This window comes from Electrophorus electricus, chromosome 2 (genome assembly GCF_013358815.1).
Source record: "Electrophorus electricus isolate fEleEle1 chromosome 2, fEleEle1.pri, whole genome shotgun sequence".
Taxonomy (NCBI): domain Eukaryota; kingdom Metazoa; phylum Chordata; class Actinopteri; order Gymnotiformes; family Gymnotidae; genus Electrophorus; species Electrophorus electricus.
This window is the reverse complement of record NC_049536.1, coordinates 19,532,640-19,676,818: the sequence shown is the minus strand read 5'-3', so window position 1 is coordinate 19,676,818 and position 144,179 is coordinate 19,532,640. Positions and strand designations below refer to the sequence as shown.

Genomic DNA, 144,179 nt, shown 5'->3' with positions numbered 1-144,179 from the left:
CCCACCATTGGTGATTCAACTGTATATATGGTGGTAACTACACATACTGCACATCAAAATATCTTGAATGCCACTCAGTCCTTTAAAATGTGTGTAAAAATCTATATAGTGTGATTGCATAATTTACAGCAATTTTACCACAGAGTGTTTTATTGTCAGTAACCAGACCATTTCTTCCTGATGCAGGTGCATCCAGTGTAGCCAGAGCATGGAGTGGCACTTTTGATGATCTCATTGGAAATGTGATGGCAAATTATTTTAGCAAACATGCAGCAATGGACTTACCTGGCCTGGCTCCTTACCCAGACTTCTTTGCAGCTGGTCTAATCATGATTCTTGCTGGTATCATATCAAAGTCAGTTTTACACAATTTTCTTTCACCTATTACACTGAATCTCAAAACTAATGTTTTGTAAATGTATTTGTTGCAGGGCTCCTTGCCTTTGGTGTAAAAGAATCAACTACAGTCAACAAGATTTTTACAAGTATTAACATATTGGTGTTGCTGTTTGTAATTATCACCGGCTTCATCAAGGGGAAACTGGAGAACTGGAACATCAGTGAGGAAACATTACTGAATGTAACATACCAGCTTCAGTAAGTCCACATGCCTCACCTTTTACGTACACCCCAAACCTTAATCCACTGCTTTATCAAAGGTTAAAGGTGCATTAATCAAGATTCAAGGATCACCACCTCTAGGGGTTAAGTAGGTGAACACAACACCCCAGAATGATTTTATTTTTACTCTTTGGATCTGCCTTCCATTCCTGCTCATGAACACAAAGCACACCTCTAAGATCTACAGTGTACAGTGGAGATCAATTACAGTTTTATGTTATTACCAAAGTTGTCCAAGGGGCAGTAGCAGCTCAGTGGTTAAGGTACTTGACTTGTGATTGGTTGGTTGTCATATCAAGCCCCACCCATGCTAAGTTTCCACTGGTGCGCCCTTGGCAAATGATAATGACATACCATAATATTTAATTTTTTCAGAGACTTCTTGTCTAATCATGTCATCCAAGTACTCTACAAATTCTTCTCAGTATAGCAATGTTGTTCAGTCAGTGCGGGCATGACAGTGTTAGCATTTTAGTGATATGTGGTGTTGCCCACTATGAAATTTAGCTTATTGGTAGTAAATTAAAAACCCATAAAAGGTTAGAATTTGCGTCAAAATTATTTGCTGTTGTGAGATAACTCAAATATTTTTGCTGTCCAATATTTCTTTGTAATGAATTTACATGAGTTTATTAGTAACTACCCATGTTAGTTAGCTAGTTAGCTTCGTTAGCTGCTAGGGAGGTGGCTAGTAGTTGCATTACATAGATTTATTTCTCTGAATTTGAGTCAACTAAAGAATTATTTACTTAGCTCTTTAAGTGATTAAATATTTATTTACTCAATTTTTTATAATTCGTTACTCAAACAGTTCAACACATTAATTCTGCCTCCAGTTTCATCCCCTTCACATGTAATAATTCTTTCCATTTTAAAAAGCACTGCCAGTGTTAACTGAATTTGTTGTTTCTTGCTGTTAATTTTCTGGCAGCATAGCATGTTTTTAGCCGACAGTACAAGCACCTGATGACACAGGAAACTTACTGGTGCCACTCACTTGTGCCATGTTTTCTTAGACAAACAGACAGAAATGGGTGGGGAGTTATGGGGCATTGAGGAGTGTCTCCTAAAATGACTGACAGGATTGAGAAGATTCCATCCTGCAACACAGTTTTTCAAATAGGTTTTCTCAGACACTAGATTCACGAAGTGTCGATTCCATTGGTAAAATAATAATTCTCTTATGTTCTGCACATTTCACAGTTATTTGAATTAGCTAGAAAAGAGGGGAAATCAACTAATGCACCTTTAAGTCCACATTGTTTGAATCAGATGTTCCAAGTGGTGACAAATCAGACAATCACTAAACTATAAAGAGTCCCGGTGAAACATTTTGGTTCTCCATTTCATGACAGAAATAAGTTTAGATAAGTGATGTGCAGAGACATGCTTTCAATGTGCCCTTTTCAGAAACATTTCAGCCACAATTAATATCACCTCTGAGTATGGAGTTGGAGGATTCTTCCCTTATGGGTTTGAAGGCACACTGGCGGGAGCAGCAACATGTTTCTATGCCTTTGTTGGGTTTGACTGCATTGCCACCACAGGTAATTCAGTTCATATGAGCATTAAGTTTCTAACAAAGTTATGCTAGGTTAAGTAAATAAACTTCTATGGAAATCTTTATGAATGAGGATTTGAACATCTTCAGCTTCACTTTGTATCAGATTCCAAAGCAAGTCCAATAGACTTGAAGCTAAATTCTACTGCATCCAAATTTGATGCTGATGTAAAATTGGGACTGAATCTATAGAATTGCCTTGCATGTTGGAATCTTTCGGCAAAGGGTTCTGCCCAAGGACCAACATATATTTAGTTGGGAATGAAAATGGGCTGTTCATTTCTAAACTGTGTGGCATAGGGGAGGAGGTGAAGAACCCTCAAAAGTCCATTCCACTGGGCATTGTCTTTGCACTGCTCATCTGCTTCCTGGCTTACTTCGGTGTGTCGGCTGCTCTCACACTGATGATGCCGTACTACCAGCTCAGCATCCACAGCCCTCTCCCTGTGGCCTTCGCCTACGTGGGCTGGGCTGCAGCCAAGTATGTTGTGGCTGTGGGATCCTTGTGTGCACTCTCTACAAGGTAAAAGAAATGTTGAAGAATTATGGGATATATAGAGTATAGTATTTGGGATATATAGAGTATAGTATTTCCATTGCTACTCCTGAACCTGAACTAGAAAGACTAATATCAGCTAAATGAGGGGTCCATAGATTGGTCATTTGATCAATTTATTTTTAAGGTTCTTTTGGAAACTGGTCTTTTGGGACCAGTTGTGTTAGTGCAGAGAAATCAATACTGTGATTGAAAACACTTTGATAGATGGGTGATTTGTTTACTTGGGTAACAATGAACCAATCCATCCACAGTCTCCTGGGCTCTATGTTCCCAATGCCTCGAGTAATCTTTGCCATGGCCAGAGATGGCCTCCTCTTCAAATTGCTGTGTAAAGTCAACTCGAGGAAGAGTCCCACGTTGGCCACCCTCTCGTCCGGCACAGTGGCAGGTAAGAAAGTCTCAGTGAGATCTGCTGAAGGGCCTCAGCAGTGGTGTGCCCTGTTAACCTTGTTCCGAGGCTCTGCTGTGACAAAGAATAGATCCACACAGTGACTTTTCCCACTTTGAAATATGTCAGAGTGGGAAATAATAAATATTAATAAATAAAAAAATAATAAAATCCCACATAACTTGAGTGGCATTCTCACCAGCTCATGAATAGATTCCAGAGAACAGTGCTAAAAAATGGCCTAAAATGAAAGAAATCATGTGTTCTGCTTTATTTGCAGCGATAATGGCACTTTTATTTGACCTGAACGCGCTGGTTAACATGATGTCGATTGGAACTCTCTTCGCCTACACTCTTGTTGCCATTTGCATTCTCATACTCAGGTTTGTGTTTGCAGCTCAGCATCACAATTCCAACCTCACAATTCAGATATCTGCTGGTCCAACAAATACATATCCTAAAGTTAATCTCAGAAATGTATGAAATTCCAGGATTAAATACACCTTGTAAAATTAATGCAGGCAGACACTCCATAACCTGCACTGTTCCTCCAGAGTCTTTGGCTAAATCTTTCCAGAAAAAACATATTGGCTCTCAAGACACTTTGTAGGTACTGGGGCAGTGACTTTTTTTTTTTTTTTGGCTTTGTAATTTTGGCTTTGCACACATTATTTGAAATTAAATATAGAATGTAAAGACAAACAGCAGCGTGTGAGCTTTAATTCAACGGTATGTGCATCCAAAGCAGGTGAACCCCATAGGAATTACAGTACTTTCTTAAACACAATACTTCCATTTTAGGTTGCCTGAAATCCAAATACAAAAAAAGGGTTATGTTTAGTTCTTACATCTTAGTTTAGTTCACAATCAATGACTGATTGTCATAACGCCATATCCCAATGCAGACTACAATTCCCAGCGGCCCGTTCCTCACCCAGACAACGACGTGACCAAATGGAGGTGTTTAATCAGATCTGTTTCACCCACCTGTATGTCATGATTTATAGTGTATATAAGAAGGTTTTGGACTCACAGTTTTTGCGAAGTAGTGCTGACAGTTCATCTCTAAGCATACTGAGCATTCTTTTTGGATAGCCTTTATGTGTATCGTACCCTGTTTTGTATTTCTGGTTTTTCTTTTTTTGCCTACCCCTTTCGGATTTGTTGCCTGGTTCTTTTTATCTTTGCTCTTTTGGTTTCGGACTTGGACTGGCTATTTCTCTACATCTTGGATTGCCCCTTTTGTACCTTGGATTATTCCCCTATCCCTGTGCTGTTAATAAATCGCCTCCTTTTTTCATATTTGCAAGCATCTGGTTTTGCCCGACTACTGACAGAATACTTTGCTGATGGTGGATTCGGAAGCAGTAAAGGAGGTACTTACTAACTAGGGTCAGCTGCTCAACCAGCACCAACAGGTACTTTAGAGTTTCACGCGGTCTATGGAAATGATCACTAAACAACAGGCGGATCAACAGGTACAGATGTCGGAACTTAGTCATTATCTCCGGGAACTTGCCTCCTTTTTTAGATGACGGTTCCTCCTACTCTGTTCAACCCCTCATTGGTTTCTACTGCCACTGTTCCCAATGCCCCACCGACCCTCCCCGTGAGTAAGCCCCAGAAATATGACAGCTCTCCTGAAAGATGTCAGGGATTTTTGCTACAATGCTCTTTAATAGCATTTCCCCCAGTTCTAGTCAAGAGAAAATAGCGTTCTTTACCTCTCGTCTTTCTGACAAGGCGCTAGGTTGGGCTACAGCTATATGGGACAGTGTACAAGCTGCAATATATGATGAGTTCATAACTTTGTTTTGAGCAGTGTTTGATCACCCACACAGGGGATGAGCAAGCGAGGAGTTGCTCATTAAAATGCACCAAGGCAACCGGACTGCTGTGGACTGCGCACGTGAATTTTGTACTATAGCTGCTGGAAGTGAGTGGAATGAGGCCGCTTTAATAATACAGTTTAGACATGGCCTTAATTCCGAGGTTTTGCAAGAGCTCGTTTGCCGGGATGATGAGCTCAAGTTGGATCAGCTCATTACTCTAGCTATCCGTCTAGACAATAACCTCCAGGAAAGAAGACCATGGAGATCCAGTAGTGTTCAGTCCAACTATCCCTTTCCCAGTCCGTGTTCAGAGGTCAAGTGAGAACACGTGGTGGAACCTATGCAATGTGACTCCTCTTGCTTATCTTCGGAGGAACAACGACGTCGATTCCAAGAAGGTCTGTGTCTGTACTGTGGATTAGCAGGTCATCTGGTCAGGGACTGTCGTCTCCTCCCTACCCGTAAAGTGTTCCGAGCACATAGAGGGAGCAAACCTTCTTCTCAAGTTCAGGTAACCCTGCACAAAATGAGTATGGTTGCTAAATCATTCACATTGCCAGTGTATATTGGGTCTCATATTCCGTCCTCTATGTTCACAGCCCTAGTCGATTGCAGGGCAGAGGGCAACTTCATTCATGCCCGTCTAGTACACAACCTGAATATTCCCATAGAGCCTATATCAAAGACCCTTCACCTAGCAGCTTTGGATGGATCACCCATAGGGTTTGGGATCATCTCTCTCTGCATTATCCCTGTACAACTTACCACCAGTTCCCTCCATTCCAAACTCATCTCTTTTCTGGTCTTACAAGCTTTGTCATTTCCTGTCATTCTAGGCCTGCCATGGCTGGAGCAACATAATCCAAATATATCATGGCCCCAGAAAGAGATCACTCAGTGGTCAGCATTTTGTCAGAGGAACTGTCTGACTTTACCCACCCTACAACTCTGTTCCATGACGATTGAGAGCCCTGCGTAAGAAACAAGTTTTCGCAGTGCGAAATATTCAGCCCTGTTACCCCCTCACCGCTCCTGTAATTGTTCTATCGAACTCCTGGAGGGGGCAACTTTACCCAAGGCATGCATCTATCCTCTCTCCCAAGAAGAGGAAAGGGCCATGGAACAATATATAGATGAAGCACTAAGGCAGGGTTTCATTCAGCCATCCACTCCCCCCCGGCATTAGTTTTTTTCTTCATTAAGAAAAGGGATAGTGGCCTTTGTCCCTGCATTGACTACCGAAACCTCAACCTGATCTCAAAAAAGTATGCTTCATCGCGCATATAATCTGATACGGATCAAGATGGGAGATGAATGGAAGACCACCTTCGTCACCACAAGGAGGCACTATGAGTACAAGGTGATGCCGTATTGTCTCACTGTTGCACCCATGGTATTCCAAGCATTCGTCAATGATTTTCTTCGGACGGTGATAGGAAGATATGTCATTGCATATATTGACAACATTCTCATTTACTCACCTGATTTGTTTAGTATTAAAGATTCTCCTGGAGAATGGACTATATGTAAAGGGGGAGAAATGTGAATTCCATACCATGACCTTCTTGGGGTATGTAGTAAGCCATGGGGAGTCAGTATGGATGACAAGAAAATTGAAGCCATCCTTCATTGGCTGGTACCCACCACCATTAAAAGGCTGCAGAGTTTTCTGGGATTCACGAACTTCTATTGCCGCATCATAAGAAACTTAGCAGCCCCTCTCGCAGCTCTCCTCAAAGGGTCTTCGACTAAGTTGAGATGGACTTCAGCAGCTGAGGAAGCATTCTTCAAATTAAAGGAGTCTTTCACCACGGGCCCCCATCCTTGGACACCTGGATCCCACAATCCCATTCATTGTAGAAGCAGACGCGTCTAATATTGGAGTCGGGGCCATGCTCTCACAGAAGTGTCAAGGGGACAAACTGCATCCCATGGCGTATTTCTCCAAGAAACTTCTCCAAGAAACTTTCTCTGTGGAACAATTATGGGATTGGAGAGCATGAACTACTGGCCATTAAATTGGCCCTAGAGGAATGGAGACACATCATCCCTTCCTAGTGATTACGGACCATAGGAATCTGGTGTATATGCGTATGGCCAGACAACTGAGCCCCGCCAAGCCTGTTGGTCGTTATTCTTCTCCAGGTTCAATTTCAAGATTATGTACTGTCCTGGAACTTGGAATACAAAAGCGGATGCCCTTTCCCGCCTCCATCTTGGGGAGTGAAAGGAGACATTGGAGGAGAAGGAGACCATCCTACCCACATGAACTCACTTGGCATCTATTCAATGGGAGATTGACATGGAGATTGAACAAGCCACACAAGGGTAAGCGTTATGTACCTGCTTCATGCCGGGACCGTTTATTAGCAGGGGCTCATTCCTCCCTTGCTACGGGTCATTCAGGGGAGACACGTACACTTCAACCCATAGCTCACTGATATTGGTGGGAGACTATAACGAGTGATATCCATCGCTACATTTCGTCCTGCTCTGTCTGTGGCCAAAGCAAGATGCCGAAGACCCTTCCTGCCAGCAAACTTATGCCACAGAAGGTAACACTACCATCCTCATGGTCGTTGATCGGTTCTCTAGAGGGGTGAGGTTCTTGGCATTCCCGAGCCTACATACTGCCTTCCAGACTGCGGAGACACTGTTTGCTCAGGTGTTCTGGATGTTTGGCATACTAGAGCACATATTATCGGACAGAGGTCCGCAATTCACGTCTCGAGTCTGGTCTGCAGTTCTGGAGAGGATAGGAGTTACTGTAAGCCTCACATCTGGTTATCACCCGTAGTCTAACGGAGAGTGTGAGTGAACTAATCAGGAACTTGGCAAATTTCTTAGGTTTTTTTGCATGCACTTTGGACTGGTCCAAGTTCCTGCCCTGGGTGGAGTTGGCACAGAATTCACTCACCTGTTCCTCTACTAATTTGACCCCTTTTCAGTGCATTCTGGGATACGAATCACCTATGACTCAGTGGACTCCAGTTGCCGCTGATATCCTGGCGGTGGATGATTGGATGAGATACAGTGAGAGGGTATGGGAGGAGACCCATCAATGTATTGAACGTGCCCTCCTAAGGTACAAGCACATGGCAGAGACCTCTGTCTACCTACCAGGTGACCGGGTTTGGCTGTCGATGAGGGATTTCCAAAAGCCAGATTCATGCCGCAAACTGGGTCCCAAGTATATCGGCCCTTTTGAAATAGTCAAGCGTGTAAATGAGGTAATGTATCAGCTTAACCTTCCTGCTCACTACTGTGTCTTGGGGTTGTTTCATGTCTCTCTCCTTAAGCCTGTTATAGCTGGCCCGTTGGACAAGGCTTCTCTGGACGGGACCCCTCCCCAGCCCATTGACTACGACAGGTCTCTGGTTTACATGGTGTGTTGCATCCTGGATTCTAGGAAGAGGAGGGGTGGCTCACTACAATACTTGGTGGTCTGGGAGGGATTCAGCCCTGAAGAAGAAAGCTGGGTCCCTCGCAGTGATGTACTGGATCCCGGTCTCATCTCAGACTTCCACGCGAGATACCTGGACAGACAGGCCCCCAGTCCATGGGGACAACCCTCGCCGCATTCCTGCAGATGGAGCCCGCACTAGACTGATGTCCATTGTGCTGACAAGGGGAAGTTGTGGTCGACCTCGTGCCTCGGCCAGCCCAGACTCTTTGGGGGAGGGTATTGTCGCCAGATCCCAATGCACGTTGTGTGACACCCTAGAGAAGCTCTGCCAGATGTGATGCAGGATTTTTCAATCTTTTCACTTATCGGATTGTTTTGCCTTGCGTAGTGGGGTGACTAACTTTTTGCCTTTCATTTTTTATAGATAATAAAATCTAAAATATCCTATTTAATTTTTTGTCTACACTTTCCTCATTCTGTCAGTCTGGTATGAGCCAATATCGGTGAATTCATCAAACGTTCTGTTTCTGAATGTTGGATTTTCTGTTTCTGAATATGATCAGTGCTTACATCTTGTCATCAACCCTATGTTGAACTGTTGAGAGATCCATACCCTCTAATTAAATCTGATAGTTTGGAATAATACAGGGCAAAGACAAAAATGTACATGGTAAATGTCTAATTTGACTGTAATAAACTAACCCTAACCTGAGATAAAGGTAAAGCTTCTTCGATAAAATCTAAAATGAACACATCTGTCTTATTTAGGGGAACACATACAGGGAGACCCTCTGTATGAAATAGTAGAGATGTTCACATTGCTAACCAAGTAACTTGCAGAATATAGACATACAGGCTACAAGCCATGAGTAGGAGGCTACAGCTAAAATGTGCATGTATACAGTATGTACAATTCCAGAATGTTAAACTGACATGCTACTTTATATTGAATCCACAGTTAATTGCTGTTATGATGAAAAGATTTTGCTATCCAAAAACTCATTTGCTATCCTAAAACAGTAAGAAATAGTAATAATAAAACCTTTTTCTGTTTCTAGGTACCAGGAGCATGAAGCTGGAGAAAATGATTTACATATCACACAAAGCTCACCTTTTGGATTTTTAAAACCGCCCTCTTACCCAACCAAGGAAACTTCAAACACTGTCACCATAAGCACTGCGTTTATCAGTACGGATAAAAGATCAAGCCAAAGATTACAGCCACATGCAGTATTCTTGCACCTGTCAGATTAAGCACTTATACTGTATACACAACTGAATCTGTTTTTTTTTCAAATCATTTGCAATTATCAATCAGATTGTCTCACCTGATTTGCATAATTTAATATAAATTTTGTGAAAGATGCATTACAGCAATAACCTGAACACTACAGTCATTTGTAGCAGCTGGATCCAATACCTGCTCCAGCATGTCATCTTGGATTTACTTTAACCCTTCTCTGTCTGATCTCTGCAGTCTTCATGGTGTTGACTTTAGCCATCCTGTTGTCCAAGGCCATCGGGTCTCTACTGCAGTTGGAGGTCTGGAGCCTGGTGTGTGTGTCTGTGATCACCTTCGCCATTTTGCTCAGTGTTCTGCTTATCTGGAGACAGCCTCAGAACCCCACCAAAGCCTCCTTCATGGTGAAAACACACAACACATAGACCACACAAACAATACAGTATAAAAGGCAACACACATCATCATTTGCAAAGAAGCTACAGAACAAAGTTGGAGTCAAAAGTCTATATTTATTATAAGCATCTAATAATATGGAAGCCCAACAGGACAAAACAGATTCAATCAGCAGGTTGTTATCACATAAGAAACCCATGATGATCAGGACCCTGATGTGACACTAACTACATGCCTACTAATCTAAGAGATCAATAAGTTGACACTAAATCAGTGGTTTTGCATGTATTACCCCATTACAAAGTTCCACTAAAACAACAAAAAAAATCAGAACAATAATCAGAATAATCAGAAATTATCAAAATAATTTGTCTTGGTTGTCTGTTATCAGTCTGTTATTTAAACATAAGATTATGTTTTAGATTATGTTATGTTTTAAGATTTAAGATTATTCAAGATTAATTTTGATTCAAAAATTATTCCAATATTTCATTCTCCAGGCCTGATTTCTAAGACAAACATGACACAGGCCTCACAAGTTAGACTTTCATGTCTGTGTGTCTATGGCTACACTCAGGTGCCGTTCCTGCCTTTACTTCCTGTGGTGAGTGCGTTCATTAACATTTACCTGATGGTTCAGCTGGGAGGGGACACCTGGATCCGCTACGCAGTCTGGATGGCTGTGGGTAAGTTCTCCAGTACACAGATAGATGGGAACAGAAGGGAATTGTTAAAGTAAAGGTTGCCCAGTTTACCACTGTTGTTCAGTATCCAGTGACATTTACCTTTGAGGCACTTTTTTAAACTTCAGGTGTATTTGTAAAGCTGCCAAACTAATTTAAAAATAAAATTCTCCTAAAATTCTCAGATGAAACAAACTAAAGGCACATTTTATGGTCGTATTTTTTAGCGTGTAGATAAGAGAAGGCACCATTCACAGAAATCTTCATGTGACACATCAGAGCTGTTAAACATTGTAATGGAACTGTCTGAGTGGAAGCCCTGCAGGCTTAAAAGTATGTATGACTCTTCTTTCCTTAGGACTCCTTATCTACTTTGGCTACGGTGTACGACACAGTGTCCAGAAACAAAGGTTGCTTGGCAACGTGGTCAACATGGAAACCACAGAGGCGACATGCAAGAAAGATGTAGCCAAATAAGACAATTGACAATGGTCAGGGAAAACCACCGATCCTGACAGTGAAAACATCCTCTTTAGTGGTTTTTTTACTTAATTTTTATGGTAATCAGTTCATTTTGAACCATTTTCATGGTAATTATTCCATTTTTACAAGGTATCATTAAGTTATTCACACTGCCTCTTAAACTATCAGTTGTGGGCTAATGTTTAATATTTTATAGACTGATACATGGGTCTGATCAGCAGTCCATGCATTATCAATTAAAAAGGGGTGAAGCTTTTTCAAAGTATGCTGTAATTAATACATCTAAATTTTTATTAACAAATGCTGCATATATGTACTGCAGCCACTCCATAAATATAATTCATAATGAGATTTGTAAGTAATTTGAGCACTATAGGACAGTAAATGAATACGATAGTGTATATTGACTTTCACGTAGATATTATGGGCAGTAAATAATTATTCACTTGTTTCAGTTATGAACATTCTGAAAGTACTTCCGAGATCCTGCTTATTACACCAAACTCACAGGCATAAGCTTCAGACACTTTTTAGAGCACACCACCCTGAGCAGCATACATGCATACATATTAACATATAATATAAGTAAATACTTTTAATGATGTATCATAATAGTATGGTCAAGTACATTTATGTAAAGTGAGCTGTAAGGAGGTGGATGCATGCGTGGAGAAGAGCGAGATTTATTAGGGGCAAATCCAAAATCAGCATCATTGTAACAGTCCAGGGCCAGTTTACCAATATGGTGAGTTTGAGAAGACATGATAAACTAATTGAACAAAAAGTACATGATATAAACAGTTATGCAAAGAGACACAGGAACCAGAGCAACAGGAGCAGAAGCAAGAACGGAACCCACGACAGAATGATGAAAGTGCCGGGAGGGAGGATGAGGAGACACGACAAAAGACGAGGGACAACCGGAGGCATAAAAGGACGAGGAAAACAAAAACAAAACACAGACTAGGCCAAAGGGATAGGAACAAAACGAAACATGGGCATCGGGGGGATAACTGCCGTGTTCAATGGCGGGTCCAGGAGGTCCAGGGGGCATGGCTACCAGAACAGACGTGGTACAGGAAACAGGAACAGGACGGGGGGGCTTCTTCCACCCCAGCAACAGGACGGGCGGCATCCACTATGCCGGGAACAGGAACTGGAACACAGTGGATGGCGTGCTTCATGCCGGAGACAGGAATCACAGACATCAAGGTAGCGAGAGTATCAGAGATGGCTGAAGAGTTACTAGATGCAGATACAGAAAACCTGGCTCTCAACAACCCAAAAAACCCCTCCAAAGTTTTCATCTCCTCAGTACGGTGTTATCAGTATTTCAGCTCACTGTAAGGCTCTCCCCTCCAAAAACAATCAAAAACTGAATTTTCAAGAATTCGGGTAGTTCTGGACAGAGCAGGTATTGAAAATATAGTCGGTTTTGCAGAATAACTCCCTCTAATGGTCCCTCCCCATTGAACTCATGAGGTGTGCCCATTGCAGATGGGAGAAACCGAAGTTCACCAGTTTTTATTTTTGAAACCATGTCAGCATCCACGCCAGAAACCAGACCTGGCCAGGTCAGGAACAGACTGGGTGGCTTGCAGGATAGCCACTGGTACAGGTGGGGTGACCCTTGAGGAACACACAGATACAGAACCCTCTTGGCAGTTCTTAGAGCGCACATGGGCTATGGGGAGCTCACAATGCGCTTGAGCACACACTGAGTGCTGTGAAACTGGTTACGTTCAGGACGGGTTAAGTCCTGCACGTTCATTCCGCCTACTCACATCTTGCGCTGCAATCTGCTCCCCCTTGCAGCAATGGTCAAGTTGGGTAGACTCCTGGCCCCTACCTGGGATCTCTTCATCATCATAATACATGGGATCCTGTTTTTTCCGAGAACAATGAGATGCCTGTGCACCTGTAGCACCAGGCGATTTGCTGTCTCTGGTTTGGGGGCGCTGAGATGTAACAGACTATGTATAAACATCTGGGGGTTTCATCCCAGCGGAACAACCATCTATCAGAGTCTTACTGAACAGCTATAGAGAAGTCATGTATATTTGCGATTACCAAGGTTTTATTATTGATGTATAGTACAGAATGAAGATTTGACCTATTTGTACTTCACATTCCTTTGTATTTAGCTACTGCTAAGCAGTAAAGAATGCAATTTTAAAGAATGCTGACGAATTAAATCCCATTTCTTTTCTCCCGCAACCACCCTTTCTGAGGACTGTTTAGTCTTTATTAGTTGTAATGGATAATTAACAGAGCAGTGAGGGTGACCTATGTAGAGGGAGGATATCTGAAAGAACAAAAAACCCAAAGCAAAGCAATAGTAAGATTGCCAATGACAGAACTGTAGTACATAAACTGTTTGTATGTACGTACATATACATTCAATTAAAAAATTGTGTGTGAAGAAGTCCATGAAGACGGGCTCAGCTTTAGTTCTCAGTATGCTAAAAGTCAAACACTGGAGGATAGCACCTGTGGGGCTTACATAGGAAAGGAGTAATTAGAAGCAGGCATTCATTATGATCAATAAGTGGGTGATCGCGAATGGAGGAGTAGTCGCGGGAGGTGATTGGTGAGGATATGTGTGTACGTGTCCGTGTGTGTTCCTGGCTGGGTGCCATCCAGAATGTGACAACCTGTTTTCACTCTGTGTCTATGATGTTATTGTAAAAAGGCCAGTTGAAATATGACCTAGACAGACTGTTATGGACTGTAATTACATTGAAAATGCATGATGATATTGGAGCTGTATAACTTATTCTTTAATATTGTATTCTCTAAAATGATATATATACATTCAAGATATGAATAAAAGTGCAGTAAAAGCATTTAATGTTGTACTTATTCTTTTTAAAAAAAGGACCTTAGGTACTTAATGCCATTGTCAACTGTGTCAAATTAATGTGCCCTATTACCACTGAATTTTTGCTATTACAACAGTAATGTAAGTAATGTGAAACGAATAGTTAATAGTGTACATATACATACGTCATATAACTCACGTGTAGCTGCTAGTTTGTTAAAAGTTACAAATGCAAATGTCAATTAATTATTCATACTGTTGTTGGTACAGAATTCAGTAGATTGACTGATATAACCAACTCCCAAAGTATCTGCATAACCTGAACTATATATTATGAACACCATTAAAATCAAGTTGATTTTATTTAAAAATTAGACAAAGAATGAAAAGGACATAGAATGTAAGGAAGAATTAAATAGGTCCTCTAAAAAAGAATTCTAGGTCAGAATGTGTAGGTTTTACAAAATGAAGCATAATCACAGTGTATAATACAACTCTGCTTTCTGGCTAAATACCTACAGTTAGAGTGTTATTTATTTCAAATCACACTTTGTATACCTGTAGCTATACACATCACACTTTCACACCTTAAAACCTCTGAATCCCAGAATCTGGTATTCCCAGAATTAGATCACTGACCAAACAAGGCATCAAAACATCCTCCAAGAGCAACTTCTCCAAATGGTCCAGGAGTGATTTGGTGATAAACAATGCTTTTTCCAGCATGACAGAGCACCATGTCACAAGGCAAAAGTGATAAACAAGTGGCTTGGTGAACAAAACATTTAAATTTTGGGTCCATGGCCAGGAAACTCCCCAGATCTCAATCCCATTGAGAACCTGTGGTCAAGCCTCAAAAGGAAGGTGGACAAACAAAAAAACAGAAACTCCAAGCACTGATTTGGCAACAGTGGGTTGCCATCAGTTAAGATTTTGCCCAGAAGCTGATATCCAGTATGCCAAGGCAAATTACAGAAGTCTTAAAAAAGAAGGATCAACACTATAATATTAAGTCTTTGCTTAAACTGGATGTCTTTGTCAATAAAAACTTAAAAAACTTATGAAATGCTTTTAATTGTACTTCACTATACCATGTAAACATCTGACAAAAAACTGAGGCAGTAAACTTTGTGAAAACCAAAATTTGTGTCAGTTTCTAAATCTTTGGCCATGAATGTAGTGTCTTATTCTTGAGTATTGTTAGTCATGGCTAAACAAACAAATCTAAACAAAAGGAAGAATTATGTTTGTAAAATTGAATTTTGATATATTCCAAATACAATGAATTAGGATTACACAATATATCAAAGATATTTGGTGATAAATAACATTAATCCCAAAAACATGCATGTTGGGATACAGTGTGCACCTGCTCAGGAAACTCTTTTATCCTGGCTTTCCTTAGTTCTGGTTTGAAATCAGGAACCTCCTATAAAAATGAACAACTGGAAGAGGCTGCCATTAGAGTATGGCAAAGCATCTAAATTTGGGTGATGTAACTGTGTTGTAGACTGGTGGTAATTAAAGGATACAACACAAATTATAAACACATTATCTGATCTTGTTTGATTCAATATAAAGACAAAGACGTGTGTGTGAAGTGGATTCAGTTCTTTTTTACAGTCCTGGGCCCTGTGTTACCTTAACTGAATGACTGGTTCCATTTACTGGGCGATCCCCTTTCTGGCAGGGTCCTACACGCTGAATCAAACAAAAACTGTATGAAAGAGAAATATGGGTAGCATGTAAAACTAAATTCAGTCATGCAAAGATGACACAAGGCTACACTTGTTTTTTTACACTACAAAAAAACAACCATCACTACCTGTGTAAGATGCATGCATGTACACACACAATACATCATGTTCAAAGATAAGCAAATGAGATGAGGACATAAACAGTTTAAAATTTTTATTTTATTTTATTTTATTTTTTTATTCAGCACCACACTGTCCACACTCTTATTAGCTGCTCTGGCAGCAAGTCGACTTTTGGGAAAACTCCAAAACCATTGCTTTTTGATGCAATAACACACACCACACACACACACACACACACACACACACACACACACACACACACACACACACACACAGACTACATCATATTCAAAGTGAAATAAGAGAGACCAGGACAAAACATCAGCTGTGATACACAGCAAGAATGGACACATTATGGTTGAAGCTGAAAAGTTCAGGTAGAAAATCTCTGTTGTTGATACATTTATCCAGCGAGAGGGTCAACCAGTCCACTCTGTTACTGCCGATGTGTATTCTATCAGACAAGCCACTCACCAAAAATGACTCCCAAATGTAAAAAGTGTGACCGCCAGGGTTCTGCGGTCCATATCATCTACTGTCTCGATGACAGGAACAAATATGGCTATGTTCTGAACTTTGTTATGTGTTGTTATGGCTACTGTGTCTTCTGTAGCTATGCATTAAAAGGATTCAAATTTGCTAAAGTTAAACCGCATGCATGTATGGAGGTTAAAAAGTATGGAGATTCTGATTTCTGAAATGTGCTTTCACATATCTAGTTCAGTATTTAATCGATCTATTATACTATCTGGAGACTGACTGAGCTCGTATTTAGGTCTGGTGTTAGTAACACAAATAACATTCTGAGACAGTGCGACTAAAATATCCAAAATGGTGAGCCTTTTGAATTCTGTAGAGCGACCCTTGTCTCATGGATAGTATATTAGGCTTAAAGAGTAAGGTATCCAAACGTGTCCCACCTTCAATACAGATTTCAGGAGACAGGGAGGTCAAATGTAAATGTTTTTAAATTATTGAAAAGTTCTTTGTTTGTAAAACGATGCAAAATGAAATAAGCATCAAAATTACTTCTGATACAACTTTTCAGACTAGTTCTGGGTGTGGGTTTGGTGTAAGTAGTGGCAATCAGCAATCAGTTCAGTGTGTGGGTTTGTTGTACATTGTGGCATTCAGGAAACATCTCATCACTGAGAAACCAATTTGCTGCAGTCAGGACTGAAGTCTACCTGATCTTAACAATCACACACCACTTCTTTTCCTCTCAGATGCTTTCTGGAGCAGAGACTCCATGTACAGAGACCGTGTACAGGTATGCATAACCTACAGAAAGTACTGTTGCATATTTATTGTCATGGTAAGACAAAATTGTGGACAAAAATCAAATTCTCAAAAATAAAAGCTCATAGTAAATATATCTATCTAAATATTTTATTTAAATTTGTTATATATTTTTTGTTTAAATGATACGTGGGAGTATGAGTAAACATAAAATGTAATGCTAAACAAATAATCTATATATAATGAATGATGTAAAATATGGATATTGAGGCTAAATGTTTGGTAAAAAATAAGCGTTTAATATATTTAGTATGTATATATTTATTTTAACTTATATATGACATGTTACATTTGTAATAATAATTACAAAATATCTGATCTAATCTTTGAAGCAAATATTTCATTTTAATTATTCAAAAAGTAAATTATGATTAATGGGAATTAAAATATAAAGTTTAATTAAACTAAATAAAGTGATTACAATTTACAAGATTTATTTAATACACTATAAAAACCCTATAACAATCTTATTAAATAATCCATGTGTGGGCATTTTATGTAAATATTTAATTTCAAGGCTTTGCTTAATCATTTAAATTAAATACTTAGATTCAGTGCAAACAACAACACAGATCTAAGGTCTAGTTTAAACATATTTAACATCTTTACACTAAAATTTGTTCCAATTATTCATTCTGCAATATTGATTAACAAAACTATTGAAATCTCTTTTGTAGACCCTAAAGACTCTAAGATTTCTAAATTAAATAAAGAGAAATGTGGGTGCATTACTTTCACCAGATTTCTAAATTGGAAACTGTCCACTTGTCATATCGCCAGATTCCTCATCTCACTACAACACCCAGCAGGCAGTTCGTCATCCAACCCAGCACTCCACCGATCCTGAACTTCAAATCAGATCGTCATCACCAGAATATTGACCTCACCTGTGTACTTGATTATTTAAGCCTGTCTCACACATTAGGATAGTGCGAAGTATTGCCACTAGTTCTGACTGTGCATACTGAGCATTATTTCCTTGATTGCTTTCCCGAGTTTCGATTGTGTTTTGCTCTCCGGACTACTGATTTTTGCCTACCCATTTTGTATTGTTTGCCTGATTTGTTTTTGCTCTTTGGTTATTGGACTCGGACTGTTTATCTACATCATTTGAATTACCCCTGTCTTGGCTTTATTGGTTTCGACCCTGGCTTGTTCACCCATTAAGAAGTTGGAACAAAATAAACCTATCTATCTACATCCGCGAGTGTCTGGGCTTACTTGTCGCATTACACCACTAAAGTATACAATCTTCACTCTATTTATATAAATGCACATACTGTATACATGTTTATGCAGTATTCATAAGTTTCTGGATGAACATTATTTCAAGTACATTTGCAGTATAAATGTAATGCGGAACGATTACAAGGTAGACGCATACACTGAGGGGAGCAGGATTTCTTAAAGACAAATCCAGAATCATGGTCAGAATAATGGTCTTGGGTCATAGGGTCAATACAAAGAAATTTGGAGTACATAATAAACAAAGAGCAAAAACACACAATACCAGACTAGGGAACAAGTGAAACTCATGATGGGTGGAGAAAAAGAAAATAAGAGACTGAACACAACAAGGAAGCACATGTAAAAGAAACAGACGTAAACAGGAACAGGGAAACAGGATATAATGTGGAACATGAACAACATGAATAGAGGCTAAGTATAGGCAGGCAGCGCAAACAAGATAACCAGGGACTAACAATGACCAACAACACACTGAGGCAAACATGGGGATTAAATACATGGGCTAATGAGAACTAAACAGGACACAGGTGAAACTCAATCCTCCTATTTGGTCAACCTCAGGACTTTTGTATAAGAAGCCATTGTAAGTTAATAGTATATATTGCTACCTTTCTGGCTTGACCTGTCTCTGATCAACATTAGTGCATGTACAAGAATGATTTATATTGTATATACTAAAATAAACCGTCACGGTATGCTCCCCTTCCCACTGATCACGTGGTACAGCCCGCCATGTGCAGTGGGAGTTCACTGTTGACTATTCATTGTGACTTGTGTCTTGTTTATAACCATGACCCCCTTGTTAGCACACTCCTGCGCCCAGTTCATTGTGTCATTTATGTATGTACACCCAAAAATTGGTAACCATGCACCAAGCTGGACTAAGCTGGACAAACTAGCAGATATATGTTGGTCCAGACATCCTAAAGTTAATAATGAACATACTGTGCTGGAAAACAAAGCCATACCAAGAAAAACTGAAAATATATATATATTTTTAATTTACATTTCACTAAATAACGATAAATTCAGCATTGTTGTGGGATTTCTGTGAATGGGTACTGTCAAATAAAATATGACACTTTTTATTTCTTAGTTGTTTTGTATGTTTTTTGTTATCTTAAAGCTCAACCAGTTTTTTCCTCTCTAGGTACCAGGAGAGTGAGTCTGCAGAAAATGATTTACACTTCACACAAAGTTCAAAGTTTGGATTTTCAAAACCTCCTTCTTACCCAACCAAGGAGACTTCAAAGACCATCTCCATCTGCACAGGAGTCACCAGTAGGACTTCCCTTTTAATACAAACATAAAGCATAGTATCTCCTATGATATTAGGCACATGTGTCTTAGATCAGGTGTTAGGCATGTTAATTCAAATACAGTCAATATCCCCACTGTTCCAGGCCAAAAAAATAAACACACACTGTGTGTGATTGAGTAGGAATGTGATTTTCCCTGTAGCTGCCAATTATATATATATATATATATATAACCATCTTTGCCACAAGTCAGTTTGAAACCTTTTTGCCTTTTTTGGTCTGCTCTTGACAACATTAAGAGCTATTATTGTGAATTAAAATTAATAATCACACTTCACTATCTGGCTGATGGGCGGATCTGAGATTGGTGGATACCAGTAGAACTCTAGCTACCAGAAATTATAGTGCCAACAGAAAAAATCTGGTGGAGGATGGTAATGGTCTGGGGCTGTTTTTCAGTGTTTGGGCTATAGGCTTAATTCCAGTGTATGAAAGTATGAAAACATTTAGAATTTTTTATGCTTCTAACTTTGTGGCAGCAGTTTACAGAAGGCCCTTTTTTGTAACTTCGATTTTGAACTAGGTCTTCTCATGCCCTAAATAAGTGATCTTGCAAAACGTATTTTGACTGAATGGACATACATTCCCACAGGCACACTCAAAAAATCTTGCGGAAAACGTTCCCAGAAGATTTGAAACTTCCAACTTTTTATTACATTTTTATTTACTTATTTATTTTTTTGTTTGCAAAGGCAGCCCTAAGCAGGCAGCACAGTACTAATATAATGTACATGTACAGTCTGAATTTAGAAGGTTCACAGATCACGTGGCAGTCCTGGAGCAGACCGTCCAATGCCGGACCTGAACGAATACGCATGAGCAGAGACTCCCATGTGTGAGGCAGCATAACATCAACTGTGTTGATTTATCTTAATTGCCATGTCTTAATATCATATTTAATATGACAGTGCCAAGTAAACAAAATAAGTAATTTGGTGCAAGTTTAACTGCAAATTTAACTTCCCCAGTCACATATATAATAAATCATTCACATCAGGAAAACATGTACCTAACATGTTGAAGCTTCTGATTGTAACTCCTCATCATAAATTAGGATAGCGAGGAAGTAAGCAATTATAGACTAATAAGAATTCTTCAAGTCATTTCAAAGAATTTTGTGAAAGTAGCTGCTGAACAGCTGATAGCTCATCTTGATTTGGTGTAGGCCACTAGAGTTCCTGCACAACACACAAAAGGTCTACTGTATCTCATGCACTTTGGATTTAGAAATTTTTTTTTTACATAATTTGACTGAAACAGCATACTGTTATTTCTTTTAAATTAAGGCTAAATTAAGGCTAAAGTAGATAAAGCAGCAATAGTTGAAGCAATCTTTTTTGAGCTGCATAAGGCTTTAATTATCCAATACTTTTTCCTAAGGTAGCACAATATAAAGTTTCTAAGGATACACAAAACTGGATATCATCTCATTTATCTGGTACTTTGCAATGTGTGTGGATAGATTTTGTTTTATTTCTACCTAAATGTTCAGGATTCTTCAGGATCAGGGGGGCCACTGGCCATTCTGTCATGAATGGCCACCCTCCTGGCATCCCTGTTGTCGTGGTTTCCCTGTTGTCTGTTTTCCTGCACTTCCCGATTCCGCTCCTTAGTTTCGTTTTCACCGCCCCTCGTCCGCTGTTCCAGTCCATGTTTTGATTCTCCCTGTTCCTGTATTCACTTGAGTCTGTTTAATTAATGCATGATTGTTTTAGTTATTTTATCCCTGGGTCTTGTCCTCTAGGTTGTCGGTTATTTTGATAAGTTACGTTTGTTCTGTCGTGTATCTGTCGTGTCTATTATGCTCATTAGTTTGCCGTTGCTTTTCCATTTGTGTATTATTTTGCCCTCAGTGATTGCATTTTCCTCTGTTAATAAACTGCCCCCTCTGCACCTACATTCTGCCTCTCGCTTGTTCCGAGTGGAACTGTTACAGCTAACAGCAGCTGTTGGGGTTGCTGCCGGGCCCTCTTAAATACAGATGTGTTGTTGGTAAACCATGAGACACCTTCTGTGTACCCCAAGAACTTATTATTCTGGGAACACAGTCTCATGAAACTGTCCACTTCTGCTCCATTTGCTGCTTCATCATTGACTGCGGTCAACCCAATCACCATTGTGTCATTTGTAAACCCAGTGATGGTGGTAGGTACATAATCAAAGGTGAAAAGTTAGTACAGAACCATAATAAACACTTAATAATAATAATAATAATAATAATAATAATAATAATAATAATAATAATAATAATAATAAGTTCAATTTATATAGAGCCTTTCACAGACACAAGGTCACTTTAAAATGATAGTGGGAAAAAGGTAAATAAATTAATAAGTAAATAAATAAAATTGACACAAATTGACAACACAATAATTAACAACTATGGATAAGAAAAGAGGTTATTAAAAGTGTTGGGAGAAGAGGTTTGTTTTAAGTTAAGATTTGAAGGAGGAGAGTGTGGAGCAGACACAGAGAGATCGAGGTAAACTGTTCCCTAGTTTTGGAGCCATGACACTAAACGATCTGCCTCCTACAGACACCAGTCTAAACTTGGGAATGGAGCGGAGACTTGCATTAGAGGACCAAAGTGTACAGGTGGGGCAGTAAGGGTGTAAGAGTTGAGCTAGATAGGGAGATGCAAGACTGTGCAGGGCTTTGTATGTAAGGAGGAGGAGTTTGAACTGAATGCGTTCAGGAACGGGGAGCCAGTGTAGCTCATGTAGACTAGGAGTGATGTGGACTGATCTCGTTATATGAAGGAGGATTCTTGCGGCTGAGTTTTGGACATATTGAAATGAGCACTTGGTGTTGTTAGGGATGCCAATGAGTAGAGAGTTACAGTAATTACAGAGTTACAGCGTCGTGTGTGGAGAGCATGGGCCAAAGCCTAGCAATGTTACGGAGGTGAAAAAAGCCATTTTTGACCAGAGACTTGACATGGGGTTCAAAAGAGAGAGAGGAGTCAAAGAGTACGCCAAGGTTTCTAACTGTGGATGAGGAACTGATCAAGACACCGTCCAGATTTGTCAGATCCAAAAAATAAAAAATTCTGAATCTCCTCATTATTTTTGTCTGAATACATTTCAAAATTACCATCTACATCTAAAATTCTGTTTACTGCTGGATTAGCAAATCGTGCTTGCTGAATGGGAGTGTTTGACCTCCTTAAATTGGCTACAGAGATTTCCCTCTGAAGTCCCCTGAATGCTGTGTAATCTATTTAATACAGGCAAAATAAGTACAGCTCATTTAACCAGTTCAAAATTACTTGGTGGTCCATAAAGATGAAAATATTGCTGCAGTGATAGTATACCTCTAGTGTCCAGTAGAGAACTGCACATGCTGGAGCCATTCAGTTAATCAAGGGTTAGGATTAATATGTTGCATTGCTTTATGTTGATCTGTAATTTGGCAAATGAGCACACTCTGCACTGTGTTAACTCTGTTAACTTGTGTAAAAGGGGTATCTGTGATCATATAATGTTATGAAGTGGAGCTATCTATGCAGTGCGGTGTCATGATCAAAGGCTTTCTAATTGGCTGGTTGCTTCAGAGACTGGGCCTACAGTTGTAAGTCTGTGGGTAGATAGGACAGACTCACAGTAATAGCTACACACAGTGTGGGTTAAAACTTCTATTATTATTTGGGTCAAAGCAAATTTGAACAAGCACCTTTTGGAGATAGGATTATGTGGACTGGAGCATATCCTGGGCATTCAGTACAAAACCTCTCCTGTGGTATCACATGTTTTCACAAATGGCCAGGGATCGAGGTAGCTCCCCCTGGTTGGCCAGCTGGATTTACAATTTACAATAATTTAGGGGCAATAAAGGGATCTGTGGCAAAATGTGTTAGCAGATTCTCATAACATATGCTTCTTATCTTCTTAGGTTTGGAACAGGTGTCATTTTGCAATGCAGTGGAAATGTTTCATTAAAAGTCGTATCTTGTATATACTAACCCCAACCCTAGTATTCTGTTTCACCTCATATTATATGGCATTTAATGGGCAATATTACACAAAATGTGAGCCTTTATAAGAAGCATCATGACCCTAGAATGTTCTTGGTCAACAAAATTACAATTTATTTAAAATATGTTAAGCGTGCAAAAATTCACAAATATTATTATCATAGGAAATTATGAATTATTTAATGTTATTCAATAAAACCCATCAACAACAAAAATAAATACAGGAAGAGTTTTGATAACCTTTGGAATATAAAATGCATATAAACATTAAAAGGTGAGCAATGGATACAGCCATGCATGATTGCAGGATTTGCAAAGGTTAGGATCTGCCAGATAAAGTAGAAAACTATAACAAAAATTACACTGGAAAAAAAGGAATATATGAACACAGAATTGAAAATAGTCTAGAAACAGAATAATTATAGAGAGCCATATTTGTATAAAATGATATAAAACCTTAAACCAGTAGCAATACTGAAACACTAAATCGATTATAAAACTAAATACCAAACTAATAAAAACTACACATACTTTTAGGCAATTCTTTTTGAATGTCTTCAGTCAAGATGCACCCCATGAAAGCAGTTTATGGGTGTGCAAGATAATTGGTACACAAAGTCATAATACATGATAAATATTATGTCACTGACAATAATCATCACACTGAGACAATGGAGGACTTTTACTATCAGTATTTCTCAACATTTACCAAAAGAAATCTTCAATTAAAAGATTCAATATTCAGTTAAAAACATATATTCCGATTAGAAATAAAGATTGTTCATCATTTCCACCATCTTTAAAGAATTTTTTAAAGATGTGGTCCTGGGTGCACTCATCACTTTTTTTGCACGAGGGACGAGGACCGTGACCCAGATGTCACAGGATAGCCCATAGCTTGTTATAAACGTGTAACCTAAAAAGCAGAAATAATGCAGCATTTAAAACCACTTAAGGAATGAATGTTACCATGACAGAATTTTAGCCTTCAGCACCAGAATGTAGGCACATCCTTTATGTACAGTCCTCTGCCACTTTTAAGAGCATTCCTATACAATAGGCTATACTGTCAACACTATAATAGCAATATACCATTTATTTCCTAAATATTGCTGATTACCAAGACTAAATTATAAAAAAAATAATAATTATACCGCAGGTAACATACTTTTGTAAAAGTAATGTCTCAGAAGTGGTTAATGTCTTAGAAACTGTTGCATAATCTAAAGAGAATAGGCAACAATAGATAATGATGATTGCATTTAGCTCCAGAATACTCCTTTGTATGTAATGGTAACTAGACGACTAGTTTGCATTGTTTTCATTTAGTTATTGTATCTGATGTTACAACATACTTACCCTGCTATATTGCCTTCTTGTTCTTCAGGAAAGGACCCTAGGACCGTGTTAGTTGATGCTGGTGTTCAAATTAAAGATTAGGCCTAATCTAGGGGAAGAATTCTTATTAGTTGTTTGCCCCACTTAAAAGTTGAAAAATAAAAAAAGAACATTTTTCACTTCACACACTGGCATATGCCACTGACGCCACTCCATGTTATTACTGCCTCGGTTTTCCTCTGCTTGAAATGAGCGAATGAAAAAATAAAATCGGAAACACACTTCAGTGCTACAGCACTACATGCTTTGGGTTATAAGTGCCCTGCACTTAAAGTTTCATCTAGTACTTTTTGCAGCATCCTTCGACCTATTTGATAACTAGAGCATCCTGAGGTCAGTCTCGGGACCAGTCAGTAGCTTATGTACAAAAAGCAGGTGTCTGTCCGAAATCGCAGGCTTCCTTGCTATACAGTATGAGAAAGACTACCAATTCTTGTGTACTGCTGTCCTAATACCTAGATTCCATTAAACAGTACGCCAAACGTTCCTGGATGACGTACTGCATGTGGAGACATTTGGAAGTATGCGACTGCAGCACTCTGTCCTATCCCATGATTCACCTGGAGCAGCGGAGACGTTCGAAGCTAAGGAGGAAAAAACGGCGGAAAGTGTAAGGAAGATACAACCAGGAATATAAAAATTAAAAATATTATGGCTATGTACAAGCTCAAGTAACGTTACGAGTGGCGTTGTGGAGAATGAGAAACGTATTTTGTCTTTGTGATTTGTAAGTTATTAAGGCTTAGCAATGAATGCAAGCTGAGGTAATCGTGTTAGCTCGCTAGTTAGCCAGCCAAGCGAATTGTGGTACCGACGATCTCAGTTAACTGTAATGCAAAAGTGTCGGGGAAGGAGGCTTTTAATGAACAGAGGGGCTCTTACGCTCCTACTGAGGGCCTACTGCCTTAACGGTTGGGCAGTGCGTACTGAGTCGCATCGAGTGCGTTCTGCTTAAATATGCCATTTGGGACGCGTCCCAGGTCTTAGGCCACACCGAAAGTGATGTTGTGCTTTCCCTAACCTGTTAATGAGTATAATTGGTCCTCACTGTCACTATGTAAACATCACATCCAGGTTTTTGCATAATAAAGCCACAAAGGAACATGGGAGATAATGTTTCACATAATGTTTGAAAATATTTTCAAAAGTCCAATGTGTGGAAATGCTTTCCATTATTTCCAGTTACGTTGAATTTGCGATGCTGCGTTGTGCTGCACTCACAATTCTCTATAACGTTTTTCTTCACCATCTGCGTGAATAAGGAAGTCACGAGTGACTGCCCGCTATTGCAGGCATGCAACTCATACTTACCTGACAGGGGAGATACTATAATCAAGAAGGTGGCTTACCCAGAACGAGGCTCAGCCATTGCATTCAAGTTGTACCTACCCCTGCAACAGTAAGTGGGAGTTTATTCCACTAGTACTTGAGGTACTGATCGGGCTTTGACCATTGACCTCATGTATGAAGGGGCCGGTCCATTTTTTGGCTTTGTAAACATGCATCAAGGTTTTAAATCTGATGTGTGCAGCTACTGGAAGCCAATGATGGGAGTGCAGCAGTGGAGTAATGTGTGAATTTCAGAAGACTGAAGACCAGTCATGCTGCTGCATTCTGGACACGTTGTAGAGGTTTGATGGCTCTTAGAGGAAAATCAGCAAATGGCAAGTTGCAGTAGTCTAGCTTTGAGATCACAAGAGACTGCACAAGCAACTGGGCAGCTTCCTCTGAGAGAAAGGGCAGAATCCTATGTATGTTACAAAGGAGGAATCTGCAAGACCGGGTTAGATTAGAAACATGAGTTCAGATGGTGATGGTGGATGGTGATACCAGGGAGTTCTCGAAGGAAATTGTGAGGTCATGGTAAGAGTTGGGAGTACATGGGATAAACAAAAGCTTGGTTTTACTGGGGTTGAGCTTCAAGTCGTGAGCTGTCATCCATGACATTATGTCACTCAAGCGTACGTTTCAAGACCTGCGTGTCAGAGGTTGGAAAATAAAGAAATAATTGAGTGTCATCAGCATAGCAGTGGTAGGAGAAACCATGAGAAGATATTACAATCACCAAGAGAACGAGTATACAAAGAGTAGAAAAGGGGGCCTAATACTGAGCCTTGTGGAACACCAGTGGAGAGTCTACACAGTTTGGATGTGGATCCTCTCCATGTCACCTGATAGGACCGTCCCTCCAGATAGGACTGAAACCATCTCCAAGCAGAGCCAGTCACACCAAGCCTGAAAAGAACAGAGAGAAGAATGTTGTGGTTCACTGTGTCAAAGGATGCTGAAAGGTCTAGAAGAATCAAAACAGATGACTGTTTGGCAGCTTTAGTGGCATGATGTTTCTCAGTCACCGTTATGAGAGCCACTTCTGTAGAATGTGCTGGTTTGTAGCCAGACTGATTGGGATCATGCAGCTGGTTCTGGGTGAAAAAAAGAGACAATTTATTATAAACTGCTCGTTCAAGGTCTTTTGTGAGGAAAGAGAGAAGTGATACCGGTCTGGAGTTAACTCTGGAGCTGTCAAGTGTGGCCTTCTTGAGGATTGGTACCACCTTGGCAGTTTTGAATGCAGTAGGCACATATCCAGAAGATAAGGAGTTGTTGATGATGACAGAGATGAAAGGAAGCAGATCTCTTGTGATTGTCTGGAACAGAGCAGAAGGAATTGGATCCAGCGGAAATGTAGTCGGATTGCTGGAAGTCAGGAGTTGAAGAATTTCATCTGAGGAGAGAAGAAAAAAAGAAGTCAGAGTTGGATGTTGGGGAATGCACATTGGTTGGAGGAATGGGAACAGAGGAAAAGGACTGGCGGATTGCTGCAACCTTCTCCTCAAAGAAGGTGATAAAATCCTCAGGAGTAAGAGATGAGGAAGGAGGGGAGGGGGACGATTAAGGAGAGAAGAAAAAACAGTGAAGGGTTTGCGTGGATCAGATGATGATGATTCAAATTTCTCTCTGTAGTAGGATGACTTTGTAGATGTTACTTACAGTCAGAAATTGGAAAGGAGAGACTTGTATGAGCTGAGGTCTGAATATACGTGAGATTTCCTCCACCACCTCTCTGCAGTCCTTAGTTCTCTCCCGTGGCAGTGAAGTGTTTCTTTTAGCCAGGGGGCAGGTGGGGAGGACTTAGCAGGTCTAGAGGAGAGAGGGCACAGAAGATTCATTGATGAGGAGAGTGTAGAAATGAAAGTATTTGTAACTGTATCCAAAGAGAGAGAGGATAGAGAGTAAGGGTGAGGAAGGGTGGACAAAATAGTAAAAGTAAGGGAAGAGGGAGTTATGGAGTGCAGATTGCGATGGAGGGAGGAGGAACATGTTGGAGAGGACTGGCTGGAAAGAAGGAAGAGACAGGGAGAACGATAGAAAGTGATGGTCCGAGAGGTGGAGGGGGGTGACTGCGATGTACGATGTTGTGGTGGTATGGGTGTAGATCAGGTCCAGAACATTGCCCGCTTTGTGAGTTGGAGGAGAGTGGTTGAGGGTGAGGTCAAATGCTGTCAACAGCGGAACGATGCAGGAGGAATGCAGCTTGTCTGATGGAAGGTTGAAGTCACCAAGGAGAATGAGTGGATTTCCTTCAATGGGGAATTGACTCAGAAGGATGTCGAGCTCATCAATGAAGTGATCTACAGAACCTGGGGGGCAGTAGATGACAATGATAAGAAGTTTGGTGGGGAAAGACTGGCATCTGTGGACAGAAATTGTGAAGCACATTTCAGATGCTTGATGTGTGGATGTATGAGATAAAGGATTGAGATAATGTGAGAAGATACTTAGCTGAGTTTGTGAAGTCCTGTAGATGAGATGTAGCTGAACTGATTGAGAGCACCACCAAACCTTCTCAAATGTTGATTACCACTACAGACACATGTGTAGCAGAGTAACTCACTTCAATAAGTGCTGAGCCCGCCCCTCAATTCACACCTAAGGTCAGGGCAAAACTACACCTGTAGTGAGTAATTACAGCTAACAAGCAACTAACAACTAGGTTTTGACAACAAGCCTTGAATTTCACAGAATCTAAGGCAAAAGTAAGTTAACTCAGAGCCTACCTTAACCAACCAGATGATAATCCAACGAGACAAACCAAAGCACATTTTAATTTAATGTTTCCTAATCCCAGACCTTAATGACTGCATTAACTGCCCTATTTAGTATGTATACAGAGAGAAGAATGTTGTGGTTCACTGTGTCAAAGGCTGCTGAAAAGTCCAGAAGAATCAAAACAGATGACAGTTTTTCCATCACTGCTATGAGGGCTGTTTGTGTAGAATGTGCCGGTTTATAGCCAGACTGATTGGGATCATGCAGGTTCTGAAGGATACATACATTCATAAGGCAACTGTATAAATACAATAAAACCATAAACACATGACCAGTTTGCCTCAGCAAAAAGGTGTCATTTATTTTCTTGTTCACCTTTAAAGTACACTCATACAACATCTGAATAAATAATTATATATTTTATAAATTTATGCTAAGATAATTTAAACCTGGATTTGTCTGTGTGGTATTTGCCTAAAAGAAAAATTCATTTAACCTCATTATTGATTACAGACAAAACAAAACTCTTACGTGATCTGAATTAATCAAATTGTGAACATTTAAAAGAAACATCTTTCTTTAAAAAATGTCTTGATAAAACACAGCAGGAGTGTAGCAATAATCTTTGGACTGGATTAGAAAAAACCTGGGTAGGCACTGGAACAGCATAAAAACTCCACCCAGATGTGCATTTCAAACTTCTTACATAAAAAGGTCTCTCAAGTAACATTTAATTTAATCAACTAAAGCTAGCTGATGGTAAAGCCTAACCACCGAAATTGCCATTTGAAAAACAACTGAGAGGAAAGCGCTTCACTTTTAGAACCATTGATAAGTTTGGAGTATACAGACTGAAGTGGTAAATAACACAGCAGTGCCATTCCTTAACCAGAAGTGTTAAGGTTGCATCAGTTAGGCTACATGTTCTGCAACACAGCCATTTCTCATAACATTTTCTTAGATTTTTTATAAACTGATACTTCAAATTCTAAAGACTTTTACTGATCAACCTTCAAAGCACTTGTAAAACAGACTCTATAGCCTACGCACAAATATGATAATATGTGCACATTAGTTGAATTTTGTTCAGGATGTTTTTACTGGTTTTAATTCTCCTTTGATTTTGAATTGTGTTTATTCTGGAATACACCCAGGATTTGGAAAGCACCATCTTACCCACGTCCACCGCACACTCACGGCTTTTGTCCCAGATCTACAGCAATAGACAAATGCCAACTTTGTCCAATTCTACACAAAATAAACTTTTTTTCCCCCTATAGGTTCTACAGCCACAGTATCCTTTTCCCAGATTTCTGCAGATGTAGATGGTGTGCTTATTGTGTAAAGCAGTTATACAACTACTGTGTCAAGTAGTTATACATCTCAGAATCTTACATGCTTCATAACTAGCATTTGAACCCCATATTACAGCACTAAAATAGGTCATTATTTATCACTCATCTGTAGCACAGAACTATCAGGGAAAAGTGAGGCCCAAGAATTGATCAGTCCATCGTACTGGTTTGCCAATGTTGATATATTTATATGTTTCTTATAAACAGAATGACATCTGCACAGCTTAGCTGGGAAAATGGTGTGGGTTATCTATCAAACACACTACACAAAGACAGTAAAAACTAACAACGCATGCTTAACTGCCAAAAAACAACAATGGTTTATAACAAACACATACACACAACTCAATTAGAAATGGATTTTAAACATTACATTTACATGTATATGTATATGTCTGGAGAGGCACATAGCATCCTGGAAGTATTCACTGTGCTCCTCTCTTCTCTCCATCTGGCCCCATTCAGAATGTCCGTGGTAGATCCCACAGTATGAATCAATTTTAAAAGTGTAAGTTAAGATAAACATAAAACATTATAACGTGAAATAGGAACAGATTACTTTGGGATATTGATACACAATAATGATTACACAAACAAACACTGACTAATGCACACTAGTCACTTTCAGGACTGGTATTCATCCCTGGTTGCTACAACACTTTCTTCATGTGGCAGCTTCTCTGTAGTTTTCATTTGGACCTCATTGCCATGTAAGCTTTGTTTTTGGACACTGTGTCGTACACCATAGCCAAAGTAGATAAGTAGTCCTAGAAACAAAGAGCCATACATACGTTTAAGCCTGTAGAGCTGCCTTTCAGACAGTTCCATTACAATGTTTAACAGCTCTGATGTGCCACAGGACAGTTCCTGTGATCAGTGCCTTGTCATATCTAGTAGTCGCATGCAGTGCATAAAATGGAAATCCTTTGAGCATCACCTCCCACCCACCCCCTGTGCAACTTTAAAAAATTCTTGGATGCCAAAATACAGCACCGCATTCCTCAAAATGCAACTACAGTGCACAAAACACTGTGTCATGTAAGCTGCAGGCTAGCAAAGCATTCCTTGTCTTACAAAGGAATTCAAATTCCTTGTCTTGTTTTTTGTCCATCCACTTTTTATTACCCCTTTGAAGGGTTAGAAGGGCTTGACTGCACATCAGTTATGACTACACACCAAATATTAATTCCATAAAATGTGCCTTCCAAGTATTTCCACTAATTTCACATAAGGTTTATCAATTAGAAACATATTCATATTAAACATTTTTCAATTAGAAACATGTTCATAACCAACACATTTTCAGTGGGCTCGGGTAATTTGTCTACACTAAGAAATATATGTAAAGCATCCTTGAGTTTGAGAAAGGCACTATATAAATGCAACTAATAATAATAATAATAATAATAATAATACACTGGGATTTTAGATGTAAGCTAAACTACTTTTTCTTTAGTCAATCTCTGTTGCTTCGTGTCTGTGCACTGGAGAACTCACCCACAGCCATCAAGACTGCATAGCAGATCCAGGTGTTCCCTTCCATCTGAACTATCATATAAATGTTAGTAAACACACTCACCACAAATAACAAAGGCAGGATCGGCACCTGCACAAAAACACACACATGAAATCAAAACTTGATGAGTTCTTTGTGGTATTGTTCTGTTAAAATGGAGCATAGCATTTATCACTTCAATAAGTGAGTTATCACTTGATAATATGAAACCATGCCTACCAGCTGACCTACATGGAGGATGTGACGACCATGTCACTGTTCCAAAAAAGGCTAGAAAAGTGGTGAACATGAAAACATAAAATACAAACAAACCACAAACTATAAACCAATAAAGGTTGCTATTGCTTCTTCCACAGAATTCATTCTCAAACAATTCAGATCTCTGCCTTTATCAGGATTTAACATTATTTAAGCAGAAATTAATAGAACCACAAAAATATATTATTTCTGTTTGATCTTCAAAATTCAACCTGAATGCTTCAAGATTACATTCATTATTTCCTCTAGGACCTATATTGTCTGAACCAGCATATATCTTAATTATGGTGCTAGGAGCATGATGTGAGGCTAGAAACACAAACCTTAGTATTAGAAGGCAAATGGCCACAGTGCTATAGTGGAAGAGAGTTCCGATTAATATCGTGTTAACCAGCATATTCAGGTCGATTAACAGCGTCAATATTACTACAAATAAAGCAGAACACATGGTATTACATAGAGCTTTCACACAACATACAGAACTGTTCTCAGAAAATCACTATGGTGATGAAGCCGCAGGATTTTTTAAGCAGAGCCTGTCATTACACACTGAGTAAAGTTAGTTAGTAGATGCTACTTTATGTCACAACAGATCCTAAGAAAAGGTTACTAAGAAGGATGTTACAAGAACTGATGAGGAGATTAGCTCCATATCTCTCTCCATACCTGCTAGAGCAGCTGATGAAACAGTGGCCACCACAGGACTCTTTCTCGAGTTGACTTTACATAGCCATTTGAAGAGGAGGCCATCTCTGGCCATGGCAAACACCACTCGAGGCATTGATAGAATGCATCCCAGGAGACTGTGGATGTTTAATACCCAAATAAATAAATTAGTCCAGTTCACGTTCAGTCCCAGTCCTGAAGCATTACACTGTTCAGTGATTTTTCATCTCTAGACCCAGTTTGGGTCAGGAAGGACAGGAATTTATGAGAGTGATTACTACCTGATGATAATTTATGGGAATAAGTAAAAGGCAGAAGTTTTTCATGCTCTTCAGGAGTGGTACTGACAACATAATTACATGATATTTTTTTTTACCTATCCAACTTATCCAACTCTACATCGAATCACATCATTGGCCTTCAAGAACACCAGGGTTATAACCGTTTTAAAAAACTCTCTTAATAACTCCAGTGTCAACAGTTATAGACTGGTATCGCTCCTTTTTTGAAACTCTGACATGTGCTATTTACAATATTTACAGTGGTTTCTCTTCCTTACCAAAATGGACCCCAGAATCCCAACCACTCTGGCTGTAAACCAGCACACTCTGCAGAAACTGCTCTCAACACAGTTATTAAGGAGACCTAATGCTCCTGCCTCAGCCACACTTATCAGTCCTGATCCTCCTAGACCATCTAGTTACCTTCAACACAGTCAATCACACTATTATTTGATCCATCCTCACTAGTCTTGGCATCCCTGATTCTTGTTGGCAATGGTTTGCATCCTAGCTAGAGAGACCTTACCATTAGGTGTCATAGGGTGAATTTACATCAGCTTTCTTTGGCAACAAGGGCTCTGTATTTCTTTGTTTTGGTTTATGTCTCCGCCCTGTCTTATTTAGTCATTCCCCGCCCCTGATGGTTCCTAAGTATTTCTTGTTTTTGTCTGATTCCTGTGTATAGGTATACCTGTGTTTTCCTTGCTTGATTATCATTAATTGTTGTTTTGGTTCTCGTAAGTCTGCCTGTGTTGTTATTTCCCCATTGTTGTATTTTATTTTGTTTTTTTCTGTTACATATCTGCATATCTACATATCTGCTTTTGTTTGTACTGATTCTGCCCCTCTTACAAACAGACCCAGAAGGTCTGAGTGGGTCAATACCTATCAGCCTGTCAATCTATCAGCAAAGGCATCCCACAAGGCTACCTGCTCTTACCTAGCCGTTACTCTTCGTATACCAGTGATCCAATGATCCCTAAGTTATTTTAGATGGTGCCACCCTAATCACAATCATACCAAAAACTACCAAATGGAAGTAGGCTGTGCCTCAATTAACCTAAAGCGCAACCCTACTAAAACTGAAAACTATGGAACAGACTTGAGCCTCCTGCATCCCTGCCCATTAGTAATGGAGAACATTGCTGTCAGTGTGGAGAAATCCTTCAGATTCCCAGGCACTGTAATCTCCAACACTCCTGGCTGGGATGACTTCTACCACAAAGAAAGCATGTCTATTTCTTGGGACAACTTTGCACTATTTATCAATTTATTTTTACACAGTTCTACAAAGCCTTTAGCTTCTTCTTTGATTGGTTTGGCTTCACTACTGCACAGTCCATAAACCAGCCACTGCAAATTATCAAAAGGCCTGAGAACATCATCAAATGTAACCTTCCTTCCCTTGCCGAGCTTCACAGATTGCGCTACAAGAGTTTCTGCAGATCCTTTCCATCGTAGACACTTATTTAAAGCTCCATTTTGGAAAATGCTTTGTCAGTCAGAACCAAGACAACAAGAACTTAATTGGCACAGTCTATCTGAAAATACAGAACTGTATTCACTGCTGAAGTGCTTCACACAACCTGTACAAACATGTTACAATTTTTAATTCATTTTGTACATAGAAATATATATACTGCATCTTGTAACTTTACACCAAATGTTGCTTATGTATTTAATTGTGATTTGTGCTGTTTTCATGCCTTGTGTACTTGTTTATTAGCTAGTCAGTAATATCAGTGCACTTGTTTTCCTGACTTAACAAGTATCAAAAAAGTACTGGCAAATAAAATTAAATAGATTCTGATTACCTGTAGTGGTAATGCTGGCAAATCCAATAAAGGCGTAGAAACATGTTGCTGCTCCAAGTAGTATGCCTTTAATCCCATAGGGGAAGAAACCACCAACCCCAAATTTTGAGGTCACATTCACTGTTGATGTCAGGTTTCTGAAATGATGAATTTTAATTTTAATATTTTAAGATGAATTAGGAGTGGAAGAGAACATACTAAATAGGGCAGTTAATGCGGTCATTAAGGTCTGGGATTAGGAAACATTAAATTAAAATGTGCTTTGGTTTGTCTCTTTGGCTTATCATCTGGTTGGTTAAGGTAGGCTCTGAGTTCACTTACTTTTGCCTTAGATTCTGTGAAATTCAAGGCTTGTTGTCGAAATCTAGTTGTTAGTTGCTTGTTAGCTGTAATTAATCACTACAGGTGTAGTTTTGCCCTGACCTTAGGTGTGAATTGAGGGGCGGGCTCAGCACATATTGAACTGAGTTACTCCGCTACACATGTGTCTGTAGTGGTAATCAACATTTGGGAAGGTTTGGTGGTGCTCTCAATCAGTTCAACTACATCTCATCTACAGGACTTCACAAACTCAGCTAAGTATCTTCTCACATTATCTCAATCCTTTATCTCATACATCCACACATCAAGCATCTGAAATGTGCTTCATAATTTCTGTCCACAGATCCCAGTCTTTCCCCACCAAACTTCTTATCATTGTCATCTACTGCCCCCCAGGTTCCCTAGATCACTTCATTGATGAGCTCGACATCCTTCTGAGTCAATTCCCCATTGAAGGAAATCCACTCATTCTCCTTGGTGACTTCAACCTTCCATCAGACAAGCTGCATTCCTCCTGCATCGTTCCGCTGTTGACAGCATTTGACCTCACTCTCAACCACTCTCCTCCAACTCCCAAAGTGGGCAATGTTCTGCACCTGATCTTCACCCATACCACCACAACATCGTACATCGCAGTCACCCCCTCCACCTCTCGGACCATCACTTTCTATCCTTCTCCCTGTCCCTTCCTTCTTTCCATCCAGTCCTCTCCAACATGTTCCTCCTCCCTCCATCGCAATCTGCACTCCATAACTCCCTCTTCCCTTACTTCTACTATTTTGTCCACCCTTCCTCACCCTTACTCTCTATCCTCTCTCTCTTTGGATACAGTTAAAAATACTTTCATTTCTACACTCTCCTCATCAATGAATCTTCTGTGCCCTCTCTCCTCTAGACCTGCTAAGTCCTCCACACCTGCCCCCTGGCTAAAAGAAACAATTCACTGCCACGGGAGAGAACTAAGGACTGCAGAGAGGTGGTGGAGGATATCTCACGTAGATTCAGACCTCAGCTCATACAAGTCTCTCCTTTCCAAGTTCTCACTGTAAGTAACATCTACAAAGTCATCCTACTACAGAGAGAAATTTGAATCATCATCATCTGATCCACGCAAACTCTTCACTGTTTTTTCTTCTCTCCTTAATCGTCCCCCTCCCCTCCTTCCTCATCTCTTACTCCTGAGGAATTTATCACCTTCTTTGAGGAGAAGGTTGCAGCAATCCGCCAGTCCTTTTCCTCTGTTCCCATTCCTCCAACCAATGTGCATTCCCCAACATCCAACTCTGACTTCTTTTTCTCTTCTCTCCTCAGATGAAATTCTTCAACTCCTGACTTCCCGCAATCCGACTACATTTCCGCTGGATCCAATTCCTTCTGCTCTGTTCCAGACAATCACAAGAGATCTGCTTCCTTTCATCTCTGTCATCATCAACAACTCCTTATCTTCTGGATATGTGCCTACTGCATTCAAAACTGCCAAGGTGGTACCAATCCTCAAGAAGGCCACACTTGACAGCTCCAGAGTTAACTCCAGACCGGTATCACTTCTCTCTTTCCTCACAAAAGACCTTGAATGAGCAGTTAATAATAAATTGTCTCTTTTTCTCACCCAGAACCAGCTGCATGATCCCAATCAGTCTGGCTAGAAACCAGCGCATTCTACAGAAATGGCCCTCATAACGGTGACTGAGAAACATCATGCCACTAAAGTTGCCAAACAGTCATCTGTTTTGATTCTTCTAGACCTTTCAGCAGCCTTTGACACAGTGAACCACAACATTCTTCTCTCTGTTCTTTCCAGGCTTAGTGTGACTGGCTTTCCTTGGAGATGGTTTCAGTCCTATCTGAATGGATGGTCCTATCAGGTGAAATGGAGAGGATACACATCCAAACCATGTAGACTCTCCACTGGTGTTCCACATGGCTCAGTATTAGCCCCCCTTCTCTTTTCTTTGTATACTCATTCTCTTGGTGATGTAATATCTTCTCATGGTTTCTCCTACCACTGCTTTGCTGATGACACTCAATTATTTATTTCTTTTCCTCCCTCTGACACACAGGTCTCCAGACGTATCTCCGCATGCTTGACTGACATCGCATCATGGATGACAGCCACCCACTTGAAGCTCAACCCCAGTAAAACCGAGCTTCTGTTCATGCCAGGTACTCCCAACCCTTACCATGACCTCACTGTTTCCTTTGAGAAGTCCCTGGTATCACCATCCAAAGCTGCCCATAACCTGGGCATAACTTTGGACAACCAGTTGTTGTCGTTCTCAACTCCATGTTTCTAATCTAACCTGGTCTTGCAGATTCCTCCTTTGTAACATACGAAGGATTCGACACTTTCTCTTGCAGGAAGCTACCCAGTTGCTTGTGCAGTCTCTTGTGATCTCAAAGCTAGAGTACTGCAACTTGCTACTTGCTGATTTTCCTCTGAGTCATCAAACCTCTACAACTTGTCCAGAATGCAGCAGCATGACTGGTCTTCAATCTTCCGAAGTTTACAGATGTTACTCCACAGATGTGGCGCTCCCTTCATTGGCTCCCTGTAGCTGCACGTATCAGATTTAAAACCTTGATGCTTGCCTAGAAAGCCAAAAATGGACCAGCCCCTTCATATGAGGTCAATGGTCAAAGCCGGATCCGTACCTCGAGTACTTTGAACCTCAAGTATGGCTCGGCTTGAAATATCTTCCCTCAGCTCTCATGGATGACAAGCATCAAGACTATTTTCTGTCCTGGTTCCAAGATGGTGGAATGAACTCCCACTTGCTGTCCGGACAGCAGAGTCCCTTGCAGTCTTCAAACGCAGACTGAAGACCCACCTATTTGCAGAATATTTAAAGGACAACTGACACTGCTCCCATATTGACTGACTAATTTAGTACTTATGGCAGGGTATGGTTTATGTTCTTTATGTTGTTTAACAAAGTCTAGCTCTTATTGTTTACAGCACTTATCATTCTTTAAGGTATTCTAGTTCATTGGTATGTTTGATTCTAACCTATTGTACTAAGATATATTCTGTGAGTAAATGACAAAGCACTTTTGTTAGTCGTTCTGGATAAGAGCATCTGCAAAATGCTGTAAATTTAAAGCTTGGTCTAGAAATAGGAATGTGGACTTACTCAAGTTCTTCTGTTACATTCAGCAACGTTTCCTCAGTAATGTACCAGTTTTCCAGTTTCCCTTTGATGAAGGCAGTGATGATAATAAAGATCAACACTAATATGTTCATACTCGTAAAAATCTTATTGACTAGTGCTGATTCTTTCACACCAAAGGCAAGGAGGCCTGCAACAAATATGGATTACATAACATCTTAGTTTCTAAATTCAGTGTAAAGGTATAGTCAAACTAATGTAATATTGACATTGATGTACCAGTGAGAATCATGATAAGACCAGTTGCAAAGACATCTGGGTAAGGAGCTAGGCCGGGTAAGTCCATTGATGCGTGTGTGCTTAAATATTTTGACATCACATTTCCAATGAGATCATCAAAAGTGCTACTCCATGTTTTGGCAGAAATGGAGATGGCTAGATGAAGAGGGAAAAGCTCGTTACAATAATCTCGTGCTTTTGCAAACAGGTTTTCATGTGCATTTTGTGTCAAACTACTGTAAGTTATGTCATAGCAGTAAGCTTCAGTGCAGAGTATGTTGTTTGATGAAGGGCTTGAATTGGCATTAAGTACATTGCACCAAGTGTTTCTTGACCTCTGTTATATTTTTCTGTATGCAAGCAGTTCTGCAATTCTGCACTCTCACTCTCACTCTACGTCTCACTCTTTTGTTCTCTTTTCTCTTCTGGCTTTGTCTTAAACATGCCCGAGTTATTTCTGATCATATGAGCATGTTATGATCATATGATCATATGCAACTATGGGGAGCAATATGAGGAGCAACTATAGGGTATGTAAGTCTAGGTGTTCCTGTATAAATCATTACACAGGAGTTTGCGTATTTAGACACCCTATCTAAATAGGCAGGTACCACCCAATCAACTGCCTACCTACATTGTTAGGAAGGTAGGAGATAAAACAACGTAGGTTAGAATTGGGGCTGTTTTGTTTAGTGCTTTCTTTTGGTAGTGCCTTTGTCCTTTTGCTGTCTCTCCAGTACTAGACAAAGTGTGTTACTGTGCTGAGCAAGTCATTAACCTGTTTTTGCTTTGCCTTGGATTCAGTCTGGATTGCATGTTTTCCTCGACATGGCCTGGGTACAGGGACTCTTGCGTAGCAACACTGCAGGCAATTTTGCCCTTTATCTTATGTTTCTGATACATATCAAGCAGGGACCTAAGGTTATTTGGGGGCTTATCTGGAAGATTGATTTGGCCTGTGGTGAGTTCTTTCCCTGACTGTGGGGTTACAGCACTTGTTACATCACTTCTCCTGTTGTGAGTTTGATGCTTGTAGTAAGGTCACAACATTATGTATTTTTATAATTGATAGAAAATTTCAAATTTTACAGTAGACAAATATCAATTTGTAAAATCATAAACTAAAATATAAAAAAATAGAAAATATAAATATATAAAAATATTTTTTGCTAATTCAAAATAGCTGGGGCAAAGAAGTCAAAACTGACTTTAGTCCAAATGAACAGCTATAAGACCTATCTCCTACTTTAATTAAACTGTAAAATCTGAGCTATCATCTGACTAATGTTTTCACAGCAGTAGATTCACCCAAGTTCTCTCAACAAACTTGCAAAAGTGGACATGAATCCTGAAACAGTGGACATAACTCCCATTACTGGACTTCATCATCACAGGGATGATTCCCAGTGAATCGGGACAACGTCGTGTTTCATCCACTGAGGAACAAGTGATAATTATCTCTAAATTCCAAAGGAATTCAGTGAGGGTAACAAGCTTAGATAATGTTCAAAAATATCTAGACCATGATACTTTGTAAACATCTGGGCATAGTTTAATTAAAGACTATTAGCTAATGAACATAAAAACATCATTCTTAAGGTTAAACACAATTTGAATGTGTTTGTCCTTTTTAGCTAGAACCATCTTTGTGCGATGTGTACAAGGAATTTCTCTTGGTGCAGGTGTAAGCATAAAATGAAGTATAGTAAAGTAAATAAAGAAAGGTACACTATATATAAACTAGGTATAACTATATATACTATATGCAACCTATATACACACACTATACATAAATTATATATAAACATAAAATACAAATATACAAACAACACATAAAGTGTGTGCAGTGAGAGATAAGTACAGATGAGATAGATACCTCAGGATTATTGTTGCCTTTACAAGGCTAAAACACACCACTAGCATTAATGTTAGCACACCATGTTTCAAATTTGCTGCCATTGTTCTATCATGCTAGAACAAGACAGAGCCACATCGTACTGCTGTTCAAATTGATTTTATTTTCTTGATTCTCTTATTCAAATGATAAATCTGAGCCTTGAAATGAAATATATTGCATATATCTAAATGCTGAATGCACCCAGGGGTTATTTTAAGATTCATGATTTATTTTTAACATTAAAAAATTATTTTAAAAATAAAAATTATTGTTTGTTATTTAGTATATTATAAAACAGAAATATTTATATTATAGGCTTGTTGTTTTTAGAATGCATGTATTTATCAGGTTATTTAACCTAAAATTACAATGACAACTGTATCACATTACTATATAGCATTATCAAAAATAAAACCAAAATGTATATTTAGATAATAAAAATGTTTAATATTTGTTTAATTATTTACAATTTATGATTATTTATTTAATTATGTATGTTTAATAAATTAGATATGACATTTACTTTACTATTTGCGAATTTGTAATGTCCAAAATGTAATTAAATGACCAGAAAGTCATGCTTACCTGTACTTGCTTTATACTCGCTTCATAAGTATCTGAGAAGAAAAGAGACGGTGCCTCCCTTTTCCAGTCCTGATTTATACAGATCATTCTGTGCTGACATCATTAGGATCAGGTGTTGGCTAAATGCACCTACACTGAGAACTGGCATGAAAGGTTTTAGCAAAAGTACTTCTGATGCTGATTCACATCTTGTATTTTGATATTATCCGATAAGTTCATTTACTTTGATCATTTAAATGAATGTTCAAAATAACATCACCCAGTCATATAGTGTTTCGGAATGTACTGAATGTTTACACCGGACATAAGGAGGACAGTGAGGGAATGTTTCACATAGAGCAAATTGACTATTAAATCCAGGATTAAATAAACGATGAAATCCAACGATGACCATGTTTGTGATGGCGTAGAACGTAGGTGCTCCTCACCTGCTAGCACACGTAGAGCATGATGCTAGTAACACCCCGGTCATGGGCTTGACTTCGAGAGAACCCACATGTCAAATTGTTTTGACAGTTTTATTGCCCCCAATAAAAATACTTTCTTGCATGCAGCGCCCTGACAGTCACACATTTTATCATTTGGGAGTCATTTTTGGTGAGCAGCTTGTCTGTTAGATTATAAATTGGCATTTATTGGTATTTCTCCTTCCTACCTCACTGAACATATCTCTCTCTTTTTTCTGTAAGTATGTATCAGTATATTTACAACTCTGCTGAAGCAAAGTGGGTTTTTTTTTGTAAATGCAGTAACAAAGAGGACTGGTTGACCCTCTCACTGCATTAATGTATCAACAACAGGGATTTTCTCCCTGAACTTTTCTGCTTCAACCATAATGTGTCCATTCTTGCTGAGTATCAATGCTGATTTTGTAACACCTTTTGCTTATGTTATGTCCCAGTCTCTCCTACTTTACCTTGAATATGATGTGTGTGTGTCTGTGTGTGTGTGTGTGTGTTTGTGTGTGTGTGTGTGTGTGTGTGTGTGTGTTTGTGTGTGTGTGTGTGTGTGTGTGTGTGTATGTGTATGTGTAATGATTACATGTTCCATGAAAAGCAATGGTTTTGGAGTTGTTTTCCCAAATATAGACTTGCTGCCAGAACAGCTACTGAGAGTGTGCAGTGTAGTGTACCAAAGCTTTTTTTGCAAAACGTTTTGGGTATGTTCTGTCCTCATCTCATTATCTTTGAACATCTCGTACTGTGTGTATGCAATGATTACATCTTACAGAGGTAGTGCTGGTTCTGGAGTTTTTTTCCAAGTGAACATTTTCAAACATTTAGCTGATGCTTTTATCTAAAGCAACTTACAATTTTGACTGAGTACAATTTGAGCAATTGAGGGTTATGGGCCTTGCTCAGGGGACCAATATTGGCAGCTTGAACCAGAAGCCTTCTGATTACAAGTCAAGGACCTTAATCACTGAGCTACGACTGCCCTGTCAGTGGTCCTTGCATCATCTTTGCATGACTGAACTTAGTGTTACACAACACCCATATTTTTCTTTCATATAGTTTTTGTTTTATTGAGCATGTAGGACACTACCAGAAAGGAACCAGGCATTCAATAAATGGAACCTGACATTCAGTCTGAGTAACACAGGGACCAGGACTGTAGAAGAGAACTGAACCCACTTCTCAAAGACCCAAAGTCTTTGTCTTTATATTAAACCAAACAAGAGTTAAACATGTTTATACTTTGTGTTATATCCTTTAATAACCTCCAGTTCACAACCCATTTATATCACCAGAATTTTGATGTTTGAGATGCTTTATCATACTCTAATGGCAGCCTCTTTCAGTAGTTCATTTTTAGAGGAGTTTTCTGAGCAGTTTGCTCTTCAACTTTAGGTTTTCCAGCTCAGTTTCAAGGGAAATTTGATTTGAATGAGGAAAATGGGCCAATTTCAAACTCTGATTTACTTCTTGGTTAATTTACCAATTAAGCTTACTTTTTGTGGTCTTCCTTGGACTGCTTTGTTATTGCACACTGATTACACCTTTCTTTTTTAAATATTCCATACTGTTGATTTTTAAATGTAAGTGAGGTAAACTAAAGATAAACTTAAGCTAATTGTGTTTTATTCTTCATATTTTAGTTAGCCACAGGAGCGTTTCTAGTCTACTTGCCAATCGGTCACAGGGCCAAAACTGCATCTATTAAAAAGCCTGTTAAGCAGTAAATAGATTAAGTGATTTAACACTAAAGTGGGTGTTACTCTGCCATGGAAATGAAGAACAAATTAACACTAAACATTTTTTTATTAATTGCATTAACTTTGTTTAATTTTGTGCACTTTTATTCTTCCCCACTTACCTGTCTTCCTTTTTCTTTTTTTCTTTCTTCCCATGTTCTGATGTTCAATTTTTCCTCTTTTCCCTGTTCCACTGCTCCATTTCCTGTGTTGTATGCTCTCTTTCTTTGTTCATTGCAACATTTTACTGCGGCATGCGCCCCAGTAATATGGGTCTAATGACACCCCTGGTTAGCCAACATTTTCTGGGATGACACCCTGAAGAGCGCCTTTGACCAACTGAGAGATAACTGATCAAGTGTTATAGCTGGGGATGGCCCTGGAATATCCATACTTTTCCATTATGAATGATACTTTGTATACATTGACATGAGATACTCAGACTGATGACTTATGCAAAATGATTTCTGGAAACCATGCTGCTCCACAACATCTCAGAATTCAGTGTTGCGGAGAGACTCTTCCATGCCTCCCAGTTAATAATCCCAAAAGAGGCTCTGATTGATGAAGGCAGTCACACACACTTCATGGTCTTTACAAACTGCTGTGGATTAAATCAATCCACACCCATTTTTATTTTCCACAAATTTAAACAAACACTTAAAAATATGAGTCAGACATTAATGCAGGGAGTTGCTAGGGCCTGGGCTAAGTGCCTGGATGCCCTGCTGTCTGCAGTGTGACAGGTCCCATAAACCTCTACATGGTTCTCTCCTTGTATGCTACTGTACACGTGAAAGCTCTGAGGTATCCTAAACATCATCTGCGACAACTGGGAAGGACCAACCTTCAAACCGCAAAAATCAAATTCAAGAGAAATTGCTGCAGACTCAAGAATGCCAATCTCGCACACACACCAGAAGTACCCAGATACATGAATGCTCATGTTGTTGATCACATCAAGCTCCAATTTACTCATCAAGAGGCAAGGATCCTTCGAGATCACATGACGACTAGGGGAGCATAACTATGAGGTAAGGCAAAAAGACTCCAAATTTACCACTTTAACCTCCTGAAACCAGGGAGACAGGCGGTCCCTGTTGCTCTCGTGATGGTGGTTTCTGAAAGAGATGAGTTGGTAGCTGGTGCTCTGTAGTGACCATCAATCTCTGTCCCAGAAAATGGAGGTTGACCGGTTGCAGTCCAAATTTGTGGACGTGTTTTTGCCTCCGCCTGATCGCATGGGCCTCATAGAACACCACACCAAGAAATTCCCACAAGGACACTTTAATAAGATTTAAAGTCTTTTAATTGATGCTGCATAAACAGAACAAAGTATAGATCCATAATCCATTAATTATTCATTAAACTAGTCATTAATACTGGACAACTAAATTTGCCCACAAACTAAAAGTAAATGGACCTCATAGTTCTTTGTATGCTGAATTTGATTCTTTTAGAAATTCTTATCAGGCATGGTTTTTAAATTAGAGCAAAATTACATTTACAAAACGTTTTGCAAAAAAAGCTTTGGTACACTACACTGCACACTCTCAGTAGCTGTTCTGGCAGCAAGTCTATATTTGGGAAAACAACTCCAAAACCATTGCTTTTCATGGAACATGTAATCATTACACATACACATACACACACACACACACACACACACACACACACAAACACACACACACACACACACACACACACAGACACACACACATCATATTCAAGGTAAAGTAGGAGAGACTGGGACATAACATAAGCAAAAGGTGTTACAAAATCAGCATTGATACTCAGCAAGAATGGACACATTATGGTTGAAGCAGAAAAGTTCAGGGAGAAAATCCCTGTTGTTGATACATTAATGCAGTGAGAGGGTCAACCAGTCCTCTTTGTTACTGCATTTACAAAAAAAAACCCACTTTGCTTCAGCAGAGTTGTAAATATACTGATACATACTTACAGAAAAAAGAGAGAGATATGTTCAGTGAGGTAGGAAGGAGAAATACCAATAAATGCCAATTTATAATCTAACAGACAAGCTGCTCACCAAAAATGACTCCCAAATGATAAAATGTGTGTCTGTCAGGGCGCTGCATGCAAGAAAGTATTTTTATTGGGGGCAATAAAACTGTCAAAACAATTTGACATGTGGGTTCTCTCGAAGTCAAGCCCATGACCGGGGTGTTACTAGCATCATGCTCTACGTGTGCTAGCAGGTGAGGAGCACCTACGTTCTACGCCATCACAAACATGGTCATCGTTGGATTTCATCGTTTATTTAATCCTGGATTTAATAGTCAATTTGCTCTATGTGAAACATTCCCTCACTGTCCTCCTTATGTCCGGTGTAAACATTCAGTACATTCCGAAACACTATATGACTGGGTGATGTTATTTTGAACATTCATTTAAATGATCAAAGTAAATGAACTTATCGGATAATATCAAAATACAAGATGTGAATCAGCATCAGAAGTACTTTTGCTAAAACCTTTCATGCCAGTTCTCAGTGTAGGTGCATTTAGCCAACACCTGATCCTAATGATGTCAGCACAGAATGATCTGTATAAATCAGGACTGGAAAAGGGAGGCACCGTCTCTTTTCTTCTCAGATACTTATGAAGCGAGTATAAAGCAAGTACAGGTAAGCATGACTTTCTGGTCATTTAATTACATTTTGGACATTACAAATTCGCAAATAGTAAAGTAAATGTCATATCTAATTTATTAAACATACATAATTAAATAAATAATCATAAATTGTAAATAATTAAACAAATATTAAACATTTTTATTATCTAAATATACATTTTGGTTTTATTTTTGATAATGCTATATAGTAATGTGATACAGTTGTCATTGTAATTTTAGGTTAAATAACCTGATAAATACATGCATTCTAAAAACAACAAGCCTAAAATATAAATATTTCTGTTTTATAATATACTAAATAACAAACAATAATTTTTATTTTTAAAATAATTTTTTAATGTTAAAAATAAATCATGAATCTTAAAATAACCCCTGGGTGCATTCAGCATTTAGATATATGCAATATATTTCATTTCAAGGCTCAGATTTATCATTTGAATAAGAGAATCAAGAAAATAAAATCAATTTGAACAGCAGTACGATGTGGCTCTGTCTTGTTCTAGCATGATAGAACAATGGCAGCAAATTTGAAACATGGTGTGCTAACATTAATGCTAGTGGTGTGTTTTAGCCTTGTAAAGGCAACAATAATCCTGAGGTATCTATCTCATCTGTACTTATCTCTCACTGCACACACTTTATGTGTTGTTTGTATATTTGTATTTTATGTTTATATATAATTTATGTATAGTGTGTGTATATAGGTTGCATATAGTATATATAGTTATACCTAGTTTATATATAGTGTACCTTTCTTTATTTACTTTACTATACTTCATTTTATGCTTACACCTGCACCAAGAGAAATTCCTTGTACACATCGCACAAAGATGGTTCTAGCTAAAAAGGACAAACACATTCAAATTGTGTTTAACCTTAAGAATGATGTTTTTATGTTCATTAGCTAATAGTCTTTAATTAAACTATGCCCAGATGTTTACAAAGTATCATGGTCTAGATATTTTTGAACATTATCTAAGCTTGTTACCCTCACTGAATTCCTTTGGAATTTAGAGATAATTATCACTTGTTCCTCAGTGGATGAAACACGACGTTGTCCCGATTCACTGGGAATCATCCCTGTGATGATGAAGTCCAGTAATGGGAGTTATGTCCACTGTTTCAGGATTCATGTCCACTTTTGCAAGTTTGTTGAGAGAACTTGGGTGAATCTACTGCTGTGAAAACATTAGTCAGATGATAGCTCAGATTTTACAGTTTAATTAAAGTAGGAGATAGGTCTTATAGCTGTTCATTTGGACTAAAGTCAGTTTTGACTTCTTTGCCCCAGCTATTTTGAATTAGCAAAAAATATTTTTATATATTTATATTTTCTATTTTTTTATATTTTAGTTTATGATTTTACAAATTGATATTTGTCTACTGTAAAATTTGAAATTTTCTATCAATTATAAAAATACATAATGTTGTGACCTTACTACAAGCATCAAACTCACAACAGGAGAAGTGATATAACAAGTGCTGTAACCCCACAGTCAGGGAAAGAACTCACCACAGGCCAAATCAATCTTCCAGATAAGCCCCCAAATAACCTTAGGTCCCTGCTTGATATGTATCAGAAACATAAGATAAAGGGCAAAATTGCCTGCAGTGTTGCTACGCAAGAGTCCCTGTACCCAGGCCATGTCGAGGAAAACATGCAATCCAGACTGAATCCAAGGCAAAGCAAAAACAGGTTAATGACTTGCTCAGCACAGTAACACACTTTGTCTAGTACTGGAGAGACAGCAAAAGGACAAAGGCACTACCAAAAGAAAGCACTAAACAAAACAGCCCCAATTCTAACCTACGTTGTTTTATCTCCTACCTTCCTAACAATGTAGGTAGGCAGTTGATTGGGTGGTACCTGCCTATTTAGATAGGGTGTCTAAATACGCAAACTCCTGTGTAATGATTTATACAGGAACACCTAGACTTACATACCCTATAGTTGCTCCTCATATTGCTCCCCATAGTTGCATATGATCATATGATCATAACATGCTCATATGATCAGAAATAACTCGGGCATGTTTAAGACAAAGCCAGAAGAGAAAAGAGAACAAAAGAGTGAGACGTAGAGTGAGAGTGAGAGTGCAGAATTGCAGAACTGCTTGCATACAGAAAAATATAACAGAGGTCAAGAAACACTTGGTGCAATGTACTTAATGCCAATTCAAGCCCTTCATCAAACAACATACTCTGCACTGAAGCTTACTGCTATGACATAACTTACAGTAGTTTGACACAAAATGCACATGAAAACCTGTTTGCAAAAGCACGAGATTATTGTAACGAGCTTTTCCCTCTTTATCTAGCCATCTCCATTTCTGCCAAAACATGGAGTAGCACTTTTGATGATCTCATTGGAAATATTTAAGCACACACGCATCAATGGACTTACCCGGCCTAGCTCCTTACCCAGACGTCTTTGCAACTGGTCTTATCATGATTCTCACTGCTACATCAATGTCAATTTTACATTAGTTTGACTATACTTTTACACTGAATTTAGAAACTAAGATGTTATGTAATCCATATTTGTTGCAGGCCTCCTTGCCTTTGGTGTGAAAGAATCAGCACTAGTCAATACAATTTTTACAAGTATGAACATATTAGTGTTGGTTTTTATTATCATCACTGCCTTCATCAAAGGGAAACTGGAAAACTGGTACATTACTGAGGAAACATTGCTGAATGTAACAGCAGAACTTGAGTAAGTCCACATTCCTACTTCTAGCCCAAGATTTAATTTAATGTTTCCTAATCCCAGACCTTAATGACCACATTATCTGTCCTACTTAGTATGTTCTCTTCCACTCCTAATTCATCTTAAAATGTTAAAATTAAAGTTCATCGTTTCAGAAACCTGACATCAACAGTGAATGTGACCTCAAAATTTGGGGTTGGTGGTTTCTTCCCCTATGGGATTAAAGGCATACTACTTGGAGCAGCAACATGTTTCTACGCCTTTATTGGATTTGCCAGCATTACCACTACAGGTAATCAGAATCTATTTAATTTTATTTGCCAGTACTTTTTTGATACTTGTTAAGTCAGGAAAACAAGTGCACTGATATTACTGACTAGCTAATAAACAAGTACACAAGGCATGAACACAGCACAAATCACAATTAAATACATAAGCAACATTTGGTGTAAAGTTACAAGATGCAGGGATAATCAATACACATTTTGCAGTATATATATTTCTATGTACAAAATGAATTAAAAATTGTAACATGTTTGTACAGGTTGTGTGAAGCACTTCAGCAGTGAATACAGTTCTGTATTTTCAGATAGACTGTGCCAATTAAGTTCTTGTTGTCTTGGTTCTGACTGACAAAGCATTTTCCAAAATGGAGCTTTAAATAAGTGTCTACGATGGAAAGGATCTGCAGAAACTCTTGTAGCGCAATCTGTGAAGCTCGGCAAGGGAAGGAAGGTTACATTTGATGATGTTCTCAGGCCTTTTGATAATTTGCAGTGGCTGGTTTATGGACTGTGCAGTAGTGAAGCCAAACCAATCAAAGAAGAAGCTAAAGGCTTTGTAGAACTGTGTAAAAATAAATTGATAAATAGTGCAAAGTTGTCCCAAGAAATAGACATGCTTTCTTTGTGGTAGAAGTCATCCCAGCCAAGAGTGTTGGAGATTACAGTGCCTGGGAATCTGAAGGATTTCTCCACACTGACAGCAATGTTCTCCATTACTAATGGGCAGGGATGCAGGAGGCTCAAGTCTGTTCCATAGTTTTCAGTTTTAGTAGGGTTGCGCTTTAGGTTAATTGAGGCACAGCCTACTTCCATTTGGTAGTTTTTGGTATGATTGTGATTAGGGTGGCACCATCTAAAATAACTTAGGGATCATTGGATCACTGGTATACGAAGAGTAACGGCTAGGTAAGAGCAGGTAGCCTTGTGGGATGCCTTTGCTGATAGATTGACAGGCTGATAGGTATTGACCCATTCAGACCTTCTGGGTCTGTTTGTAAGAGGGGCAGAATCAGTACAAACAAAAGCAGACATGATATGTAACAGAAAAAAACAAAATAAAATACAACAATGGGGAAATAACAACACAGGCAGACTTACGAGAACCAAAACAACAATTAATGATAATCAAGCAAGGAAAACACAGGTATACCTATACACAGGAATCAGACAAAAACAAGAAATACTTAGGAACCATCAGGGGCGGGGAATGACTAAATAAGACAGGGCGGAGACATAAACCAAAACAAAGAAATACAGAGCCCTTGTTGCCAAAGAAAGCTGATGTAAATTCACCCTATGACACCTAATGGTAAGGTCTCTCTAGCTAGGATGCAAACCATTGCCAACAAGAATCAGGGATGCCAAGACTAGTGAGGATGGATCAAATAATAGTGTGATTGACTGTGTTGAAGGTAACTAGATGGTCTAGGAGGATCAGGACTGATAAGTGTGGCTGAGGCAGGAGCATTAGGTCTCCTTAATAACTGTGTTGAGAGCAGTTTCTGCAGAGTGTGCTGGTTTACAGCCAGAGTGGTTGGGATTCTGGGGTCCATTTTGGTAAGGAAGAGAAACCACTGTAAATATTGTAAATAGCACATGTCAGAGTTTCAAAAAAGGAGCGATACCAGTCTATAACTGCTGACACTGGAGTTATTAAGAGAGTTTTTTAAAACGGTTATAACCCTGGTGTTCTTGAAGGCCAATGATGTGATTCGATGTAGAGTTGGATGTGATGACGGGGAGATCTTCAAGGGCAGTGTGGAGCAAGGAGTGGGGTCAAGTGGACAGGAAAAGAGGTTGCTAAACAATGGTAGCTGCAAAATCTCTTATGGAGGAAGAAGAGTGAAAGTTTTTGGGTATTTGGGCAGAGGAGGGTAAGGTCTAATGACAGTTTCTGGTGGAATGAGCAGACTGGTTTTGTTAACTGGTAGATTTTGTTAACTTCTCTGTTAACTGAATGATGGTAGTGGACAGGCAGGGTGGGTTGGTAGATGTTTTCAAAGGTATTTGTATTGTTGGGTAGCAGTGTAACTGAATAGTGGACACAAAACTTCAGTGTTATATTAAACATTCAGCAGAGTTTGCATGAAAAAAAGAAGTAGGAAAACATGATAAAAACACTGCTGAAAAACCATCTGAATCCATTTTAATATGCCTTGACCTCTGTAAGCACTGTACTGAGAAAAGCTCAATGTCACATGTTGAATTAAAATGTGGACTAAGCTTAAAAAATATGGAGTTGAATGCAGACGGAATTTATTTCCTAAACTTTGCGGTGTAGGGGAGGAGGTGAAGAACCCTCAGAGGTCCATACCACTCAGCATTATCATCTCACTGCACATCTGCTTCCTGGCTTATTTCGGCGTGTCGGCTGCTGTCACATTGATGATGCCGTACTACATGCTCAACGTTCAGAGTCCTCTCCCTGCCATCTTCACCTACGTTGGTTGGGCCCCAGCCAAGTATGCAGTTGCTTTAGGATGCCTCTGTGCACTTACTACTAGGTAAAAAAAAAATCATGTAATTATGTTGTCAGTACCACTCCTGAAGAGCATGAAAAACTCCTGCCTTTTACTTATTCCCATAAATTATCATCAGGTAGTAATCACTCTCATAAATTCCTGTCCTTCCTGACCCAAACTGGGTCTAGAGATGAAAAATCACTGAACAGTGTAATGCTTCAGGACTGGGACTGAACGTGAACTGGACTAATTTATTTATTTGGGTATTAAACATCCACAGTCTCCTGGGATGCATTCTATCAATGCCTCGAGTGGTGTTTGCCATGGCCAGAGATGGCCTCCTCTTCAAATGGCTATGTAAAGTCAACTCGAGAAAGAGTCCTGTGGTGGCCACTGTTTCATCAGCTGCTCTAGCAGGTATGGAGAGAGATATGGAGCTAATCTCCTCATCAGTTCTTGTAACACCCTTCTTAGTAACCTTTTCTTAGGATCTGTTGTGACATAAAGTAATATCTATTAACGAACTTTACTCAGTGTGTAATGACAGGCTCTGCTTAAAAAATCTTGCGAACTCATCCCCATAGTGATTTTCTGAGTTCTGTATGTTGTGTGAAAGCTCTAAGTAATACAATGTGTTTTGCTTTATTTGTAGTAATATTGACATTGTTAATCGACCTGAATATGCTGGTTAACACGATATTAATCGGAACTCTCTTCCACTATAGCACTGTGGCCATTTGCCTTCTAATACTAAGGTTTGTGTTTCTAGCCTCACATCATGCTCCTAGCACCATAATTAAGATATATGCTGGTTCAGACAATATAGGTCCTAGAGGAAATAATGAATGTAATCTTGAAGCATTCAGGTTGAATTTTGAAGATCAAACAAAAATAATATATTTTTGTGGTTCTATTACTTTCTGCTTAAATAATGATAAATCCTGATAAAGGCAGAGATCTGAATTGTTTGAGAATGAATTCTGTGGAAGATGCAATAGCAACCTTTATTGGTTTATAGTTTGTGGTTTGTTTGTATTTTATGTTTTCATGTTCACCACTTTTTTCTCTCTCTAGGTACCAGGAGAGTGAGTCTGCAGAAAATGCTTTACACTTCACACAAAGTTCAAAATTTGGATTTTTGAAACTTCCCTCTAAAGCAACCAAAGAGACTTCAAAGACCGTCTACATCTGCACTGCAATTACCAGTAGAACCACTTATTTAATACAACCATAGTTCACCATTACAGTATGATGCAGTAAGATGCCTGTATGATATCTGAGAGTCATTGAGTGGTTCACATAAGTGACACAAAAATAGTTTGTAATCCCACCTTGCGGGCCATGATTATTTATAAGACTGAGAGGTGGTAGTGGTTGGTGGGTGGCGTGGCAGGATAGAGGAAAGCATCAATAATAGTGGGCTAGCCACATGAGTTTGGCATAGCTCTATAGTTGGCATCGCAGAGGTTTCAAGTTTCAAGTTTGGTTTATTTGTCACATACATAGTCATACACAGTATAACTCGCAGTGAAATGGTGGAGAGTGCTCTGTCCAAACTGAGGAAAAAGAAAACAGGGGTGCATAGAGAAATATATATTCTATATATGTACAAAAATATATTATCAATGTATGTACATTATATGTATATTATGTTTATATACACAATGTACAATGTATATGGTTGTGTACACAATATGTACACGATGTACAGAATGTACAGATCCATTTTGTAAAATTACATATTTTGTTTTTATGTTACATATATATATATATATATATATATATATACAGTTATGTTACATGGTGGTTATCAGTTTCCCTGATTCAGGGCCCGAATGGCCTGTGGGAAGAAGCTCCTCTTCAGTCTCTCTGTCTTGGTCTTCAGGGAGCAAAAGCGCCTCCCTGACCTCAAGAAGAGCCTATTGTTGGGATGGTGGGGTCCTTCACAATCCTCCTGGCCTTGGTCTGGCACCGCTTGTATTAGATGGTCTGCAGGTCAGGAAGTTCCGTGTGAGTGATGCGCTCTGCTGAACGCACTACCCTTTGGAGTGCTTGTCTGTCCTGCTTGGTGCTATTCCCAAACCAGACTGTGATGTTCCCCGTGAGGATGCTCTCGATAGTGCAGGTGTAGAAGTTCCACAGTACCTTGGAGGGCAGTCTGAAGTCTCTTAGGCGTCTGAGGTGGTAAAGACGCGGACGAGCCTTCTTTGCCAGGGAGTTGGTATGGCGGGACCAGGACAGGTCCTGTGAGATGTGAACACCAAGGTACCTGAAACTATCTACTTTCTCCACCATGGTTCCACTGATCCTCACAGGTTGGTAGTGCCGCTCCTGCTTCTTGCTGCAATCCATGATCAGCTCCTTTGGCTTACTGACGTTTAGGAGCAGATTATTTTCTTGGCACCAGTTTTCCAGGTGTTTAATCTCCTCCAGGTAGGCCCTCTCATCGTTGTCCGAGATCAGGCCCATGACGACGGTGTCGTCAGCAAACTTGACAATGATGGTGGTGCTGGAAGTGGCTGTGCAGTCGTAGGTGTACAGTGAGTAGAGCAGGGGGCTTAGGACACAACCCTGAGGAGCTCCAGTGCTGAGGGTGAGGGTGGATGAGGCACAGTTGCCCACCCGTACTGATTGTGGTCTGTCTGTTAGGAAGTTGGAGATCCAGTTGCACAGGGATGTATGCAGTCCTAGATCCTCCAACTTAGTAGTGAGTAGGGAGGGGATGATAGTGTTAAATTCTGAACTGTAGTTGACAAACAGCATTTTAACATAATTTCCCCTCCCTTCGTCCAGGTGGGTCAATGTGGTGTGGAGCAGATGTGCAATTGCGTCATCAGTGGAGCGGTTGTGGCGGTATGCAAACTGCAGTGGGTCCATGGAGGCTGGCAGTTATGAAGTCTCTGACTAGCTTTTCAAAGCACTTCATCACGACCGATGTGAGGGCAACAGGGCGGTAGTCATTGAGGTCGGAGGGTCGAGGTTTCTTCGGGACGGGGACGATGGTGGATCGCTTGAAGCTGGACGGGACGATACCGATCGTCAGGGAGAGATTGAAGATGTCGGTGAATACCGGGGCTAGCTGATCTGCTCAGGCTTTGAGGACCCTCCCGCAGATACCGTCTGGTCCCACCGCCTTCCTGGTATTCACCCTTTTAAACACTCTCCTCACGTCACTCTCCGTGATGATGAGAGGGCGCTGTTCTATGGTGGGCTCTGCGCATGCACCGTTGGCTGCGCCGATAGTACCATTACCATTAGCACTAGCGCTGTTAGCATTGGCGCTGCTAGCATTAGCGCTGTTAGCATTAGCGCGGCTAGCATTAGCGCTGCTAGATGTAGCCTCGAAGCGAGCCAAGAATGTATTCAGCTCCACTGAGCAGTCCATTTCCTCAGACCTATGAGGGGATACCAAGGAAGATGAAAAAAGGAGGGAAAAAACAATGTTTTGAAATAACATGCAGGAGCGCAGAGCACTCTCGATACTGAGCAATTAACAGTAACATTATTGTGGCTTAGTGTGGTGAATATGAGCTGATATTAGACATCTATGCTGTTTTTTTTTTTTAAAGCAATCATTCAGGGAAACCACTATATGCTTACCCATAAAATCTAAATTTTCACCTATCTTAAATGTAGTTAACCAGGAAAAAAAAAAACATGTTTGGTGTCCTAATTTGGTTTCTTTGTGTCTTTGTGCTGGAAACAGCCTACAAACTTTCCTATTTTATGTTGGGAGCAGAAGGTTGTGGCAGTAGTAGCATAGTTCTGCCGTCTGGCATAACTAATCCCTTTAAGTCTTCTGGATGTGGAGACACAGAAAGAACAAACACATGATCAGCTACTTAACATAATCGGCAAACCTGGCAGTCTGTCTCAGCATTTGTTGTTTTTTGTTTGGTTTTCTTATGCCCCGTTTTGTCGCAGTGTTTGTTGTCTCCGGTTTCACCCACTAGCTAACCATTTCTTCCCCATTCATGCCATACAACCATGAAAACACCTCTTATGTTCAGCAGCATTGACAGACCCAGTTTAGCTAGAGGACATGTGCAGGTTCAATAAAGCCATAGCCTGTTGTAAAGCCTCTTGCAAATGCCTATTGTGACTGTTTACAGATTATCAGTACTAATTGCTATAGTGGTTTTATATATTCTACGTTCCTTGTAAATGTAAACAATCCAAACATTTAGTTTTCATGCCTGGAGCCATGCCAGAGCCATAAGAGTAAACTCAAGAAATTCTTTCCAAAATACCCTGCTTTATAGCAGCTATGTTTATAACCTGCTCTAACATACTGACTTTTGTGGTACTTTAGCTGTGCTCCTCTCTGTCTGGTCTCTGCAGTTGTCATGGTGTTGACCTTAGTCATCCTGTTGACCAAGGCCATCGAGTCTCTGCTGCTGCTGGAGGTCTGGAGCCTGGTGTGTGTGTCTGTGATCACCTTCATCATATTGGTCATTACTCTCCTTATCTGGAGACAGCCTCAGAACCCCACCAAGGCCCCCTTCATGGTGAAAACACACAACACATGGATCACACAAACAATACAGTATGAAATGTTCTACAACATCAACTGTAAACATAAAGTAGAAGTCTGTATGGCATCCAATGCTTACATTTATTACAACCTAATATCAGCTTGTACATGGTAAGGAAGTACAGTAAATAAACAAAATTGTTCATTCTAAGAAAGGCCTGAACTGAAACTGATCAGTACTTGAGAACAAAAATAACACCCCATGAGTCTGACTTCTTTCTGTATGTCTCTGTGTGAGACATACCATGTACACAACATGAATCCAGTCAAGTTTACAAATCATGACCAAATCAAATAATTTTATCTTCCAATATCCAATAGTTTCTAACTCCCTTACATAACATTAGCAGAACTGCTCTGATCGGATTAAAAGCATCTGCCCCTTTAAATTGGATTTTTTTCATATTTATCCCTTTGTTCTATATGAGGTGCAATGGAGTTGTCAATGAGTGGAGATTAGGAGCTACCAGGTGACTCTCATACCATGATGTAGAACTCTCATTAGATGATGTAGAATGGCCTTGTGTTTGGTCATGCTCTGCCTTAGTAGCTTTATAGCCACTCACATTGGATAAATATCTCTAATATCAGACAAATCACCCAGCAGAGAGTGCCTCATCTTTTGAAAAGCCAATGGGATTAAAGCTAGTGCATACATGACTCTCGTAAACCTGAAAATCCAGAATGTGTTATGAATGCAGTCAGATATCTGCTCACATCTTTGCATTGTCTATGTGAGACACTGACTCACAATGAAACAAAGTTGAACTCTTTCTGGCCTTGGAGAAGATTCAGTCAGCATATAGTGCCCTTCCTGTGGCTTTGCCCTTTCTGTGGAGTTGCCTGAGGTTTTTAAATGCAACAGCATGTACTGGGCTACTTAGCACTGCTACTAACTGAAGAACCACGTGAGAGAAGTAAATGTCTTTGTTCACTTTGTCATCACAGATCATCTCAGCCTTCATGGCTCTGAACTGTCACTGTGCATTGAAGTTGGGTAGAGCTGCAATGTACTGCGCCATGATTTCATCAGGTCTTTGTGCACACTGTCTGACCTTGTAAAGGCAGGCTACCACGTTCACTTTTGGAACAGCTATTCCAGTACTGTCACTGCTTCATTAAAAGTTGAGCCAGTGTCTTGCAGAGTGTAAAACGACCTCTGTCTCCCCCATGCCTCAACCATGCAGGAGATCTGTGGGTCACCTTGCATCAGGCCATGTGTGTCATGCATCTTTTACAGCGAGCACGTAGTGAACAAATCTTTCTCTCCAGACATCAGATGGAGTTAATGGCTCACCCACTCTGAAGGAAAGGTGCCAGAGCTGGGAACGCAGCTGCCATTCTTCTCACTTCTTTTTCATAAGGATTGAAACACGCAAAGCACATGATCATGGAAGTACTTTCTCTTACTCTACTTTACTTCTTTTTCTTCTTGCAAGAACAAGTATTGCACAACTCACATTGGAAAGCACCTCATGTTAAATTACTGAAAGCTTCCTGGCAACACTTAGTGTTATAAATCAGGTATCCTCAACCTGCATATACAATGATCTTAGAGAACATAACCTGGAAATCTGGAAACCATTCTAGCCTTTTTTGGAACAGTGACATGGTCGTCACATCCTCCATGTAGGTCAGCTGGTAGGCATGGTTTCATATTATCAAGTGATAACTCACTTATTGAAGTGATAAATGCTATGCTCCATTTTAACAGAACAATACCACAAAGAACTCATCAAGTTTTGATTTCATGTGTGTGTTTTTGTGCAGGTGCCGATCCTGCCTTTGTTATTTGTGGTGAGTGTGTTTACTAACATTTATATGATAGTTCAGATGGAAGGGAACACCTGGATCTGCTATGCAGTCTTGATGGCTGTGGGTGAGTTCTCCAGTGCACAGACACGAAGCAACAGAGATTGACTAAAGAAAAAGTAGTTTAGCTTACATCTAAAATCCCAGTGTATTATTATTATTATTATTATTATTATTAGTTGCATTTATATAGTACCTTTCTCAAACTCAAGGATGCTTTACATATATTTCTTAGTGTAGACAAATTACCCGAGCCCAGTGAATACTTCCAGGATGCTATGTGCCTCTCCAGACATATACATATACATGTAAATGTAATGTTTAAAATCTATTTCTAATTGAGTTGTGTGTATGTGTTTGTTATAAACCATTGTTGTTTTTTGGCAGTTAAGCATGCGTTGTTAGTTTTTTTACTGTCTTTGTGTAGTGTGTTTGATAGATAACCCACACCATTTTCCCAGCTAAGCTGTGCAGATGTCATTCTGTTTATAAGAAACATATAAATATATCAACATTGGCAAACCAGTACGATGGACTGATCAATTCTTGGGCCTCACTTTTCCCTGATAGTTCTGTGCTACAGATGAGTGATAAATAATGACCTATTTTAGTGCTGTAATATGGGGTTCAAATGCTAGTTATGAAGCATGTAAGATTCTGAGATGTATAACTACTTGACACAGTAGTTGTATAACTGCTTTACACAATAAGCACACCATCTACATCTGCAGAAATCTGGGAAAAGGATACTGTGGCTGTAGAACCTATAGGGGGAAAAAAAGTTTATTTTGTGTAGAATTGGACAAAGTTGGCAATTGTCTATTGCTGTAGATCTGGGACAAAAGCCGTGAGTGTACGGTGGACGTGGGTAAGATGGTGCTTTCCAAATCCTGGGTGTATTCCAGAATAAACACAATTCAAAATCAAAGGAGAATTAAAACCAGTAAAAACATCCTGAACAAAATTCAACTAATGTGCACATATTATCATATTTGTGCGTAGGCTATAGAGTCTGTTTTACAAGTGCTTTGAAGGTTGATCAGTAAAAGTCTTTAGAATTTGAAGTATCAGTTTATAAAAAATCTAAGAAAATGTTATGAGACATGGCTGTGTTGCAGAACATGTAGCCTAACTGATGCAACCTTAACACTTCTGGTTAAGGAATGGCACTGCTGTGTTATTTACCACTTCAGTCTGTATACTCCAAACTTATCAATGGTTCTAAAAGTGAAGCGCTTTCCTCTCAGTTGTTTTTCAAATGGCAATTTCGGTGGTTAGGCTTTACCATCAGCTAGCTTTAGTTGATTAAATTAAATGTTATTTGAGAGACCTTTTTATGTAAGAAGTTTGAAATGCACATCTGGGTGGAGTTTTTATGCTGTTCCAGTGCCTACCCAGGTTTTTTCTAATCCAGTCCAAAGATTATTGCTACACTCCTGCTGTGTTTTATCAAGACATTTTTTAAAGAAAGATGTTTCTTTTAAATGTTCACAATTTGATTAATTCAGATCACGTAAGAGTTTTGTTTTGTCTGTAATCAATAATGATGTTAAATGAATTTTTCTTTTAGGCAAATACCACACAGACAAATCCAGGTTTAAATTATCTTATCATAAATTTATAAAATATAAATTATTTATTCAGATGTTGTATGAGTGTACTTTAAAGGTGAACAAGAAAATAAATGACACCTTTTTGTTGAGGCAAACTGGTCGTGTGTTTATGGTTTTATTGTATTTATACAGTTGCCTTATGAATGTATGTATCCTTCAGAACCTTCAGAACCTGCATGATCCCAATCAGTCTGGCTATAAACCGGCACATTCTACACAAACAGTCCTCATAGCAGTGATGGAAAAACTGTCATCTGTTTTGATTCTTCTGGACTTTTCCGCAGCCTTTGACACAGTGAACCACAACATTCTTCTCTCTGTATACATACTAAATAGGGCAGTTAATGCAGTCATTAAGGTCTGGGATTAGGAAACATTAAATTAAAATGTGCTTTGGTTTGTCTCGTTGGATTATCATCTAGTTGGTTAAGGTAGGCTCTGAGTTCACTTACTTTTGCCTTAGATTCTGTGAAATTCAAGGCCTGATGTCGAAACCTAGTTGTTAGTTGCTTGTTAGCTGTAATTACTCACTACAGGTGTAGTTTTGCCCTGACCTTAGGTGTGAATTGAGGGGCGGGCTCAGCACTTATTGAAGTGAGTTACTCTGCTACACATGTGTCTGTAGTGGTAATCAACATTTGAGAAGGTTTGGTGGTGCTCTCAATCAGTTCAACTACATCTCATCTACAGGACTTCACAAACTCAGCTAAGTATCTTCTCACATTATCTCAATCCTTTATCTCATACATCCACACATCAAGCATCTGAAATGTGCTTCACAATTTCTGTCCACAGATGCCAGTCTTTCCCCACCAAACTTCTTATCATTGTCATCTACTGCCCCCGAGGTTCCCTAGATCACTTCATTGATGAGCTCGACATCCTTCTGAGTCAATTCCCCATTGAAGGAAATCCACTCATTCTCCTTGGTGACTTCAACCTTCCATCAGACAAGCTGCATTCCTCCTGCATCGTTCCGCTGTTGACAGCATTTGACCTCACCCTCAACCACTCTCCTCCAACTCACAAAGCGGGCAATGTTCTGGACCTGATCTACACCCATACCACCACAACATCGTACATCGCAGTCACCCCCCTCCACCTCTCGGACCATCACTTTCTATCGTTCTCCCTGTCCCTTCCTTCTTTCCAGCCAGTCCTCTCCAACATGTTCCTCCTCCCTCCATCGCAATCTGCACTCCATAACTCCCTCTTCCCTTACTTTTACTATTTTGTCCACCCTTCCTCACCCTTACTCTCTATCCTCTCTCTCTTTGGATACAGTTACAAATACTTTCATTTCTACACTCTCCTCATCAATGAATCTTCTGTGCCCTCTCTCTTCTAGACCTGCTAAGTCCTCCCCACCTGCCCCCTGGCTAAAAGAAACACTTCACTGCCACGGGAGAGAACTAAGGACTGCAGAGAGGCGGTGGAGGAAATCTCACGTAGATTCAGACCTCAGCTCATACAAGTCTCTCCTTTCCAAGTTCTCACTGTAAGTAACATCTACAAAGTCATCCTACTACAGAGAGAAATTTGAATCATCATCATCTGATCCACGCAAACTCTTCACTGTTTTTTCTTCTCTCCTTAATCGTCCCCCTCCCCTCCTTCCTCATCTCATACTCCTGAGGATTTTATCACCTTCTTTGAGGAGAAGGTTGCAGCAATCTGCCAGTCCTTTTCCTCTGTTCCCATTCCTCCAACCAATGTGCATTCCCCAACATCCAACTCTGACTTCTTTTTCTCTTCTCTCCTCAGATGAAATTCTTCAACTCCTGACTTCCCGCAATCCGACTACATTTCCGCTGGATCCAATTCCTTCTGCTCTGTTCCAGACAATCACAAGAGATCTGCTTCCTTTCATCTCTGTCATCATCAACAACTCCTTATCTTCTGGATATGTGCCTACTGCATTCAAAACTGCCAAGGTGGTACCAATCCTCAAGAAGGCCACACTTGACAGCTCCAGAGTTAACTCCAGACCGGTATCACTTCTCTCTTTCCTCACAAAAGACCTTGAACGAGCAGTTTATAATAAATTGTCTCTTTTTTTCACCCAGAACCAGCTGCATGATCCCAATCAGTCTGGCTACAAACCAGCACATTCTACAGAAGTGGCTCTCATAACGGTGACTGAGAAACATCATGCCACTAAAGCTGCCAAACAGTCATCTGTTTTGATTCTTCTAGACCTTTCAGCAGCCTTTGACACAGTGAACCACAACATTCTTCCCCCTTGTTCTTTCCAGGCTTGGTGTGACTGGCTCTGCTTGGAGATGGTTTCAGTCCTATCTGGAGGGACGGTCCTATCAGGTGACATGGAGAGGATCCACATCCAAACTGTGTAGACTCTCCACTGGTGTTCCACAAGGCTCAGTATTAGGCCCCCTTTTCTACTCTTTGTATACTCGTTCTCTTGGTGATTGTAATATCTTCTCATGGTTTCTCCTACCACTGCTATGCTGATGACACTCAATTATTTCTTTATTTTCCAACCTCTGACACGCAGGTCTTGAAACGTACGCTTGAGTGACATAATGTCATGGATGACAGCTCACGACTTGAAGCTCAACCCCAGTAAAACCAAGCTTTTGTTTATCCCATGTACTCCCAACTCTTACCATGACCTCACAATTTCCTTCGAGAACTCCCTGGTATCACCATCCACCATCACCATCTGAACTCATGTTTCTAATCTAACCCGGTCTTGCAGATTCCTCCTTTGTAACATACATAGGATTCTGCCCTTTCTCTCAGAGGAAGCTGCCCAGTTGCTTGTGCAGTCTCTTGTGATCTCAAAGCTAGACTACTGCAACTTGCCATTTGCTGATTTTCCTCTAAGAGCCATCAAACCTCTACAACGTGTCCAGAATGCAGCAGCATGACTGGTCTTCAGTCTTCTGAAATTCACACATTACTCCACTGCTGCACTCCCATCATTGGCTTCCAGTAGCTGCACACATCAGATTTAAAACCTTGATGCATGTTTACAAAGCCAAAAAATGGACCGGCCCCTTCATACATGAGGTCAATGGTCAAAGCCCGATCAGTACCTCAAGTACTAGTGGAATAAACTCCCACTTACTGTCGCAGGGGTAGGTACAACTTGAATGCAATGGCTGAGCCTCGTTCTGGGTAAGCCACCTTCTTGATTATTGTATCTCCCCTGTCAGGTAAGTATGAGTTGCATGCCTGCAATAGCGGGCAGTCACTCGTGACTTCCTTATTCACGCAGATGGTGAAGAAAAACGTTATAGAGAATTGTGAGTGCAGCACAACGCAGCATCGCAAATTCAACGTAACTGGAAATAATGGAAAGCATTTCCACACATTGGACTTTTGAAAATATTTTCAAACATTATGTGAAACATTATCTCCCATGTTCCTTTGTGGCTTTATTATGCAAAAACCTGGATGTGATGTTTACATAGTGACAGTGAGGACCAATTATACTCATTAACAGGTTAGGGAAAGCACAACATCACTTTCGGTGTGGCCTAAGACCTGGGACGCGTCCCAAATGGCATATTTAAGCAGAACGCACTCGATGCGACTCAGTACGCACTGCCCAACCGTTAAGGCAGTAGGCCCTCAGTAGGAGCGTAAGAGCCCCTCTGTTCATTAAAAGCCTCCTTCCCCGACACTTTTGCATTACAGTTAACTGAGATCGTCGGTACCACAATTCGCTTGGCTGGCTAACTAGCGAGCTAACACGATTACCTCAGCTTGCATTCATTGCTAAGCCTTAATAACTTACAAATCACAAAGACAAAATACGTTTCTCATTCTCCACAACGCCACTCGTAACGTTACTTGAGCTTGTACATAGCCATAATATTTTTAATTTTTATATTCCTGGTTGTATCTTCCTTACACTTTCCGCTGTTTTTTCCTCCTTAGCTTCGAACGTCTCCGCTGCTCCAGGTGAATCATGGGATAGGACAGAGTGCTGCAGTCGCATACTTCCAAATGTCTCCACATGCAGTACGTCATCCAGGAACGTTTGGCGTACTGTTTAATGGAATCTAGGTATTAGGACAGCAGTACACAAGAATTGGTAGTCTTTCTCAGACTGTATAGCAAGGAAGCCTGCGATTTCGGACAGACACCTGCTTTTTGTACATAAGCTACTGACTGGTCCCGAGACTGACCTCAGGATGCTCTAGTTATCAAATAGGTCGAAGGATGCTGCAAAAAGTACTAGATGAAACTTTAAGTGCAGGGCACTTATAACCCAAAGCATGTAGTGCTGTAGCACTGAAGTGTGTTTCCGATTTTATTTTTTCATTCGCTCATTTCAAGCAGAGGAAAACCGAGGCAGTAATAACATGGAGTGGCGTCAGTGGCATATGCCAGTGTGTGAAGTGAAAAATGTTCTTTTTTTATTTTTCAACTTTTAAGTGGGGCAAACAACTAATAAGAATTCTTCCCCTAGATTAGGCCTAATCTTTAATTTGAACACCAGCATCAACTAACACGGTCCTAGGGTCCTTTCCTGAAGAACAAGAAGGCAATATAGCAGGGTAAGTATGTTGTACCATCAGATACAATAACTAAATGAAAACAATGCAAACTAGTCGTCTAGTTACCATTACATACAAAGGAGTATTCTGGAGCTAAATGCAATCATCATTATCTATTGTTGCCTATTCTCTTTAGATTATGCAACAGTTTCTAAGACATTAACCACTTCTGAGACATTACTTTTACAAAAGTATGTTACCTGCGGTATAATTATTATTTTCTTTATAATTTAGTCTTGGTAATCAGCAATATTTAGGAAATAAATGGTATATTGCTATTATAGTGTTGACAGTATAGCCTATTGTATAGGAATGCTCTTAAAAGTGGCAGAGGACTGTACATAAAGGATGTGCCTACATTCTGGTGCTGAAGGCTAAAATTCTGTCATGGTAACATTCATTCCTTAAGTGGTTTTAAATGCTGCATTATTTCTGCTTTTTAGGTTACACGTTTATAACAAGCTATGGGCTATCCTGTGACATCTGGGTCACGGTCCTCGTCCCTCGTGCAAAAAAAGTGATGAGTGCACCCAGGACCACATCTTTAAAAAACTCTTTAAAGATGGTGGCAATGATGAACAATCTTTATTTCTAATCGGAATATATGTTTTTAACTGAATATTGAATCTTTTAATTGAAGATTTCTTTTGGTAAATGTTGAGAAATACTGATAGTAAAAGTCCTCCATTGTCTCAGTGTGATGATTATTGTCAGTGACATAATATTTATCATGTATTATGCCTTTGTGTACCAATTATCTTGCACACCCATAAACTGCTTTCATGGGGTGCATCTTGACTGAAGACATTCAAAAAGAATTGCCTAAAAGTATGTGTAGTTTTTATTAGTTTGGTATTTAGTTTTATAATCGATTTAGTGTTTCAGTATTGCTACTGGTTTAAGGTTTTATATCATTTTATACAAATATGGCTCTCTATAATTATTCTGTTTCTAGACTATTTTCAATTCTGTGTTCATATATTCCTTTTTTTCCAGTGTAATTTTTGTTATAGTTTTCTACTTTATCTGGCAGATCCTAACCTTTGCAAATCCTGCAATCATGCATGGCTGTATCCATAGCTCACCTTTTAATGTTTATATGCATTTTATATTCCAAAGGTTATCAAAACTCTTCCTGTATTTATTTTTGTTGTTGATGGGTTTTATTGAATAACATTAAATAATTCATAATTTCCTATGGTAATAATATTTGTGAATTTTTGCACGCTTAACATATTTTAAATAAATTGTAATTTTGTTGACCAAGAACATTCTAGGGTCATGATGCTTCTTATAAAGGCTCACATTTTGTGTAATATTGCCCATTAAATGCCATATAATATGAGGTGAAACAGAATACTAGGGTTGGGGTTAGTATATACAAGATACGACTTTTAATGAAACATTTCCACTGCATTGCAAAATGACACTTGTTCCAAACCTAAGAAAATAAGAAGCACATGTTCTTGATCTCTCCATCTCTACTGCACACTCTCCTCTTTCAAATTTCAACTTAAAACAAATCTCTTCTCCCAACACTTTTTATAATCTCTCTTCTTATCCGTAGTTGTTAATTATTGTGTTGTCAATTTTATTTATTTACTTATTTATTTTATTTATTTACTGTCATGGAACGCTCGCCTCCCCCGAGTCATGTGGTTTGGCCCGCCACGTGCAGTGAGAGGACTGTTTTGTTTGTAACCACACCTGCACACATCTGCAGGTGTGCAGAGTGACACACAGAAGCACTCTTTGGAAAACACAACCTTGTGCTAAAGCAAATTGGCTCAAAGATGCCATCATGATAAGGCCTCTTCAGAGGCAGGAATTAGGTATAGAAACAATACATAGAAAGTACAGCATTTTTCTTGTTTATAATTATATTTGTTGTTATATTTCATTGTAGTTTTATTTTATTATTTATCTATTAATATCAATTACTACAACAATTATTATTATTATTATTATTATTATTATTATTATTATTAATAATAATAATAATGCAAAATGAGTTATTGTTTAAATACTTTTCCACTGTGTTCTAAGTATTTGGGTGACTGAGTAGGCCTACATCTTATACTGCACATTAGCGACATGTAATGGTCATAAGGACAAAGCACAGCTATTGATCTACTGTGTCAGTGTGGATGCTGCGCAGAGGACATTAGGTAGCGCTTAAAAAATAAAAAGGCTATAATAAAGAAGCCATTGGGTTTTTTTTCTTTTGTTTTGTTTCGGTTTTTTTTTTTACATTTGTATAATCTTAGTGGCTGCTTCTAAATTTAAATTACATCTGTGATTTATTGTATCCTGCTCACTAAAATATGCATAGCTTCACATTTAAGATAGTATTAGTATTTCATACATTATGACAGAGGAAAAGGGCCTCATGAAGGCCTTTGTTGAATGACCCTCAGAATCACACACTAAAGCATTATTGTAACCCTGTGGTCCCACTGTCTACCTCACCTGTGTCTGGTTGATCTTCCTCAGGGCTACAGGGCATGTCTCTCAGAATGAGTGACATAGAGTCAGAGAAACTGAGAACTGGCATGTACACTTTATTCACAGATACATGAGAATATATAGATGGCAAAGCAGATCAGTAAGTGGAAATATGTAAATGATGCAGGTGCAACATGTTCAGACATGATGTTCCGACATGATATGATATGTGATGTCTACAATGAGACAGTCATTTGTCACCAACTCCAGACCATTTGACATAGCCTTGCACCTATCTAAAACTAATCAACCATCTATCTCATGCTTAGAAGTAAGTGCACAGTTTTAAAGGCTTTTTTTTTTTTACACATTTATACCAAAGGTAACATTCAATTAAATTCAAATTTACATATAGTGTATATAGCATTTTTAACAACTGATATTGTCTCAAAGCAGTTGTACAGGAACCAAGTGTGGACCCCTAATGAGCAAACCAAAGGTGACCAAGGTGCAGAAAAGCTCTCTCAGTCATAAGGAAGAAACCTTGGTAGGATCATATTCAACAGGGAACCCATCCTCCTTTGGGCAACTTTGGATAGTACACTACAAAAAAGAGTATTAGTAAATGGAACCAGTAAATGGAAACAGAGAATCAAAATGAAATTAGATAAAAATGAAAGTCAGATAGTCTAAATAACATTGTTCTAATGTTCCTGTACTGGCATCTGCTGATCCAGCCTCTGTGGTTACCCAATGCTGCCACTCCAAGCCTTCATGCTACTGTCACTGCAAACCTCCAAGCTACTGCCACTACAGATGTCCAAGCTGCTGCCAATCTAAACCACCAATCTGCTGCCAATCCAAACCACCATATTACTGCCACTCCAACTCTCCATGCTACTGTCACTCCATACCTCCCTGCTACTGCCACTCCAACCACCAAGCTGCTGCCACTCCAAACTTCCATGCTACTGCCACCACAAATGTCCATGCTACTGCCACACAAAACCTCCATGTTACTGCCACAACAAACCTCCAGACTCCTGCCACTCCAAACCTCCATGCTATTGCCACTCCAAACCACCAAGGTGGTGTCACTCCAAATTTCCATGTTACTGCCACACAAAATTCCAAAATGCTGCCACTTCAAACTTCCAAGCTGCTGCCACTATAAACCTCCATGTTACTGCCACTACAAACTTCCAAGATGCTGCCACTCCAACAGCCAGGTTTCTGCCACTCCAAATCTGCTGCCACTCAAAGCACCATGTTAATGCCACTCCAAACTTCTATGTTACTACCACTTCAAACCACTGAGCTACTGCCACTCCCAATCTCCATGCTGCTCCACTCCAGACCATTCAGCAGAGTTGGCCTCAGTAGTCTCTGCTTCAGGAGACCCTCAGATCACTAGTGCTGCTGCTCCTTATGCTGGGGTTACCTCCTGTTCATCAGCTGCACATATTGCCTCACCCATGTCCAGGCCCTTCATGCTGTATCTCTTTCCATCCTGCCTGTCTTTCACATGCCTGCCTGTCCTGCCTGTGCTTCACGACATGTATTGGTGGGGGTGGGTCTGTCATGCGGTCACTGGCATGGCAGGAATTCTGCAAGCAAACAGATGGGTCACAGACAATCAAATCACATCCTAATTCAACAGTGGGAAGAAGAATATCATCTTAGAATAAATTATTATTCAATCTTTGCTTCAGACTGGCTACAGCATCTGAAGACCAAATCAAATGCCAATTTTGCCAAAACCCAAACAAGAAAGCACATCTCCATTGAATACAAGAGCACCAGAACTGGACTGTTAAGGAATGTTTGCAGATTAGGTTCTCTTCATTTTTTAGCACTTGTCCCAGGAATTACCTTTACTGCTTCAGTGGTAATTTCTTAAATTACTCAAAATGGTTATTACCATATTATCTTTGTTAAGTGTGAAATATAAGGGAATTTCTTTTATAATAAGTTGGTCAATTTGTAATAATATTAGTAATTATTATTACTATTATTATATGTGTTGTAGTAGATAAGTTATTTTCTAATTTTTCAAGCAATAGGTTAGAGCTAGGGATGAATTAGGGTTAGGATTAAAATCTTAAACTCCAATTGTGGAAGCACCACTTCATGTTAAAGTGGCCTCGTCGGTCATAGACCCAAGGCTTCTTTTCGGGGAACTGTAATTATGATACCATGGGTGTTTTTACTATGAATGTTCCTAGACCCCATGCTCGCTCCCTCTCTCTCTCTCTCTCTCTCTCTCTCTCTCTCTCTCTCTCTGTACTGGTGTTTGCACTGCCTGAATTCCTCGGCCTCCACTGGAACAGAAATAGCTCTGTCAGGATCTCAAGCCAGGCTGGACATGCTGAACTACTTCTCTCAGTCACAGACACACACACACACACACACACACACACACACACACACACACACACACACACACACACACACGCACACACAAACACACACACACACACACACACACACACACACACACACACACGTGCAGGCACACACATGCGTACACACCCCACATAGACTGGACTCCACTCCTCACTCAGTGCTGATTTATACAGGGATGTGTTTACTATTGTCTGCAATTTAAGCTTCTCTTCTAATTTAATATGTTTATGGGCAGTGTAAATGAGGGAGACATCCCTATATCTCTAACTCAAACCTGCTGGGTCCATGCTGGAAATATGACCTGTTTCTTATGCGTAATGTGTTTTTGGTTCTGCTCCATGAAACAACATTACAACATTGTACAAAAGTAATAGCAAGGAAAACCTTCCCCTGAGGAAATGCATTCGTGTTTTTCACAAACTGAATTATCTTAACAAGAATGTTCCAAGGACTAATATTTATCCTATTTCTGTATATATTTCAATAGTCTAGTCTTATCTCACATTTGATTTTTGTTTATGTCGATATCTTTTTCCCGGTGTAGCTGATTGTGACCCAGAATAAGCAGTGATGACAGTGCGTTTTTCATACCTCGCTCTTTAAGTCCACATGAGCACACAAAGCAATTTTACACATTTATTCATGAAATTAAAAAATAAACTATTTTTACACTTCTTCAGATGACCAGACGACCAGAAAAAGATCTATCACCCTTATGTTCCAGCGTCCCTCGTCAGATTTCCTTACGTTTTCGATAACAGTGTAAAATAAACGTGATCATTATTATACGGCCTGACGGCATCTGATGGTATGAGAAATCGGTGGTATAAATGTTTGTTGCTGGTAAGTTTGGATTAGTGGTAGCGAAGCTCCTCTTGTTTAAAAACCATTTCTGAGAAATAGGTGTCTTTATTGCATACACGGCTGTGCTGTTGCAGCAGAACACGTTACGCCAAATTGGTTGGTGCAAAGGAGGAGAAATCATGTGATTTCATGGTCGTATTCCGAGCGACACGACTTCGCTAGGTTCACACATATTGTGTCCTGCAAAAGGTCGGCTGTGGATATTACATCATAGCTGTTAAATTGTCCTCCTACTAGTACTTTATTCCCGAGTTTTGCGTGTCCATGTACTACGTCAGAAACGTATGCGCAGAGGACAGCTGCTATTTCATCGGTCATTTCCCAACCCGGACCGAGACGCCTCCGAACACTCACAACTGCAACTATCGCCTCTAGGGCAATAAACTACAGAAGGTGAGTTTTGCTCTTTAAACACTGCTCATTTTGACTTCTTTGACGAGTTTAAACTGCGCAATACGTATAATTGGCATGACGTTTGATTACAATAACATAACGGAAAGTCTACAAATACATTATCACTAGGCAAGAGAAAGTTATTTGCACCATATGTGCAAAACGATTCTAAATATACACCTAATATACATTTGTGAAACGATCCAGTGCATATCTGTAAGTGTTTCTGAATGATTAAATACAACATTAATTTACAGTGCATACTGTAACCTTACTAAAACCCCCTCTGGGTGTGGCGTTGGTCTTGTCTCTCTCTCTCTTAGAGTTTGCGCTATCTGAACTGTCCCTTTTGAACATTCTATTTTTGGTCACCACGTTACTCTTCAAACGATGCTGTAATGAGTAGATATTTTTTTCATCTTTATTATTTTTAAAATATCTTTAATGTACTACATATATTTTGCTTATCTCAAGTGAGTACGTAAGCAATGTCTTCTACAGTACTACAAAATGAGAGAAAATTTACAGAAAGATAATTGGAGGGTCATATTCTAAATGGCACTGCTTTTCTAACTTGTAAGTTCTTGTCTTCTCCCTGTATATGTAGTGGAACAGGGAAAGATACAGTTTTATAGCAGTTCAGATTAGCACAGGCTTCTATAATTTCACTGAATATACTGCATCTCTGATTTTGTCTGAATGACACAGAGAAAGAGTAGACTGTGTAGGCATTAAGGGAGATGGTAAGAGTATCTCATGGAAACATTAATCTTAAAGTGCCAGGCCTGTAGTCAAAGAGCCTTTTAACCTGCAGCATGTTAGGGGAGAGGGAGAGTGGTGGATTTTCGAGAGTCCGCCTCTCTAATGGCAAGTCCTGTATGTTTGTATTTATTGCATAAATTACTGTGGGTGTATAGAGAAAGGCTAGGAATGGATGTTGAGACTGAACCCATACCAGATGTCCTTTGTGAAACCACTGTGTGTGAATATTTTGCCATGTTAGATGCAGTTATATACATTACATTTCCAGATTCATTCCTTGCAGCTGAATCATAAGCTGCATAGAGGTATAAGAGCAGCTGTTACCCAGAAAAGAAATGCATTTTTTTTCATTCTTTTTTTCATTCTTCTACTTCTCCTTTCTCATTATACAGTAACTGAACTTTGTGGTGTAAAATAAGCTTTTTCTACAATTTTGTTTTTTACAGGTTCAGTTTAAGTCCATCATTCCACTGACAGCATCCAACAAAAAAGAAACATGGGCAAGGTAATCCAGTGTTTCTGTCCTAACACATAAGACAGAGTGTTGTTTTTTCTGCTGTACTTCTCTGCTGAGGTGGTACCAGACCCAAGGACTCAGCCCATGACACTGCATTGCTCAGCTCTCTCATTGCATGCAGTGTTGGGCGTCTGTGCATTCCCCGTGGAGTGGGCGTGAGTGGACGAACAGCAGGCTGATAATGACATAGAACTTTTGGGGTTGTCCTTGCTTCCATGCCTCACCCGTCACTGCACAGTTTTACTGAACATAAAGTGTTTCTCTATCAGGACTTTTACACATTTTTCAATTTTCATTTTTAGAGTGGTTTTACAGATGGTGTATTGGAACAAAACTGTGAACTCATGCTTCATTTTTTTTAAACCTTCTCTGCAGTCTGCTAGAACAGTCTGCGTATAAAGCGTTTGAGGTCTTTTTTATTCCAGCACAATACTTATTCTTTTGGGAGGTTTCGAAGATGCTTTACCTTCTCTACTGAAGCATTGTTTTTGTTGAGGTCACTGTTGCTAGGGGGTCTGTTGCTGTGAGCACTGAGCTGCACGGCTGTCCTATCGATTGATGGTCTCAGAGATGTGCTGTGACAGGACAGCTCCGAGCATGTGCAGAAGTGTCCTCATGAGGACAGCAGGTCCTGACCGAAGAAGAAGAGGAAGTAAAAGTGCACAGTAATGTAGCATTTATGCAATGTGGGACACAGAGTCAAAGCCCCTAAAGGGGCGAACGCTATCCCTACAGGGTGAATGGAGCTGTAATGTGAAACCCTTGCTGTCTCAGTTGCACACACATTCATGCATGCACACACACACACACACACACATACACACACACACACACACACACACACATACACACACACACACACACACGCACACACAAAACTCGCCTAACTGATGAGGCCTCCAGGCAGCTGCAGACTTGGACAGGTGTCAGCTGTCTACACACCAGTCTTTGCTTGTAGCACCAAAGCCTGTGCTGAAGGTCTCTACACCATTCTACAGACTATCAGAGAAACTCAGATCGCAGTTGTCCGGTGTTGTGTAACAAATGCACAGAGAAGCATGTGGGAATTCCTGACTTTGTTTGGCTCAGAATAGTTGTTATGGTTGCTAAGCAACTATAGTTTTAAGGTTTGGATGGTTTTGAGGGTGTTTATGAGCCTGTGTCAGAGTGGTCACTGTAAAGATATAGGAAAGGGTGTTTGCCACATGGCTATGACTGTCCCACTGTCTCTGAACATTAAACATTTGTGTGAAATCCACATTGGCTAGCTCCTACCTCCCACAAAGGAAAACCTCTGCATTATTCAGCATTTATTCCTGAGTACAACACTATTCACTGATTCTGCAGTTTAACTTTAGTTGAAGCAGCCATGGACAATCTCACATATCATTCCCAGCTCCATTCCCACCACCTCTATCTCTGTCTCAGGGATTCCGTGGCACAGTGACTGATTTTCCCAACTTCAATGCTAGCAGTGATGCTGAAACCCTCTACAATGCCATGAAAGGCTTTGGTATGTAAAAGACCCTTTCTCCATGAGCTAGCTTTTCCAAAATCACCTCAACTAATTTAGTTTAATGATGTGAAAAGCAAGTTTGAACTGGACAGGTTTTGTGGAAAAGGGGAATAGCCAGGCATTCTCTGAACTACAGACAATTCTTATGTAAATAATTCCCTGAAACACAGACGATTCTTTTTAAAATATTTCACATTATTCACATGCTCTAGGAAGTGACAAGGAAGCCATTTTAGACCTGATCACCTCTAGAAGTAATGCTCAGCGGCAGGAGATCCGCTCTGCCTACAAATCACTTTATGGCAAGGTAGGGAACATCTCCGGCAGCAAAAGCCACTCATCTGTCAGGATGCTTTTCGCTTTACTTTACACAGTCTGAGAGTACATGAGATCTTTAGTATTTTTTTTAAAGCTCAAACATGAGATTTCTGCATAATATTTACGTGATGTCTGAATCTCTGCTTGATGTCTTTTTGATATTTATTAATTATCTATAGGATTTGATTGAGGATCTTAAGTATGAGCTAACAGGCAAGTTTGAGCGTCTGATTGTGAGCTTAATGAGACTGCCGGCGTACCACGATGCCAAAGAAATCAAGGATGCAATCAAGGTAGGTGTGAGTTTGCATCGCCCAGACAGAGAGTGTGCATTGCAGCTCCTGTGCAGTTTACTCGGGGCTACATGCCAAGCACAATTGCTTTTGCGTGATGTGCATGTTCAAGTGCCTGGCTTGCATGCGGGAAGAAATGACTCTTTAGATGTGCAGCTTCATATAGTTAGGCAACAGACATTCTGAGAATATTCCTGACCACTTCCTTTAGTAGTTCATAGTCTTTCTTCTACATAACACTCACTTTGCTCAGTTTTGATCATAATGTTTCTTTGGTATTAATGAAAATGATGTAGTATTTTCATACATTTCTGCATATTTGCCCATTAGAATCAAGCAGGGTATTTATGTGTATCTGAGTGTTGATTCTGATCTATTACTGACTGTATTTTCTGTGTGTCTGCTTCATTATGCTGGCATTAGGGGGCGGTAAGTGAATTTCATCAGGTGGGGCAGCTATAGTATCAACCTTAGAAATAACCAACCATCTGCAAACTTACAGGTGAAATGGTACCCAAGTGGGTAGGAATTTGGACTATCAGTTGGAAGGTTGTGGTTTGAATCCCAGCTCTGTCATTCTGCTGTTGGGCCCCTGATTAAGGCCCTTAGGCTTTGTCAGCTCCATGGCTGCTGTATAATATCTCAGCCTATGCTCTGACCCCAGCTTCTAAAGAAGTGGGGATATGTAGAACTGCATTTCATTACCTTGCAATGACAATAAATCAGAAATGATTTGTCAAACCTTAAATACTACAGAACAGATTATTATTCACAAAAGGCTTTTTAAGTTACATACAGTGCAGCTCATAAATAACTGGACAGATTAGGCTGGAGAACATTAATTCACTGTATTCCAGCATATTGAATTTGAAATAAAACATCTGCTTTGAAGATCAACTGCATAATGTCTACTCAAAGATATTTATGTATTTACATTCATTTTGAGTGACTCATAGAGGAACCACAGCCTCTTTCTCCTCAGAACCTCAGTCTCCCATTTCTGGGGATACAGAATAATTGTACAAATGATCATCATCCTAAATAAAATTGAACCTAAACAAAGAGTATGTTTTGTACTTGAAAAATGTTGACTGATTACTGTGAGTGCTAGACATCACCGGGCCTCATCATTGCTTCCTCTGGTTCCCTCACTCTGTTACAGCTTAATGAGGTTAGCCTTTTCGTCTCATTAGGTTTTGTTCAACAACTTCTCCAGCATGCTTTTCAATTAATATTTTATTAAACTGTTACCTGATCTTTCTGTCCTTAGGATTTACCTGTAGCTTATATCTTGTGGTAAAATCAAGACAGGCTTCTTTTTATTGTAGTATTTAACATATATTTATGTCTGAATGGTGTTAAGCAACTTTTTCTGAATGTCTGTTTAGTCATCTGCCTGATTTCACTGTCATCTAAAAATGACTTTTGGTATTACTAAGCTCCCCAGTCAATTATTATGTTAGAACAGTGGAGCAGTTGATTTGGACAGATCAAATGTTTTGGCTATGCAGATATTTTCTTCTGAATTTTCAGATTCATGTTGACTTGTGTGTCATCAAACTTTAGATGTAAATGCCACATCTATAACCAGCTATATGGTTATTGTTGTGTACAGCTGGCCTCCAAACAACTGAGTAGGCAAATATCCAGTTACCTTTGTTCCTACAGAAAGGGAGGACTCTTCACATTTGGAACATAGCCACTGTGCAGGAACACAAAGTCAAAACGACAACAATGGAGCTTTGTCCATTTATATACAATACACTATTGCATCATACAATTATATACAGCACTTTATTTCATAGTCCAGTTATATACAGCACTTTATGTCATAGTCCAGTTATATACAGCACTTTATTTCATAGTCCAGTTATATACAGCACTTTATGTCATAGTCCAGTTATATACAGCACTTTATGTCATAGTCCAGTTATATACAGCACTTTATGTCATAGTCCAGTTATATACAGCACTTTATTTCATAGTCCAGTTATATACAGCACTTTATGTCATAGTCCAGTTATATACAGCACTTTATGTCATAGTCCAGTTATATACAGCACTTTATTTCATAGTCCAGTTATATACAGCACTTTATGTCATAGTCCAGTTATATACAGCACTTTATGTCATAGTCCAGTTATATACAGCATTCTGTGGCATTGCATGGTTTGCAAAGCAGCTTGTGCAGCGCTGATGACCAAGGCTTATAACAAGCTATGATGCATTAATTCAGGTGTATATGCTGTATAGAGATGACACTGTCAGAGAATGTCACTACCACTGTCATAGAATGTCACTGACACTACTGTAGAATGCCAACAGCACTGCTATAGAATGATACTAACACTGTTATAGCTTGGCACTCACACTATTATAGAATGCCGCTATCACTGTTATAGAATTACACTGCCCCTAGAGTAGAATGCCACTATCACTATTATCGAATGACACTGACACTAGTGTAGAATACCACTAGTACTGTTACAGAATGCCACTGACACAATTGTAGAATGCCATTAGCATTTTTTTTATAAAGTGCCACTGTTCTGTTGGCCCAGAACTCTTATAGAATACCACAAGATCTGTTGTAGAATGTAATTTGAAACTGCCCCTTAATATTTGTAGAATAACACTAGAACTGTGGCAGAACTGTACCACTGTTTGAAACAGAAATCATTCTAAATCCCTAGCAGATACTGCAATACTGTTTTGCTCAATATTAAATGAACAGTGCTGTCCCACTCCCTCCCATTTATACAAAAAGTATTGTGACACCTACACATTACATGTCAGTGTACATTAATATACGTATTAATATGGAGACCCCCCCAGCTATAACAGCTTCCACTCTTCTGGGAAGGCTTTCTACAAAGATTTTGGAGTGTGTATTGGAATTTTTTCCCATTCATACAGAAGAGCATTTGTGAGGTCAGACACTGATACTGGACGAGAGGGCCTGGCTTGCAACCTCGGTTCAGTACCATGCTCATTCACAAATGTTTGTAAAGGCAGACTGCATGGCTAGGTGGTTGTTTTTATACACCTCTGTGGCTACGGGACTGAATGAAACACCTGAATTCAATGAATAAGGTTTATGCCCCACTACATGCCCCAGTTCATGTAGACTATATAATCTGCACTGCAGAGACGTCACACTAAATTTCTGAGTTGAATCATTAATTGCTGTTGTTTTTTCAGGGAGGTGGAACTGACGAGAAATGTCTGATTGAAATACTCGCCTCCAGAACCAACGAGCAAATCCATAGCCTAGTGGCAGCATACAAAGATGGTGAGTCCTACTAAGTAGGGCCTTTCTATTAAATGAAATGAGAAGGGACAGAAATGTTCCATGTGGTTTGAAACAATGCCTCATGATGCTCATGTTCTTGTATCTCAGCATACGGTAGAGAGATTGAGGAAGACATCATAGGAGACACGTCAGGACACTTCAAGAAGATGCTGGTTGTATTGCTCCAGGTTGGAATCTAAACTAAGTTATACCACATAGCAACTGTTAGAGTGAACGTTTAGGGTTTTGTTTTGCAGTGGCTAAGACCCAGTTTCTCTTTTTGTCAAAACTCAACATACAGCAGCCAAAGACACACACAACATGTAAAATGTTTGGAAAAAGTAAACACTTCATCCAAAACTCTTTCATTTCTTGCCAAAATGGTATTTTGGCATCCAGACTCTACACACAAATATCAAATGAACAGCTTTTTACTACACAGCAAATCACACAACGATGCGATAAATGGAAAACAATAGCTTGTGTTTTTGACTTTTCAGGGTGTAGGGCACAGCATTGTGCTATAAAAGTCTGTCATCAGTACCCATATGTATATGTATTTTCACAAATCTACATGCTGATTTTGCATATTCAGTACATATACGCCATAAAGTAAAACAAAAAGTTAACTACAATTCAGTTACAGTGTGTATCCAAATGAGAAAAAACTGTCCAGGGTGAATTGGTTTTGCATGAATAGTACTGTAACACACATAGTACTGTTTCTGTTTCTGACTGGTTATACACATTTCTCTGAACACATATTTCCCAAAAGTAAAAACTCAAAGCTCTTAACCATACAAACTATTCTCAAAACTTTACACCAGCAGAGGAAAACTCACTTTTGACTGAAAAATTTCACACACACACTCCTCAAAAACAAATAATCCACACAGAATACAACACACACAGCATGTATGTATGCACACAAACCACAAAGTTACACTGTGCTGAAAAAAACAAAACTACTGCATTACAGTAAAAAAAAACAAAAAACGAGGGAAACGCAATACTGCAGTAATATGGCATGTTTACAGTACACTTACATAAATACACAAAACAAAAACCAACCAAATTGTAACCCCCCACTAAAGTGCACAACGCTGGGGTGTGCAAAACGAAACACAGGACTAGGACAAGGCACTGATAGACACAGAACCGGCAAGACAAGGAGCGGGGACAGGAACCGGACTAGACACAGGAAGAGACAGGAGTTCAGGTTAGACAGAGAGCAGGAACCACAGGGCTACACGAGGCAGAGACTCCTCCAAAAGGAGGAGCTAGGGACGACAAGACCGGACCGGAAGCAGATGGGGAAACACATGGAGTAAACAACGCAGGGACAGGTCCAGGGGCAGGACTACTGCCAGGGCCTGGGGCAGATAGGGGATCCAACGCCAAACCCTGGGCCAGAACAGGAGTCGGGGCAGACCTAGGAACAGGAGCAGGATGGAGAAAAGCAGGCGGACTAGTAATGCGGCCTGAACGGGAGGTGGGTGTGGAGTCAGGAGGGGAGAGAAGAGGGGACATGCTGGTACAGGCAGAGACGTGGAAACAGACAGACGCAAAAGCAAAGACAGAGGGGAGTATATCTAGCAGGACCGACACGGGAAGAAGAAGAAAGTACACAACTGGCACGGATACAGGCACTGGGACGCGCAGGGAAACACTAACGCCACACGGCAGGGTAACGGGGCTCACTAGGCTGATTCAAACAGGCACGGATCTACAGACAAAAGCAGTAACAGGAGCAGGCAAAACAGGAACAGAGGATACAGAGGCAGATAAGGGAGCAATATTGGGGGCTGGCGCAGCAGCCTCAGGGGGCAGAGGAGTTGCAGGAGTTACACCAGGCCCAAACACAAAATCCGTATGGGTCCGGGAGGCTGACGGAGGGGCCTCCAGGGTCACTGGCTCGCCTCATGGTTGAGGGAATCCCAAATGTCTTTGGAGGCACAGCTGTAGCAGCTACAGGGGCCACAGGGGAGTCTCGAGGGTCGGGCCACGGGGGCAGGCCGGGTGCGAGGCACTGGGATGGGCAGAGTGACCTCCTCCAGTCCAGGAGCAGGAGCTGACGGAGCGATGATCTCCGTGCCAGAAACAGGGACCGGCAGAGCAGGGTCCTCTACTCTAGGCACAGAGTGCTAACGCGTTCAGCGGCGGTGGGTCCGGAGGCGTGGCTGCACCGGTCAGCAGCGGGTCTGGGAGGCCCAAAGATGGGGCTGCGCTGCTCAGCGGCACTACAGGGTCTGGAGGCGTGGCTACGGCCGTCAGCGGAGCTGCAGGGAGATCCAGGGGTGCACCTACAGGCACAGACCTGACACAGGGAACAAGAACAGATTGGGAGACCTCTTGGGTGGCGAGGATAGGAGGCAACCACTAGGCTGGGAACAGGAACAGGACTGGTGGCATCTCTTGTGCCGTGGACTGGGACTTGTTTGGGACGGGCGGCGTCTCTCACGTCGGGGGCTGGATCCTGCCGGGCAGTGACCTCCGTGCTAGGAACAGGAACTGGATCAGGCCGGGCAGCATCCATGGCACCAGGAACAGGAACTGGATGGGCCCGGGTGGCATCTCTCGCGCTGGGAACTAGAACCGGGACAGACTTGGTGGCGTCTCTCGTGCCGGGGACTGGAACTAGAACAGACTTGGTGGCGTCTCTCGTGCCGGGGACTGGAACTGGAACAGACTTGGCAGTGTCTCTCTCGCTGGGGGTTGAAACCGGAGCAAACTTGGCAGCGTCATCCCTCACGCCGGGAACTGGGACCGGATCTGGCCGGGCGGCGTCATCTCTCGCGCCGGGGACCGGATCTGGCCGGGCGGCGTCATCTCTCGCGCCTCTGGCTGTGGGTGGGGAGTAGCTACAGAAGGTGGGTTTGGGGTTTTTGCCACAAACTGTGCTTTTTAACAGTCAGAAGATACCCTCCACAGTCCTGGCTTCCTGTGCTTTACCCCAAAGAAAGGTCTTCATGAAGAGCACCTTCACTAGCTCAGGGGGATTAGGGCAGGTCAGGCACTGGAGCTAGATGCAGCACTGCATATCGAATCTCCCCACCAACTGGTCCTCCCCGTCATACTCACCTGGAGTTGCCATAAGTGAGGGCAAAACCAGGGGCTTCCCATCCTTGAGAGTGGAAAGCAGAGTCTTGAGATAATCCAACTCCGTCTCGGGGAGTAATCCAGCGTCCCTCATTGGGTAGCGTTAGGGTTTCAGAACCGAAGAGGATAGAACATGATGTGACGGACTGAAGCTTCTCTTTAAATTTTGGTCGGTTATTCCGTAACATTCTCCCTTAGGCACAGGCGAGAGGCAGAATGCATGCGCAGGGAGGCGGTTTATTAAGTGAGGGAACCAATCACGGAGGGCAAAATCAACAGATGCAAAGGGGAAAATACAGAGGCGAGGTAACACATGAACGAGGCAATTTTACAAGGCAAGGGTGACGACAATAATAGCAGGCGTAATAATGACACGACGGACAAACCAGACTTACCAAAATAACCGATGAACTAGACAAAAGATAAAACACAGGGTACAAATAACCAGGACAATTAGGCAGTAAACAGACTCAGGTGAACATAGGAACAGGGAGAACCAAAACGCGGACCGGTACAAAGGAGCAGATGAGGGGCAGCGAAAACGAAACCAAGGAACAGAGCAGGGACGCAAAGGAAAACAGACACGACTGGGAAACCACGGAAACAGGGATACCAGGAGGGCAGTCATTCCTGACACAAATGCTGTTACCGTAAAAACAAACAAACAAAAAAAACCCCACAATGTCAGACATCATCGTGTTGATCCTGAGGATTTGACCACAAATCTACCCAGCTTCCTTCATGCTCACTCCATGGTTTACAGTATGACACTATCCACAAGAACTGCTCAAATGTTTTATTTGTCTTATTTGGAAATATTTATTTGTCTTTCCTGTCCTCTTCATCGTCCTCTGCCTCTCTGTGGTATTTCTTGCTGCATTTGTGTTTTCTCTTTGCTATGTAAGTTCAAACTTTTCCCGAATCAGTGAGTGAATTTATACATCCCAGGCAATTTAATAGAACTCAGTAAATAATTATGATGTTCTGTGTTTTCACATGTGGGACTATGGTTTCGTTTGTTGGCACACTGAATTTTGACTGGAGATGCCAGATCTTAGGAAAATGAGACAGGTGAAAATGAAAACTGAATAGTGTGCTGAGAAGTGTGTGCAGAGTTTTGAAAATGAGTGCAGAAAGAACTGTAAACTGTGTTGACTCGATAAGAATGTGTTTATAGTTGTGAAGAAATATTGTATGATTATGGGATTTTAGCATAAAGAATCAATTTCTTGAGGTATTAATTCAGCGACAGTGTGTGTTCAAATGCGAACAACTGTAATACATAGATAACAAAAGCCAAAAAGATAACTAAATAGTCTTATAACTCTGACATACAAAATTATGCTGCCTCTTGTCTCCTGTTTGGGTCTGGCCAGAAGATCTCATTGGCATCACAGGTGATGTCTGGCCAGACAGCGGGGGGACGTACTGTCTAGAGAGAGCTTCAACATTGTAAAGGAACTTGCATCAAAATCTAGTTCCATCACACTCTGAAACCGAACATTACAGTATTGTATGACAGTATGAAACAGGCATAAAGTAGTCAATATGGTGTTGTGCAGGACACTGGAATACAGTACCAGTGAGAGGATAGCATAGCTTACCTGCACATATTCACAGTGCAGTTGTGCTGAAACAGTACCCTGTATAGCTGCTTCATGCATACTTGATGTCTTTTCAGGAGACGGCCCAGTGCAGATAAACTCACTGAATGGATGCTGCTGAACGTGACACGGCTATAGTAAATGTATGCTATTGTCTGCTCTGACCATGTTTACGATGGTCTCTTTCTGCTCTAGGTTGAACAGCCGTCTTATTCCTCCAGCAAGGGGAAGTCCAACAGTTCTGCAAAAACATGATGGGTTTTCAGGATGAAATGAAACGTTATTGTAATTACTGATATGGTAGCACACTACAGTAGTAGAGTGGTATACACAGTTCGATTTTGTGAGTTCAGTAGTATGGTACAGAGGATAGGTCTACTTACTTGTTCTCATTTCTGAATGCCTGGACACTGTTTGCTACAGTGAAGCAGCTCAGATTAGGCTGGACCCCGCCCAGCCGCACAAAAACTCCTCCTGTGCTGGATCACATAGTCAATCAAAGTGGTTCAGATCTGTGATGGTTGCTTGTCGTCTTCCTCTTCCTCTCTGTCTAGTATTGATGTGCAAACCAAAATACATAACCTGTGTCCTCTTTATAGAGCTCAGACTCTGAATTCTAAAGATTTGTAAAAATTGACCGTAAGTGTTTTCGCCTGTGGGGACTGGGTTTGCGTGATTGGTATATGGGTTCGTCATTTGCAAGGCAGTGTTTTTGAAAAGAAACACAGGGTTTTCAATTTTGAACGATGTGTCCAACGTAGGGAACTGTATAGTGTATAGTGTATAGTGTACTGTGTATAGTGTTGCAAGAAGTGTGTTTTAGAACTGCTAAATGAGTGTACAGCAGAGAATATGTTTAGGGTTTAGTGTACCACATCAATAGATAGCTGCATAAGTTAGTTGTTTCCAAAACTGTGCTACAAGTACTAGTTTTTGGGTCTTAATGACTGCAAAAATTCTTTACTAAGATGTACTGTCTGTGTAGTCGTAACGTAGTATGGGTTATCTTATTGCGCTCTCTTGATCTTCATGAGGAAGTGTGCTTTATAATGATGACAACGTTGATAGTTTTTGGAAGTAGATACGAGGAATAAACCTGTGGGCACCAGTGGGCGCGTTTAGAGTCTGAATTCACAGCATACTCAGCTGGTCTTTGTGACGGCCAGAGCGTCGCGGGGCAAGCTGTAAGGATGCACGAGCGTTTATTGGACAAGACGAAACACGGAGAAACAATAAACGACAAACGCGCTCGCGTATCACACGCTAGTGCGGCGTGATGTAAACGATCAACGACAACAGGCACATAAGCACGAAACACAATAGTGATCGCTAACACTAACGCTGGCCAACAGCTAATTCTACACACACAGGGGTTTATATGCACACATAAAGGCTGTGAAACAAGGTGCAGGTGACGAAAACAAGGGAGGCGTGGTCACAATTAATAGGGCAGACACGCCCACAGCACAGGGCGGGCCCTACCACGTGATAAGCGTACCGTTTTAGTCGCCACTGCTAGTTCTACTCTTTGCTGTGTTGAAAACTTTAAAGTCTTCAGATACAGCAGCTTTCCCTTACTTACAGCATAGGGGTTTATGATACTATAGTTTGTTGTCCTATATGATTAACTTTTATGCTTGTTATGTGGAAGTGAAGTTAGTAATATAGTATATAATACGTTGTTTAACTTGCTCTATTGAGTTCTACAGTTTGTACTCTAATTTGTGAATGAATCTTTAATTTGTCCTGTTGTATAGTAATAATGACTACTGGTCTTTGTACTCATGAATGGTGGTGGTAGTGCGTGTGTGTGTGCATATGTGGGTGCGGTTGTGTGTGTGTGTGTGTGTGTGTGTGTGTGTGTGTGTGTGTGTGTGTGTGTGTGTGTGTGTGTGTGTGTGTGTGAAGTGTTTGGTGCTAAATATGTCTTGGTTCCTCAGGGGACCAGAGACGATGATAATGTGGTACACACAGATCTGGTGGAGGAAGATGCACAGGTAAGCAGTGGAGTGGAGGGGCTACAACGTTCTAACCACTACTGCTGGTGTTATTAATTAATTAATTTGTTAGTACTTAATTAATAACATTATTAATTAATTCTTTCAATCAATAAAGTCCTTGTTTACCTGTGGAAACCCTACTGAGAAGATAGCTGAGGGTTAGCAGCCCAGTTATAAATGCAAAAATATTTCATATAAAACCATAAGGTAGATTTGAAGTAATGTCATGAGCAACTGCACATGATGATTTTCGCACGCAGAGCTGTTCTGGACATAACCAAGCACTGGGAATGCTGACTAGTGAAGTCCAGACCTCTCAGGTTTCACTTGTATCGTCTTTCTTATGTGTGTGTGTGTGTGTGTTTGTGTGTGTGTGTGTGTGTGTGTGTGTGTGTGTGTGTGTGTGTGTGTGTACACAGTTGCTGTATGCTGCAGGAGAGGAGCAGTGGGGTACAGATGAGGCCATCTTCATCATGGTGTTGGGAAACCGAAGTGTGACCCACCTGCAGCTGGGTACAGAGTTACCACACAACACACACACATGCATGTGCACAGAGGCCTCATAGAACATTTAGTTCTATACACCTTTATTACCTATAATGTTCAACAATAACTAGACGTTAGCTTTGGGTTTTGCTCTGTGCAGTGTTTGATGAATACCAGAAGATTGCAGAGAAGTCCATTGAGGACAGTATTAAGAGTGAGCTGTCAGGGGATTTCGAGAGGTTGATGCTGGCAGTTGGTATGTTGGCATATGCACTATGAGCCAGTCTCTGAAACTCATACACGCACGCATGCGTGCACACACGCGCGCACCCACAGAGTAAAGCCGACTGAAAGTTGAGCCGTCCCACCTTACTGTCCTCTCCCAGTGCAGTGTATCAGGAGTCGACCGATGTTCTTCGCCAAACACCTGTACAAGTCCATGAAGGTAGTCACGTGTGTGTGTGTGTGTGTGTGTGTGTGTGTGTGTGTGTGTGTGTGTGTGTAGTAATAAGACTCCAAGGTTCCCTATGGGGTTCAGTGTGATTGGTTCAGTGTTCTGTATGTAAATATTTTAGTGTTACTAATACCTCTTGTATCTTACTATCCACTGTATTTAACCTTAACAGTAGCCTATAAACTGTTAAACTGTAATTTTAACTGTAACCTGTTTTCTCTCTCTCTCTCATCTCTGTCTCTGTCTCTCTGTCTTCAGGGTTTGGGGACAGCTGATAACACTCTGATCAGGATCATGATTTCCCGCTCTGAGATCGACATGTTGGACATTAGAGAGTGCTTCAGGCTACGCTATGAAAAATCTCTGTACACTATGATTCAGGTACCATCCAGCATGTTAAAGCCCTGGCCTCACCCTTTTAACCCACACTGGGAATATTGGGCTCATGCTGTAAAACCGAAAATATTTCTTTGGCAGTGATAGTCAGCAGATCAGTAGAAGGAAGTATCATTTATATCAAACCTCATGCCATATAATATTGCTGTAACTTCAACAGGATGACACATCCGGGGAATATAAACGCACTCTACTGAAACTCTGTGGTGGAGATGATGAGTAAGTGTCTAGTATACAGTACACTTTATCTAGAGGAATGGAGCCCACATAAGTGAATGGCTGGTATGTTAGAAGATGGATATGTAAGTGGACACTAGGGGGAGATATTGTGCATAATATCTGGGGGGTTTGTTTGTCTGGTTGTTTGTTTTGTTTTGTTTTCTTATTAAATGTATGCAATTGATAGCACATTTTGTTATATATTTGAATATATGTTTATATATATTCAAATGTATTTTAAATTAACTAATTACAGAGATCCTATACTGTCCAGAACACTATCAAAACATTCTCTAGTGTTTTATCCTTCAGCAATTACTAGATCCACTCTAATTAGTCTGTTCAAATCTCAGTATTGCAGGAGAGTTTTTCCCTGAAGCTGCACAGATTGCATACAAGATGTGGGAGATCAGTGCCATGACCAAAGTCCAGGTTTGGTTCCTTACACACACACACACACACACACAAACAAACAAACAAACAAACACGCATGGCTCCTGTGACCTGTTGCTGATTGCTGTGGCCACATGGCTCCTGATAAGACATGCTCTTTGGAGACAAAAAAGTCTTTTGTTTGTGTGCAGAAAACATCAGATTGCCATTAATTTTACAAACTAGCATCCTGGTTGGCTGCCAGCTATTTGACAATGACTGTGCCTCATTGTCACCACTAGAGGTCCTCGGTACTCCGTACTCAGGAACATTTAGACCATCCATCCTCTCTCCTGGGCACACACATCAAATTTGTAGACTGACAAAACACAGAGACATGGAGGTGTGGCGATACATAGCTGCTTGGATAATGCCTGTTATGGAACATAATATTGAGCACTGAAGGTAGCACTTACCTTCACAAGTGTGTGCATGCGTGTTTGTGTGATTGTGAGTCTGAATGTGTGTATTTATGTGCGTGTGCTTCGGCTTGTGTCTCTGCTTCAAGATCTTATGTCTGTGTGTGGCATGTGTGTGTGTGAAAGCTGCATGTTGTTTGTGTGTGTGTGTGTGTGTGTGTGTGTGTGTGTGTGTGTGTGTGTATGGGTGGGTAAGAGTTTGTATATGTTTGTGCGTGTTAATAACTGGGCGTTAAGATGCTCCGGAAGTGTAACCATCTCTGATTTGACTCTCTTTTTGGGTCCATTTCCAGCTGAGGGGAACAATTGTTCCCTACGCAGACTTTGACCCTGCCAGTGACGCTCAGGACCTGAGGAAAGCCATGAAAGGCTTTGGTAAGCTGTGCCTGCTAGACAGGACTTTCACTGACAGATCCTAGAACAGCTGGTCCAGTCTGACCCAACACAACCACCTGAATGACCCACCGTGTTTTTTCAGGGACGGACGAAGACACAATCATTAACATCATCGCCAGGAGGAGCAATGCTCAGAGGCAGGACATCAGACAGGCGTTTAAATCGCTGCTGGGCAGGGTGAGATTCTCCTCGCTGCACACTCCTGACTTCTCACGCCTCCACACTGCACACTCATGACTGCACACGCCTCCACACTGCACACTCATGACTGCACACGCCTCCACACTGCACACTCATGACTGCACACGCCTCCACACTGCACACTCATGACGGCACACACCTCCACACTGCACACTCCTGACTGCTCACTCTGCCTCACTGCACAGTCCTCCTCACTGTATGCTTCTCCTCACTGTATGCCTCTCCTCACTGCACACTGCTTCTCACTCTACACTCTTTACTACACACTCCTCCACACTTCAGGCTGCTCGTCACTGTACACACTTCAGGCTGTTTCCGCTCTGTACACTGCTGCTCAGTGCACACTCACTGTACGCTCCTCGTCACTGCACGCTCCTCACTGCACACTCTTTCTCACTTCAGGCTCCTCCTCACTGCACGCGCTTCCTCACTGTACGCCCCTCCTCATCCCCAGTGCAGTTGTTCACCCTTCACCCCAATACCACGCCATCTTGCACTGACGCACCTCTTCTTCACCCACCAGGACCTCATGGCAGATCTGAAGTCGGAGCTCTCTAAGAACCTGTGCCGCCTCATCATGGGCCTGATGATGACCCCAGCAGAATTTGATGCCAAAATGATGAAAAAAGCCATGGAGGTGAGCGAGACCCACTGTGTTACATGAACCCCACTGCATTAACCACCCATATGCCATTCACCACAGAGTTGCTTTTAAAGACAGAGGCACTGTGCACAGACAGCAACAGGCTATAAATAAACTACTCAGAACAATATTGGCTCATGGGAGATGTGCATGTCTCTAACGTCCTGCTTTCCAGTGGCACATGTTAACAGGGACTGACTGGTCCGGGGCCAGTTTCCCAATTTCCCAACAAACCCATGAGTCATGGGATGGCAGTTCCGAACCAGTATATGCCGTCCATAAGGTGTTTGGGAAGATCCCAAATCCTGGCATATCCAAATACCCAATTCCAGTGCACTCCCTGGCAAATATTGGCCATTGGGCGGGTCCTCTGCAGATCCTATTTTGCTGCTCTGATTGGTGGACTGCGAAGCAATAGCGAGTCAGAAGTGCAGCGGGGGAGACGTGCAGTGTTGTTTATGGGTCATACACTTTCCAGACTCTCCTACCACGCCAAAAACTAAACTGAGCAAACAAGCGCCTACATGTGCCTACACATGTCTATAAACAGAGAATACGCATGTGACACAGTTCAGGGTTGGGTGGTTTGTTTGTTTTGCTTATTTTCCGCAGAGGAATTCTTTCCAGTTCCTACTTTTAAAAATGGCTACTAGATGGTGTAAACTCTACTGGTTTGGAATCTCCGTACCTGGATTCTCTAACTCAGGTGTTAGACGCCGAGAGTGCACCCAAAAGCAATTTAGATGACTATTCTTGGTGTATCTGTTTTTGGTGTATCCCCTTATGGCCTGAAGGTTTTAGTGTATCTTCCTATGGTCTGATGGTGCTGTTTTGACTCTAATATCTAAAAAATAGTGAACCCCTAATTAAAGGGTCACCTCCAACAGTGTAATGCTACTCTTTGTATTTGCACAGGGGGCAGGAACAGATGAGCATGCTTTAATTGAGATTCTGGTGACCAGGAGCAATGAGGAGATTCAGGCCATGTGCACTGCCTATCTAAAAGGTGAGATGACTGCAGTGATCAGTGGCAGGTAAAAATCAGCAAAGGCTGAGGTGGAAAATCGCTTCATGTCCCCTAAGTAGGTCATTCCTCTTACACCGTATGTAGTGAGCATTAGTGTGTTATTTGGCCCTTATTTATATGACAGCAAGCAAGTGCACTCACAAAGTTTCAGGCAATATTAATAAGGAAAACATGAGTTACATTTAATCCAATACATTCTGTTTTATTGAAAGACATAGTGTGTTATACTAATTATATCCTCTAGGGGGCAACATCAGTATGTTACAACCAGAAGGACTAATTGCTTGTGCTGTTATGCTTATAACGAGAGCTTAAGGGCAGTTGTACCAAGGCTTCCTCAATAACTGCCCTTTTTCCTGCACTGGAAGTGTCTGACATGGTAGATAGAGATTAAGTTGAGAACAATTAATAAATGGTGGGGCCTTTTTTTAACCTTTTTATTAAAAGTTGGATAAGGGCCCACTTACTCCCAGACACTGTGATATGCAGCTGATTTTCAGAGAGTCCTACAAGTTATACTGTATTGGCCATCTCTTTATATAATGGTGTTTTGTTTTGTTCATGTTTATGATCCCTCCATCCCCAAAGCTTTTAAGAAGAGTCTGGAGGACGCCATTCGTTCTGACACCTCAGGACATTTTTGCCGAATTCTGGTTTCCCTGGCACAGGTAAGTTAACACGTATGTGCTTCTTTTAGGTTTTGCTGTATTTTATTATTTTTATATGCAAGCCAAACAATTCGCACTACACCTCAGGGAGCGCGCAAAGAAGGACCTGCCGATATGACCAGAGTTGCAGAAGATGCCCAAGTAAGTGAGACACTTCCCCAGACAGCAAGTTTCAAAGTTTTGTGTAACTACTGAGTTTTTCTGTTTACAGTTGGCAAAGACCAACTGTATCTGTTCCCCATTGGCAGACTCTGGCCAATGCATGCAACGCAGATTCTGATGAGATGATCGATAATTTCATGAGTGTTCTGTGTGCTCGGAGTTTCCCACACCTGAGAAGAGGTAACAGCCACACGCTGCTTGGCCTCCATTTCTTGAACATTCTATCATGGTTTATGAGGTCTAGATAAGACTAGTCCAACGTCTGAGACAAATCAACACCAATCAGGAGTGCTCGTGTGAGCTAAGTCCTTTGGATTTGTTAGTACCTGTCCTATGTTTTGACAAAAGAGCAGTGTTGTTTTCCTCATGCCAATGGTTGCTAACAGGATTTCAAGCCAGAGAGTCGAAAAGCCTGTTGAGTTTTTTTCATCCATGGTGAGATAAAATCATACACTAACGTCTCAGAAATGCACTGGCATGCAAGAGCTCACTCCTGGAATGTTCCTTGTAGTGCTCCAGGAGTTTGTCAAGTGTACCAACAAGGACATTGAACAGATCATCAAGAAGGAGCTGTCTGGAGATGTTAAAAATGTCTTCTATGCTATAGGTAAGCACCTCTTCAGTCAGTGCACTAAAGATCTAACCAAGGCAGTGCTATTCTTTCTGCCACACACTGTTGAAAAATTCATTATTTCACAGTAATGGAGTGGAAAAGTCAGTACTGCTCAGTAATGGAGTGGAAAAGTCAGTACTGCGCAGTAATGGACATGCTTTGTTTGTTTTAGTATGCAGCGTGAAGAACCAGCCCTCTTACTTTGCTGACCGTCTGTACAAAGCCATGAAGGTACGCCTACAGCCCCACTGTGTCAGCTAGACATTTTCTTATTACAGGTGTCTAGAGGGTAGGAATAAGTGAGGTCTGTTTCTAAACACCTTAGAAAAAGACACCATAAGATGAGGCAGTTACCAAAGAACCCGTCTCCCAAATAACTCCTGAGTGGCTGAATGACATTACGGACTTTACTGCATGCTGTAGATCTGGGGACTCTTTGTTCTTATATAATTAAAGGTCTGTAATGAATGTTTATCCTGTTCCATCCCTATGATTTATCATCAGTTTATTATCATGCCCTTCATAAGTTCAACCTGGTGTGCTAGGCCAGGAGAATTATGAAACTGTGCTACGGATCCCCCAGAGAATGACATAAACCCATTGTCCAGAGGTATTCCAGTCTGGATCATGATTCCAAATCCATTACTTTTTTATAATTACTAGAAGTTGATTGAACTTAAGTTAATATAACTTTTTGGCCTTTGTATAATCACAACTGGCTATATGGTACATATAAATATATGTTGTTTTTGTGGTCCTTGGATCTCTCCTGATAGGCTGTGGTTGCTTGGATCTGTCCTGATTGGCTGTGGGTGTTTGGATATGTCCTGATTGGCTGTGGTTGCTGTATTCCATGCTGCCCCCTCTCCAGGGCCTTGGGACCGACGACCGAGCCCTGATCCGCATTATGGTGTCCCGCTCTGAGATCGACCTCTTCAACATCCGAAAAGAGTTCAAGGAGACACACGATGCCTCTCTCCACGAGTTCATCCAGGTAGAGACTCTTGTTGTAAGTGTCCTCCTGTCTTCACTCAATGGTATGCATGAATGAAGTAGCTGCGTGCGCCCGCGACTAGTGCCGCCCCACTTCGCGGCCTGCTGCTGCAAGCGCTACCAGCTTGGTTAGGATGTGGCCCCCAGGGCCTCTGCGGGATGCGCTCTCTGCTCAGCTGTTCAGGAATTTCCCCTGCACCCAGCTTCCTCTTCCGCTGCAGCGTTTGCCTGGTGCAGAACACTGAAACAGGAAGTGCTGTACAGCAGGTCTACACTGCCTGCACAAGCAGAACTCCCTTTCAAGATGCATCGTACCCTGCACACACACACTCTGCTAATCTTTTCACTCAGTCTACGCTGTGTTTTGTTGTTTTTTTAATTATTATTTAAATTTTTTAAATTACTGGCTGTGTTACAAAGGTGTAATGGTATGCACATGAATCCGCTGCACATTTAAAGACTATTTCCAGCCTGCTTGAAAGTGCATGGAGAGCAGAGGCCTTCAAGTCAAATACTTCCATCATTACTTTGATCCTCCATGTTCAACACCGCATCCAGCAACTGGTGCCTGAACTTGTTCCGTGCGATTGACACTGCAAGGATCCCACACTTCTAGATATCATTTTGTATTTAGTTCTCTTCTACAGATAAATCTGTATGTGTATGCATGGCGAGCTTCAGGACTGAGCTGACGATCTTGGTATCAAACTATACACTTTCTTAATACAAATCATTCGTGTAGAAAATAAAATATTCATGTGAATATATAATCAGTGAATATATAATCAACATTATTTCAAATGGCAATTTCTTTTGCATGGCTTAATCAAAATAGTTTCATATCGATATAGATATCTATATATCTCTATCTCTGTTGTGAATTATCAGTTGTGTGTTGTCCTACTGTCTAGGTGATGTATTGTGATATAAGAAAGAACAACATTAACATATTATATGTGTACTGCATTTCCCTGGATGGACTCTGCTTTTAGCGTATATGGTTTGTGTTGTGTTTGTAGGGAGACACATCAGGTGACTACCGTAAGACCCTGCTAATGCTCTGTGGTGGTGAGGACTAGAACTGTCACCTGGGCTACACACCGTGACACCTGAGCTCTCTGCCCGAGAGTCACAAGCTGCGATCGCCCTGCACTGCTGCCACTGCCGCTACCACGCCCAATGCCAAAGCTGATGACCCACTACCTATGACCTATGATCTTCTCACCACCTGGCCATAGTCAGCCACAGACACTGTGTATTATAAAGGGTTTTTTTTGTTGTTTTGTTTTTTTTTTACTGTTTGGGTTGCTGTTAATATGCAAGGTAACAAATGTGCTTGGCTTTGAAAACATGTCCATCACTGCTGTTGTCAGAGGTTCAGCTCAAACATAACAGTTTGTGATTAAAGTGAAACAGCCTCTAAATAAAAAAGTCTGATCATGCTGTCTTGTGGCAGGTTTCCTCATTTTCCACTGTTGACCAAATGCTCTGAAAAGCTATCTGCTCCTCACTGACAGCAGCCCTAGCAAAACGAGTTTAAAAAAATATACTAACTACATGGTACTCATGTAGTAGATATGGATATATGGATTAAGTATTAGATGTAAGTACTTCACAGCTACATCATCTTGGAAATAACTTGCATTTGAGTTGCCAAAAAACTCATATGCTGCCATTTTGTACGGCTCAGTTTAACAGTGATTTCACTGTGTGTTTTTCATAAGCATAATGGCACACAGACTGCAGCAGTGGGGGTTGTTGCTATCTACACATGTCGTCAAGAGTAGCTGAACAGTGCTATTCAATCACTACCTCTATTAGCACCTGACAGAGGAAGCTGAAGAACTGCTTGAACCTGAGGAAATTCCCTGCTGCAATTAATCTTTTTTATTACATTTATTTCTAAATGTGCAAAAGCCTACCATTACATAGCATAATAGTGGTAGGATGAAATTTGAAAGTGCTGCAGTGCAAATGATCTGTCTGCCGGTAGGTCAAGTGAGAAAGATATTTATGAGCATTCATGTTAGGTTGTGAGTGGGTTCCCTGGTAGTTGTGCTGCTTCTCACTTTCGACTAAAGATGACTATTACCAATTATATGAGACCACTGCAACTGCATGCGTGTGTGCAAGACTGCTTGAATGCACATTTGTGTGTGCATGTGTGTGCACGCATGTGTGTGCGTGCATGCATGCATGTATGTATGCAGCTGTTGTCAGGCCATCTTTGAGTTAAAAGAGGAAAGAAGAAAAAAAAACCTCGCGAGGGTAGGAAATCCCCTGCACTAGGCCAACATCCCAGACAACATTGATTATACAGCGGCAGAAAGAACACTGCTCTACCCCGAGAAAAACATCCAAGTCAATGATCAGACTGTGCTTCTAGCTCGACCTAAATGTCTGCAACCACATCACATGAGCAGAGGGGGGAAAGTACAAAAGGAATTTACATGCTCTAGTTGACTGAAATAATGACATAGACAAGTTAATATACCAAATGCAGTCTCATAGAATGCAAAAGAAAATGTGCTCATGAAATTTTTAAATGTTTATGCAAAATAAGTGGGACTGTGTGCTCTCTGTAGATATAGTAGGATATGATTCCCTGATAAACAAACTCAGAAAAACTGTTACTTAAAAATACACTGGATGTAAAACAGCATAACTTTAAAAATATTTTTGGTTGTAAAAGTAGTATATAATAGTTTATAAACACTTTTAGTTTATTGATTATATTTATTGTTATAGTCTTAATTTTTCCTATTTTTATATTGCCTATTTATTTATGTATTTATTTTTTGTAGACCTTCTTTCATGTCCTTTCATTTGATTTCTTGCACTGATAAAATGTTGTAATTTTTTTTTACTGTTGTAAAAAACTGGCAATCATTATGCTTTTTAGCCTGCTTAATCCACTTACACAAGTGTCCATGAAGCAAGTGTTCATCCGTGGGTGGCACTGAGATAAAAATGACATACACTTTTGGTGACTTGTGTACAAACTTCTCCCCTTTTTCTCAAGTCAATGTGAACATATCACGGTGTATAGCACAACTATACAACTCTAATGACTATTAAAGACGTCTGCTGTGTGGGAACACTTAACTAGGCAGGCTCTACCATACCCCCCTTTAGAGCTGAAAATATCAGGGCCTTTCACTGTGCGGGAATTCCCCCTTCTTTTAAAGAACACAGCTAAGACTTCCCCCTGTGCCACTTTCCTTAAAAAATACCACACGGACACAAGCATCATGACTAGGTGAGTCCGTACATGCTATGGTTTTATATGAAACTGTGTCAAGTTTTCTTCTAAAATGTGTTACTTATATATGGAGATACAATTATCTTTGCCTTTTGTGCTTTTTGAGGTACAAATGATTTACTTGCCTTGAAAGCCATTGTAAAAGAAAGCAACATAAAATAGTCTGTTGTTATCACTAGTGTTAAACATTTGACAAAGTTTAATGGAGTATATTTATACACCACTGCATATCACTCTCCATTCATACACTTTCATGCAGAGCCACAGAACAGAATTTATTTCAGTTTAATAGAAAAGTATTTTAAATGTATCGAATTAGCTTAACATCAGTGTACTCTCTGTGTACTTGGTCTACTACAAACTACTGCGATAATCCCTTGTGATTTGAGCCTGTGTTTAAGTATTTGGTGCGCTTTGCTAGTAAGTATGTTCCACATAAACCGGTAGCAGATTACAGCCATCTACAACCATATCAATATTCACTGCAACATATAACTTTTTCAGTTGCTGCATTTTTCTTTTAAAATGGAAAACTATAACATCTGTATTAAATATGTAAAATTCATATTAATGCATATTCCACAGTGGCAGTTTTATGCCTTTGGCAAATCTCCTTTTTTTATTTCCACAAGATGTCACTATTTATTTTCTCAATAAATATATGGGTTGAATCAACAAACAGGGAATAGTCATTGTAATGACATTGATATATATCAATATATATCTATGTATATATATATATATATATATATATATATATATATATATATATATATATATATATATAACCTTTTGTAAGTCGCTCTGGATAAGAGTGTCTGCCAAATGCTGGAAATGTAAATGAAAATATAAATATAAAACATACAAAAGCATATTTATTTTATAGGATTAGTCTATTGTATGGTGCTCTAAGATTGACAGTGCACTATTGTAAGGGATTTCAGATGCAACTTGGCACTCCAACTTATCTCCTCTCACATTCTATAGGCCTTACTTATGTATAAAATTGCAAAAACAGATATGAATTGCTTTTAATTGGAAGGCGTGTTTTTATCTTTGGGTAAAAGAGATACAAGTGAGATACAAGTAAGTAAATAGATTTAACAGATCAAACAGTTATTCAGGTGTCCAGTATAAAATAGTCCATTACAAATCATGTACCTATTCAGATTGATTCCAGAGTCATCACTCCCAGCTGAAGCTAGTCTGACCCCTGTTTTCTATCTTTTCTTAACATTCATGGAACCCTCTAAACTGGATGCTGATTATGTTTTAAAAATGATAATGCAACCAGTCAGGGTGGATACAATGATCCCCCCCCCCCCCCCCCCCCCCCACACACACACAAAGAATAAATAATAAGAGTAAAATTAAAAATACTATGTAATGAAAAGTAAACCAATGATTCCTCTCCTCACTTTTTTATGTAAAAGTGTAGAATTCTTTAAAGTGTAGAGGTAAAATTCAGTATTGTCAATAGAAAAGCAGAAAATTGAAACATTTTAAGGAGATGAAAGTTTTCAGGGGTTCTTTTATAGTCTACTCTTTGACTGCATATTGAAAGCTGTCTATTGCTATTTGCAATTCAAACTATTAGAGCATTGTCTCCATAGCTGTTTAGATAAATACACTGAGGCTATCGAAATAATATGCAGAAAGTATTTTAAGAAATTTTTACTTTTAATAAAAAGTGACATTCTATAGGTCTATGACTGTCTATATAAAATGCATAATTCACAGGGTAAAAACTTATTTATGATGCAGTAACAGACCAAAGAAAGAATAATGAACAGGTAGACTGTTATCACATAATTCACGTCACCCTATGATGGTTTCAACCTTTCATTTTAGGAAATTGTCTCTTGACTCATGGGCTTGTTGAATAAGAACATCATCTTAATTCTCAAACAGAATGACCAAAATCATAATCTGATATGATACAGATTGCCAAAGATATATTGTGCATTAACAATATACTATGCTGTACATGTTTCCCAAGACCAAGGTATATTGTAGCCTGTAATGACAACCTCATAACTACTGCTCAAGTATTACTTAACACGATAACCTTGTAACTGTTGTTCAAGTATTACTTAATACGTCTTTTCATTTAAATATTTGTTCATTCTCTAGCAATTTGGACATCCCACTATGTCAACATTAACCTAAAAATGCTTTGTAGTTAACAGGGTTTCCAAAGACAAACGGAATATTTAAGACAGAGGCCCTTCATCAGCTGTGCAAAGAAAGTGCTCCATCTCTATCAGAAACACCCAGAAGATAGATAGAGAGAGTCAAGATTGTAGTACACTAGGTTTCCAGACAGCACAAGCAAAGTGCTTCTGACCTACACTCTGTGAACTTTATAAATTCCATAACTTTATATGGAATTAATGTTGTTTTTTAAAAATCTATTTTATTATCTTCAGTTTCTAATATACACTGGTTGCTCTTCCTAGAAATTCAGAGGCACTTTGCTTGCACAGCTCATCAAGGACCTCTGTCCAAAACATCCATTTTCTCTGGAAACCATGTGTACTTCAATACTTCACTGTTTTGAATCTCTCTCTCTCTCTCTCTCTCTCTCTCTCAAAATGTACATATATGTTTATAGCTCTAGATATACATGTAGATATGTATATATGTACCGTAAAAGCTTGCACAGTTGGCTTTTGTTTCTTTAAAAATGCTAATAAGCTGGAGAAGCCCACATGTGATTGGGCCGCTGATCTGTCAATCACAGCTGTTTACATCAGTGTTATACGGAATTTCCCTGGTTACACCACTTCCGCACATCTTTGACCGAGCGAAGACTCATCTTTATCTGAGAGATAACCAACTAGGTAGCAAATTAGTTCATTAATAGTATGTTTTCTTGTGTGGTCAATTCCGTTTATATGTCAGAATGTCCTTACTTTGAGATTCAGTGTATTTATTGGTTATAACGATTTAAATAAGGCACTGCTTAGGTGCTTGTAAAGTAGCTAAGGTTAGCATGGTAAACAGATCACCTGTTGTTAGCCGAATGCTAAGCTAATTTGCTGTTTACTATTTAGCTAACGTTGGTGTAAGTAATTTGTTAGTATGTCGGTCTGTTTAAACGTCTACCCACCTATTTCACTCAGTGTACTCATTATCGAGGAGATGTTGTGTTTAAAGCAAGGAAACAAACGTTCGATGGATATAAAATGTGTTCCTAGAGGACTTACATTGTCATGCTGTCAAATAATAGGCTAGCTTGGCTATCTTGGTAGCTAGCTATCTTGTTAACCTAGGTAACCTGCGTCTTATCTTAGTAAATTAGCTGGCTAGCTAATATTATTTTCCAATCCCGTAATTGATAGTTAATAAGTTATCTGATCCCTTAAGAGACCTCCAAGTGATCATAGAAAGGAGAGTGAAACGGCTTAGCCAGTAGCTAGCTGTCTGGTTACACCTGAATAGAGAGCTCGATAGCAAGTGTACATCGGAAGTGATTCATGTCAGAGGCTTGGTGGTTGCTCTGTGTTTTAAGAAGTTAGTAATTTATCACAATTACACCATTTATCTTTTCTTTTTGTCTACTCATGCTTGCTGGTTTTCCATCACTTTTACTGAGTGCTATAGCTTGCTAAATATCTAAATAACATAACCTAGCTAGCTAGATGCGTTTGCAACATCAACTGGAATGTTTTCAGTTTCGCAATTTAATAAAAAACGTCGTTCAGCGCGTTTGTTTTTGTTAGCGTATCAGACTTGAGCATTCAAATTAAAGTCTCCGAAAATAACTAAACAGAAATCCCCAACACAGGATTATTCAAATAGTTCTTTTTGAATTGTAAATGGACTGCTGCGAGTCAAGACGTGGTTTAGTTTTGTCATATACCGTGAACTTGTTCGTGTTCTTTTAAATGACAGTGGATTTTTTTTTTTGTCATTCTGGTAAGCCGCTCTGCTGTCTCTTGTTTCACTGCAGAGAAGCATGTCTGGTAAGTGAGTAGACAGATATGGACAGTAAGGGCCCTTATCGGATCTATGACCCAGGTGGGAACGACAGTCAGACCAAAGAGGACAACATTAGCTACCAGCAGCTCCTGGAGGAGAACTCTGTCCTGAGAGAGCGTATGAAAGGCCTGAAGAGTCTGGGTGAGTCTTCCATTCTTGTGATCCTGTTGTGCGTCATTACAGATTAATAATGTCAGGCTCTGTACCTAAAGGGTCTACAATCCTGTACCTGAAGGGTCAGAGTACTGCTTTAGGTTTAAACATCTCACCTGGTATAAATAGCTAATCACTAAGCCCTTAATGAGTTGAATTTATATGTAAGTGATGGGGAAACAATAAACTTTGTAGCGCTCTGGTAGTCCAGGAACTGAACTGGACTTCTCCAAGGAAAACCTGGCTAGAACTGTGAGAATTCACACCAAACCAGTTGCAGCAACTGCAGGAAATTTGGGGAGTACCGAAGCTTCCACTTTATTTCCCTGAAATATCCCAATTGTTTACATACAAGTCATTATTAAACAAGGATGTCTTAGACAGGTTGTATGGTACAGTCAGAATGTGGCTTTTCCTGATTGCATATTTTGTTGGCATGACTCACTGATGGGAAACAAACACAGCATGTGACCCAAGGAAATATTGCGAGATATTTGCTCAGGTAGTCACCATCCACTAAGTTTTTGATCGTCACCAACAGGAGATCTTCTGGAGGAGTCCCAGACAGAGGCGTCTAAGCTTCGCAAGCGGGTGGAGGAACTGGTCAGGGACAACGAAGCTCTAAAGTCCTCTACCTCTGGTTTCACCTCTAGTGTGTGTGTGGGCACTCCTGTTCAGACAGATACACAAGGTAAGCCTTACTAAAGTGGCTGAAGTTTGGGCAGCCAGTTCAGTATTATATCATATGGATCTGTTGATGTGAGATGTTAGTAGGTGGTATTTGGTGTATATCAGAAGGAATCTGAAGAGGCCATAAAGTTGATTTATTTATTTTTTTTTAAATAGTTGTTTTAATCGAACAACTGTTGTAAAATAAGTGAGTACTTTCCATTATTCAATAACTAACTGCTTATTAGTATATAATCATATACAGCAAGATGTGTGATTATAAGATTGAGGAATAAGAGTCTGGAGCCACTGTTAGGAGTGTGAGGGGTCAATGTTTTAAATGGCACAGCTGTGCCAAGGTGACAGCTGGTCTTTTGGTGGAGGGTTTGGTGATGAGCTGAGTTTTAAGATGGCTCTTCCTCCCCTCAGGGCACAGGAAGCATCATGGTCACCCCACTTCAGTCAGACCTGACCCTTGTGAGGGCTTGACTACAAAATCCGTGCAACCCGAAACCACTGTGAGTACACGGGACAAATCTGTAGCTTCTGTCATGTGAGTTGCTTGGCGGCGCTGCTGTATCATGGCAGCAGAAGATCCTTGCTGAGTAGATCTCTGTCACCCGAGGGTGTTGTAACTCTGTGCATTCTTGTGTGTGGAAGGAGACCTCCTTGCAGTTAGATCCGACGAACATGGAGGACAAGACCGTTACCGAAAATCAGACGGTGAGATTTGGGGATGTTTGGAATTCCTGAGTTCAGAAATCGAAAACTCGAAACTAGAAAGAACAGTGTATTCTTTCATATGTCACTAAACATGAGAAAAGATGAAGTTGCTTCTTGATTGTGTGGCTCTGTGGTGCACTGCTCGCTCCATGAAGCTTTTCCACGAGCCATACTTCTCAGCTGCTGTGACTCAGTGGGTTTGTACAACGCACAGTCAGCCTTGACTCATGAGGGAAACTCCAGGATGTACTTGAAGCAGGAACGCACAGATTACTTGGACACTTGTAATTGCAGGAATTTTTCTGTTGTAGACACTTAACGAGGGAACTTTTTAGTTTTATTTGTTTATTACTAATTTTAAATTTATTTATTTATCCATTCATTTACTGTGGTAAGGTTAGAGACATTTGAGAGGGAACTCTGTGTCTAATGTAGTGTTTTCTCAGAGTTAGAGGAAGGATATTTTAGAAGTAAAGTGAATATTGTTGGCTTACTTAGTTTATTTATATGTCTATAAATTGTCTTTAAAACAAACAAAAGTGAATAACATCTTAGATATTAAAAGCAATTTTTGTAGTTAGAAAAAAAATGTGTTCCTGGCCAAAATGAAGAAAGTAGAAATTATTCTGTTAAAGATATTGTCTGCCAGAATAGTCCTTTTAAATTGTGCTAATATTATGAATTTGTTGAGAAACTGGGTTTCTGGAGGTGTTTGATGGGGAGTGGCAGTTATTGTGAATGATGTTGACACGCGCGTGTGTGTGTGTCACACAGGCCAGCGTTGTGCCCTTGCCGCAGGAGAACATGGAGCTGGCGAGCCAACTGCAGAGGCTGGAGAGCTCCTTCAGTGTATTCGCAGAGGAGTCCAACCCCAATCAGCTCCTGGCGCACTTGGGCCGCATGGCCGTCGAGTTCCACCACCTCTCGTCCAAAGTGCAGAAGAATGAGCAGAGGACATCGCTGCTGCAGGTGAGGAAGAGATGCAGGATAGAGGAGGGAGGGAGGGGGGAGGGAGGGAGGGACAGGGAGAGAGGGAGGGAGGGAGGGAGGGACAGGGAGAGAGGGAGAGGGAAGGAGGGAGGGACAGGGAGAGAGGTAGAGGGAGGGAGAGGGAGAGGGAGGGACAGGGAGAGAGGGAGAGGGAAGGAGGGAGGGAGAGACAGACAGGGAGAGGGAGGGAGAGAGAGGGAGAGGGAGGGAGAGACAGACAGGGAGAGGGAGGGAGGGGGAGGGAGGGAGAGACAGGGACGGAGAGGGAGGGAGAGGGAGGGAGGGAGAGAGAGCCAGGGAGAGAGAGGGAGGGGGAGGGAGAGAGAGCCAGGGAGAGGGAGGGAGGGGGAGGGAGAGACAGACAGGGAGAGGGAGGGAGAGGGAGGGAGAGACAGGGACGGAGAGGGAGGGAGAGACAGCCAGGGAGAGGGAGGGAGGGAGGGAGAGAGGGAGAGGGAAGGAGGGAGGGAGAGACAGACAGGGAGAGGGAGGGAGAGAGAGGGAGAGGGAGGGAGGGGGAGGGAGAGAGAGCCAGGGAGAGGGAGGGAGGGGGAGGGGGAGGGAGAGACAGACAGGGAGAGGGAGGGAGAGGGAGGGAGAGACAGGGACGGAGAGGGAGGGAGAGACAGCCAGGGAGAGGGAGGGAGGGAGGGAGAGAGGGAGAGGGAAGGAGGGAGGGAGAGACAGACAGGGAGAGGGAGGGAGGGGGAGGGAGGGAGAGACAGGGACGGAGAGGGAGGGAGAGACAGCCAGGGAGAGGGAGGGAGGGAGAGAGAGCCAGGGAGAGAGAGGGAGGGGGAGGGAGAGAGAGCCAGGGAGAGAGAGGGAGGGGGAGGGAGAGACAGACAGGGAGAGGGAGGGAGAGGGAGGGAGGGGGAGGGAGGGAGAGACAGGGACGGAGAGGGAGGGAGAGACAGCCAGGGAGAGGGAGGGGGAGAGGGAGGGAGAGACAGGGACGGAGAGGGAGGGAGAGACAGCCAGGGAGAGGGAGGGAGGGAGGGAGAGAGGGAGAGGGAAGGAGGGAGGGAGAGACAGACAGGGAGAGGGAGGGAGAGAGAGGGAGAGGGAGGGAGGGGGAGGGAGAGAGAGCCAGGGAGAGGGAGGGAGGGGGAGGGGGAGGGAGAGACAGACAGGGAGAGGGAGGGAGAGGGAGGGAGAGACAGGGACGGAGAGGGAGGGAGAGACAGCCAGGGAGAGGGAGGGAGGGAGGGAGAGAGGGAGAGGGAAGGAGGGAGGGAGAGACAGACAGGGAGAGGGAGGGAGGGGGAGGGAGGGAGAGACAGGGACGGAGAGGGAGGGAGAGACAGCCAGGGAGAGGGAGGGAGGGAGAGAGAGCCAGGGAGAGAGAGGGAGGGGGAGGGAGAGAGAGCCAGGGAGAGGGAGGGAGGGGGAGGGAGAGACAGACAGGGAGAGGGAGGGAGAGGGAGGGAGGGGGAGGGAGGGAGAGACAGGGACGGAGAGGGAGGGAGAGACAGCCAGGGAGAGGGAGGGGGAGAGGGAGGGAGAGACAGGGACGGAGAGGGAGGGAGAGACAGCCAGGGAGAGGGAGGGAGGGAGGGAGAGAGGGAGAGGGAAGGAGGGAGGGAGAGACAGACAGGGAGAGGGAGGGAGAGAGAGGGAGAGGGAGGGAGGGGGAGGGAGAGAGAGCCAGGGAGAGGGAGGGAGGGGGAGGGGGAGGGAGAGACAGACAGGGAGAGGGAGGGAGAGGGAGGGAGAGACAGGGACGGAGAGGGAGGGAGAGACAGCCAGGGAGAGGGAGGGAGGGAGGGAGAGAGGGAGAGGGAAGGAGGGAGGGAGAGACAGACAGGGAGAGGGAGGGAGGGGGAGGGAGGGAGAGACAGGGACGGAGAGGGAGGGAGAGACAGCCAGGGAGAGGGAGGGAGGGAGAGAGAGCCAGGGAGAGAGAGGGAGGGGGAGGGAGAGAGAGCCAGGGAGAGGGAGGGAGGGGGAGGGAGAGACAGACAGGGAGAGGGAGGGAGGGGGAGGGAGGGAGAGACAGGGACGGAGAGGGAGGGAGAGACAGCCAGGGAGAGGGAGGGAGGGAGGGAGAGAGGGAGAGGGAAGGAGGGAGGGAGAGACAGACAGGGAGAGGGAGGGAGAGAGAGGGAGAGGGAGGGAGGGGGAGGGAGAGAGAGCCAGGGAGAGGGAGGGAGGGGGAGGGAGGGGGAGGGAGAGACAGACAGGGAGAGGGAGGGAGAGGGAGGGAGAGGGAGGGAGGGGGAGGGAGGGAGAGACAGGGACGGAGAGGGAGGGAGAGGGAGGGAGGGAGAGAGAGCCAGGGAGAGAGAGGGAGGGGGAGGGAGAGAGAGCCAGGGAGAGGGAGGGAGGGGGAGGGAGAGACAGACAGGGAGAGGGAGGGAGAGGGAGGGAGAGACAGGGACGGAGAGGGAGGGAGAGACAGCCAGGGAGAGGGAGGGAGGGAGGGAGAGAGGGAGAGGGAAGGAGGGAGGGAGAGACAGACAGGGAGAGGGAGGGAGGGGGAGGGAGAGACAGGGACGGAGAGGGAGGGAGAGACAGCCAGGGAGAGGGAGGGAGGGAGGGAGAGAGGGAGAGGGAAGGAGGGAGGGAGAGACAGACAGGGAGAGGGAGGGAGGGGGAGGGAGGGAGAGACAGGGACGGAGAGGGAGGGAGAGACAGCCAGGGAGAGGGAGGGAGGGAGAGAGAGCCAGGGAGAGAGAGGGAGGGGGAGGGAGAGAGAGCCAGGGAGAGGGAGGGAGGGGGAGGGAGAGACAGACAGGGAGAGGGAGGGAGAGGGAGGGAGGGGGAGGGAGGGAGAGACAGGGACGGAGAGGGAGGGAGAGACAGCCAGGGAGAGGGAGGGAGGGAGGGAGAGAGGGAGAGGGAAGGAGGGAGGGAGAGACAGACAGGGAGAGGGAGGGAGAGAGAGGGAGAGGGAGGGAGGGGGAGGGAGAGAGAGCCAGGGAGAGGGAGGGAGGGGGAGGGGGAGGGAGAGACAGACAGGGAGAGGGAGGGAGAGGGAGGGAGAGACAGGGACGGAGAGGGAGGGAGAGACAGCCAGGGAGAGGGAGGGAGGGAGGGAGAGAGGGAGAGGGAAGGAGGGAGGGAGAGACAGACAGGGAGAGGGAGGGAGGGGGAGGGAGGGAGAGACAGGGACGGAGAGGGAGGGAGAGACAGCCAGGGAGAGGGAGGGAGGGAGAGAGAGCCAGGGAGAGAGAGGGAGGGGGAGGGAGAGAGAGCCAGGGAGAGGGAGGGAGGGGGAGGGAGAGACAGACAGGGAGAGGGAGGGAGAGGGAGGGAGGGGGAGGGAGGGAGAGACAGGGACGGAGAGGGAGGGAGAGAGGGAGAGGGAAGGAGGGAGGGAGAGACAGACAGGGAGAGGGAGGGAGGGGGAGGGAGGGAGAGACAGGGACGGAGAGGGAGGGAGAGACAGCCAGGGAGAGGGAGGGAGGGAGAGAGAGCCAGGGAGAGAGAGGGAGGGGGAGGGAGAGAGAGCCAGGGAGAGGGAGGGAGGGGGAGGGAGAGACAGACAGGGAGAGGGAGGGAGAGGGAGGGAGGGGGAGGGAGGGAGAGACAGGGACGGAGAGGGAGGGAGAGACAGCCAGGGAGAGGGAGGGAGGGAGGGAGAGAGGGAGAGGGAAGGAGGGAGGGAGAGACAGACAGGGAGAGGGAGGGAGAGAGAGGGAGAGGGAGGGAGGGGGAGGGAGAGAGAGCCAGGGAGAGGGAGGGAGGGGGAGGGAGGGGGAGGGAGAGACAGACAGGGAGAGGGAGGGAGAGGGAGGGAGAGACAGGGACGGAGAGGGAGGGAGAGACAGCCAGGGAGAGGGAGGGAGGGAGGGAGAGAGGGAGAGGGAAGGAGAGAGGGAGAGACAGACAGGGAGAGGGAGGGAGGGGGAGGGAGGGGGAGGGAGAGACAGACAGGGAGAGGGAGGGAGAGGGAGGGAGAGACAGCCAGGGAGAGGGAGGGAGGGAGGGAGAGAGGGAGAGGGAAGGAGGGAGGGAGAGACAGACAGGGAGAGGGAGGGAGAGAGAGGGAGAGGGAGGGAGGGGGAGGGAGAGACAGACAGGGAGAGGGAGGGAGGGAGAGACAGACAGGGAGAGGGAGGGAGAGAGAGGGAGAGGGAGGGAGGGAGAGACAGACAGGGAGAGGGAGGGAGAGAGAGGGAGAGGGAGGGAGGGGGAGGGAGGGAGAGGGAGGGAGGGGAGGGAGGGAGAGACAGGGACGGAGAGGGAGGGAGAGACAGCCAGGGAGAGGGAGGGAGGGAGAGAGAGGGAGGGGGAGGGAGAGACAGCCAGGGAGAGGGAGGGAGGGAGAGAGGGAGAGACAGACAGGGAGAGGGAGAGGGAGGGAGAGACAGACAGGGAGAGGGCGGGAGAGAGAGGGAGGGGGAGAGAGAGGGAGGGGGAGGGAGAGACAGGGAGAGAGGGAGAGGGAAGGAGGGAGGGAGGGAGAGACAGGGACGGAGAGGGAGGGAGAGACAGACAGGGAGAGGGAGGGAGGGAGGGAGAGACAGACAGGGAGAGGGAGGGAGGGAGAGACAGACAGGGAGAGGGAGGGAGGGAGGGAGAGACAGACAGGGAGAGGGAGGGAGGGAGGGAGAGACAGACAGGGAGAGGGAGAGGGAGGGAGGGAGGGAGAGACAGACAGGGAGAGGGAGGGAGGGAGGGAGAGAGGGAGGCAGGGAGAGGGCGGGAGAGAGAGGGAGGGGGAGAGAGAGGGAGGGGGAGGGAGAGACAGGGGGAGAGGGAAGGAGGGAGGGAGAGACAGGGACGGAGAGGGAGGGAGAGACAGACAGGGAGAGGGAGAGAGGGAGGGAGAGGGAGAGACAGGGACAGGGAGAGGGAGAGGGAAGGAGGGAGGGAGGGAGGGAGGGAGGGAGAGACAGACAGGGAGAGGGAGGGAGGGAGGGAGAGACAGACAGGGAGAGGGAGGGAGGGAGGGAGAGACAGACAGGGAGAGGGAGGGAGAGAGAGGGGGAGGGAGGGAGAGACAGGGACGGAGAGGGAGGGAGAGACAGCCAGGGAGAGGGAGGGAGGGAGAGACAGGGAGAGGGAGAGGGAAGGAGGGAGGGAGGGAGAGAGGGAGGCAGGGAGAGGGCGGGAGAGAGAGGGAGGGGGAGAGAGAGGGAGGGGGAGGGAGAGACAGGGGGAGAGGGAAGGAGGGAGGGAGAGACAGGGACGGAGAGGGAGGGAGAGACAGACAGGGAGAGGGAGAGAGGGAGGGAGAGGGAGAGACAGGGACAGGGAGAGGGAGAGGGAAGGAGGGAGGGAGGGAGGGAGGGAGGGAGAGACAGACAGGGAGAGGGAGGGAGGGAGGGAGAGACAGACAGGGAGAGGGAGGGAGGGAGGGAGAGACAGACAGGGAGAGGGAGGGAGAGAGAGGGGGAGGGAGGGAGAGACAGGGACGGAGAGGGAGGGAGAGACAGCCAGGGAGAGGGAGGGAGGGAGAGACAGGGAGAGGGAGAGGGAAGGAGGGAGGGAGGGAGAGACAGGGAGAGGGAGAGGGAAGGAGGGAGGGAGGGAGGGAGGGAGAGACAGACAGGGAGAGGGAGGGAGGGAGGGAGAGACAGACAGGGAGAGGGAGGGAGGGAGGGAGAGACAGACAGGGAGAGGGAGGGAGGGAGGGAGAGACAGACAGGGAGAGGGAGGGAGAGACAGACAGCGAGAGACAGGGAGAGGGCGGGAGAGAGAGGGAGGGGGAGAGAGAGGGAGGGAGAGACAGGGAGAGAGAGGGAGAGGGAAGGAGGGAGGGAGGGAGAGACAGGGACGGAGAGGGAGGGAGAGACAGACGGAGAGAGGGAGGGAGAGGGAGAGACAGGGACAGGGAGAGGGAGAGGGAAGGAGGGAGGGAGGGAGGGAGAGACAGACAGGGAGAGGGAGAGAGGGAGGGAGAGACAGGGAGAGGGAGAGAGGGAGGGAGAGACAGAGAGGGAGGGAGGGAGGGAGAGAGGGAGGGAGAGACAGAGAGGGAGGGAGGGAGGGAGAGACAGACAGGGAGAGGGAGGGAGGGAGGGAGGGAGGGAGAGACAGACAGGGAGAGGGAGGGAGGGAGAGACAGACAGGGAGAGACAGGGAGAGGGCGGGAGAGAGAGGGAGGGGGAGGGAGAGACAGGGAGAGAGGGAGAGGGAAGGAGGGAGGGAGGGAGAGACAGGGACGGAGAGGGAGGGAGAGACAGACGGAGAGAGGGAGAGGGAGGGAGGGAGAGGGAGAGACAGGGACAGGGAGAGGGAGAGGGAAGGAGGGAGGGAGGGAGGGAGAGACAGACAGGGAGAGGGAGGGAGGGAGGGAGAGACAGACAGGGAGAGGGAGAGGGAGGGAGGGAGGGAGAGACAGACAGGGAGAGGGAGAGGGAGGGAGGGAGAGGGAGAGACAGGGACAGGGAGAGGGAGAGGGAGAGGGAGGGGGAGAGGGAGGGAGAGAGGGAGGGAGAGACAGACAGGGAGAGGGAGGGAGGGAGAGAGGGAGGGAGAGACAGACAGGGAGAGGGAGGGAGAGACAGACAGGGAGAGAGGGAGGGAGGGAGGGAGAGACAGACAGGGAGAGGGAGGGAGAGACAGACAGGGAGAGGGAGAGGGAGGGAGAGAGGGAGGGAGAGACAGACAGGGAGAGGGAGAGGGAGGGAGAGAGGGAGGGAGAGACAGACAGGGAGAGGGAGGGAGGGAGGGAGAGAGGGAGGGAGAGACAGACAGGGAGAGGGAGAGAGGGAGGGAGAGAGGGAGGGAGAGACAGACAGGGAGAGGGAGAGAGGGAGGGAGAGACAGACAGGGAGAGGGAGGGAGGGAGGGAGGGAGGGAGAGACAGACAGGGAGAGGGAGGGAGGGAGGGAGAGACAGACAGGGAGAGGGAGAGGGAGGGAGAGAGGGAGGGAGAGACAGACAGGGAGAGGGAGGGAGGGAGGGAGGGAGAGACAGACAGGGAGAGGGAGGGAGGGAGGGAGGGAGGGAGAGACAGACAGGGAGAGGGAGGGAGGGAGGGAGAGACAGACAGGGAGAGGGAGAGGGAGGGAGAGAGGGAGGGAGAGACAGACAGGGAGAGGGAGGGAGGGAGGGAGGGAGAGACAGACAGGGAGAGGGAGAGAGGGAGGGAGGGAGGGAGAGACAGACAGGGAGAGGGAGAGAGGGAGGGAGGGAGGGAGAGACAGACAGGGAGAGGGAGAGAGGGAGGGAGAGACAGACAGGGAGAGGGAGGGAGGGAGGGAGGGAGGGAGAGACAGACAGGGAGAGGGAGGGAGGGAGGGAGAGACAGACAGGGAGAGGGAGAGGGAGGGAGAGAGGGAGGGAGAGACAGACAGGGAGAGGGAGGGAGGGAGAGAGGGAGGGAGAGACAGACAGGGAGAGGGAGGGAGAGACAGACAGGGAGAGAGGGAGGGAGGGAGGGAGAGACAGACAGGGAGAGGGAGAGGGAGGGAGAGACAGACAGGGAGAGGGAGAGGGAGGGAGAGAGGGGGAGGGAGGGAGAGAGGGAGGGAGAGACAGACAGGGAGAGGGGGAGGGAGAGACAGACAGGGAGAGGGAGAGGGAGAGGGAGGGAGGGAGGGAGAGACAGACAGGGAGAGGGAGAGGGAGGGAGAGAGGGAGGGAGAGAGAGGGAGAGGGAGGGAGACAGACAGGGAGAGAGGGAGGGAGGGAGGGAGAGACAGACAGGGAGAGGGAGAGGGAGGGAGAGAGGGAGGGAGAGAGGGGGAGGGAGGGAGAGAGGGAGGGAGAGACAGACAGGGAGAGGGGGAGGGAGAGACAGACAGGGAGAGGGAGAGGGAGAGGGAGGGAGGGAGGGAGAGACAGACAGGGAGAGGGAGAGGGAGGGAGAGAGGGAGGGAGAGGGAGGGAGAGAGGGAGGGAGAGACAGACAGGGAGAGGGAGGGAGGGAGAGAGGGAGGGAGAGACAGACAGGGAGAGGGAGGGAGGGAGGGAGAGAGGGAGGGAGAGACAGACAGGGAGAGGGAGAGAGGGAGGGAGAGACAGACAGGGAGAGAGAGGGAGAGAGGGAGGGAGAGACAGACAGGGAGAGGGAGGGAGGGAGGGAGGGAGGGAGAGACAGACAGGGAGAGGGAGGGAGGGAGGGAGAGACAGACAGGGAGAGGGAGAGGGAGGGAGAGAGGGAGGGAGAGACAGACAGGGAGAGGGAGGGAGGGAGAGAGGGAGGGAGAGACAGACAGGGAGAGGGAGGGAGAGACAGACAGGGAGAGAGGGAGGGAGGGAGGGAGAGACAGACAGGGAGAGGGAGAGGGAGGGAGAGACAGACAGGGAGAGGGAGAGGGAGGGAGAGAGGGGGAGGGAGGGAGAGAGGGAGGGAGAGACAGACAGGGAGAGGGGGAGGGAGAGACAGACAGGGAGAGGGAGAGGGAGAGGGAGGGAGGGAGGGAGAGACAGACAGGGAGAGGGAGAGGGAGGGAGAGAGGGAGGGAGAGAGAGGGAGAGGGAGGGAGACAGACAGGGAGAGAGGGAGGGAGGGAGGGAGAGACAGACAGGGAGAGGGAGAGGGAGGGAGAGAGGGAGGGAGAGAGGGGGAGGGAGGGAGAGAGGGAGGGAGAGACAGACAGGGAGAGGGGGAGGGAGAGACAGACAGGGAGAGGGAGAGGGAGGGAGGGAGGGAGAGACAGACAGGGAGAGGGAGAGGGAGGGAGAGAGGGAGGGAGAGGGAGGGAGAGAGGGAGGGAGAGACAGACAGGGAGAGGGAGGGAGGGAGAGAGGGAGGGAGAGACAGACAGGGAGAGGGAGGGAGGGAGGGAGAGAGGGAGGGAGAGACAGACAGGGAGAGGGAGGGAGGGAGAGAGGGAGGGAGAGACAGACAGGGAGAGGGAAGGAGGGAAGGAGGGAGGGAGGGAGAGACAGACAGGGAGAGGGAGGGAGGGAGAGAGAGAGAGGGAGGGGGAGGGAGACAGACAGGGAGAGGGAGAGAGAGAGGAAGGGAGAGGGAGAGGGAAGGAGGGAGGGAGGGAGACAGGGAGAGAGAGGGAGAGGGAAGGAGGGAGGGAGACAGACAGGGAGAGGGAGGGAGAGAGAGAGGGAAGGAGAGACAGACAGACAGGGAGGGAGGGAGAGAGAGAGGGAGGGAGGGAGAGAGGGAGGGAGAGACAGACAGGGAGAGGGAAGGAGGGAGGGAGGGAGACAGGGAGAGAGAGGGAGAGGGAAGGAGGGAGGGAGACAGACAGGGAGAGGGAGGGAGAGAGAGAGGGAAGGAGAGACAGACAGACAGGGAGGGAGGGAGAGAGAGAGGGAGGGAGGGAGAGAGGGAGGGAGAGACAGACAGGGAGAGGGAAGGAGGGAAGGAGGGAGGGAGGGAGAGACAGGGAGAGAGAGAGGGAGGGAGGGAGGGAGGGAGAGGGGGGAGGCAGGCAGGGCATCCCCTCCCACCCCACCCTTACCTGGTCTGCTTCTGTATTTACAGGCCTGGAGGGCCCTGGCTCTGTTCTAGCACACCTGCTTCTGTTGCACTATTTACTGATCCCATTCCGTGGGCTGAGCGTGGCATGCGTTTGCTGGGCGGGAGTTTGGTTTTTGGGAGCCGTGCCACGTGGTGGGTCACAGGCTTGCTCTTCCTCCCCTTACAGACACTCTGTGAGCAGCTGAGGCGTGAGAACAGTGAGCTACGGAGGAAAATGGAGGAGGACCTTCAGTATCGAAATCGGGACCTGGAGCAGCTGAGGTAAGCGGTCGCATTCTCTCAAGTCTTCACAGTGCTCGAGCATTTCAGTATGAAATCTGAGGGGTTATAGTAGAACCTGACGTACGCATTATGTCCTGGAAGAGGTGGTGTTTTTTCCCCTTTACTGTCTGGTCATGAAGGCAATTAGTACTTTGCTCATTTGGAAAGGAGGTGGCTGTGTGTATTTCCCTCTGTAGTGGAAGAGTAGGGCCTTTCCACTAAGTACTGTTTTCCTGCTTGTGTCTTGCTCTGAATGATTGTGTGGCAGCCTGATAGCCCTGTGTATTTCTAAAACTGGCCTCTCAGTTTCGATATTTGTGTTTGCTGTGGGTGTGTGTGCTGTGGGCGTATGTGTATGTATATATGTGTGTGTGTGTGTGTGTGTGTGTGTGTGTGTGTGTGTGTGTGTGTGCAAACAGACAGGAGAACCTTAAGCTGAGGGAACTGGTAAATGGCAGGGCGGGACCTGTTGTCTCGAGCGAGTCACCCGAGTCCAAAGAAGATGCGTCTAAAGAGGAACCAACGAAAGCCAAACTGGAGACAGCTGTGACTCAACAGGTACACCCCAGCCCTCCTCTGCCTGCGTCATGCCCTCTTAGGAGAATTCCATCAGGACATTTATAACTAGTGCTTTGCATTTATTCCCACTCCCTTCTTACTGAGAAAAAAAGCCGTAGGTGATTTTTCTTGTTTTTTTTTTTTTTTTTTTAAGGCAAATTTGTCTCTTGGGAGTAAACAGAATCATGGTGATGAGTCAGTTTCCTAAAACAGTATTACTAATCACTGGCAGTCATTCCCAAAGTGCTAGCTCCAGTTTGTGGAATTGCTGTACAGATGAAAACATCTGGTGTCTTTGAACTGAAATAGCTACTCTGTAGTCTGACGGAATGATAGACTATGTGCTGCTTGCACCAGGGATATGCAAACCAGATGACGTTTGGCATTGTGTGTGTGTGTGTGTGTTGCGACTAGCGTGTGACAGCTACTGTTGTCTTTTGGAAAGCGCTTTAAATGGTGATCAGTGGCGTTCTTATGTTTGATATCTGTTTAAAGTTGTCGCTGTATGTATTCAGTTCACAAAATACAGGCTAAATCACAGTGTTTGGGGAATCATACCAGAAATGTCAAACTGTAGATCTTTGGTCATTACGAATATTGGACAACTCTTTAAAAAAAATAAATAAAATAAAGAGAAAACCCACTTTTGTTTACTTGGGTCATTATTATAAATGTTTCTTGTTTAAAAAGGTTTGTGTTTGTGACCACAGTCCGGCAAGGCTGCAGAGAAGACTCCATCTAAGACGCTAGACCCAGAGGTGTATGAGAAGAAGATCAGACTCCTGGAGAAGCAGAGGAGAGATGTAAGGGGCAGTTTTTTCTCTCACCCCAGCTCTGGCGGTAGTGCTGCCGTGTAATCTCTCTAATGCTCAGCGCATTACTGCTCTTTTCACCTTTCCAGGTGCTGGAGGTCAACAAGCAGTGGGACGTGCAGTGGAACGCCATGAAGGCACAGTTTGAGCAGAAGGTATGCTTGCCACACCTCCCCCCACCCCAAGCCCCATGTCATTATCCTTTCACCCCATATCTGACCTCATAACCTTTCCGACTTCACCGAGCCGTCCTCGTTTCTTTGCCGTGACCCGCATGCACACAGTGATTCATTTTTTACTGAGAAAAGCGACCAGAGCCCGGCGGGGTCGGCCGAGCGGCAGCCCGCGTTAGCCTGGCCCTGCGTGAGAACCAGCGGGTGAGAGTGGCGGTGCAGCGGGTGGAAACGCCGGCGGGGCAGGCGAATGGAAAAGCAGATCGCTGCGCTTCAGCCGTGCTGCTTACAGACCACAGTGGCCCCTCTGTCACACCCGGCGCAGAAATCCCCTCAGCAGGCTTCCTGCTGCTGCTGCTCTCTCTCTCTCTCTCTCTCTCTCTCGTGCTGTCTTTGCCCCTCCCACCGCACATCCTCTGTCGTCACTCGGCTCGCTGCACAGAGCAATGGAACAAAAACATACGTGACCCATTATTGCTTTCATGTCTTGCCTGTGTCATTAAGTTGTTTATTACCATTGTTCAGTGAATGAGGTTGTGGCGGCAAGGAGTTCAGAGCCTTCGTCTGCGTGTGGCTCGGTGTGAGGCGGCGGGGCCTTCCCTGCCGGCCTGAGCCGCAGAACTGTGCATTACTGTGATGCGTGAGGAAACTGGAGAAGCCTAGTGTTGTCTTTTCTACCCAGCACGCTTAAAACATATAAAACCCAACATGTTGGTCAGGTTTATCAGCTTGTACTGGGCTTAAGGGTTTTTCTTGATTTACACAATGACCTGACCTTTGTGCCATTGAATTAGTACCTAGATGGATGATTCATATAGCATTCATTTGTGTCTGTGTGTGTGTGTGTGTCTGTGTGTGTGTCTGTGTGTCTGTTGGGTTGGCTGTGTGTGTGTGTGTGTGTGTGTGTGGGGGTCTGTGTATTTGGGTTGGGGTTTGGCTGTTTGTGGGTGTGTGTGTTGGGTATGTTTGTGTGTTTGCTTATGTTGGGTATGTTTGTGTGTTTGCTTATGTTGGGTATGTTTGTGTGTTTGCTTATGTTGTTTTTGTGTGTGTGTGTGTCTGTTTGGGATTGTGTATGTGTGTCGGGGGTGGGGGGGGCTGGGGATTGGGTTCCTGTGTGTGTGTGTGTGTGTGTGTGTGTGTGTGTGTGTGTGTGTGTCTAGATCACAGACCTGCGGCAGCGACTGGCCGACTCCCAGAAGGCCGTGCTGGAGCTGGAAGCAGAGCGGGAGCAGAGACAGAGAGACTACGATAAGAAACTGCTGTTGGCCAAATCCAAGATCGACAATGTGCAGGTAATTCAGGGACCAGCCTCCAATTACATAATGCCAATTACATATTGTTGCCATGACAGTGTGCATGCTGAACCAATGGCGTGACACAAACATGGGCCTGCATTATGTCACAGTGTGCGGCAGTCTGAGTGTTAAGATGATAGTCTCCCTCATGTAAGGTTGTCCACCACAGATGGAGGCTTTCTGGAGAAGTGCTTTACCCTCCTGAGCTGAAATAGATGTTCTCCCAAAGAACAGTACTTAAAGTAAGAGTGGGTGTGTTTAAATAAGCATTTACCAAGATTAAGACCCACCCAGATTTTGCCAAAAGGACACCACTGTATGTAGCGACATGTGATATCGCGCCCCTGGTATCTGACCTTGTAAACCATCACTCTCTTGAGTCAAGGTAACAGAATAACTAATATCTTGACCTTTTGTCAAGAGCTACATTAAAGGAACCAGAATTTTAGTTTTTTTCTGGAGCAACACCAAATGTTTAATGTGTATATTAATCTGTGTGTGTATACATGCTCTGTTTTATCTGGTAGACTCTCCATTTAAACTTGGCTTGAAAATAAATGGGAGGGGGTGTGTGGTTGTGTGTGTGTGTGGTTGTGTGGGTGTGGGTGTGGGTGTGTGTGTGTGTGTGTACACAATTAGCACAGCTCAGTTCAGTTTTATATCTGTAGATATTACTACACATTTTCTTTACATAGCTGTGAACTGTGACCCCATGGAGGAAGCCAGAGGTGAGGGTGGTGAGGAAAAACTCCCTGACTTGTAATTAGGAGAAAACTTTGAGAGGAACCAGGAGTCAAAAGAGGAACCGGCATTACCAGGCAAATAAAACATAGAGGGCTTTTAGCATCCAAGGCTCAGCGTGAGCGCACCAACCACAGCTGCACGTGAAGGGGTTGAGTCCAGTGATGTCACGCCTTCCTGCCGACTTAACAGTGTGGGGTCTAGAAAATACTCGCAAACTTACCCACAGGCACTTCTGCATCCCTCTCTATTCCCTGTCACCCCTATTTCTTATAGCATTTCTAGATTTTAGAAGTGATAAGTAGGTCAGTGTTTACAAAAAATGGATTTACAATCAATAGCGTGGGCCAGTGCGATGTTGTTTGGTGCCTCTTGGTAAAAGTTTGCTAGTAATGTTTTAGGACCTTTTGTTGCCATTTTTACTTACGAGATGAACTCTTTACATTTACTGAGATGAAGAATTTTTTTTAACAGACAGCAATAAAGTTGAAATACAAGTGTAAGTGAAATTAGTCTGCGGTACCTAAAACTGCTTGAAAAATCAGTTGTTTTTGTTTTAATGTGAATGTTACTGAAAGCTATTTTGTTTTCCCAAAGCAAAGCTGACCGCTTTAGGTCAGTTAAGGGTTAGCACCGCTCCAGAACCTCCCATGCTCAGTACCGTCAGATCACCTTTCTGGTGGAAAAGTCCTGGGGGAGATTTTTGGTTCCATCCCATATGCAGCTACTGTCTTCTTCAGAGCCATGTGGGTTGCGGGGAAGAAGCTAGAATGGCCACCCCTGCATACGTAGTGGCATGGGCCCGCGCTACCAGTTCACAGATGGTATAAAGGCGGAGCCAGAGGAGAGGAGTCTCCGCCCTGTCGGGACTGCTGGGGTTGTTTGTTTTGTGAGACACCGAGTTTTTGACACAGGCGGCTGTTTTGGTGCACAAGTCTATGCTGGAGAGTCTGCTCTCCAAAAGGACAGCGAGAGCCGCCAGGGTGAGACTGCATCGAGACCGCACAAAGCGAAGCGCCAAACGTTTTCAAACTCCCATTTCAAACCTGCTGTTGCTCTCTTGGAACATGGGGTGAAAGCTGTTGCATAAAAGCTTTCGTTTGCGCACAAATGCGCACGTCCACTTTTCGCCAACACTACACAGCTTTACTAAGTGTTTGTTTTTGTGTGTGTGTGTGTGTGTGTGTGTGTGTGTGCTCGTGTGTGTTTCCTCAGGGTGAAAAAGAGTGTTTGACATCAGAGACGTGTGAACTAAAGCAGAAGGTGCGCTACCTGCAAGACCAGCTGCTGCCCCTCACCAAGCAGCGCGAGTACCAGGAGAAGGAGATCCAGAGACTAAACCGGGTTTGTGTGGTGCAGCCTCTCCCTCCCACCCCTACCCCCACCACACCCCCTCATTTTTGTTCATTAATGAGTCCCCTTTGTGTCTCACTTCACACTTATCATCAGCAAGTTTTTCTTTTTTTATTAAAGCTCTTTGTATTTTGTGCGCATGTGTGTTCCAGGCCCTGGAGGAAGCGCTGAACCTGCACTCGCCCACCTCGGGGGCTGGAATGAATCTGGGAGAGGGAGTGCTCAACCTGCGCCAGCAGGAACTCCACACACAGATCGCTGTGCTCAAAGAGCAGGTGAGGTTCAGCGTCTGCGTGCGCGTCTGCGTGCGCGTCTGTGTGCGAAAGTATGAAATGGGTGAGATCTGAGGTTTCTCTTTCACTTCTTGAGGTTACCAAGCAGTCTGCAGTTTTCTTTGAGCACACCTGAGGCAGGTAAACTGAGGAGGATGATAAAATAGATGGTTGCCTCCAATGGATTTGAGTGCTGGGCTGAATGAGAAAGGGCGGAGCTGCCTTTACTGCAGGCGGTCTGGTGGGGGGGTGTGTGGGCTTGTGTATGTCTTAATCATCTCTCTGGGCGTAACGTGTAATGGTTGAATTTGTCATTCTTGCCAAGACGTTGAGGTGCTTGTATGTGGAGCTACACAGGGAGGATATTCCACAACTTCACACAGGAGTAAAGGCATTTTACAAGCATTTAAAAAGCCTTTAAAAATATGGCTGTTTGAGTCCGTTTGTATGCCTGAGTTATTTCTGTATATATTCTGTACTCCTCTCTTATGTGTATTTTCATTGTTGTTTTACAGTAGTTTGATGTAAACATGCCCTGCCTTTGTCCATAGAAACATCCTTTCTATCTGCACACTCAAATACTGTGGTGCAATATTTTTGACTTTCTGGTCCTGAAAGCTAACTGAGTCTTAGCTGTGTATTATAAGTCCCTGTGTTTCATTAGACCCTGAGTAGTGACTTTAGGTGTGCAAGTGTGTGTTTATGCATGTGTATATGTGTACATGTTTGTGTCAGTCACAACAGGAATGCCCTAAATGTATGTGTGTGTGTCTGTCTCAGGTGAAGATCTTTGAGGAGGATTTCCGTAAAGAGCGCAGCGACAGGGAGCGCATGAACGAGGAGAAAGAAGACCTGAGGCGCCAGGTGGAGAGGTTACAGGGTCAGATGACCAACCTGACCAATCAGGTTAGTCGCCAGTCGGGGTGAGCCCTACCTTCAGTGCTGGAAGGGTAGCTCTGTAGTGCACAGTGAGCCGCTCCTCATCCCCTAACACGCGCCGTTCAGCATGGGCCGAGATCTAGTGCATCCACTGATAAAAGCCATCAGGTCCTGTGATTATCATGGGAATGTTGGTGGTGGTGTAGTTACTGAATTCATTGCTTAGACCCTTTTTTCCCCCTTTCTTTCGTTCAACCTGTCTTTCCTTCATTTTTTTCCCATTAATGAACAGATTGTTTTAAGTATGATAAAGGAGCAGAGAGGGTACACAGATTGTGCTGCTTGTTTTAGTTCACTGTCAAGTTGTAGAATGACTCAGCAGATACAACACACATTCATAGAAGATGCCACTCTCTTCACCTTTGTACACAAATTACTGTCTGTGTGTGTGACTCAGCTCCATCAGGCGCAGAATGAGTGTCAGAGAGAGAGGGCAGAGAGGTGTAAACTGGAGAGACTGCAAATGCAACACAATAAGCAGGTAACCCCATCCATGGGACATGTTCGCCCTCTGCTGGTTAAGATTAGTACTGCAAGGCCAGTCCTGTTACATGTCCCTCCACGTCCTCCAACCTAAGGTTTGCGGCCTGCGCGCTTTTTTGTTTACTTATTTGTATTTCATGCGTGTGCATTTTGGAGGGGCAGCCAGAGAGAAGGACGTCTGACCCTACGTCGGGCTCGGCCAACGGCCCGCTGAGCCCACCCTACTGTGGCCCATTTGTGCAGGTGGGCCACCAGGGCCTGGAGGGCTGGCCCATCCACTTCCCTCCACGGATGCCCACGCTGAGTGCAGCGCCTGGGAGAGACTTCCAGCCCGTCAACCCGGTGAGAGCCACCTGCTCTGAACGCTTGCTGCCTGCCAAGACACCGTGTGCAGGACACGGATTCCACCAAAACTGACTCTAAAGCAGTTCTTACCTGAAGCAAAGTGAAGAGTGTGGTGTTTGTCATTCTTGTCCAGCATGACTAGATGGTTGGAATAGTGGCAGAAGAAGCACAGTCAGTCTGACTTTGTGTTTGTGTGTGTGTGTGTGTGTGTGTGTGTGTGTGTGTGTGTGTGTGTGGCACATTTGTATCTGTATTTGTGACTGTTTGTCTGTGTTTGTGTGTGCAGGGTTTTCCTTGGCAGTCATCATTCCCTCAGCCCCGGGGTTCTAGAGGGCAGGCAGACCCAGCAAGAGCCCCACCAGAAAACGCAGGTACACACACACTCATATTCACTCACTCACACACACAAACTCAGGACAAAGTGCTTTTGAGCCTGTATGCACATGGTGGGTTGATTTCTTGTTTGTAAACAAAATGTGATGGTCAGAGTAAACTAAAAAAGGTTAGCTAGGTGATGGGTGGGAATTGGCATAGCAACTAAAATTGGGGGAAAATTTAAAAAATGTTAAGTTTCTCTGCTGGCACTCTGGGGCAGTATGCCAGTCGCAGATAAAGTCCTTCCCTTCCCCGTTCTTATGAATCACACTTAACATATTCCTGACTACTAAGAAATGTTGGACTCGCCATGTAGCTCACAGCTCTGAGCTCTTCTCAGGCTCCTCTGGAAAACTCTTGATTTGGCAATTGCATCCTCATTTATAAATGTGAAACCAGCCCATATGATATAGTATCACACACCCCCTTACACTTGCTTTTGTGTCTTTGCAAAAATGTCAAGAGGCATTTTTCCTGGGACCTCCATGTTTTTGTTCTTGCCCAACTCCCAGCACGCCTGTACCGAGGGGTCCAGGCACGCTCGGAGCCGAGATGGAACAAAACCGTGGACCGTCGTGGCAGTCCCAATGGACTGAGTTGGGGAAACACTCATCTGCACTTGTTCTGATGTGAAAACACTGTTCCGCGCTGTTGCCTTGTGTATAACAAGGCCTTTAATGTTGTGGGCAGAAACAGGTGCGGCTGGGTTCGGGAAGCGTGAGCGTCAGAACGTGGACCCCGGGAAGCACTAACCACCTCAGCCCCTCTCCACCGGCACTGGCTAGTAGCATGATGCAGCTTAGCTTTCAGTAGGCATGGTGTGATCTATTTCTTTCCCCCCTCCTCCCTGTGCGTGCGTGCGTGCGCGTGTGCGAGCACGTGTGTGTGTGCGTGTGTATATATCTCTATGATAAATTGTTGTTTATACTTAAGTTTTATAAGCCTATTTGTGAAACACTGTTCTGTCAAATTCTGGAAATATATATACACATTTATTATTTTACCTTTTTAATATTATTGAGGTTTAAACTCTGCTTTATATACAGTACTTCTATGCAGGAATTGAAGTCGGTTATTTAATGAATGAAAGGATAAAAAAAATTAAGACAATATACCTGCAGAGTTAAATGAGGACCAGAAAAATTGTTGTTAAAACTTTTAAATGTTTATTTACTAACAGAGAAAGAGTTAACTTCCTTGTATTGACAAATAAATGGTATGGTTATTCCAAGCAACTGCATTCTGCCACTGGGATTTTTTTTTTTTTTTTTCACACCCATATGCTGATTTTATATGTGAACTGAAGACAGAATGTTGGAATTTGACAGTCGTCCGGTAACTCTGTGGGTAAATTGTCTTGAAAATGTACTACAATAGAATGTATCTATTTATTCCGTCGCCATGGTTGCGATGACTGGTCTTTCTTTTCCACACCCACGTACCAGTCATGAGCGACTCTAATAACCATACACCCCTCATTTACAAAAGCCATACGCAACACTTCTCAAACCTTTCCATGTTGGGACTTCAGTATTATCTTTCCACTGGGGGACTTGCATGGCAAAGAAAATGAAAGGATCACGGTAATGATCTGTATCCTATCATCTGTTAAGCCAGGAGTCATGTGGTCACATGATTTTTCAGTTGGATAACTATCGTAAGTCTGCCAGTTTAGGGCCCAGTTAATGAATGCTGTTGAAGCAATTTTTAAAATGTTTTTTTTTTTTTTCTTTATTATTGTTCATACTAGTTGTTGGTTCTGGAGTATGTTCCTGCTGTTGCAAATGAACATGATGGCAGTCAAATTCTTTAATAATCAATTTTTTAAAATTGGTGCAGTGATGGAGTGTGCTTCGTTGTCATAGTGATGATGTTCTTGGTGTATGGTGTGTGTGTGTCTCCCCTGTGTGCTGTAGCTGTTTGAAGAAGGGTGGTGAAAGTGAGTGTCTTGGTTGTTGTGCTGATTCAAATCCACAGATTTGCCCCCCCCCCCCCTAAAAAAAAAGTACCTGATTACATGTGAAAGCAGTTTGTCCAACCATTAATCCATCCATGTATCCATGTTCTTGCTATATAGGGCAGACCAGAGGAGAGGAGCTCTTATCCCATAGCAGCTCATTTAAAAGGCGATTAGGTCCAAAGATGGGCTCTCAGCTGGATGACCCTACTGTAGTGTCGATGGTCAAGTGTGAGGTTAGACATGGTCCCTACGCCCTAGCTTATGAGCAGGCCACGGTCTGCACTGTGTAGCGGCAGCGATCACCCAATTACTCTGATGCGGTTGGCCACAATAAGCATTTTAACAATCTGAATTGCAAAAATACCGTTTTTTTTTTGTGTGTTTTTTTTTGCTGAGAACAAAATGCAGTGTTTTGTCTTGTGTAAATAGAAGTGGGTTTGGGCAGGCCTTTCTATATGCTTGAGTAGATCGAGCTGAGTGGATTCTTTGTCAGTGCATAGGAGTTGAAGTGTTCTGTGAGCTGAATGGAACTTTGTTTTTTTTTAATATTATTATTTATCACTGTAATTTACTGGTTGGTAGTTTTGTGCTTTTGGAGTGACACCTCCCCTTCTCCTTCCCTGTCCCCATTTCTCCAATTAGGGTGAAAGCACATCTCATGTTAATCTTTTGTATTTGATTAGCAGAATAAATATATTCTAAATGTCCCAACATCCAGAATGTATTCCAGAAATGCTAAGATTTTCCAGCACACGTTATGTGGTTGATATGTCAGTACACAATGCCTCGATGTCTTTGAAACGTGAAGTTATGTGGGACTTTGTAATGCCTAGTAAGTAGGGTTTCCCCCAGGGGACTGCTTAGGCCAAAAAAAAAAAACAACCAACCAAATAAATAATCACATTTTTGAATGCATTATATTGAGTTTTCTGTGTATACATTCATAGGCCTATATTCATATACAGTAAACAGGCTTTTGTCACAGCTGAGGTTACTAAAGCTCATTCCTGGCACCTCATGGTCTGCAGAACATACTAATCAGATGTTTGCAAAAACAAATATACTGGTGGTAATAAGATAATAAATTGATGACAGTTGTCCTAATTAAAACATAGGTTCATTTGGTCTACCACCTCTGTTTACCAGAGATGGATGCATCCACTATGTTCATTACATCCTTCAGCTGACCCAGCATTAGTTTCTATAGCAACTCTTAGCATTCTTTAACAAGGTTGACTTGAGTATGCAGATTCTAGGCCACACTACTTCAGAATGTGTTACATGATCATTTGTATTAAAGTTGATTCATATTTTAAGCAGCAAGTTGGGTAGAATTGGTGTATATCTGTCTCCCTCAAAATAAAAAGTTAATTTGCAGTACAGAGGGGTATGTCTGTGGATGGAATGGGCTTACTGTACTGCCCCGCCTATAATACAGTGAGGGGAACCCTGCTAACAAATCTGATGGAATGCCTCACACAAAAGCATTAAATGTTACTGACAAAAAAACAAACCCAAAACCTGAGGGGACCATTTAGACTAGTGTTCCTTTATTCCTGCTGAAGTGTTCCTCCAATGCTGAAAGGATACTACTACAGTTCAGACCCTGCCACTCAAAACCTCGTTTGATCCAGCTGTTCAGAACCCAGTTCATCTGAGGGCTATGGCATGGTTGGAAATAAAGTCTTTAGGGCAGGTGGATCTCCTGAAACAGGAAATAAAAAAGGACCCTTGCTTGAACACTTGGAAAACTGCCAAATCAGCTTTGTGTCTCAAACTTCTGTACTTCAGATGGTGAAAGGTCCCTCCATGATGAAGACATTTTCAGAGAAGGCAAAAAAGAGGACAGAACCCAGCAGCTTATGCTGAATGCTTTATTGATCAGACACCCACACAGACTTGAGCAGGGCTGGCAGATGTCTCAGGAGAGTGGGTGTGCCAGAGACTCAGAGCAGCCTGAATGCACTAAAAGACCGCTCTGGGTCACCCAGCCTCCAGTCAGGTTTTGCAGAGGGTCTGCTTTAAAACCTCACCTTCATGAAACACCAGTCTCCAGATCCACCAGTGCACCCTGCTCCATGAACATTCTGCATGAAGCAGCATCAGTCACGTGCCAATGCTGGAGAGCCACTGCACTGTGCAGTTTAGCATTTTCCCTACAAACTTAAGACAGTTAGATCATTCTCGAGCCCTTTATAAAATCAGGTGGGATTAGGGAAGAAAGTGAACTGCTCCATTCTGTGGGCCTCCAGCACCAGTAGTAAAGAATACTGATCTAGAACACTTGGTTTATATTTAAATACAATTTCCCTTAAACTGACATCAACTACTTTGATAGGGTAGGACTTCTATGGAGCCATTGTAAAAAACAATCACAATTCAGGAGTCGATTAGTGTTTGGAATACTGCTGACGGAGGTGTTTTAAGATGTCAGCTCGGACTTCAGAAACATTCACCCTGGGAAACCACCTCATCACAGGCTTCCCATCCGGAGCCACCAGAAACTTTTCAAAGTTCCACTTGATGTCATTGATCTTCAAGGGCTCCCAGAACAGTCTCTTGCTGGGGTTTCCAAAGCTGTCACCCACAGGTGGGCAGGCACTCTTAAAGGGGTCAAGAGAAGGATTATGTTAATCCCATCTTAATTTAACTTGTATTTGATCTGACAGCTTTGGTTTCAGGTACAGTAAAGCCATGATTCTACATCTTAACACAAAGAATTAACTTCTAACCCACACTAATGGACGAGTTAAATTCCTGTGTGAATGGACATCCATAGTTGTGCTCTAATGGCTTTTCACTGAAATGGTTATTAAAGGACATGAGTCATGTGAAATTGAATGCGGTTAAGACTCGGTTTTCAGGTTTCCTTTTACCTTCAGGAAGGTGAAAAGCTTTTGCTCGTTTAACCCATTCACATCACCTCTTTCGAAGAGCTGGAAGTTTGGAACAAACCCATTGCCTGGTCTCACGTACCTGTAAAAGTCAGACAAATGCCTTGCTGAAGTGTTAAAAGGTGTGTCTTGGTAAACAGACTACTCCTAGCCCTGAAAATCTGGCCCTTAGAATGCCATGTTGGTCAGCACAGCCCAGTTGAACCTAAAGCAACATCAGAATGTAATTAAACTAAGCATCTCCTTATGCTAAGAACAGCATTAGCTGCAAGATAACCTGGAATGTCATCTAACCATGACGTGATGAGTGAAGAACTCAACAGGGCTTAGACAGGATGGAGTGAGTGAGATGACCAGCTTCTGCAATGACACATGGCTGTTAAAATGACCTTCCTGTCAGTGACCTGCCTTTTGTGATTAAAGACTGCTAACTGACTGATGGTGCAGGGCATTTCAGTTGGGAGTCATGAATTGTCCCTTCACGCCAACTTACGTTTAAAGCTACTCACTTTAGAGTTGGCAAGATTTCATGGTTGTTCCCTGGCTCTTGAAGCCCGAATTGGTTGCAAGGAAATCCGAGAATGGTGAATCCCAAGTCTTTCAGTTCATCATGAAGTGCATTCAGTTCTGAAAGGGACATGAGGACAGCATCAGATGGACATGTGGGAAAAGACTAGGTCTTGTGCTTTTCAGTTTGGTCATTTTTCTATTACTATAACCACCCCACAAAGGGAGTCTCAAGATCAAACACTTACAGAACATTTTATCTATCTTAAATATCGGCATGGAAACAGGCCTGACATTCTTGTTGAGGCTCTTGTGGTTTTTGAAAGACATTCCTAGTTGCACTTACCCACATACTGGAAGGTGAGTCCTCAGAAAGTGGCCACATTTACGATGAGGATGTACTTCCCAGCATACTGATGCAGAGGAATGTACAGGCTCTTATTTAAAGCATTCGCCCCATATTCGAATATGGAGCCATTCACATTGTAATCACACCTCTGTAAGAGAACATGACATTCCACCAACAGGATTAAAAATAATAATAATAAAATAAGTTAAGAGCAACAAACTTCATCCCTGACCCATTATTTTCTATGCAGCTTCACTACCTCCACACCTCTGGGTGTAGGAACCAGTAGTGAACAATATTTCATATTTTGAAGCTCTAAATGTATACATCTCATGAACTAGATCCTTTGAGGCAGACGTAAACACACCAAATGACGACTGTAGTATTATGTTCCAGTTAAAATGAGTTTTATTAATCCAGTCACATATGACCCTTATCCAAGATAAATATAAAAGGGCGTATCCAAACGTTGCGATAGGCTAACCTTTGGTCAATATTCTCAAGCAGTCCCAGCCGAGCAAGGACAGATGCACCTCTGGATAACAATTATTGGTACAAATATCTAATAACTGGTCAGCGGTGGCTGGTAGCCTATATTTCACAAAGACAAGACTTATTGAAAAATAAAGTCAACTGTTCATATTGGTGGGGAGTGCCAAGAAATGCTCGTTTAAATGTTTGTTAGAACACCTCTTACGTAAGAGACGTACGAAAATCGAAGAGGCTTCGAGCAGGTTTGCGTTATCTGGACATAGTTGGCATGAAAACTGATAGTATGTTCCCGTTCTAGTCACGCAGTCCTTTTTTTCAGACAGCTACTGTGCCAACGTACAGTGGCGCACCAGTCGCTGCACCGTTATCATGCGCGCAAAATTGTACATCTGTCGTCAGATGATAATTCTAAGGCGAAGAGAAAAAGCTTTGTAACGTGAAATCAACGTAGTATTAAAAAAACCATTTTAACCCTTAACTCGCTATATAAGATTTAGTTTTCGATTATATTTCTCTATCAGCACTCCATTTCCAACACCTATTCCATTAGTTATACTCAGTGTGGCTAACTAAACATTCATTAGAATACTCTGAACATCAGTTTATCCTAGACATTTCCATACCTGCATATTGGATCCTCCATTAACTTGTAGAAAACCCACAAGGATCAGAAAAGAGACCCAGAGTTGCTTCTGAGTCTCCATTGGGAGAACACTCGCTCTAGCCCGCGTCTCTAAATCATCCAGATGATGTGTCCTTTTGTACTCATACGACTCCCCGCTTCCTAAAAAAACCACAGGAGCTCGTGACGCACTTTTTGTAGTCTTGGAACTAACATGATTGATGTTTCCAACCTTATCCACTTAATGAGTGTTATTTCAGCAGTTTCACTCACGTTTACTAAGGTTTTGAATGTCTGTTTTCCCTGATATAAAATATGCCAACAATTATTTCTAGGTTAATTTGAAATTAAATTAATAATAACAACGAGAGCCAAATCCAAATGTGCTCAAGTTCGAGTCCGGAGATCTAAAGTCTTGCAGAGTTAATCTAACTCAATTAATCAAGATAATTGAGTAATTCGGTAGCATCTTAATAGAGCTATCTGATACAGGTGTGCAAGACTAGGGTTGGGCCTAACTCCGCAAGGTGATGGATATTCAGGACTGGACTTTGGGCACTCCTGGTCTAGTCTTTCAGTAAACCGACATGCCAAATACAATGAGCTAAAATAGCATTTAAAACGTTGCATATATTTAGGAAATATAAGGTACCTTAGCCAATTCTTTCAACGTCTCTTCGGTGACACATTAGCAATAAGCAATAGTACCTCAGGGGTCGTGCGTGCGTGCGTTTGCTAGCTAGAGCGAGAATGAATTAAACCCCACCATGCATAACGCATTAATAATAATAATAATAATAATAATAATAATAATAATAATAATAATAATGCTTAAAAGGTTTGTGTTGCCAAAGAAGAGACATTAGCGAGCTCAGCCTGTTTTATCGTCTTTCAACACCTTGAGTCTGTTCTCGTCGTATGTTTATGGAACAAATCATTCCACTACACTGACTGATCTTAAGTCATCATACGATGTGTTCTTTCCAAAAAACAAACATATAAGTACATTAATACATTACCATTAAAAGTGTTAATAAAATTGTTCTTGATAAAAAGCTTGCCAAGTATAATAATTCTTCACTGAATGTATTAAAGTAGGATTGCTCTCATACTCTCTCTCTCTCTCTCTCTCTCTCTCTCTCTCGCAGTCACTCACATACACACGCACACACACATACACCGGCTTTATCGGGACTGAACTAACAAATGTAAACTGGTTGTGATAATGCACATAAAACAGTCTACGCCACTTTTTTATTTTTCTTTAATAAACTCCTGATTATAGTTGGGTAAATAAATAACATTAAAAAATGTACACCATTTTCCGTTTTACCCCAAACATACTCAAAGAGCCACGGCTCGGAGTACGATAGACTCGCTTATGTGGTTCCTGACACTGCACGTGTGACTGAGACTAGAAATGCTGTACCCTATACACAATATGTTGTAATAACGTTATATTTGAACGATATTTATGTTGTATTTTGCGCGGCCGAAACATGCCACGTAACTGTGCAAGCACACTGAATACCTTTTTTTAGGACACGAACCAGTAGGAGGCGCTATAGGATCTGGACTGCGGGAAAGACAACAGAACGGGACGTGATCGCTGTTTGGCGACAAGGCCTCATTCAGAGATGGCGTCTCTTCTGCAGCCAGAGCGGGTGGTTTATCTTGTTCGTGGTGAAAAGAAAATTCGTGCTCCTCTTTCTCAATTGTATTTTTGCCGATATTGTAGTGAATTACGTTCTCTGGAGTGCGTGTCACATGAAGTAAGTATTGTGATTGAGGTTTTCAGATCGACAATGATGCCTTTACGAGGTTGTTATGGCTCGTGCTAATTTGAAAGCTAGCGGCCAAAGTCAGCTTTGGCCCGCCTACATTTGAACTGTCCTGTTATTGTATTGGTTTCTTTATGTGTCACTCTCACAATATGTAGGAAATTCGCTATCCGATTGGCCTTGACATTTGTCCGTTGTAACTTGGCCTCTTATTGTCTTATTGCCTATGATGGCTACATAGTTAGCTATCTAGCTAACGTTCAAGTAACATTTGGTTTGTTTTCGAAAATGATTCCCGTAAACTTTTGTTTTCGACAGAAAACGATTCGTATTACTTGACGAAAATATAATCTAAATAAACATGTTCGCTTGTGAACAAGCTATTTTTGATTGTTCAAAAACGAGCTTGTGATGTTGACCAGCATCACCACACCCGGCGAAAAGATAGCTACTGAGTTTGCCAGTTAGCTAGCTCAGCTTGTGATGTCTTGCTAAGTTAGGGTCAACAAATATTTGAAATAGAGCCTGATTTATCGAATTTTTCACTTAGCTCTTGTTTCCAAGTTGCTGTTTCAATTAACTTAGACGAGAGTTATCCTGTCTATCTAGGTTAGCTAATTGTCGAGTGGCAATGTCTTCAGATCGATTGTTTTGTGTCTATGCAGGTGGATTCGCACTATTGTCCCAGCTGTTTAGAGAACATGCCCTCAGCCGAGGCAAAGCTCAAAAAGAACAGGTAAACTTTCATTTTTCATGGGTTCAGAATTTTAAAAACGTTTTGCTGCCTTCAGAACTCAGCAATGACAGCTTGTCTCTTCTTTATACACGGTAGTCAAGCCATCGCTGACAGCTGTTTGATGCCGATGTTCATAGGTGTGCCAACTGCTTTGACTGCCCATGTTGCATGCATACCCTATCCACACGTGCCACCAACATCCCTGCCCCGCTTCCCGACGATCCGACCAAGACTACCATGAAGAAGGCCTATTACTTGGCATGTGGGTTCTGCCGCTGGACTTCACGAGACGTGGGCATGGCTGACAAGTCTGTTGGTAAGGCCTTTTCTCCCAGACAGCCTTGAGAAAGTGGAAGGAGATGCTCTCATCACATTAGGTTTTGTATCTTTTATCTGTTGCTATTTGAGTATTTAAACATGCTAACTTTAATGAAGCAAAATTATATATTTCCTAAAGTTATAAATAGGGTAGAAATATTGAAAAGTACTTGTTTTGCTGTTAGCAGTAAAAGATTATAGCGTGTGAGCAAGCAAAGACTGTCATACTACCAATGAGTACAAAGGTTTATTCATTGTAACCAAGAAATTGTCTACATTAAAGATTAGTTTTTAAATAGCTGATGCACTTCTTTTAATATGAGCTAATATGCAACTTATTTGCAAAATACATACACTGGCAAATTTATTTCATGTGTGTTCTGGGGCATGGCTTTGAAAACCAATTGCATTCATGCATCCTGCAATCATTATGGGATGGGTAAAAGGAGTTAGAAATACTGAAATTCTGTTTTTCATTTCTGTACTATAGCCAGCGGAGGATGGCAGGAACCAGAGAATCCTCACACTCAGAGGGTAAGTGCAAGACCCTGGCCACCACGAAGGCACTCCTCTGGTACGAGGGGGGGGGGCAGGAGGTTTCAGACTGGCCTCCTCCCACCTCTGCTCGTGCTCTGAGTCAAAGCCTCTGCTACTACTCCATGAGTGAAGACTAATCCTGACCCCGACCCTTTCCCCCATTGGGATGCAGCATTGGGAGAGCTATCTCCTGGCTTTTAGACCACAGATAGCTGTGGCATCATGATGGTACCAGAATTGGGAAAGTGTGAAAAAGTGTGTTACTCTTTGCTGTACTTGTCATTGTATCTTGTACCTTTTATATCTGTTTATCATTAGCAGTGTAATTCCTGTGGTGGATCTTAATTTCTGATGCATAGTGGGGAGAAAGCAGACAGCAAAGAGTGCAAATTGCTTTGTAGATTATTTGTTAAAATGACAAGTCTGGGAGACCTTGGTTTCTATCTGATTTTCAAGGACGTAATAGATAGGACCTGAATTTTTACAGTAGCCCTAATCATTTCCATTGAAAACAAAGAACTCTTTATCTCATTAGTACTCATTAGTACCTCAATACATAAAAGTGCATTATTCATTAGGCCTTACTGGATAAACAATCGAGTTACAAGGTGCATAAGTGTCAATACACATATTTAACCGTTCATGCAGAAACTTGAGAAAGGGGGAAAGAAAGGCTAGAACCCTGCAGCTACAAAGCTGCTTGTTACCAGGATGAATCTCAAGCAGACTTCAGTAATAATAACAAAATAATAACAACAACAAGATGCAAAAATGATATTTTCACATTCCTATTGTAGAATGTATAGACATGAAGAAGTAAGTATTTATATATGGGCTTATGTCCTAACCTGAAATGCTCACTGTTTTGCTCTGTCCTTTGGGTGCCTAGATCAATAAGCTGATTGAGTATTATCAGCAACTGGCCCAGAGGGAGAAGCTGGAGAGAGACAGGAAGAAACTAGCCAGGAGACGTCCTTTCATGCCTCAGGCCTTCTCGGTACACACCCACACAAAAACACCAGCACACCCATTGTCCAGAAAATGCAAAAGTTAAAATCGCCTGTTTTTAATTAACTCCTACAGAGCTAAAATTTCACTGTCGGTTTTAAGCCTATAGGAGCTCGTTAAAAGCTTGTATTGTAGTTTCATTGCAATCTTTTGTTTTGCAAACTAATGACAATCCCACATGCTAACATGCTAAAACATTAAAACAGCTCTTCTGAATTTTACACAGCTTTGCAATTTATTATTATTATTATTAAGGATGTGAAATTAACATAATGTAAATTAATGTGAGACTCTTAAGCATTCATCTTTTTTTCTAATTAACACTTGTAACTACTGTGTGGGTTCATTTCTAACCCTGTATTGATCTGTGCACCTGATTTAGTGACAGCGCCTTTGTCTTAATTACCTGGGCAGGTCCTGTGTTGCTGTATGCCTTTAACTGCTGCTTACTGATTGTTTCACTTGCTGCTTTCTCTTTCTCTTGTTCCTTTGCTTGTGCACGCTGATATTTTGGTTCATCTCTCACCCCCACCCTCTACCAGCAACACACTATTCATGTGGTGGTGAGTGGGAATTATTCGCCAGCTCTGACAGTGATGCTGTGTGTCTGTGTTTAACACACTGACTCTCTCTCTCTCTCTCTCTGTGGAGTATGGGATGTAGTCTTCAGGGCATTCTGTCCTCCATTCAGTTCAGCACTCTCAAGCTGCTGCGTATTGGCTTGGCCGATCACATGAGCCTTCATACTGTTAACAAGCACATTTAGGTGCTTTGTGTTTTGAGGGTGATGTTGAAAGGAGCTCTTTGTATGACAAGGCAGGAGGCATTTAAGTATTGCTTCTTATCTTATTTTCTGTTGCTTTTAGAGCAGGTAGCTGTATTCAGTGTAGCATTGCTGATTATGCCTAATAACTGAGGTAAAACAATAACAGTTCTCAATATACAAGCTTAAGAAGGTTGACATCATTACTATTGAAAGCTATTATATAACCATTACAGAAATGCTGTTACTAGCTGTCAGCTTTCATATGTTCTTAGCCAGATTATCTTTGGTCACACTGTCCATTTATTGATTGAGTGAGATTGGAACTGCGATGGATTAGTTTGGCATGACATGGTTTGTGGTTCTGTGTGGAAGGAGAAGTATGGCCTGGGCACCCGGCTCCAGCGGCAGAGAACCGGTGCGCCTATCAGCGCCCTCTATGGCTTATCGTGAGTATATGTTTTGTCATGGGTGTGTTATTGTGCAGCAGAGACCTGGGCCTTAAAAACATTACATCATTTAGTAATTGGAAATATTTTTACTTGACAGCATGTCCTGTACAAAATTTGGTGGCAGGCTTTCAGGACTGGTCGTTCTTGAAATGATAGTTCTTGTTAATACAGAGGAACATTTGTTACTGTATATCTTCACCCTACATCCTGGTCTTGCACATCTTGATGTGTTGCCTGTGTCAGCCATTAGAAACAGGTGTATTGCACCATACATCCTGACACTGAGGCCTAGCTGTGGCTTAAACCTTGTGCTGGGAGATCTAAACTCATCCGCACTTTACTTACTCACATCTCTCACGTTTGACGGATCCTGTCGTGATCGGGCAGTCTAAAAGCTTGTGTGTGTATCCGTGTGTGTTTGTGTGCGTTTCCGTCCATGGGTATGTCTTTGTGTGTGGTGTTGTAGTCTGAAGGAAGGAGAAGAGCAGAAGGAGGTCAGTATTGACCCCGCACAGGCCATGGATGAGGTGGAGCCCCTACCTGAAGACTACTACACCCGACCGATCAGCCTCCCTGAAGGTTGGTGCTGTCCATACTCAAACAAGTTTGGGGCTAGCTTTCCTGTTAGAGATGGCATCGATTATTTTGGATCAGATCAGTGCCATCTCTAACAGGAAAGCAGTCCGATGCAGCAAAAATGCTGATTGTATATCCGTGAAGACATCTTTAATGGATCCAGTCTGATACCGTTACAGATCAAGCCTGGAAACAGCACAGCAGCACATGACAAAAGCTTGGTTAGTTTTAGCAGGTCACAAGATAACAGCTGGGCTAGTTTGAGCAGAGCTCATACATCACTGTAGAGTTTAACTGTAGCGTTTTCTTCCAATCTAGTGAAAGCATTGAAACGAGACTAAATAGCACTGTTGTAGCACTGTTCACTACGCCCAACGGGGATTTGTTCATTACACTTCTTTAAAAAAACAAATGATGATGTTTCCAATTTGACTGCGAGGTAAAGGAAAAGAGAAAAGACAGCAAATACCTGACAGAAATGGAGGCAGAGAGGAGAAATAACCACCAGACTTAAGTTCTTGCCTTCTTTAAATTCATGAAGTTAAATTACTCTCTAGATTTAGTATATTCAAACTGCATAAAAATAGAAAAAAAACGCTGTTTTTGTTAGTCTGCAGAGTTTTAAAGTAGATAGTATTTTGAATAAGTTAACTTCAACTTACTATGCGTAAATCTTTTTTTTGTCTATAATGAATAACCTTGCAAACATTATCAGGGCAAATTTCTGTTGGTTTTAAGCAGAGGTCGAGTGAAGAGAGACTTGTGGAACTGGCAGTCTCTCTATGTCTACTCAGTCAGTGCCTGAAGTGTGTTTAGTGTGTAGCGGGTAGAACAGCGATTTACAAGAAACTCACAAGAACCATTTTTAGGTTATTATAAAGTTGATGTGGAATTAGTTGCATTCAGTAAGAAGAATGGTGAACTATAGTGTAAATTTCCGTATTGCATGAGGGAGTGAGGAAGCCGTACTAAGTAGAGACAGCTAGTCTGAATGTGGGAGAGAAGAAGGGAGGGTAGGAGTGAGTACAGTATTCAGTAAGCGAGAGATTAAATTAAATGCTTTAGTCTTTTAAACAAAACCTTATCGTTTTAGTTATTTTTGTATCTGTATTTGTATTTTTGTATTGCATGACATCTATAAAATAGCATATGTAATATATCACACACAAAACAACTGAAACAACACAGTTCCCCAGTGGTTTTTACTGGAAAAATATCAGATAGGTTTCAATATAGGGTAGCATTCGAAAAACTGACATTTTGCCATCTCTGCTTCGAGTTCATTACAGTGGCTGCTGAATCCCACCTCCTAAAGCACATGACGGGGTGGTTAAATGTCACTAGGGCTTACCTACATGGTAATCTGAACCAGTCAGTTTAATCTGAACCACTAAGCACTTCTGGGTGGTCTTGGTATGCCACAAAATATAGAAATACAACTGAAATTAACATTTATAAGTTTCAGATTGTACAGACTAGACTCAGTCTTACTCGTGTGCGTGTGCGTGTGTGTGCGTGTGTGTGCGTGTGTAGTGACGACACTTCGCCAGAGGCTGCTCCTGCCAGATTTCCAACCTGCGGGAGCCTCTCAGCTGCATCCCAAACACAAGCACTTGCTAATGAAACGCTCATTGCGTTGCAGGGTCTGTACACACACATGCTTTCTCTTGCACACACTCCTCACAAACACACTTGCACATATGCTTATGAATAGAAGGAAATAAATTCAATGCGCCTTATAACAGCTGCATGTCCTCTTTGTCAGAAATGTGAGCACAATCTGAGCAAGCCGGAGTTCAACCCGACGTCAATCAAGTTCAAAATCCAGCTGGTTGCAGTGTGAGTAAATCCCCTTTGTCTCGTTGCGGTCCTGCTGGTTTTCATGTTTTGCACAAACAGTGATTTGTGCCTGCAGTCAGTAATGATGACATTTGGCTTGGCAGGAGCTACATCCCTGAAGTGAGAATCATGTCCATTCCAAACCTCCGTCACATGAAGGCAAGCGCTCGTCCTGACCAGCACCATGACTAGAATTATGTTACGGCGGTCGGTTGACGTGAATGCCGTGCTGGATTGACATGCGCACCATGTCGTGATGAGGCTTAACAATCATTCTTGCACCACTAATGGTGTGCGCATGTGTTTTTCTCTCCCACTGTTTGCTTGGCAGGAGTCTCAGGTGCTACTAACCCTGACCAACCCAGTGGAGAGCATCACCCACGTCAGCCTGTTCACCTGCGAGGAGGCAGACCACGATGACGTCAACAGCACGGCCAAGGTGACGGCACGTTCTCCTTTACTGGCACGGCTGCTGAGCCTGCTGAAAGCAATGGAATTATGGGTACTAAAGCTTTAGTAGGGTTATAGCAGGTCAAGTTAGGCTGCATGTGAAAGTGTAGAAGACTCAGCCACCACACGAGGTATAAACACTAGCCAGCAAAGTCTAATTTTCATTACCGTTGACTTCAGGAGGGGCCGAAAGATGAGCACCCCCAAAAAATTAAGCTATGTAGAGGAGAAAAGAGAAAGTGAATACATCATAATTATCCTAATGCCATAACGTAAATATCAGAGGGCAAAACTTTCCTCCTGCAAAATCTGAGAATTGTCTGTTGTGACTGTATAAAATGTACCATACCATAGGAACAAAAATTAAACAATGTGTCTGCTTGCCTGTAAGAGAGCTGGTAGATAGTGAATTTAGTATAGGTCAGATTTCACACCTATTGGAAATGCTTCTAGGCAGCTGAAGACTCAGGGAAAATAAGTATTTTTTTAAGGCTTGGTTTAATAATGTCTACCATGGGTGACAATCTTTTAAAACTAGGTAAGCTGTTCCATAATTTGGAGGTTGATGCAGAAAAAAGCTTGACTGCCTTTTAATCTCCGCTGAGAGTGGGGAATGGTTATAAGCAACTACCTCCAAGAGCTTAACTCATGGAAAGTGGGCAAGAAACTACTACCAGAGTTACCATTAGAGTGGTGCCCTCTGGCAGGTGACACTGAGCAGAAAAAGCAGAGAGACGACGTTTGCTCCCTTAGCTCGGTGTGTGGGGTAGAACGCTCATGACCCAAAGGAAGCCGTTTTCCTGCCGCTGTGCCTACTCCTGCGGGAACAGCCAATCATGCCCTGGAGCCAGACTCGAGTGGAGAAAAAACACTGTACAGAGCCTCGAATCTCCTGCACAGGAGATCGTTGGATGAGAATCTGGGAAAAGATAACTGCAGAAGAGGTGCGCTTTGGGGCCGTCCGACCCAAGAGTCCCTCCCAGTCCAGAGCAGCAGGGTTCTCTCAGGAAAGCAGAACCTGGGCCTCAGGGCCTGGCGCCCAGTCTGCACCAGACGGCCTTCAGCTACAGGAGAGCCTGCATTGCGTGCTCTGGCCCGACAGCACATTTGTTCTGAGACATTTGCCCAGTTGTAGTCAAGAAATTCTTACTTTAGTTGCTGCTAATGTCCATATCAAGTGTGTGTGTGTGTGTGTGTGTGTGTGTGTGTGTGTGTGTGTGTGTGTGTGTGTGTGAGAGAGAGAAAGAGAATGACATAGCAGTGCTGAACAGGCCTATCAGTAACGAGTGCAGTGATGGTGAACATGGTTTGCTGATTGTGTTTGTGTGTTCCTGGGTAGAAGTGAGCAAAATGGTAGTGGTGCTAAACATGGTGCGTTGGTTAACAGTAGTGTGTGTGTGTGTGTGTATGTATGTGTGTGTGTGGGGGGGGGGGGGTGCACGCTCGTGCGCACAGGTTATGGTGCCAGCGAAGGAACTGGTCCTAGCAGGGAAGGATGCAGCTGCAGAATATGATGAGCTGGCTGAGCCACAGGACTTCCAGGATGACCCCGAGTAAGAAGCACTACTCAAATACCACACGGGAACAAGACCCAACACTCAAATACCACACCATTTTAGCATGCATGCATGCCTCTGCCTTTGTGATCGAGGTTTATCGAAGAAGCCTACAGTGGTGCTTGAAAGTTTGTGAACTTGGAAATATCTATATTTCTGTATAAATTTGACTTAAAACTTTTTCAGATTGTCACACAAGTCCTGAAAGTAGTAGTAAATCAAGCAAATGAGACAAAAATGGACTGTTTATTTATTAATGAAAATGATCCAATATTACATATCTGAGTGGTAAAAGTATGTGAACCTTTGCTTTCAGTATCTGGTATGACCCCCTTTTGCAGCAATAACTGCAACTAAACATTTAAACCAAAAAGATCTGTTTTGTCCTCATCCATCCACAAAACATTGTTCTGTGTGATCTTTAGCAAACTGCAGAGCGGCAACCATTGTTGTTCAGTCTTCTCCTGATGATGGACTTGTGAACATTAACCTCAGCTAACACGCAAAAGGCATTTGGTTCCTTAGACGTTACCTTGGGTTTCGTTGTGATCTCGCGAGACTATTACACGCCTTGCTCTTGGCGTAAGCTTTGTTGGTCGTCCACTCCTGGGGACTGTTATGATGGTCTTGAGTTTCCTCCATTTATACACAATCTGTCTGACTGGATTGGTGGAATCCAAACCCTTAAGACATAAGCCTTGGTCCCACCACATGCCTGCAAACCCAGACAAAAGGTTTTGTAACCTTTTCCAGCCTGATGAGCATCAACAACTCTTCTGAGGTGCCACGATACACTTCCACAAACCTGTGATCAGACTTGGCTAGAGTGCCTACTCATACCTGATTGTTACCCTATTGGATGATTGACAAAACCTGATGCAAATTTCGTCTTCAAATGACCTGCTAATTCTAAAGGTTCACATACTTTTGTCACTCACAGATATGTAATATTAATTTTCCTCAATAAATAAGTAATATATTTGTCTCATTTGTTTGATTTGGTTCTATTCATCTACTTTTAGGACTTGTGTGACAATCTGAAGTTTTAAAGTCAGATTTATGCAGAAATATAGAAACTAGAAATTCTAAAGGGTTCCCAACCCTTTGAGCACCATTGTACATCTGGTATCCAGTGTTGAGAAACAATAAGTGGTGGGTGTGGGGGTGTGTTTAAATCTCTGCCACTCCCCCTGCAGCGTTGTTGCCTTCAGGAAGTCCAATAAAATCGGCTTCTTCATCAAAGTGGTCCCCCAGCGCGAGGAGGGTGACGTCACTGTTGCCATTAAGATGCGGCACGACTTCCGCAACCTGGCCGCCCCCATCCGGCCCAGCGATGAGGGTGGGGCCACGCCCAGCGAGGTCATCTGGCTCACACACCATGTGGAGATCAGTCTTGGGCCACTGGTAGCCTGAACACACACACACACACACACACACACACACACACACACACACACACACACACACATACACACACAAGTACGCGCGCGCATACATGCAGACATAAGCCTCGGCTCACTGCTAGCCTGCAAAGTCAGACCAAAACAGGTCCACTCAGCACCTGTCCCATATTAGCCGAGCGTAGAATTAAAATGACCTCTATTAATCACAGTCTCTTGATTTCTTATAGAACCTAATAATTCCCTAAAGTGCTAAATGCCATCAGTCATTCGCAACTGCTGGCAGATCTCCACACACTACACTCAGACTCCCCACACAGTTAGGCTTCTCTGATGTGTCCTACATGTCCTCACCGTCCATGTTCTCCTGTCCCAAGTCTTTTCCTGCATGCTGCTCGCTTTTCCACACCTCCGGAAGGCTCCCTCATGCTGAGGCTTCTCCACACTCTGTACAGTGCCACCCACTCGTAGACCCACATGAAGTCAAAGTAGATGCTCTCTGCCGCTGTGCTGATCTCCTATTCCAGTGATGTTCTTGATAGACGTACTGTAAGCTATTTGTTGCTTTTACCTTGGAGCTGAATACTAACCTGTTGTACAAAGCTAGTGGTGAAACAGTAATTGTGTTAAAGTTGAGATCAATTAAAGATCAATGCAGAACTTCAGTGTGGTTCACTAATAAAACCAGGAATAAAGGATCACTGTGAAAGTTGTTTCATTTATTATATACAAGTATACTTATTTGGACCTTTCTGTCTAATTACTGGCATGTTGTCATGAATTGTCATCAGAGCAATGACTACAAACAAGTTGATGTGAATGAACATCACTCACTTTCATAAATATAGTCTGTGACCATTTAAATAATTAAAATCTTGATAGAAGTACTTTGTTAAAATAACCTGAACATATTTTTGTTTAGAAATTATATAGAAACTGGAGATTGCTTGGATATTGCTTGACATGACTTTAGGTCCAGTGTGTAAAATTGCCTTACACAGTTCTCTCTGCTTCATCTGCTATGAGCCCTTTAATGAGATCAGTATTGGGTGTGCTATAACAGATAAACCTTGACACTCCAGGGCAGTGGGGCCCCAGTACTGCAGTTGCACTTTGATGGTTTCACTTTTATCAGCCAGTGATGCTTGGTCATCTCCAGCCTCTGCCAGTAGGTGGCAGCATTGCACCAAAATGAAGTGGGTGCCCTTCTAACATTGCCAAAGAGAAGAAGCTTTTGCTAAAGAGATCTGTTTTGCTGTACTGTCTTGTAACTTGGGAGAGCAGAGTGAGGAAACAGGCTTGAATCCTGCAGGTCGTTGTTAAAGACAATGTAAAAGATGCTCTGCTTTTTTGCCTTCCTTAAGAGGCATGTTCTCTGAAGGCACAGACTTTGGACCTAGGGTTAAAGGTCACCCCAGACACCTTTTCTAACCTCCTTATCCTCAACACAGTACAATAGGATTTGTCTATTGAAGTTGCCAGTTTATGGAATTTCAGGGTGCTTTCCTGTCTGAGCTGTGATCTGAGGGGTGGGATTCAAAAACATCTTTCCTGAGAACTAAACACAAAACCCCAGACTTTGCGTAGAGTGCATTCAGGAGTACAAGTAACAAAAACCATGCCGAGATACGATTGGGTCTGATCTAAAATCACAATCTTTCCCGTCTGCACTGATTGGACCTACAGAAACAACTCCCAGAGCAGCACTTTTACACCCATGGGCTTTCGAAATCTTTGGCCAGCTCTGTTTTTTGTTGCACTCTCAGAGCAGCCTGCTTGTGTGTTCCTCTTGTGTCGCTGTGCTGCAGATAACCAACTGTCTTAAATTCGCTACATCTCCATTATCATGAGCGTTTGAGCAAGTAGCTGTGAACCCACCAGACATCCTGATGGTAGATAAGATGCAGAAAACAGCAGCGGTTATGGCTATCGCAAGTGATGGAAGCCTCCAAATGAAAAGATAATAAGTTAGGGAAAGAGTAAACAAAGAGAATGTGGTGGGGGGGCACTTAGGACGGTGACCCCTAAGATGGTGGCGTGCCTCCAACAGATCGCAGTAATGATGACGTCAATCTCGGTCCAGGAGAGCTCAATCCTAGGAAGCACAGACCACACAAGTTCTTTACCGCACCCTCATACTCTTGAGAGTAATGGCTGTCAGTACGTCATGTGTTTGCAAACAGTCATTTTCAGTCCCATCTCCAATGAGAAAATCGTGCGAGTTCCAAGTTGTATGGAGCTGTTATGTAAATGCTGCTGAAACCTCAGGGCTCTTAACTAAGTCTAGCATGAGGTGACATCTGTGAACCCATTCTGAAAGTCTCGTCAGTGCGGCAGGTTGCCAAGGGCTGGCATTTTGCGTGTGGAAAGTCTGATGTTTACGTTTCCAGAAAAAAGAAGAGTGTTTCGATGCAGAGCAGTGGTTGCCTAGTTACACTAAATGTCATGATGACTCTATTAAGGCTGGGACGGGTTTCTGATCACGAACGTCTGCTCTGCTCTTCTGTTAAATGACTAAAGACGTACTCGCACTCTGTCTGTCTGACTGTCTTGCTTGCCGCGTGTCTCTCTCCCTCCATTTCTCGCTCTGAATGGAGGCACGGAGTCCACAAAAGAGCCATTGTGGGTGGAAGCATTGGTGTTTTTCCAGCGTGACAGGAGTGCGATGCAGGCTGCTGTCGTGCCAGGTTCGGGACCGTTTGGGTTTTGCGACTGCATGTCAACTCAGGCTTGGTCAGAAGGCCTTTGGATCGGGATGCGTCTGCGAGGCAGCCGCTGGGACCGCTCTTCTCTTCACTGGAAACACACGTCCTTTATTACCTCCTAGACAGTGTTGATACATTAAATGCCAGAACTGTGTGTGTGTGTGTGGGTGGGGAGGGTAAAAGAGCGCCGTATTAGTGGGCCATGGTAGCCTGTGTTTGTCCAGCAGGCTGGTTTATTGCGCTGTGCCTGCTCAGAGGTGTTTAGACCTGAATGATTCTCCCTCATCTAGACTCGGTCCTGGCCCTGATGAAGCTCTTTCCTCCACTCTGGAACTTCTCTACTATACTGTCCAAGCAGCTCATTCCGGTTATTGTTCCGTGAGGTCAGACTTCCTCGCTGTCAGTCATCTTTGCCTCCGTTGCCGAGACCAGATGAGACCTGGTGTCATGAAGATGACGTGTGTGTGTGTGTGATTTATTTTTAAAAATGTAGGAAAGTAGAAAACAGGCCTGTCTTTGATTCCTTTCTGTTTTCTTGTTCAAACCTCTGATGTTAATTCATCTTGTTTTTACCTTGGAGGACACAAGGAATTACTTATTAGATTGCAGGATGACAGGAGCCTGGACCGTGTCTGAGTGACCTCATACCCAAAAATGGCAGTAAATCCCGGCCTGGTTCTTCCAGGGCTCTGCTGGCTGGGACAGGGAGTGAGCAGTGGCCTCGCAGAGAGCGTGTGCTTTAACACGGAGATGAAAACAGCTACCAGCTCCTGAAATGGCTGCGCTGTTGATTAACCACTGGGCACTTTTGGATATCTGACATGTAATCGTTTATTCTTAACAGGAAGGAAGGAGACTCTTGATCGGCCCAGCTGTGCCGAATTCCATGGCGAAATACGCCTGCATCTGGTTTAGTTGCAGAATGTGGAGTTTTTGTGACGTCTGATTGATTGCGCATAACACACATGAAAGAACAAGGCAGTAAATCCATTCTCACCATGTCATTACCATGATTACCATGAAAGAACGAAGAATGATTGAGTAGTGTTGTGTTGATTCTTCTCTCTCACTCTCTCCCTGATTGCACCCCTCTTTTCTGCCAGAGTTTGCGTTTGCCTGTGTGATGCTGTCATCACAAATGCTTGGCCTAGTGTGACTTTAAGATTCATACTCCACAGAGTTGATGCAGAAATCTCAATTACAAAATCTCCATCATCTAAAAGCATTGCTGCAAACAGCCCACACTGCTAAATCTTTTTTCTTTCTACTAAATGGAAATGGATTATAAGCATAACAGATTTCTAAAGAGCCAATAACCCGTGTAGCCGTTATAACCTGAAATGCTGAAATTCGTCTCCGATGGACTAGGTTATGTCCACTGATTTTATTGTTCTTGACTGTGTAGCATTTTTAAGAGGGTTGACGACCGAGAAGGAGTCATTTTTCTGAGAGATGTTATGATGTCCGTATCTGTTTGTGTCTGTTAGAACTTTTGGCTAAATCAGTATTCATTCGGTTTACTCATAACATGGTTAAGGTTTTAGGTTGAAGTTCACCTTGAAAGTTTAAACAGAGAGCTATGGTTTATAATATCTACACAGGTTTTACATATTATTGCCTTGGTGTGTAACTGAACTAACATAAACGAACAGTGCGTTGGCACCCTGTAAGCAGTCTTATTCCTGCTGTAATCGGGATGGTGGCTAATATTTCAAACTCCAGTAAAGTGGTCAGTATGCATGAAGCTCAGAGCTGGATGAATGAAGATGTGCTGTATGTTTCCCAGTGGCTGTGTCCTGGCTGTGTTTAGTGGTAAAAGGAGACGACCCAGTTAATCACCAGTTAAGCAGTGACCCATCCTCTGTGTTCACCAGACCATCAGCTCACTAACTGCAGCTAATTGATGATGTCTACTCAGATGAGGGCCTGTGGTCCTCAGCCTTCCAAACTAGAGCTGGAAATCCTTCTGAAGCCTGGTTCCTGCCCTACACTCCTCCACTGCTGCCTCACCCATAGCTTCACCTTCTGGAGCTCCTGTTTTCTCAGTCTCTCTCTCTGCTTCTCATGTTATCTCACACATTTGATCCCTTTTGTTCTAATATTCTCTCTGATTTACTCTTTCATTTGCTGTCATCTCTCATCTCTCTCTCTCTCTCTCTCTCTCTCTCTCTCTCTCTCTCTCTCTCTCTCGCTCCCTCTCTCTCTCTCTCTCTCTCTCTCTCTCTCTCTCTCTCTCCCCACGCCCCCTCTCTGAGTGCAGCATGCTGGAATGTTAGTTTTGGAGCCGGAGGTGAAAAGGGACTCGGAGTGAAAGCAGCGCCCCTCTCTCCATGCCCAATCTGCTGGCGGACAGCTGCCCATGCTGTGTTTTTCTTCGCTGCTCCAGCCCCTCCGTGCAACCGTGATACGTACAGGGCCACAACTGCACAAACAATCGGAGATACAGCCATTGCTGCATACCCTCTGCTTTGGCCCACAGAAACCCCAGGGGTCAGGGACACTCTCTCATGTCTCCTACCCTTACACCTCATACTCCCTTAAGGAAAATCCCAAAATCCCACGTGTTTCAGTTGTTGTTGTCCTCTTAGCCATAATACATGAAGGGGGCTTTTGTGATGTTCTCACACGAGAGCCAGCTGTGCGTGGAAGGTTCATGTTTGTTCTTTAGCTGCGGATTGAAGGATGCCAGACTGAAAATGTAGAGCAACAGAGAGGCTAGAGTCAGGAATACTCGTGCAAGGAGCTACAGGCATAGAGTAAGCAGGTACAACAGAAGGGCTTTGTATCGCTAGTATAAACTGAATGAGACTCTCAAAGAACATAAACAAAAGGAACATACATAGGTACATAGCGTAATCACACGAGGAAACGTACAGGTGAAATCAATACAGGGGACTGTGAATGGATCGGAGGGTTGTAGGTGCCCATGGGCGTCCATGGGTGTCCATGTCAGGAGTGTTGGGAAGTGCGGATGTAGCAATCCCTGACCAGTGGATCAGAGGGAGGCATTTTAACTCTGAGCCTTTGCTTCTTATCACTGTGTAAATTGTCATTACCCTATACTGTTAAGTAGTAAATATTTTTTTTAATGTAATTTTTTAATCTTAATTTTTCTTAACGAACGTGTGGTACTTAGTGTGCCTTTAAAATTATGACAGATTCAAAGGTTAATAGGTGAGTGCATTTCAGAGGGGCACTGGAGAATAAGGGATTTTCTCCATCTGGACCTGAGTATGTTTAAATTGCACATTAATCACACAACAGAAAAACAGTCCTCTGAATATCCGGTTCTTTAGCACAGTCTTTTCCAGTTGCAGGTCTGGGAATGCACTGTACAGCATGATTTAGCTGGTTTAGTTTAGCGTTTGGGCAGCTTTGACACACGCGGTCCGATTTGCGCTGTAAAAGTGGAATCAGGTGTTTGTATGGAGAACAGCTCTCAGCCCTGTGACTGGGAAACTCTGTGCCAAACCCTGCATGCCTTGCTCAAGAAATAAGAAACAGAGTCAGGGAACAAGATCAGGGCTCGGTGGTCTTTAGGAGATGGCACCGACCTGCTCCAGCCCCCAGCAGCACACTATGTGCTCCATCTGTTCAGCTTTCTTGTGTTTGTTGTAAACAATGTGTAATTTTGGCTGTTGCTCTGTATGAAACTCTTTTTCACTAAAGCCTTCCTGAAGTGATAGATCTCAGGATGTCATGAGCTTTGTTACTGAATTCACCTCCATAATTGTTATTCGTATGACGAGTGCTGTGCAAATAAACATTTTGTGCCTTGACTCTTTGTAGCCAGAAATGGTGTCTGTATGGCAGAGGAGTGTGCTTTTGAGTTGTATTTGATTAGCTTGCGTTGCGTTAGTTAACCGAGACAGCTAGACATGACCTGGACTGGACATAATCTGGGCCGGGTGCATTCCTCATGACCTGACATCTTGCTTGTGATGCTTTTGGCCCTGGATAACGCTTGTGAAAACAGAGTGTTTGGAGAGCCTGAGGAAAAACAGAGATTTCAGCAGAAATGGAGACAGGCCCCTTGTAAATGACCGATTAAGCAGTGTGACCAAGTCGATTTGAGCCATCCGTGCACAAGTATGTTTCCAAACGTTAATCTCGTAATGCCTGGACAATCACTGGAGACAATCATTGGATCTTAGCTGGCTGGTAATCTACCCACTAGACTACTTTTAAGTCTCTGAGAGTATGGAAAAGGGAGAGCGGTAATGCCTGCAGCTGTTTGCTGTGAACGATACCATAGCTTATGATTTTTATATCAGTGCTCGACTGTTTTGCATTTGTGCAGCGTGTAAAGTTCCCTACATGTAGGCCTTGTCATGCCCTGGGTTTACTTTGTACAGCTGACAGCACTGCTGCACAGGGTACACACTTTGAGCCTCTTACTGGACTCTCTGGAGCCTTTATCTGTCTCTGCTTCATGTTGGACTTCTCCCCTCTCCGATATCTTTCCTCTCTCGTGTCCTTATCAAAGTCTCTCTATATAAACCGTTATCTCCGGCTTAAACATAGGCGGACAAATAAACGTAAGATGGTACCGCCTTTCTGTTCTTCTCCGTGATTTACCGATGAGGTCCGTGCTATGGAAGATACTGGAGGATGTCTGGGACGGCTTTATAGACAAATCCAGGCCCTATACTGTACAGTTCCTGGCCTACTCTGACACGTCTGGCTACAGCAATGCTTTAATCAGTGCTTAGTCTGCTTATCTGTCCTCAGCCATTCGGTATACCTCATGCAAACCTAGGCTGCTTTCAACATTACACTTATATTTGCATGCACAATTACAGCATGTGGCTGACACCTTTGTCCAGGGCGCCCTACAAAAGTGCTTTGTACTTTGGATAAAAACCATATCCTCATGCTGACAAACACATTAATGTCAAGAATAGGGGCAGGCTAAAGCCCTGGCTAAAACAAAACTTCAGACATTATTAACATGCTTCTCGATTATACTCCCAACACATTTATTAAGGAATTTCTGACAGAGTTAGTAGTCCTTATCTTGCACATTATCGATAGATGTTTTGGGATTCTTGCTGCTTCTCAGTCTTAGCTCTGCTGCTTTTGACAGCATATCTCAAGATGTATTACTTGGTCATACATGCAACATAGACATTGCCAATGCCCACCCTCTCCTGCATCACCTCTGTAATAGATTGTTATTGTGTCCCACAGGTCTCTGTTCTAGGTCTACTACTCTTTAAATACATGCTGCAAACTGGCAAATAATATGCCATCATGGTCTTTCACTCGTACAGATGAGCCCTGCACAGGCAATATGTCTTCTTAATCTGTCTGTATTCCTGATTTAAACTCATGGATGAATACAAACTTTACAAAACTGAAGGCCAGCAAAACAAAGATGTTTTTAACCTGCACCAAATATCTAGTTGATTTGGCTTTGGTATTATCATTGATGGTACAGTAATAATTAAAATGTAAAAATTTGCCACCTTGCAGTTATCGTTGATTCTATGTCTACATTCGTCATGCACATCAGTTTTGTAGTTAAAACAGCATTTTTTGTCTCTGTAACATTGCACACCTCTGAACTTTCTTTAGTTTAGCAAATGTAGAATCACTCATAGGTGCATTTAAAATGTCCATGATAGAATATGTGGCCTCCTTGGTACTCAACAGGTTGCATTAAATAAAGACTGCAGCTGGTCAGATCTTAACCTTCTCTAAGAAACCTGACCAGAACAGCCCTTTGGCTGCCTATTATGGAGTTCAGTGTAAACTGCTCCTCATTATATGCAAAGCTCGTGATGGCTTGGGTCTTGGTTTCCTGGCTAATCTCCTCCATTCATATGCTTCTGCTTATACCTCACCATCCACTAATTTGCATCATTTAGCTCCCGAATTATAGAACTTAATAGCTCCCGAATTATAGAACTC

General features: G+C 42.8%; 6 protein-coding genes and 2 pseudogenes across 15 annotated transcripts in view; 6 read left to right on the top strand and 2 right to left on the bottom strand.

The window, feature by feature from the left end:
* The window catches only part of LOC113586034 (cationic amino acid transporter 2-like), a 14,577-nt gene extending 3,152 nt beyond the window's left edge, over positions 1-11,425 (top strand). Inside the window, exons 6-15 of the mRNA XM_027023888.2 lie at positions 187-342; positions 432-597; positions 2,032-2,168; positions 2,483-2,705; positions 2,993-3,129; positions 3,410-3,512; positions 9,426-9,556; positions 9,845-10,011; positions 10,581-10,689; positions 11,045-11,425. Of these exons, the coding sequence (XP_026879689.2) occupies positions 187-342; positions 432-597; positions 2,032-2,168; positions 2,483-2,705; positions 2,993-3,129; positions 3,410-3,512; positions 9,426-9,556; positions 9,845-10,011; positions 10,581-10,689; positions 11,045-11,163 (1,448 nt within the window). The 3' untranslated portion in view covers positions 11,164-11,425. The remainder of the gene's footprint in view (positions 1-186; positions 343-431; positions 598-2,031; positions 2,169-2,482; positions 2,706-2,992; positions 3,130-3,409; positions 3,513-9,425; positions 9,557-9,844; positions 10,012-10,580; positions 10,690-11,044) is intronic.
* Positions 11,426-26,350: 14,925 nt separating this feature from the next.
* LOC118241006 lies at positions 26,351-26,486 on the top strand (annotated as a pseudogene).
* Positions 26,487-48,055: 21,569 nt separating this feature from the next.
* LOC113568872 (cationic amino acid transporter 2-like) lies at positions 48,056-57,935 on the top strand. The gene is given in 11 exon segments (XM_035534364.1): positions 48,056-48,095; positions 48,344-48,400; positions 48,403-48,480; positions 48,570-48,741; positions 48,891-49,027; positions 51,301-51,523; positions 51,762-51,898; positions 52,134-52,236; positions 52,556-52,686; positions 55,823-55,989; positions 57,786-57,935. Coding segments are annotated over 11 exon segments (1,395 nt in total).
* A 4,556-nt stretch (positions 57,936-62,491) lies between these two features.
* LOC113586055 lies at positions 62,492-62,627 on the bottom strand (annotated as a pseudogene).
* Positions 62,628-69,828: 7,201 nt separating this feature from the next.
* Positions 69,829-92,030, top strand: anxa6 (annexin A6). Of its 4 annotated transcripts, none has more exons than XM_027027325.2 (26): positions 69,829-70,077; positions 71,286-71,344; positions 72,785-72,869; positions 73,085-73,179; positions 73,370-73,483; positions 73,907-73,912; positions 76,685-76,775; positions 76,884-76,963; positions 83,419-83,475; positions 83,898-83,991; positions 84,125-84,220; positions 84,351-84,409; positions 84,677-84,799; positions 84,975-85,033; positions 85,387-85,465; positions 86,178-86,259; positions 86,363-86,457; positions 87,005-87,118; positions 88,040-88,130; positions 88,740-88,819; positions 88,907-88,960; positions 89,068-89,161; positions 89,493-89,588; positions 89,767-89,825; positions 90,466-90,588; positions 91,607-92,030. In XM_027027325.2, the coding sequence occupies exons 2-26, from the start codon at positions 71,336-71,338 to the stop codon at positions 91,664-91,666; spliced, it is 1,995 nt and encodes a 664-aa protein (XP_026883126.2). In that variant the 5' UTR covers positions 69,829-70,077; positions 71,286-71,335; the 3' UTR covers positions 91,667-92,030. The 4 variants fall into 4 exon arrangements, with proteins under 4 accessions (XP_026883126.2, XP_026883123.2, XP_026883127.2 ...); XM_027027322.2 differs by having other exon boundaries at positions 69,830-70,077; positions 90,466-90,603; XM_027027326.2 differs by lacking the exon at positions 73,907-73,912 and having other exon boundaries at positions 69,831-70,077.
* A 4,582-nt stretch (positions 92,031-96,612) lies between these two features.
* tnip1 (TNFAIP3 interacting protein 1) lies at positions 96,613-120,196 on the top strand. Of its 6 annotated transcripts, none has more exons than XM_035522288.1 (18): positions 96,613-96,692; positions 97,805-97,974; positions 98,528-98,677; positions 99,085-99,173; positions 99,316-99,378; positions 100,153-100,347; positions 109,878-109,972; positions 110,392-110,530; positions 111,241-111,333; positions 111,432-111,497; positions 112,679-112,810; positions 114,770-114,898; positions 115,060-115,182; positions 115,960-116,085; positions 116,516-116,599; positions 116,758-116,943; positions 117,233-117,317; positions 118,012-120,196. In XM_035522288.1, the coding sequence occupies exons 2-18, from the start codon at positions 97,836-97,838 to the stop codon at positions 118,071-118,073; spliced, it is 1,956 nt and encodes a 651-aa protein (XP_035378181.1). In that variant the 5' UTR covers positions 96,613-96,692; positions 97,805-97,835; the 3' UTR covers positions 118,074-120,196. The 6 variants fall into 6 exon arrangements, with proteins under 6 accessions (XP_035378181.1, XP_035378183.1, XP_035378180.1 ...); XM_035522290.1 differs by having other exon boundaries at positions 116,755-116,943; positions 118,018-120,196; XM_035522287.1 differs by having other exon boundaries at positions 116,755-116,943.
* Positions 120,197-121,141: 945 nt separating this feature from the next.
* On the bottom strand, positions 121,142-124,307 carry gpx3 (glutathione peroxidase 3). Its single transcript, XM_027027321.2, has 5 exons — positions 124,147-124,307; positions 123,029-123,179; positions 122,685-122,802; positions 122,158-122,257; positions 121,142-121,884 (listed from the first exon to the last, which is right to left on the bottom strand). The coding sequence occupies exons 1-5, from the start codon at positions 124,225-124,227 to the stop codon at positions 121,672-121,674; spliced, it is 663 nt and encodes a 220-aa protein (XP_026883122.1). The 5' UTR covers positions 124,228-124,307; the 3' UTR covers positions 121,142-121,671.
* Positions 124,308-125,731: 1,424 nt separating this feature from the next.
* Positions 125,732-136,262, top strand: dctn4 (dynactin 4). 2 transcript variants are annotated; one of them, XM_027027332.2, is made up of 14 exons: positions 125,732-125,917; positions 126,592-126,662; positions 126,800-126,978; positions 127,471-127,514; positions 128,407-128,514; positions 129,068-129,088; positions 129,664-129,737; positions 130,207-130,319; positions 131,850-131,959; positions 132,082-132,155; positions 132,260-132,314; positions 132,487-132,594; positions 134,061-134,158; positions 135,358-136,262. In XM_027027332.2, the coding sequence occupies exons 1-14, from the start codon at positions 125,783-125,785 to the stop codon at positions 135,572-135,574; spliced, it is 1,407 nt and encodes a 468-aa protein (XP_026883133.2). In that variant the 5' UTR covers positions 125,732-125,782; the 3' UTR covers positions 135,575-136,262. The 2 variants fall into 2 exon arrangements, with proteins under 2 accessions (XP_026883133.2, XP_026883134.2); XM_027027333.2 differs by lacking the exon at positions 129,068-129,088.
* The last annotated feature ends 7,917 nt before the right edge of the window (positions 136,263-144,179 follow it).

Excerpts from the sequence above, each read along its gene's own strand:
- tnip1 (XM_035522272.1), top strand. The coding sequence starts at position 97,836 with ATGGACAGTAAGGGCCCTTATCGGATCTATGACCCAGGTGGGAACGAC. Across the intron at positions 99,379-100,152 it reads CCGTTACCGAAAATCAGACG|GCCAGCGTTGTGCCCTTGCC; the intron begins GTGAGATTTGGG and ends TGTGTCACACAG. Across the intron at positions 100,348-109,877 it reads AGAGGACATCGCTGCTGCAG|ACACTCTGTGAGCAGCTGAG; the intron begins GTGAGGAAGAGA and ends CTCCCCTTACAG.
- dctn4 (XM_027027332.2), top strand. The coding sequence starts at position 125,783 with ATGGCGTCTCTTCTGCAGCCAGAGCGGGTGGTTTATCTTGTTCGTGGT. Across the intron at positions 126,663-126,799 it reads GCAAAGCTCAAAAAGAACAG|GTGTGCCAACTGCTTTGACT; the intron begins GTAAACTTTCAT and ends CGATGTTCATAG. Across the intron at positions 132,156-132,259 it reads AAAATCCAGCTGGTTGCAGT|GAGCTACATCCCTGAAGTGA; the intron begins GTGAGTAAATCC and ends TTGGCTTGGCAG.
- anxa6 (XM_027027322.2), top strand. Across the intron at positions 83,992-84,124 it reads TGTGACCCACCTGCAGCTGG|TGTTTGATGAATACCAGAAG; the intron begins GTACAGAGTTAC and ends TGCTCTGTGCAG. Across the intron at positions 86,260-86,362 it reads GAAAGCCATGAAAGGCTTTG|GGACGGACGAAGACACAATC; the intron begins GTAAGCTGTGCC and ends GTGTTTTTTCAG.